Source organism: Mytilus trossulus, chromosome 6, assembly GCF_036588685.1.
Source record: "Mytilus trossulus isolate FHL-02 chromosome 6, PNRI_Mtr1.1.1.hap1, whole genome shotgun sequence".
Lineage (NCBI taxonomy): Eukaryota > Metazoa > Mollusca > Bivalvia > Mytilida > Mytilidae > Mytilus > Mytilus trossulus.
This window is the reverse complement of record NC_086378.1, coordinates 55,603,624-55,747,802: the sequence shown is the minus strand read 5'-3', so window position 1 is coordinate 55,747,802 and position 144,179 is coordinate 55,603,624. Positions and strand designations below refer to the sequence as shown.

The window sequence follows — 144,179 nt, the reverse complement described above, 5'->3', positions numbered from 1 at the left end:
TTTGTCTACAGAACAGATTGTACAAAACGAATTAAAACAGATTTGGTCTGAACTGTTAGGGGTACAAAATATAAACCCTGAGGATGATTTTAATTCTCTTGGTGGTGAATCGTTAATTGCAGTTCAAATGATGACCCTTGTTCGGAAACGCATAGGGTATCAATTGGAGATAGCTGATACGTTTGGATATCCAAGTTTAGCTGGATTAGCCAATTTTATTTTCTCTAATCTGAAACCAAAATTAGACAAAAGTCTCAGTAATAATGTTGTTACTGAACGCGTAAAAGATAATGTTTTGCAAACAGACTCCTATTCCTTTAAAGAAAATAAGTCAAGCAAAATGCTGATGTTTCCAGGTCAAGGGTCGCAAAAAGTCGGAATGTGTCGTTCAATGAAGGATAGTACTGAAGCTAGATATGTTTTCAACAGAGCAGAGAAAATTCTTGGTTATAACATTCTTGGCGTTTGTCTTCAAAATGATGAAGAATTGAGCGAGAGGCTAAAATCAACTGCGTTCGTGCAAGTTGCCCTATTTGTAGGATGTTTGGCTAAAATAGAGCAGATTAAGATAGAAAACCCACACATTTTAACAAATATCAACTGTGTTTCTGGTCTTAGCGTTGGGGAGTTCTGTGCGCTTGTATACGCCGGTGTTTTAAAGTTTGAAGATGCCCTTGAAATTGTAAGGAAACGAGGACAAGCAATGGAAGAGGAAGCGAATAGATCATCAACGTCCATGGCTAGTATTTACGGTCCTCGCATGGATCAGCTTAAACATTACTTAAAGATCAATTTTGAATCGTTAGAAATATCCACATATTTAGGAGATAATCAACACACAGTTGCCGGGGCAAATGATGACATAGATTCTTTTGTCGATTATTTGAAATCAAAAGATAAAGAGAGTATGAATGTTATTGACGTTCGGAAATTACGTGTTGCAGGAGCTTTCCATTCGATGTACATGAAGAAAGCGACTGTTGTTGTTGACCCATTAATAGATGCAGTTGAATTTCGAAAACCTCGCACACCTGTTCTCATGAATGTTACTGGAAGTTTTTCAGAAGATCCTGATGATATAAAAGAACAGCTTAAAAAACAACTAGTTGAACCTGTACAGTGGAGAAAAACGATAGTATCTGCTTATGAAAGTAATGTTAAACAATTTATGGAGGTATCTCCATCTAGAGTTTTAACATCTATTGTGAAAAAAAGAATTGTCGATTGTGAAGGATGTCGCACAGATTTTGTAGAAGTATAGGCAGATTGAATCAAATACTATCAAATTACTTTCATTTTTTTGTTTGATTAGATTGATTGTAAAAAAACGATGTTCAGTTGCTAATGAATGATACTTTTTTACACCTGATAAAAACGTGTGTTGTTAAATTGCTTTCAGAGTTTTTGCAAATTTTTTTCTTTTAAAATTTATACATTTTAATATATAAAGTCAAGGGGTTTTAGTGTTTAGTATTTACAGAATATAAATGAAAGGAGTTCGATTTGATGTGTCTAGTTTGTCTAGCAAAACATTGCGTTTATTTTTACTCCCATTGTAAATATTGTATCTTTTCATGCTAAATAGTAATTTAAATATGTATATATACATGATTTTTAAGTATTTGTATGAATCACATTTTGTAAACATAATTATATTTATTTTATCATTAACGCATTTGAAATCAGTTAATTACTATGCGTTTGTATATATGTATGTGAAGTATTCTGAATGATAAGAATGCATAATGTCAGTTGTCTCACTGTTAATAGTGGCTTTGTATTACATGTATTACAAATGTCCGTCTTAATGATTTAGCTGTTAAATATTTAAGACAGGATGCTTATGGTATAATATCAACTGCTTTAAATAGGATACTATAATTAATATTGATTATTCTAAAAATTTTAATGTTTGTAAATAATATAGTGAAAAACACCTACATGTAGTTGAATTAATTGACTTGTTCATCAATTTATAATTGAAATTACTTAACATGATTGTGTTGTTTTCTTAAAAGTTATAACTAATTTTTTGTGGAGTGAGGAAAACTTCAATGTTCGTGGATATTTATATTCGTTGATCTGGCAAATTCTGCATACATTCCTTTTGAAAATGTGTATTTCGTTAAACATTTAAATTCGTGATTCCCCTGTACCCACGACATCCACGAAAATTAGTATCCAACGCATAATAATGAATCCACAATATACCTTTTAAGTTTTTGAATTATATCAAGATAGTTTTCCAATGCCAATTTTATGTATTTGATAATGTATTTAAAAATAAAAAGATTACACTATTTGTTAATTTGAGAGTATATTGTATAGATAAATTGCTTTAATAGTGAAGGAAGGTTTCATGTTCTTGTTAAATATGACATTAAAAAGATGTTTAACATGTCCAATTAAACTAATTTTTCAATTTTGCATTTTCTTTTTTAAATTTGTCTAGCTCTGTTCTGTTGTACATGCTTATCAAGTTTTCATGTAAATAATAAAACAAATCATATAATCCATGATGTATACAGCACGAAGGTCATTTCACATTCGAGTACTGGAAACTCGAACTTAAGATATAGCACAAAGACAATAATGATCAGTTGTACTTCAATTTGATTCTTCTTTCTTTTAATCAAGAAGCATCAATGTAGAGATGTTTAGAACAAATTATATATCACCAAATAACCCTTTTTCATACAAAATAAATAGTCAGTTTGATTTTTTTTCACATGAATATATAGTTTTTCATTTTAATTTATATTCTCTCTCTATTTAATTGTACAATAAATCAAAACACATTAAATAATTTGCAGCAGAAACACTCTTAATTTTCTTAGATTAATGTTTAAAGTAAAAAAGTTAAATGAATTTGAATCAAATAATCTGACATTGCATCTCTGCATTGTAACAATAATAACTTCCATGACTTTGATTAGTATGCAACATGTTTATTTCAATAGATTTGAACAAAACATATAAATTTGATTATCAATACAGTACCATTTCTCTAAAAGATATCTTTTTTATAAAATCATATCGTCGTGCTATTGAATTTTCAGATAAATGATAAGTTCATTTAGATTATTTTTATTTTTATTTTTGGGTGTTTTTTTTTTTTTCTACATCTGTTTTTGAATTTATTAATATATATTCATATGTGTGTTTCAGTGTTTGTGTTACCAATATGTCGTATTGTCAGAATTTTTATATAGCCTTTTCACTTATTTTTCATATTATTAAGTGTTGTTATCATTTATTCAAGCTTAAAGTACTTCAAATATGAGTAACGATATTGATATTTGAAGTGGTGAAATATTTGCATCTTTTTTTTAAAGATATAATGTCATCCTTTTAGTAATCACTTATTTAATCAAAACGCAACTTAAAAATGTGAAGATAAAACACACGTCTAGCGTACTTAATCGTAAGCCTTATGTCTTAAATGGTAGGTTTTTTTAGTCGCTGCAAACACCTTTACAATTGATTTGATTTAATATATTTCTTTATTGTGTAAGTGTTCTATTTTTAATTAACAACTTATGTACAGATAAACATGTATCAAAATTTGTCCATTATAGTGTTGGTGTACACTTTTTAATAGTCTGATGAATACATTAATTATGAACCGCCGTCTTCGTCAGAAAGGTAGATGACGAGGTTTTTTGAGACGTAACAAAATAGTTTAACAACTAAATACTGCTCCTTTTGTACAAGATATGTATAGCTCATAAAAGTTCATTTACTAAAATTTAAGCATTTATTTATTTCGATTTGAGACCCGAATAATACCAATGCAAATATAAGGTAACAGTCCAAGTCAGCCTTTTCCCGCCATTTGAAAAAAAATCTCGAAAAGGAGCACTTTAAACTTATAATATATTTAGCTTAACTTATTTCTAATGCTCTACTGGATTACAGTATCAATTCTAGATTATACATATTTTTCCATTTCATCTCAGTTCATTCTTTAATCATACTGAAACAAGAATTATAAATCTCGGTTTTTGTTTTCCCTTTAACCATAAAATAGTACAAAAAACTCTGCTTTCTTAATGCTCATATATATATATATATATATATATATATATATCTTTAAACAGTGAGCTAAGTATATTTATGTTTTTAATAGGGAAATTTACCGCATTTTTTAATGTGTATTATGTATTAAATTTATGAAATTATCTTTTTTTTATTCTATATGTATAATGTCTACATTTGTTGTAAGATGAAAGTTAAATATTTTCATCTAATTTATTATTGTTAATGTACAAACCATACGATGTGAATGAATTTTCTATTTTAAAGGCAGAATTGCAAGTTAATAAGCAGCAACTCTGTAATCGGATTATTTTGATGGTGAGTAAAACTTAGTAATAGCTTGAAAATTGTTTACAATAGTCGTGTCCAGACATTTATTGTAATACAGTTCGTAGGCACAGTTTTTGTTTTTATTTAAAATTTTTATCATTTGCGCATCGCAAGTATTTATGGTTCTTTATTAAAATTTAATGAAAAATTGACGAACGGGTAGAAAATATCAAAGACAATATACATAGGTACAATCAGACTTTCAAAATTCAGATGCCATATAACGAAAAAGACAACCCAAATAACATGTATGCGAACAAATCAAAAGAGGATAACCCGATTGAAACACACACGCACCTAACGTACTATAAACACACTAGAATCCATGAAAACAGGACATGGGAAGCTTTTACAAGCCACAAATTTTATTGTCAACCACCTTTAAAATTATGAAAAATTGCCAAAAAAAATTATGTTAAATAGAGTAGTTCATAAATAGTGTGGTCACAGTCATATACATTGAATTCTTTATAATATAATACATTAATCTGTTTACGTGGTATGTTTTACGATGCTCAATGTAAGCAACTTTGACCTAAATACAACTTCTTTCTTTCTCTAACATAAAATAGATGATGGATGATTGACAATTATACTACCATCTACAATATTTCAAACGACGAAGATATAATCATTTTTCCACACAAACATCAGATGATCAGAGAAAACGTGGAGGTGAATTGGACATTTGACGCGTCCTTTTCTCAAATATTATCAAATATCAATAGCGTGTATCATTCGGAACTGATAAACAGTAACAATCAACTACGATTAAAATACAATTGATTAATAGACTGTATTTTTTTTTAGATAATTATTTCACTTTAGCAGAGAACCATACAAGAGGGACAACGTTTCAGAAAAAAAGGTAAGTTTTACTCAGTTTCATATAGATGTAACAAACAAGGTCAAAACGGAGTTTACGTAGCTTTTTCAACAGATTTTTATAGTTCGTTCTTATGCTGTACTGGTATACCACTGTCCCAGGGTAGGGGTGCGTTGGAATCCCGCTAACAACGTTTAACACCGCCACATTATTTATATATGTGCATGTCCCAAGTCAGGAGCCTGTAATTAGGAGGTCGTCGTTAGTTTATGTGTTACATATTTGTTTTTTGTTTATCTTTATATATAAATAAGGCCGTTAGTTTTCTCGTTTGAATTGTTTCACATTGTCATATCGGGGCCTTTTATAGCTGACAATGCGGTATGGACTTTGCTCATTGTTGAAGGCCGTACGGTGACCTATAGTTATTAATGTCTGTGTCGTTTTGGTCTCTTGTGGACAGTTGTCTAATTGGCAATCAATCCACATCATCTTTTTTATATTTACATAATCATACATATTACTTTCTTCTATCCGCTACAATGACATTTCAACGGAAAGATACGCTAATAATCGAATTCAGAACTTTCACTTTTGCACCTACTGAGACAGACTTTAGAGATAAATGGATTGCTTTACTATTTTTAAAATTAAAAAAATGTGTCAAAATATGAATGGACAGATTCACACTGTAACAGTTTCATGCATACCACGTATTGATTGCGTGTCGGTTTTTCAATAAAAAAAAATGTTTGTTTTACTCGTGTATTATAAAACACAACATAACATTCACAAAACGATATTGACACTGAATTAATATTACAGACTTACTAAACATTGCCAATAAGTTCATTATAGATACCAGGATTGAAATTCTATATTGACGACAGACGCGCGTTTCGTCTACAAAGACTCATCAGTGACGCTCGAATCAAAAAGTGTTTAAAAGGCAAAATAAAGTACGAGTATATATCTATTCTTAGTAAGATCATAACTGTATTTAATGTCACAGTTCAGATTATATGTCACACGAACAATAAGTTAGCAATAACCGTAACGTTCTCTCAGTTTAGGAATACAATTTAAAAACAAAAACAAATTCTTGCATATTTAGAATATAACTGTTTGGTCAAAGATAATATGAATTTTAACTTAATTAAAATGCGTTAAAAATGGTACATCACTGTTGTATGTACTATAGATTATACATATAATTTTAAGACCAAAACAATTGTCCAAAACTTAACTCATCTTTGTCCGTTAAACACATTGAAACAGCTCCATAAATTGTTTTTCATTTTGCACTATAAAATGATGAATAGAAATAGCTGTACAAGTTTGAAATCTTTTCTTTCTTTTTTTGTGGGGATGGGGGTATAGTTTTGTATATAGTCTTCGCTGCATAGCCAGTTAAAATAATTTGAATGTAATTAAAATAATACTTAGAATACAAAACAAGAACAATTTTGGAATCTTCTATGCTCACCATATATTTGTTCAATCAGTGAAACCTTTATTTATTTTTTTTAAACGTTTGTAAAAAGCTGTTTCTTTACCAAATGATCCGAACAACAATTAACTATGTAATCATCATAACTAACGAAACCCTCAAGCAAACATAACTTAATCCTTTATGTGTAGATACCAACATTTATTGAGTTTATACATAAAGTGCTTAAAAGTCGCATCAAAGTTGCCATAAAAAGTAAATATCACAATATATGATTGGCATTTCTACAATGAAAGTGATTATTTTGTTCGGCTTGGATTATAAGTGAACGATTTTGTTGTTATTTCCTGAAGTAAACAAAATCTTTTTTTAAGTTTATTTTTTTTATTTCAGATAGTCGCTGAAGTGAAAATGCATAAGTTGAGACTTTGAAGATGTAAGTCAAAGTATTATTTCAAGAATTACTATTCACCTTACATACAATACTCAAAGAAGCTTTACTTATAACTCTTTGGTATGATATGTGTCTATATATATATTAAACTGCTCCGAAATCAGTTATTTACTTCCGAAACCATACTTTTCTTTTTAGTTGTAATAAGAATAAGAAATGCTTCATAACACATTTGTTAATATTTATAACTTATTTTCAATCATTTAAAGAGTTGAAGAGTTGAAATTAAAATCATGTAACATATTAACTAAAGATTATATGTATATTTCCAAATATATGTATCTTGGGGTATAACACTGGCACGAACACATAAATGACGAATTCACTTACTCAAGTAGAGGTGATAAAAATATATATGTTTGTTGTGTGAAACTGGCTATTGTTTAAATTAAATGTTCGGTGGTAGTTAACAAAATCATACACAATAATATTTTTCCAGATCATTCCATTACAAAATATTAGAATACGCAATCTAGAACAATTTTATTAGATTTTGACTGATTTATTTATCCCGCCATAAGAATATAAAATAACGATGTATCTAATCATTCAGATATGTGATTTCATAACTTTTATTTTTTCAGGGCAGCTGAAGATCTACATGTTGTCGAAAACCCGTTCAGTGATTAAGTTGTTCATTGTGACATTGACTTGATGTTTTGTTTTAATTTGTTCCAAATTTCATATTAAAGAAAGTTAGGAAGCGAACAGATATAGTAAACCTAACACATAACTAGTTCACATAACATCTGAAGATGTTTTTGCGTATAGTAAAAAAATGTTTCCTTTGTAACTGGAAGAAAGAGATTGATCGTAATATCCAGCGAAGTGTGAGAGTCAAGTTGGAAAAGTTCCCTTTTAGGAAGGGCCATATAGAGATAGTATATAGTTTGGAACTTACAAGTATTTATATGTTTAGGTAGTTATTTTTCATGTGTAATCTTTTTAAAGTGTATGTAGATTTTTAAATTCTTTGAAAAAAAGTCATTCCAATGATTGATAATGTAATAATTATAATAATTAAGGAATGACTGTAATATTTGTTCTGTCTTTGAAGGAATAGCATCAAAACTCTGGTGCACACTGACTAACCTGCGCAGCGGGTTATTTTTTAAGTGTGCACCACATTTTTATGTTATTTCGAATAGACAAAGAAAAATAATACAGTCATTTCTTATACATCTAAATTCCAATTTAAACAGTAGTTAACATGAAAAAACGTCGATGACCTCACGGTCACATGCTAAAATTATGTCTATGAGCTGATAAACAAAAAAAACGTCATCCAATCAGAAGACGCGCTATATTCAACATTATTTTTTTACGTAATACTAGTAATAACTGTTATGACAGGTTTGGTCAAAATGGAAAGTCCCTACAATTTAGTTTTGAACAACAGTGACAAAATCAAAAGATCCTTTACGACGGAACAATATTTTAACTAAGTTTACACTAAGTTCTCATAACCTGTTCTTCTTCACGTTGGCTATATACGGAATAAAAAATAAAACTACAAGGTTCCTTTTTTTCTTTTAATTCATTTCTGGTTGTTTTTTTCAATTCATTAGAACGTTCTCTTGCTAATTTATAATAATCAAAATAACGTCCTTTCGGAATTAGAACAACATTGTTTTCAGGGTTCCAGAGGTGGTTTTTTGCATACCAGTCTTAGAAATTTTCCGCATCCCTTTATTTTTTATTAACGTGAAAAAATTAAACTCAACGGAAACGCATTGTCAACGCCATTAACAAGGCAAATGGATATATAGTCAATGCAATTTGACTGCACAAATAGTTAAGGGGCAGTATATAGGGACATATATTCAGTCATCAAAATACATTACAAAAACACCCTTTTTACTCAGGTGCAGAACTGTTCAAAAATGAAATTGGTGTTAAACGTGTCAAAATGACCCTCCCCTTTTTTAATATGTAAAAAATCCTCAAGTCGAAACCCCTCTCCCTTTTTTTTTTTGAAAACAGACACCCGACGTCTCTCTGCGATTGTGTTGGTATCTCCTAGTAGTTTTAAAAATAAATACGTTCACCAGTGATAAATTTTGACATTGAATTAAAATTTCACAGCAATGATATCTATAACTATTTAGTATCTAAGTTATTAAGAATTGTGGTCCAAATATTGGATAACGCCATTGTTATACCGTATCTAACAAGTTCTTAACAGTATTTTATTTTCATTTCATTGATATCGTATACGTTATCTAAAGAATGCCTATATGCCATTTTGGTTTTCATTGTTGTGTACTAATTGCGTGTTTTATAGTGTTAAGATTAGATTACAGTTTTTGAGCTTTTGATTTTATCATTTTATAAAGTACTTTTCTTATTTTACCTTTTAATAATATTGTTAGTTTTAATTCAATTTTTTATAAAATCATTAGAAATTGCACATAATTCTGGATATGATGTATGGTTATTATGATTTTTTTCAAATGTGAATCATACTGTGATTTTCCTCTTTAGAATTACTGTAAAGAACGTATTAAAGAACAAAAGATTAAGAACCAATATCGATAAAACTCAATATTTTTTTAAAAATTATATAGGTATGTTGGTACAATACATTTAACTATTTTCAAAGTATGTGAACCTCTTTAATTTAAGGCCACTGTTTCTATTGAAGAACAGACTGTTGACATTTTCAAGATCACATGAATCAAAATTTGATAAATGTATATTGCTAAATTGTGTGTGACTTTCATAATAACTTCTAAATAAAAAGCACATCAGCAAAATATTATCAGAAATTTTGACTGCATGTAATGAGCCATATTTGGATGATTTGAGACGTTTTCAGGATAATACATGTATCTCTAATTTTCACAAGTAGGTTATTAATAGAAATTCAACCAAACTAAAGGGCCTGCCATTTTACCGCATAGTCAGCTTTAAAACAATTAAAATGAGAAAATTAACGGCCATTATTTATGTAAACAAATATGAACGAAAAACAAATATGTAACACATAAACAAACGACAAACACTGAATTATAGGCCCCTGACTTGCGACAGGCACATACATAAATAATGGCGGGGTTAAACATATAAGTAGGACACCAACCCTCCCCTAACCTGGAACAGTGGTATAACAGTACAACATCAGAAAATTATACGATTTTTTGTTTAATAGCGATTTGGATACAGTTAACTGTATGTACAAAATGTTTGTTCACATCAATAATAATGTATTGAATGTCATAATGAACTATAGACTATAAATGAAATCATGATTTTATATTACTCAGTATAATATATTAATAAATATAGCAATTAATATCGTTTTCATTTTTATTGCTTCCTAACATTCTCATTTGAGCTTTACAAAGTATAAAACAATTATTTGGGTTAAGTCCGTTTTTAATTTGGACATACAGCATACTAATTTTACCCTAGGCTTGATATATTAAAATTTACCAGGAAAGGGAAAATAAGATAAATCCAAATAATTAGATCTGCCAGATTAGAAAATCAGTGTACATTCAAAAGCATATAACTAAAATTGACGAGAAACAAGACAGTCATGACGCCAAACTGAGAAAGCGTTTGCTACACATTCCACTAATGGAAAGAGTCAAGATAAAAAAAAAAGGATCAGAAAGGCATGGAACAATTCTTAAAATAATCTTTTGGACTCCATCTCAGAAACTTGAAAACGATGAGACATGAACGCGCAATAAAATGCAAGTACCCCCATTGTAGAGCTTCACGAAAGAGAGGAATTAAGATTGAAAATAAAAACAATAAAATTGTTACATTTTCATACACCTCAAAAGCAGCAATGTCACATTTGAAGAATTTGTTCAGGATATGGATTTTTTGGCAATGATACAATTCTTCACAAGATACCAAATAAAACAGAATTTAACAGAAATAGATAATCGAACGGCCTTCAACAATGAGCAAATCCAATATCGCATAGTCAGCTATAAAAACCGCTAAATCACAAATGTAAAAGTATTTAATCTTAACGGCCTTATATAAGTACAAAAAAAAATAAGGAAACACAAATATGTTACATCGCAACAAACTACAACTACTAAATTACAGTCTGCTGTAATGGGAAAGACACAATCATACAAAATAAGGAGGTTTTAAACATGTGAGCGGAATCCAAACCCTCCCAATAACCTTGGAAAATCGTGAGTAACAGACTATTAAAAAAACAAACTACAATTTTTTTTGGAAAAATGCTAAACGCATCAGATAAAAACAAATAAAAACATATCAAAAGCACATACTTAAACGGTTTTCAATTCAGCTAACATCACTTGAGAATGTAACCAGCATAGAAAAACATGGTAGCGCCTAAATCTTAATTCTTAAACAGTCCATAAATGGAGTTAATGATAGTATAGAATTTAAGTTTAAGTAGAAACTCTTGAAAGTTCAGGGCATATAAATGTTGAAAAGATGCCGCACAACCCTATACTTTGACCTTTGAATAAAATAGAAGTGCATATAAACTTTCCGTTCTGGGATATTATTTTTCACGAAACTAAATAGTAAAAGTGTCTAAGTTTAAGCCACAAAGGGAGTTCCTAGGTGGAATTGCATTGTCTACATAATTGCAACCTATACCTATAAAAGCATAATAGTGGCGGATACAGGACGATACATGCATTTGAATGAGATCATATGATTTTAACCCCCTTTTTGAGAAATTAATAGATATGATCGTTATTAATAGACTCAACAAATTCTCGTGGATTGATAAAATCAGTTGAAATACTAAATTCACAAAATGATGCTGTATTTACACTATATTGTCAAATAAGTTAAGTATATGATGTCGATGCAAACATGAATATTCTTAGACTAGTAAATATTGAATTGTTTACCTTCCATCTTCTGCACATGTTGATTGTAAAAACAGGTCAGGTAGTCAATTGCATTGAAGGTCAACGCATCAAAATTGAATAATACCGATGATAATAAGCTTATTATTAACAATTACTGTGGGCACAGACATAAATATTTGTCATGCAGTACATCTTCATTAATATCACATGTGTCACTTTTATAATTAAAAGAACTACACTTCAAAACTTACATCCTGTTCAATTCATTTTCTTATTATTTGAGATTTCCGAAAAATCAGTAATAAAGCTTAAAATAGAATTTAACTTCCTCAATGCTATTTATGTGTCTATGACCTTGGCATTTGAGATTTTCAGAACTGCCTTTATGTAATAGAAAATTACACATATTTGCTACATTATATGAACATTTAAAGGAATCATATTTGTTTATCAAATCTTTGATGTTAAGCAAGGAAGGGAAAACGCTTCTGACTGTGTACTTGGTTAAAGGACGAAGTTAAAGAGTATTGAGGACCACAATTTCTAAAATTTTTGTCAAATACAGCCAAGATATTTTTTTCCTGAAGTAGATAAGCATTTGTTTTCAAAACTTCTAAAGTTTTGTAAACACTTAATTCATAAACATGAACATATCAATGATAATGCATGACATTACAGAAGTGCTGACTAGTGGGCTGGTGATACCCTCGGGTAAAACGTCACCAACAGTGGAAACGACCCAGTGATTTAAAAAAAAACATCATAGATACCAGGATTATTTTTTTTTATTTACGCCAGACGAGTACAAAAGACTCATCATTTAGGACCAAAATCAATTTAAGTTTTTCTAAATACAGCTGACTCTTTGGCTGGCTATACCCTCGGGAAATTCAAACTCCAACAGCAGTGGCATCAACCCAGTTTTTTTTGTAAATGAACGATCTTCTCTCAAGTTAAAATATAAAAAGGGGTATGATTGCCAATGAGACAACTCTCTTCAAGAGCAAGAGAGAACATGACACAGAAATGAACAACTCTAGGTCAACGTACAGCCTCCAATGAGGAAATTGCATACTGCATAGTAAGCTGTAAAGACCCCACAATTACAAATGTAAAACAATTCAAACTAACGACCTAATATATGTACAAAAAAATAACGAAAAACAAACATGTAATACATCAACAATCGACAACCACTGAATTACAGGCTCCTGACTTGGGACTGGCACATACATAAATAATGTGGAAGGGTTAAACATCTAACCGGGATCGCAACCCTCCGCTAACATGGTACAGTGGTGTAACAGTACAACATAAGAACGAACTAAAAAGTCAGTTGAAAAAGGCTTAAATAATCAGATGGATATAAATAACATTACATCTTACAAAAAGACAGAGAGGGTGTGGCAGTGTACCAGTACAAAATCTATATCCCAATAACAAAAATACACTTAGTACTGATCTGAGAGTACTTGCAGCTACTGACAGCTATTTCAAAGCCACAAACAACTAATAAAAAAAATCATGCATATAATACATAATTATCAATCAGTACACAACCAACATCTTAAGAATTTAATGTAAAGACGTCAAAAACAGTCACAGAAAAAACATGACCGTGTGCAATGCCAACATACATGTATCGACACATTGTAGATCCATGAATGTGTATATAAACATTAATAATATCTAGTTTGCTTTCAATTTACTGCTAAATATAAAATCAATTTAACAACATGTAATATATAATGATCTGGTTACAGTGTTGAATTGGTAACCTTTTAGAATTAGTTTATTTAAAGGATCAATACGTTTACTATGATCGTTTGTAAATTTGCGGGCACGGTCAAAGACTAATTTGAACGATCCATAAAAACAAAAAACAAAAACCTCTTTAAACAGTTTTAAAAATCCAATCAGTAATCGTAAACAGTTTATCAATATTTTGTTACATATTTGTTTGTTTTTAAAGGGATTAAGATTATAACACAATGTTGACTGCTGTAACCTCTATAATTTTTTTGTTCACACATCGTTGTCAAAATCGTTGAAATTTATGAAATGTCATACAAGTGAGAGGTTAAGCTAGCTAAACCCGGTTTAATCCAAAGTTGTCTACATATAATAATAAGAACATCAGAAAATGCGTGTACCAACTCAGAATTATGACAGTTGATATCCGTTCGTAAGATGTGTTTAAATTTTCGATTTTTCCATTCGATTACGGACTTTCCGTTTTTAATTTTCCTCCGACTTCGATATTTTTGTTATTTTACTTTTTATAAAAACACATAAACCGATACATATTTGGAACCAGTTTATTAAAACCAAAAAAAAATTGCACATCATTAACAAATATTTATTTAAAAACATTTTCTTTTATAACAGCTCACAAGTAAGCATGATCAGACCGGCTCAAATTTCAAGTAGCGACTACCAAGCTATCTCTTAAATTAGATATAATTTTAAAATTTAAAACATCCCACTTGCGCTTTCTAAATAATATTTTTACAGTATTTTGTACTACTTTATGGACAAATTCTATATCAAAATTATAGATAACTTCATCAGCTCTTATTCATAATATGGACAATTTAATGAAAGAGGGTCTTGAAATATTTTGACAGCTTCCGAGGTGTTCATTTTCAACCTTTTTCAGCTGGACGAAATCACTACTTTACTTTAAAATTCAGGACACAACTTTGTTTACAGTGTCATTTCAGCCCCCTACTTGCAATATCAAGAAAGAAGGGTAAGCAAATTTTGCTTCACATGTTGCACCCGTCGTGTAGCTCATGTTATTACTACAAACCCGGTAAATAGTCTCATTCGGAAGGTCACATTCATTAAAAGGAAGGGGATGGTAGTTTCGACATAAGAACATATCCGATATCATCTGTGAAATGGTTATTACATAATAGGCAATTAACTCGTCATTGCATCCGTAAAATTTACGAAGAGATAATTTCAACTACCCTGTTTGTAACTCTTGGTTTAATAACGTCCTTGTGAGCAGTAACCATCTATCAAGGAAATCATGATAGAATATTCAAGCACGGGAACATCGTTTCAATTGGGAAATATATACTCCGTATGCAGGCGCTGCTGGAATATTGCTACTTAGAAATGGAAAATTTACAATTGGGAAGCTGAAATCATTCTCAATTTCTAGATGTAAGCCAAGATAGGAGGCCGGCTTAACTGTATCTGTTGTATCTTTTATCTCTAGTTCGAAGGGATAGATGCGTTCAACATAGTCACCTCGCGTTTTTATGGCAATGTTTATCTCAATAGAACAAAAATTTAAGGCATATGGCTAGCTAAACGTAAACTCTTTTCAACTAGTTTGTGTGTCTATTTTATGTTGTACTGTAACATTACTGTGAAGGATTGAGAGCATATAAACATATTTGACTCTGCCTCCACTGTATATGCCTGTCCCAAGTCAGGAGCATGTAGTCCAGTCATTGGTTCATGTCTGTTAAATTAGTATTTCGTAAAACAAAATTTGTACACATTAGGCTGTTAATTTTTTCAATTGAATTGTTTCAAATCTTTAATGTCGGGATCTTTCATATCCAACCATAGGTATTGGTTTGTTCTCACTGTGAAGGTCGCACGGTTGCCCACAGTTGTTTTACTATATCCACTTTATTTGACATTTGGTGGCAATCTGTCTCATTTGCAGTCATACTTCATCTCCTTGTTTTATACCAAGCATTGCAAAGACAATTTGACGTAAAAATTGTAATTATTACCTAAACAGCCTTGGAATCATAGCTGAGCCAAAATAATTGGATAAACTGAATATAGAGAAACAGTCGGAAAAATTGTCAAAACTCACAAATGATTAGAGGAAAAAGAGCAATAAAGCATGATTGACAAAGTCACTATTCTCAAAACACTGGGGTTACCTTATATAAAATATGTTGGATTACTGAACAATCTGTGCAAAGAAACCATATCTAAGACTAAGAAAATGACTTATAATTTCTTTTTGGAGAATAGTAGCAAAATGGTTAACGCTCAGTGTTAAGTACAGATTATTCACAATGGGGTTCAAATAACACATATTGATTTAACATTGAAGCAAAGAAAAAACAATTTGGTTAAAAGACTTAGAGATGAGACTTAGGCAAACTGGAAAATTATTTCAACAAACTATTACAGTGAGTTTGCTGAACTGTAGTCACAAGTACTCTACGAAAAAATATACCCCAATCTAAGAAAGAGTAAACTATCAATCGATACTAAAACTTACATTGAGCAAGATATTACGACGAACACTCAGTTGAAATTAAACAAAATAAATGGAAATATTTGTTAACAAAGGTAAACAAGGCGAAGTTGTTAATTTGAATGGTTCACATCTACTTGCATGGGCTTCAAAAAAAATGAATGTGTCCAATTTATGGTTTTATGAATCTTATGTAAACAACTATGTGGTTTTACTTCAATTATCGAAATTAGCTTCGAGATATTTGTAAATTTATAAATAATAGGTCCAGTAAGACCCCTTTTTGACCCCAAAATATAGCAGTTTTACAAAATTGTTAAAATGTAAACTTTTAGTTATTCATTGGACAGTAGAATGCTTCTGCTACATAGATTTGGGCTGATTTTGACCGTAAAATGCACATATATCGGATACTAGCACTATTAAGTCATGCTAAATTACTGAAATCTTCATAATTCTAGCATTTTAGTTAAATATTAGACGGTTTTCGTGTAAAACGAAAGTGGCCGCATTCGTGTTCATCCTTAATATAGAAATGTAAGTTGTATTTTATGATAATACATAACTTATATAAAGGTTGAGGATGAACACGGATGCGGTCACTTTCATTTTTGACAAATACCATGTGAAAAATTACATTTTGCGGTTTATTTGGTAGATTTTTCATATTTCAGCTTGAAATTGAATCCATGCGTTTTTTATGACTAAATCAGTTAAAATCTTTCACATAAATAAATTGAATCACATAAAATAGACACTAAAATGTTTGAAAAATTGTAAAAATCTTTCGTCAGATGAACATGAAATTTGAGGCCAAAATCGGTCCTTACCGGACCTTCTCCTTTTTACAAAACAGTCGATTGTTGTTGTTGCAAATTCTCATGGATTTATTTCTGTGCATAAGCATCAATTCCGAAGAAAGGGATACGGATCAAAATGATACTATGTGGATAAATATATCGCTTATCAAATGTTAAATTGACAGCGCGTCACCACTACAATGGCTTCCATTTTTTTACGATTGTAAAGATAAGGTGGCGTTATGGGGAGATAATTTTCCAGCAAGTATAGTCCTGACTGACTAAATGATGATCTACCATGATTTGTATTACAATCTGGTCAAACTTGCACTCAAAGAAAATACATAATTGTAGTATAATAAGATATAATAAAGAGTACTCTCATATCTGTACTTATTGTCTGTTTGTTGGTGGGATAGACGAGTACCCGGCCACTGTCATTTTGTGTAGCATTTCTATTTGTATCCATCTGATGAGTTAAGGCTTTTTCAACTGATTTGTATAGTTCGTTCTTATGATGTACTATTATTTGTTTTTCCAAAGAATATGTAATACACTCATTTCTTTGTTTAAAAACAAATTGCGTTTAGTGTTCGTTCCGGTCAACAAAGCAGTCAACAATCTAAGATCTCTCATCTAGCAAAAGTATTAAATCATTTGACTTTTCTACACTTTACACAAGTATTCCGCATTTCAAACTGAAAGACAAATGGAAAGAGTTGGTATTTGGTTTTTATAATAAATAAAAAAAAGAATGACGATCGTAGTAACAATTAACTCGTTTTGAGGAGGGATATATTCTACTTTGTAAAAAATACCTCGGATTCAAACATAAAATTTTCTGAAACTGACATTATCAAGACGCTCGATTTCTTGACTGACAACATATTTGTTATGTTTGGATGATGTTTTTTTTCAACAGACAGTCGGCATTCCAATAAAAATTAATTGTGCCCCTCTTAATACCGATTTGTTTCTATATTCTTATTATGCTGATTTCATAAATGGAATTCTTTAGAAGGAGTTAGCAATATCCTTTAACTTTAGTGTCCACTATATAGATGATGTTCTCTCACTAAATATTTCAATATATGTTGAACAAATCTATCCCATCAAACTATAGATAAATGATACAACATATACATTAAGCTCGGCCTCATATATTGACTTACATCTAGAAATTGACAATGAGGGTTAGTTGAAAACAAATATTACGACCAAACAGTTGATTTCAGCTTCAAAATTGTAAAATTCCTTTGTAGCAACATATTCCAGCAGCGCCTGCATACGGAGTATATATTTCCCAAATTGATACTATATTTCCTATCATTATTCCTTCATAGAGGGTTGCTGCCTACAGGAAGACATTGATGTTGACATAGTAAATGAAATTGATTCTTATGAAATTACAAATCAAACTGATGTTAATTATATTATAATGGATAAGAAGATTACCGTGCAAACAACTAGCACCTTTTATAGACAAAGGTATCAGAAAAGCAATATACAAGAAGAGACAACTGTATTACACATACAATAAAAACAAATCCAAGCAAAACTCTGACAAAGAAACCTTGTCTGAGCTTGAGAGGACATTTTTTAATAAGATTAAAAATATAAAACTGTAATAGCTGATAGCAGAAAATAAGAACGATAAAAAGACCGACCAAAATATTATTTAACGTAAATATGTATCAAAAGATCAATCAAGTATTGCGTTTTGAATATATTTCTTCTTTGCAAAACAAACAATAATAAAAATATAGTGTAAAATAAGCAATTTGCTTTTTTCAATAATAAATTTTCAAACGGTTCGTCGATATGTTTCTTATGACATTGCTAATGCTGACGCAGCGTCAGGTTGTTAAATATTTGCCCTCATGGTTTTATAAGGTCTTCGTCTGATGTTTCAGATGAACAATTTTAGATGATTCTGTATAGTGACTAGATACAGCAGTACGATTCCAATAAGGATAAATAAAGCTACAGCCCCGATCGCCTTCCTTCTGGTCGATCGGTAAGGTAAGTTGGAAAGTAGTTATCAAAGGTAATCTTCGGGTTTTTTTTTTAATTTTTTGGAGCTTTATATCAATCTCGTGAAGTACAAGTGAAGTCTGTTTCGTGTATTCGTTTTTATTTTTGACAGTAATTGACCTTGTTTGACGTTGATCCATCTTAGCTGATAAACTGTTCGTTGATAGTGATTCTTCCAACAGTAAAATGTATGTATTTTCGTCAGACTAAGTTGTTAACTGTGAAATCTTTATATCTTCTGTAAAAACAAACAAATTTGCATATTTTTTTATATTCAAATCTCGCGTAAAGCATTAACGAGCCATATTTGTCAAAATGTTATCATGGAGTCCAGTCAAAACACTTAATGTAAATAAAACATGAGGGTATCCTAGCATTGTATGACTACGATCTCAATTTAAAACGATGACTTCATTGCAAAGGTAGGATAACACCACAAACGAAGGGATTAAGTGTATTATGATCTGATTTATTTACTAGATTATTGGTATTGAAAAAAAACATATGACACAATATTAGAAAATAGAGTACAGCTGACAGGATTTCTATTGTAATCATTTTAAAGCAAGTATTAAGTTTAAATTAGTATACCTTCGGTGGATTTCTGTAAAGTTTGAGTTATTAGGTCAGAAGTTCTTCGCAATGAATCAGTTGTAAGTTCGTCGACGGTATAATATCGGTTGGTGATTTTCGTTTCAGCTTCGTTAACAGTTAACAGAAAATTTGGAACAGGAATGCCTGATGGTGTTCGAGGAGGTCGTTACTATTGTTGTTGGCGATGTGCTATATTTAAGTTTTATAAGGTTGTAACCTTAAAATAAGTCAATTCAAGTCATATCAGACACTGAGTATATGTACTATATGCACGTTATATATGGATCATATCCCTTGAAAACCGCACTACCAGCGTTATATAAACGTTTTTGAAGGATCGCATCCAGGAAACACTAAGAACAAGTGGTTAATTAATTTTATCTAGGGCTCATACACATCGAATAACTCAGGACCAGTGGTATATGCACGTTATCTAGATGTTATACACTTCACACTGAGACACAAGAATGCTTTTTTTATTAAGTAACCATGGTAACATCAAGTGGAAACACGTGTGCTTGTCCAAGCAATTTCAAGTACATGATAGATGCTTACTAAATGCGGTTCCCCTGTTGCTGTCGTCAGTTGGGACATTTTGTTACTTGGACTTTTAAAAAATCGTGAATCTTTAATTGTCTTTGTTTCAATGTTGTATGCACGTTATCTAGGTTTCATATCCCTTGAAAAACTCTTGACCAGTGTTACAGGAACGATATCTAGTGAGTGGTCATATCCCTCAAATAACCCAGTGTTGAAGAATTTAATCTAGGGGTCACATCCCTTATAAAACTGAGTATCGGTGACATATGAATTTTATCTAGGGGTCATAAAGAAAACCTCGAACATCCCAAATTAATGTTATACGGACTTTATCGAGGGATAATGTCCCTAGAAAAAAGAGAACCCATGTTAGATGGATGATATTTAGTGGTCAAATCCCTTGAAAATCACAGGACCAGTGTTATATCAATATTATCAAATGGTCATACCCCCGTAACTCAGTAACATTGTTTTTAAAGATCTAGAGATCACGTCCATGGAAAAAGTAAGTATCAGTGGTTCATGAATTCTACCTAGGGGTCATACCCCTCGATCATTTCAGAAGCAGCGTTATATGAACGTTGTCTAGGGGTCATTTATCTTGATAAGATTAGAAGCAGTATCGTATAAAGGATTTTGCCATGTGATTATGGACTTTCAGATTAGATTTTCCTCTAAGTTCAGTATTTTTGTGATTTTACTTTTTATACACGTTATCTAAGGATCTTACCTTTCCTCAAATAACTCAGTGCCAGGGGGGTTCAGAAAAATATGTAGTGAAATACAATCCTAATAAAATTAACTAGACAATCATTAGCATTTATTATTCAGATAACTTTTATGCTCTTCATACTAGCTCAGAGGTAGATAAAAATAATGTGCAAATTGAAAACAATGCATGAGCCTGATCTTTTCAGGATAGAGTGAAACTGTGGGTAATTTTTTTCAAGACACACGACATGAAGAACACAACTGTTTTAGTCACATCCATATGAGTATAATCTTTATCGTTATTTTTTCTCTCGTTTATTTCTGTTGATGTGTCTATTTGTAGTAATTACAGGTAATATACCCTTTATTGACTGATAATTGATTTGATAAATTATTCGTAATCGTGTTCGTATGAAACAAAAATAATACACAAATTAAAGGCACGATACCCTTACATAACCACCGTGTAGAACGCCACATGCGGGGTGTCGGCTTCGTTTGACATGGGGTGGCAATTTTGAAGCGACGAAAAATTAACAAGGTAAGTTCAAGCATCAAATTTCTTATTTCTAGAAATCTCAGTACCATATAATGTATTGCACGGAAGGAACCGCAACATGATCTATTTCCTGAAAGCAGAAGCAGTCGTTTTCAGTACTCAGTTTTCTCAAACACCTCGCCCTAGTTTTCCGTGTTGCAGATTTTGAGGCTTTATATGTTAATTTCGGTATAAAAACTACTTTACACAACTACCCTCAATACCATTTAAATAGAATTGTATTCCTCTCATTTACTTATACAAAATACCTCTTTCTTAGTTAAAATTAATTGGTTTTAAAACTGTTATTCAACAAAATATGAAGTGTCGCTCGGGGTGTCAGATTTTGCGTCGCAAGGGGTAGAGGCTTGTAAAAAAAAAGAATAAATTTTCTTATAAATCGATCTCTATCTGATACGTTTTAATTCAAACACACCTACACTGTTATAATGACAAATTACAAACCAAAGGTATGTCATTTGGTCAATATTTTAGTCTTTCAAGTAGTGTGCATTTTTCCGACGTAGTCGGTATAGTTTCGGTTTGTGCACTTTGAATTTAAGGACGCTTCACTATTGCAACAGACTACGCATGCTCGAAAATCTGTGATTGAACAACATGCTGTCATGGTGGGTGATTTGGTTTTGTTTGAAAAAACATCTCGAAAATTATATCGTGATGGAAAGCAAGTGAAAAACTATAAATATTTTATAGAACTAGAATTCACAAAGATTTATATTTTTATTAAAATAATTGTTTCTCCAATAGCTCTTTGCATCTATGACAGCTGTTTATTCGGGACAATTATATAATTATATAATTTTAATGTAAACTTGTTGTACGACGTTCATGACTTTTAGAACGCACCTACGCATGTGAGATTTCCCGCGGCGGGGTTTTGTTGAATGTAAACAGAAAGATACTACGTATACTACCAATAGTTTCTAGCTTTATTAACCATGAATTAAGTTTAATGTAAACAGTAGTAAATGTATATTTGTTTCTTTTTATTTGCACTAGATATTTTGACAAATATTGTTTTTTAGGTGTAATCACAATATTCATTTATATTATTGCCTTAATATAACAAGACTTAGTAAAGAATTTCTTGTAGTTACATATGTTACATTCAGATGAAGATTTTATTAAAGAGGTCCTGCATCATTAAGTCATTGTGCTTATATACTCAAATTTGAATACGTCGGATATCTTTTTTAAAGATAGTTCTTGTTATTGATAAACATAGCAAATAAACTAAGCCTCAAAGTAGAAAAAAATGGATATGAATAGAAGTGTAATGTTTTTTTTATATTATACCTTTGAAATACTAACATGACCACTGCCCTTTCCTCGATCTTCATATCTATATCATTAACGGGAAGCTCAATACGAAAATTTACGATAAAAGAGATGATTTTTCATTTCCTATTGTTAATTATCCATTTTTAGATGATGACGTTCTCTTGTCACCATCTTATGGTGTTTATGTATCTCATCTTGTACGATTCGCTCGTGTATGTAACAACGTTTTAGATTTTAGCGAGAGAAATGTAAGTATTACTTAAAAATTATTACACCAGGGTTTTCGATATCACAAACTGGTCAAAACATTTTACTAAATTTTATCACCGGTATAAGGAAATAATTCGTAAATATAACTCAACATGCAGCCATCTTATACGTTCATGTTTTTCACATCCAATTTTTATGGAAACATTCTTTATAAAGTACAAAAATGTCAGTATTCTCCTCAGAAACTAACAAAACCTTTAAATAGACATATTAAAAAGGGATATAGTTACGATACTGTTGTCAGGTCATTAAAGATTTCATTCATTTTGGCTTTAATATAGATTCAATTATAGGGTCTTTGCATCGGAACTAAACACATTTATTTCTATAAATCAGTTGTTGGCATGACACGGGTTATGTTCTTCTCATATATTTTATGATAGTATGATACTAAACCCCTAACGGGAGGGATTGTGCCGGATATTCATATGATGAAGATATAATCTTTCAATCAGTTTAATTGAGGTCTGGAGCTGGCATGTCAGTTGACTACTAGTAGTCTGTTGTTATTTATGTATTATTGCCATTTTATTTATTTTCTTTTGTTACATCTTTTGACATCGGACTCGGACTTCTCTTGAACTGAATTTTAATGTGCGTATTATTATGCGTTTCAGTACTTTTCTACATTGGCTAGAGGTATAGGGGGAGGGTTGAGATCTCCTAAACATATTTAACCCCGCCGCAATTTTGCGCCTGTCCCTCTGGCCTTTGTTAGACTTGTATGATTTAAAATTTTAGTTTCTTGTGTATAATTCGGAGTTTAGTATGACGTCCATTATCACTGAACTAGTATTTTTAGGGGCCAACTGAAGGACACCTACGGGTTCGGTTGTTGTCTGCTCTATGGTCGGGTATATATCTTTTTAAAAAAATGGAACGAGAAGGATTTGAAATAGACCACGAAGAGGAGGTTGACGAACAGTTTGTGTTTTACCATGATAGTGACTTAAAGGGAAAAGAAATCGTATACCAGCTTGAAAACTAAATATTTTAAGCCATTTTTTACTATTTTGTCATGGTAAAGTAGATATGTTATAAGACCAAAAACAGGCTAAATGAAAAATCCTTGTTTTGTCATGGTAAAATAGATGTTTTTGAAATAAAATGTATCATATGAAGACAAATTTACATGCAAATATGCATTTTTTTATGACAAGACTCTACCCCTTACGACGCACAATCTGACACCCCGAGCGACACTTTATATTTTGATGAATAACAGTTTTAAAACCAATTAATTTTAACTAAGAAAGAGGTATTTTGTATAAGTAAATGAGAGGAATACAATTCTATATAAATGATACGGAGGGTAGTTGTGTAAAGTAGTTTTTATACCGAAATTAGCATATTCAAGCCTCAAAATCTGCAACACGGAAAACTAGGGCGAGGTGTTTGAGAAAACTGAGCACTGAAAACGACTGCTTCTGCTTTCAGAAAATAGATTATGTTGAGGTTCCTTCTGTGCAATACATTATATGATACTGAGAGTTCTAAAAATGAGGAATTTTGATGCTTTAACTTACCTTGTTACTTTTTCGTCGCTTCAAAATTGCCACCCCATGTCAAACAAAGCCGACACCCCGCATGTGGCGTTCTACACGGTGATAACCCTTGTTCAGGAATAGGCGCGCTCGGGTATATGGCTTTAATTTAACATATACTTTTAAACTGTAAAATAAAATGAGGTTCAAGTGTCCGCATTTAAATGACCCATCCAACTTTAGATCAAAAGACCTGAAAGAACTATATTTATATATATATATCAATCGTAGAAATATAAAATTATATAATCTTAACGGGTCTGATTTCATGATTGTAATGATGATATTTCAACATTACCTATGACTCTTCAGTTAAAATAATTAACAAACAAAAGAAATCAATCATTGCATCGTTATTTGAAAAAGAAATGCATTGCATTAATCCTGACATCACAACTAATGCAACGATATTCAAAAAGTGTTTGCTGCTACTTTCTGCTATATGTGCTAGGTCTTATCCTTTTCCAATTCAATTACTCGACCCTGAAAGAGAAATATATTGAACACTTAGAAGTAAATAACGTACAAGGAAAGTATCAACTTTAAGTAAGCCGTAACAAAACATAAAAACAAATTATGGTCGGGTCTCTTTGCCACATTACCCATTTCTATTTTCAATTTTATTTTATATAAAGCAATGTTAATTTTTTAACACAAGTTAACGAAGACTCATATTGTTAATCGCGTAATAAAAATAACTAAGATAAGGCTCCGGCTTGTTTAGAGGGCAATAAAAATTCATTTAAAAAAAACTAAACTTATAACGCAAAAAGGCTGATAAAACATAATAGAATCAAACGAATAGACGAAATTTGAACAAGCAAAATGCGTTTTGCTCGAAGGTTTTACCGTCCCCGAGGGTATCATTAATATCAATAATGTGGTCATTTTTATAAATTTCCTGTTATTAAAACTTTGAATTTTTCGAAAAACTAAGGATTGTCTTATCCCAGACATAGATTACCTTAGCCGTATTTGGCACATTTTTTTGAAATTTCGAAACCTCAATGCTCTTCAACTTTGTAATTGTTTGGCTTTATAAATATTTTTGTTTTGAGCGTCACTGATGAGTCTTATGTAGACGAAACGCGCGTCTGGCGTACTAAATTATAATCCTGGTACTTTTGATAACTAAGATGATTTCAAAAGCGTCAAATCAGCACATAAGGAAAAACGAATCCCATGAGGGTTTACTTTTTTTGCTATTTTGAAAAACTAAGGCCACTAGTGCTTTTAGATCTTCTATCATGCAGTGAATACACAATTTAAAAAAATTCTCAAAAAATCATTTTAATCTGTTTGTAAATTTTTTTCATATTTTTCTACACCTGATTCATTCCTCAGTTTCAGAAAGTGTGTTCAGTTGATAATGTTTTTTTGTCCAATCACACTGTTCAGATACATTGACTTAGGTAGGGTACACAAAAGAGCAACCTAAATTATGGAATGCAAATACTACCGTGCCACCTAAAGATGTGAGGTTTGGCTTGGCACAAAACCAGGTTCGACCCACCATGTTTCCTTTAAATGTCCTATATACCATATTAGAAAAATGCAGTTGTTATTTTATATTACGTTTCTGTGTGTGTTGCATTGTGTTTTGTTTTTGTTCACTTTTGTTTTTCTGTTGTTTCGTTGTTTTCCTCTTATAGTTGATGTGTTTCCCTCGGTTTTAATTTGGTAACAGGATTTGTTTTCTCTAAATTGATTTATGTCTTTCGAACAGCGGTATACTTATGTTGCCTTTTTTTATCAAGTTAAAAATTATCCTGTAGATTTGTCCAGCAGCAAAGATATTGACGTTAACTTTATATCTAGCGTATACAGTCGTGCGGTTACCGCTATTTTAACTACTTACCACATGAAACCCTCGAGTACAACAAATTCAGATAGGGGTATTGACCAAGATGTAGTTATAGCATTAAAATTATATCGACACAATGTCAGACTTAAACGGTTTTAAACGGGAAAATCCACCCTAAAATTTACGACAAAAGGGATTTTTCCCTATTATTAATTTTCCATATTTAGATTGTGATGTTCCTTTGGCACCATCTTACGGTGCTTATATTTCACAGCCCGTTCGCCATGCCCGTGTCTGTTGTGACGTTTTTGATTTTAACGAACGCAATCTATGTTTTACTAGTAAATTATTAAACCAGGTATATCGTTACCATAGTTTGGTTGTACCTGTAGAAAACTTATTTCAAATGAAATAGCACATCCTCATTTTTACCGAAATGTTGTTAACCGTTCCTGGAAATTTAGAAATGATCCTTGTAATCTTATCGCTCCTTTAAATAAACTTATTCTAAAAGCTTACATATTAACAGTTGTTATCACTAAATTAAAAGCAAACTGAATATTATTAGTGTGTTATATACATATACACATTCATGGATCTACAATCTGGCTATACCTGTAACTTGGCATTGCACAAGGTCATCTTTTCCTCTGACTGTTTATGACGTCTTTTCACTAAATCAATTGGCTGTTAGATGTGTAAGGACTGATATTTAAGGCTTAGGTGTATGATTTTTTATTAGTTGTTAGTGGCTTTGAACTAGCTGTCAGATAACTGCGAGTACTCTCAAATCTGTTACTAGCGGGTTTTTTTTGTCGGGATGCACAAATACCCGGCCACGTACATTTGTCCATCTGATGAGTTAATCCTTTTCAACTGACTTTTCTAGTTCCTTCTTATGTTGTACTGTTATACCACTGTCCCAGGTTAGGGGAGGGTTGGGATCCCGCTAACATGTTTAACCCTGCTACATTATTTATGTATGTGCCTGTCTCAAGTCAGGAGCCTGTAATTCAGTGGTTGTCGTTTGTGTATGTGTTACATATTTTTTTTCGTTCATTTTTTTACATAAATAATACCGTTAGTTTTCTCGTTTGAATTTTTTAACATTGTCATATCGGGGCCTTTGATAGCTAATTATGTGGTAAGGGCTTTGCTCATTGTTGAAGGCCGTACGGTGACCTATAGTTGATAATGTCTGTGTCATTTTGGTCTATAGTGGACAGTTGTCTCATTGGCAATCATACCACATCTTTTTTATATTTTCATTTTAACAATATATGTACAATTTTTCAGTCGTGCTTGGTGCAAAAATATAGGAAAATCCTAAAACCATATTCCAATTTTTAGGACTGGTAAAAAAAATCATACATTATAGAAAATACTACGTGTTCTTTCGAATGTTTACTATATGTTGTAAAATATGAATATTTTAAAAGTTTGTTATAAATAGATAGTTTATATAAAATAAATCTTTAACCCAGAATCAAGTGAACATATCCTCATTTTACTGATACAAACCTTTGAAAAATTTGGCGGCAAATGATTCTGTCTTAATTTTCCATACATTTAACATGGACACTTAAAATAGCTTTTTTAAGTGTAGGTAATGGAACTTTTAAAAAAAGGAGGGATATAATGGTTAGAATTTAAGTCCAAATATTTGACAGCAAAAAACGAAACAAAAACAAAACTAGCAACAATCATTAAAACCTCATTTATACATTCTTTGAAATATTATATGACGATGCTTAATTTTGCATGCAACTTACAAGAACCATAGTAATATCTCAAGTGCGATGGACAGGTAAGACGATCATCCTTTAAGTAAGTTAGTAAAATCATGTCTTTTGCACTTTTTTATTATCAAACAGTGTGAAACACTGATTGATCATTGGCTTCATATCTTAAAGGGATTCACGTGTAGTTATATTATAGTTGTTAGAAATTGTTAACCTACACGTACAAATTTTATAAAGCGTTGAAGGTTTCAGGTAAAAAAAAGATTGAATACACTTTAAATTTAAACTTACTTTTTTCACATATGAATCTGAGTTGGGCGCTACATAAGGCATCCCCCCATTGGAAGTCTAAGTGCATCGTGATGCGAAAACAATTTTCCCCTGCATGGTTACTTGGTTCTGTTGCATACCAATCAGCAAATGCAAATTTTGTTAGACTACTGACCCACATCCAAGAACCTTCACTTTGTCTGTCACTTCCATCTAGCCAGTAAGCTACAAAAGAAGGACGAAAGATACCAAAAGGACAGTCGAACTCATAGATCGAAAATGAAGTGACAACGCCATGGCTTAAAATAAAAAGACAAACAGACAAATAATAGTACAGGAGACACAACATAGAAAACTAAAGACTAAGGCCGTGTTCACACCAAACGCTGTGTACAGTAAAAATGTTTACATTTGGTTTAATGTAATGCACACTAGTTTCACATTAAATTTGTTCACATCTATACACCTTGTTTAGCTACCTGTACATAAATTTTGTTCACACTTGTAAACTATATGTCATTTAAATGTTCATTACGTAGAACAGAATTCACATTTTCGAACAACTTTTCCAGCAGTTAGGGAACGACCATTTGACCTTACAAAAAGGGGGGTGATTTTACAACAATTTGATTTTTAAAAAATCGGGTCATACTGATGATTAGAATGAACAAATGTTCTGAATCCAAAGTTTGCCCATACATTATAGTGTCAAATATTGAATTGGTACCATAGAAGAAAAAAAAATATAAGTTTTCGCCAGAGAAAAAATTCTGACTCAGATGTCTCGATTACGCATTAAAAACGTAGGCTGCATCAGCTTGCTTATAGAACATACGAAGAAATAGAATTGCGATGTTAAGGATCACTACATTTCTATCTTTTCTGTTTGTTTCAAATGGTATTTTTCTCCAAGGAGTATTTAGCAAAAGGAGGGGGTTATGTTTTTAACTAACTGTATTTTAACGCACTTGAGATAATGCACAAACAAACAATTAGCCTCACCCTTTTTCAGTAATGCATTTATGAGTGAATCGTTGTTTGAGTAAAGACCAGTGGCAAATATTTCTGTCAGCGGTGTGTACGTCAAGTCGATTCGGGAAGACCTTTTCAAATGAATTATGGGTTTGGCAATGATGATGGATGAGTCTTGTTTGTCTTGATAAGGGGTTAATATAAGGCTACGTAAAAAAAATTATAACAAATAAACATATCAAGTTTAGACAAATATTTCTGCAAAGAACTTTATTAATAAGTGTTATAAGTATCAATTTTAAATAAAAATCGCTTCTTTTTTTAAATATACATGGGAAAATAAAAGTTCTGAATGCCTAGTTTTGTGTACACTTAACCTACACAAGGCCTACATCGACTATCGACTGCATGTAGACAAAACATGATTTACACTAAATGTAAACATTGAGTTTTATCAATGAGAACTTAATGATGTTTAGTTTATGTGTGAGTTACACTAACACAACACCGAGTTTAGGTCCATGTGAACACGGCCTAAGAGTTATTCAAATTTAATGTATGTAGAAAACAACAAACTATTTTCACATTAGAAGAATAATGTAGATTATTACAGATGCAATTTAAATATGGTAAACATGGTCAAGAACAATCAAGGGTCATCTTTGCATTGTATTATTATAAGCAATATAGATAAACAATAACAAGAAATGATGCGTATAAATTTTATTAGTATACACAGTGTAGATACTATTCTGTACGCTATCCGGAAGTCGCGATTTTCGAAGCGAGGATTTCAAACTGGTCAACAGAACGGTTTTGTTTTGGTGCCTTTTCTCATAATCTTTTTACTCCTATATCTATAAAGTGCTTTGCACATCTTAAATGTATGTATAACATCATAAATATGAGTAACTGTAACAAAAACATGCAGTAGAATATAAAATATACGTGTGCATCACACCAACTTCGTAGAAAAAAGTGAAATCGATTGACAATTTTGCTCTCGTAGTAAAAAGCAAATAATCTTTTATTGCAAATATTTCGTCAGTTAACAGTAAAATATATACTGTTTCAATATTCCTACCGTATTTAAGTAGAATGTTCGTATTTCAAATAAAAAATATGTTTTCCTTGAGGATCCCCAAATAAATTACTGTACGATCAGTCTAAAACTGACTGTATTCTAGTAGAGATTTCAGATTTTTTGACTGTATGATCAGTCGTGATTTTGAAGAAAAAAACAACAATAAATGGAAGTTTTTAACGACCTTAACTGAAAAACAAAGGCAATTTGAAGGTATATACGTGTCTATGTGATATTATGATTGTGTCCATGGAACTATAACGTGTGATTTCTTTCATCAGACAATACAAATATATTTCTGATGATTTTAATAGACGGCAAAATAATTATATTTTTGTTCCGTCAGTCTTACTTAAAATCAAATGCCTAAAAAGCAATACATGATCCGCTTGTGGACTTTGTATTAGAGTGTCGTTGCAGCTATCTGTTTAACTATTACATTTGTAAAGACTATTTACACCATCTGCCGTTGACCAATTAGTGATAACATACATCAAGCCTGTCTCTTTTAAAATGACAAAAAATAGACAGAGAAAGCTTTGCTTTAAAAATTAAGGTATTGAGGAAAGAATTAACGAAATTATACCCCGCCACTTTTATAGTCCATGTTTTGGAAAAAAATAAACCACCAGAAAAACTAAATCATAGGTGCACAATGGCATCATTTAATAACGAATATGATTAAGTTTTATAAATACTAGTATATGGTAAGTTTTTAAAAGTTGCATATAGTAAACGGGTACCACCCAATAAGGTAATGGAAAAGTCCTTATCATGGAAATAAAAAAATGATGATTTTTCGAAAAACCAAAATAAGAGGTACACAATTGAATTAAATGATCAGGAATCTGAAAAAGATTCATTGAGTTATGACAAGTGTCTGAAGGAAGTTGTGGATATAAAATAGGTACGCCCAATATAAGTTTATGACAAAGCCCGTATTTTAGATATAGAAACATCAAAAATATTCTCACCAAAAATTCGAAATAGAAGGTCCATAATACATTAATAGAGTAAAAATGGAGCAATTTTAGAAAAGTTTAACAACTGGTTTTGGAAGTCACAGTTGGAAAAACCTGATGGGTGCCCCCATATAATGCAATGTTCAAGTCCATATCTTATATAAAGAAACCCCATAAAAGATTTTTGATAAAATTCGAAATACATTCCTTTTTTATATAAATAAGGCCGCTAATTTTCTCGTTTGAATTGTTTTACATTGTCATTTCGGGGCATTTTATAGCTTACTTTGTGATATTGGCTTTGCTTATTGTTGAAGGCCATACGGTGATCTATATTTGTTAATGTCTGTGTTATTTTGATCTCTTGTGGACAGTTGTCTCATTGGCAATCATACCACATCTTCTTTTTTATATTATAATTTATGATACGGAATCCGAGAAAAAATAATTAATAGTTATACCAGTGACGGATTCAGGAAAATTGGGATCCGGCGGTTTGAAACTCTTTTTTAACTTTCAATGCATTTGTATGGGAACATATATTTGGAATCCTCTTTTCTCCTGGATTGGACCCCCTCTCCATTTAAAAATGTCTGGAAACCCCTATGTATATTAAGTGGTTTATGAGAAGATGCGCTTGCAAAACCGGCGAAACATGTACCGGTCCAACGGACGAACGGAAAGACGGACTTCATTATCACTATAAACCATCGCTTTACAAAGTGGTGTACAATTGAGTGTGAAAGAGGCAGATCTACATCCAAAACAAAGTGAAGGAACTGTGATCAATTATAGGCTACAGTTCGGCCTCGAATGTTTGTAAATTCATGCATTTTTATATAACAATTAAATCAGTGTGTTTGTACAATTGTAAGTATAACGGAGGACATTTCTGAAACTTCTATAAACAAACAAACCTTCTTCTATTTCATTCACATTCAAACATCATTATACTTAATGTAGTAAGTCGAGTACACCCTATCAAGCTAAAAAATGTTTGAAAAGTTTACAGGATGTGAATTTTTAAAATACATGTGTGTTCTTTAGAAAAATGCCATCTTCTAATGTATCGTAAATAACTTTGAAATCACTACTATAATACAGTGAAATAAAGACTTATCATACAGTTTCAAAATATACAAGCGAGACTGATCGTACAGTGATAAATCCAAACAAGTGTAATTTTCTTATTTCTGGCTTCAAAGATCTGGCTGAAACTTTTACCACCACTTAGAATATACTTTATTAAGTAAATTAAGTCTGGATTTTACGTTAATTTGTACCGTAAGGGTGCAAAAAGATTGTTTTTAGGTTCACCGACTGCTTTTCCTTAGTGATGCACTTGAAAATCTCTTGATTATAAACCATTTGTGAATATCGATGTCAGCTGAATTAATAATTAATCATTAAGCAATGTACAGATGAACATCTTACCGTTTAATATAGTATATCCAACAAATTTAAAATGTGATCCAAAAAGTTCTCGCTTCGAAAATCGCGACTTCCGGAAAGCGTACAGAATAGTATCTACACTGTGGTATATGAATGCATATTAATTTATCGGATATTCATATCCGTAAACTGCAGCTGAGCAAAGATGTTTACATGTGAAGGAAATACACTTAATGATATAGATGATTAATTATCATCAATCAATATTCGTTATACCAAAATGTTTTAGCTTTTAAAAATAATATATTAATGACTTAATACATGTAAAATACGATTTATGCAAATTTAACAAATCTGGAATGGTCTTACTGTACATGAAAAGGGGAAAAAAAATAAAACCGTTACCGTTACTTTCTTGGTGATTCATGACGTTGCAGTATATTATGTATATACTCATTATTAAACATTAAGTACATTGCATTTAATATACATACATTTGTCATATACAGCTGCTGTCATCTTCACAAAGTCGTTTTCACAACTAGAACCGACTTCTACTAGCTTACTTCTATTATACTCGCACGTCAGCTATAATAACAGACATCAAATGGTATTACGAGATTTAACTGGTCGTTCATATTGCCTTATATCATGTAAAAATAAGAATTTATATGCTTTCAATAAATGTGCAAAACTGTAAAATATGAATCAGTATAGATAAATGGATTGTAAACGTGAAGTGAATCCAATTATTGCCTTTCTTGTCGTTACTTAAGCTCGTTAGATACATTTTATATTTTCCTAGACTATCGAGAATGTATCATATATCTTTTATAAATAATATTCTGGTGTTATGTACGACTTTTGTCTTCAATATTTGTCAATGGGATCCAAGGTTAATAATTAAATCATTGGATCAAAACATTAGTATCAAATTGATAACTATAAGTCAAGTATTCTATTGGTTAAATCCTAATCGACAGATACCAAAGTTGCAATGAGCATGCTGGTATCAGTAATTTTTTTAATATTTTGCTTATTTGTTTCATCACTGGCAATCACTGGTAGGCGATATATTGAAACCCGTCAACTACCTTGCAAACATACTGAACATATAACATTTACGAATAATGGGTGACATATTGTCTTACTACAATATAAACTAGAAATTAAATATTAGATTATATGCATGTCTGATGTATATTAGTCTCATATTTGTATTCTATTTTCATAAATGAATCTAGTTTTCACCTCTTTCAAAATGTAACAATAATAAAGGATGTAAGAATGTCAGTAGCAATTTATCATGTCCATAAAAAAAACATAATACAAACCCTAGCTTGGTCCCACGTTTTTTCCTCATCGCTAAAGTAGTAGCATTTATTTTCGTACTTTAACCATCTGTTTGGACATGCAAATGAAACTGAAAGTAAAGAATGAAATAACTACAGAACATTGATCAAATAACAGGAACATTCATCCGTGTATACAGAGTTTACGTCAGTCGTTTGTCTAATCATAAGATTATTACCGTTTCATAAAAAAAATCGTACGCTTTTTTCGTAGATTCGATTAAAAAGTAACGAGAAGCAATACGTCGTCGTACAATGTATGTCACATGGTAGTGGTTTTTTTTAACATGTTGTTTTTCAAAAAGCAACATTTCATTACCTTACTCAACTATAAAATTCAATGGGGTAAATCGAAGACGTACATCTATATTGTTTTTTTTTCAATCAATTGAAACTGGAGTTTAAAACTCCTGAATTAATCGTCACTTCTATATTCCTTTACTAGTATTAAAGCGGATTTTAATTGAACTAAAGCGAACATCTTGCTTTATATATTCCAAATCTTTGGCAATGAAAACCTTAGAATTGATTTAACTAGCACAGCACTAGTGGTATCTTCTTACACAGACATGTTGATATCATCTTTTTAGTAAGAGCCAAATTTTAAGCATTTTCATTGATAATTTCACAACATATTTTCAAATATCCATCTGAGAAAGTTTTAAAAAACTAAGGAAAGTAATTTACTTAAAAAAAACAAGAATGTTTCCATAGTACACGAATGCCCCACTCGCACTATTATTGTCTATGTTCTGTGGACCATGAAATTGGGGTGAAAACTCTAATTTGGAATTTAAATTAGAAAGATAATAGCATAGGGAACGTATATAAAGTTTCAAGTTGACTGGACTTCATCTGCATCAAAAACTACCTTGACCAAAAACTTTAACATAAACTTGTACTATCATATTCTATGTTCAGTGGACCGTGGAATTGGGGACCAAAATTTTTAACCTGAAGCGGGACAGACGGACGAACGGACAAACGGAAGAACAAACGAACGGACAAATGAGGGAACGAACGAACGGACGCACAAAATAGAACAGAAAACACACTGCCCCTCTCCTATAGAAGGTGAATTAAATATCTTCAGGGTAACTCGTTGTCTATTGTTCCTGATAAAAAGGCACACATTCCTGACTTACCCATGTTAAATTTTGTGACTGATTAAACATCAGTAAAAAGTTTTATGTATAAGATGTTTAATGGTGGATGAGAATTGTATTCAATACATTAATAAGCAATCCAAATATTGAAACTATCTTACCCTTATACAAGACAGAATATGAAATTTTGTCATATAAAAGCTTTTCATTACCGGCATGCAAGATAGACATCAATTAGACATCACAAGACCTTAAAAGACAATCTGAAAAATAAAGTTAAAGCCATCAATAGAAAAGGACTGTACCTAGTCAGACATATGGCAGTTGTTATCCATTCGTTTGATGTGTTCGAGCTTTTGAAGTTGCTATTTGATTTAGTACTTTCCATTTTGAATTTTCATCGGAGTTTTTTTTATTTTTGTGATTAAAAATGTTGGTACCGGGTACATCTGTGCCTTAACATTGCTGACTTTACTGGTATTACAATACTTTGCAAACTTACAACTAGAAATACACATCGAGGCTTGCTTTTTCGGCATGGCTTAAACTTTTTATAAAAAAACAGGTTTAATGATTTTATGTCCATCTCTTTGATATTTTTAAAGGCAAACACAGGGATTGTTAACATATTTATACTTAATTTTCATCAACCCGTTATAAAACAAGAGATAAAAATTATTTCAAAATCAAGTAAAACAAAAAACTTACCTGTATTTTTATTTAATATAAGTGAATCTATAAAGATTCATCTTAGTAGCAGTGTTTGGTTTTCGTGTCATAACTAGCATAGCAACAATAATGAATGGAGCACGATGACGCACAAGCTGCTGGAGATAGTGTTCTTTGCTTTATGAGTGATGTACTGCTAGGAAGAATTCTTCTGTCTTTTGTAGTTACAAAGACATATTTATGAACATTCAGTTCTGCAATAACCATTGAAAACATCACACACAAAAACACCAAAAAAAAATCATCTTTCGTTGCGAATTCAACATGGTAAAGAATTGTCAGATTGTATTTAAGGCTTATTAGAACTTAGATATATCTCCGAAAGAGCATTTTGAAAAGCAAACACCTGAATAGATACATTGAAAACCTATTGGTGACCTTCTGCTGTTGTTTTTTTCTTTGGTCGGGTTGTTGTCTCTTTAACACATTCCCCATTTCCATTTTCAATTTTATCATCTATACAGTTGGATGAAAACTATCATGCATGAGCTAGTTATAGAATTTCGCCCATTTGATAATCAAAAATGCATTCTCAGCAAAGCTAGTAGGCTGTGGTTTTGTATAACTATTATATAACCGAAATGTACTTTTTTTCATTTGCTGAAGTCATTAGTTCAACAACTTTTTTATAAAAACATAGAGGATAACGTGATAAGTGAACAATGTAATGCATTTGGGATTAATGTAATTAAAAATTTTGAGCTCGACTCATTGAACGGTGCAGGTTATTTAGAACTAATATAAAAATTTCAAAGTAATTACATTTTTAAACTTCCTGGCAGACCTAAACCGATTAAGTCCGAAGAGCTTTTCTTAAACCTTATTATTTAAGCCGAGTAAATGTTTTGAATTCGGCACTTTATTTATTTCCAAAAATATTCATGTATTGAAAAATTTGTGTAAATTAATTAGAATCAATATAGAAGTATGTTCCCCAGATTGATCACCTATCTGTCATTCTTGTTGCTCGTTTTGTTGCAACTTAGTCATGCGCAAAATCTGTATGTTATTATATGTAAAATTATCTTTCTTTGTACCATTAATTTGGTTTTATAAGAAATAAAGAAGTCTTAAAGAATAAAACCGAATATAAACAAAAGACGGACAATTTATTTTTGAATCTTATTTTGTAGATTTAATCAAACAATTAGTTCCTATGACAGAAAATATAATACACTATTCACTTTGAGATATGCCTATCTCATAAGATATATTTCTTGTTTCTTTTTATTATCAATGTTATATGGGGAGGGGGTATGTTTTTCGTAAACATTGCTCTAATTGTTCTGCACCAACTGATAGTTTCTATTAAAACCATTTGTGGATGTGTTGACCATCCACTAAACAATAACTACTGAAAAACATCGTTTTTCTTTAATAATGGCTTCTTAATTTACCCTTTAGTAGGGGCAATAAGGGCCAAAATCGGCCCCATTTTTCACAAAAAAAACAATGCTCCTTTACAGTTATATATTACCAACTAAAATAATCATTATAAAGTGTGTTTTCAAAAAACATGTTATTTTCGGCAAAAATCGAGTTCCTTGACGTCACAATAGAACCTCGAAAACGCCATGATTTGTAATTATTGCTTAAAAAACAAAGATTTTCAGTACGTTTTACGATAATTCGTACCCTCCACAGGCATGTGCCAAAATTTCCTTTCAACGATAAACGGAACTATAAACAAACAAGATAGTAGAAAAATATTTTTTTGGCACATGCCTGTGGAGGGTATGAATTTTTTGTCAAAAACGGAACCGTTTCTTCACGTGAGGCATTGAACACCTGACGTTAAACCCCTTTAAGATTACCAGTTTACTCGCAAATACAACTCGACTTCAACGTGATGCAAATTAATATTATTTATTTCAATGTTGATTGTTTTAACACTTCTTTTAGTCTCCTTAGTCTTTTTCGTGGATTATTGTTGACATGACTGTGGATCGAATAGAGAGGCATAGTTGTCAAACGATGTCCGGTGAAAAATTAAAAATAAAATAAATGAAATAAAAAAAAAAATCATTAAAAAAACTTAATTCTACAGTAACTTATTTGATTTGTGACATGTTAAATATTTAGATTCTCTGATCACTCTATATATAAACATGATCATAGAAAAGAAGTTGCGGAAATTGAAAAAAGCCGGTTCAGAGTATAGAAGACATCTTTTAGGACAACCCGGTACAAAAGGAAAGCGTCTATAGTTACCAGCACTAATTTAGACCCGGCTATCTATTTCGCTTAACCTTTGAGAATAGCTGTGCATAGTATTATCAATTTCGGTTGCAATTCAAAAGGGTATGTTGACTAATTAACTTATTGATTTATCTAAACAGAAATATGCGGGGTCCAATACATTATGTCATATCTTCTCACGGTAGATCACGGTACATGAAACTGGAAGTATTTTCACGATTTTAACTTGAAAAACTTAATATTTGCAAGAATCCGTAAGAAAATCAAAATATACCATAAAGAAATCGGTATGTTCACAAGAAATGTGCTTTCACGGCAATAATTTTTAACAGTTCGTAATATAAATATTGCGCGATTGATGAAAAAAAAGAAATCATTTACGGAGTTTGGTCACTACTTGTTCTAGAAATTTTTGAGAGTCACTTTTCTATAACATTATACTATGAATACAAACATTAAAATAACAAAATTTATCCTACAATTTGAAATTTTAAGTGTCGTATGCTAAAGACACCTTTCTTACGTACTGTTGAATTTAAGTACCTCTTATTTACCAGTATGTAGATAGTTGCAGCGATGGCCGTGAGGATAAGGGACTGTGCAATATTTATCTGAGGGTGGGGCCGGTGTACAGCAAATATTTATTAAAAAAAAACTTTATGCCCCGCCAAAATTTATTTTAAAAAAAGTTCCTGCCCCGCTTCAATTAATTACAAAAAAGTCCTTGCCCCGCTTGAAAAAAAATAAAACACACATATGGAAACATGATATTTTTTAACTCAAATGCACAACATTCAATAACACATGTATATCAGAGTTAATATATCAACTCAAATGCATATATTTCAATATTATAAAGATTTTATAACACATTTTAATTGTGGTTTGAAAATAATATACTGCCACTAGAATGTTTCTATACATTTTTTTTATATTCATTGATATACATGATATACTTTCCTTGGAATTATGAAATTCAGCTTTAATAAGGGTTTACCCAACATTTTTACTAATTTTTATAAACTTTTGAAGAAGTATTTATTTTGAGATATTGACAAAACTATATAAATTTTAAAAAATTGTGTGAAATAGCCAAATCAAGTATAAAATTAAAGAGCTTGAGGACCAAAAATACCAAAAAAGTATCCCAAATGAGGCTGAGGAATTATCTATGCCTGAGGAAGAAAATCCTTAATTTTTCAATGAGTTCAAAATTTGCAAACTGTAAATTTATAAATTTAACTATGTCATTCATATATTGTGTCAACACATATGTGCTAACTACCAGGCTTGTGATAACTCATTTTTGATGTATTTTATAAAACAGTTTACTTATTAAAAAAGTTATGAAATCGTGATGGAACACGAATTTGTCTATTAGATCTAGTTGTTATCACTGAGGTTATCCCTCTTTCAATGTCACTATCAGAACATGCAGAATGGTTAATAGCATCTTGTTCAGAGTCCGATTCAGCTTCAGAGACAGATCCAGCGTCAGTGTCTATTTCAGATTCAGATTCATACTGTTCCATAACAAGATCGTCATTTTCATCATCAACTAATTCCTCCTCCTCAACTACCAGATTTGATGCAATTGCTCTCTTAACTGCCTGAACCTTCTCATGCTTATATTTAAAATAGCCCAGCTGTTTATGAATTATGTATTTGTCAAGAATAGACACTGTTTGTTTATCAATATTATTATTTTCAAACATGTCTACCCAGTCATAATCTTCAAATCCTTTAGCCCCTTCATCTTGTCTCTTTTGTTGATGTTCACTTGTTCTTTTCTCTCTGTCTGATTTGAGTGTTTCCATATGCAGTATATAGTTCTTAACAATTTGTTTGGGAACTATAAACTTCTTACTGAACACCTCAATTTCATTATCATCAACACTTGAAATCTCTCCTTCGCTAAACATTTTTTTTAAGTTTGATCTAGGTTGGAAATCGTCATGTCTTCTCTGGACTCCATCGATAGAAGTTGGTGTGTCTTTGTGCTGAAGATAATGAAATTGAGGTAGCTGTTCATAATCTGGGTATGGTCTTGGCACAGGTGGCATCAATTCATTGCCAAATAGATTAGAATTTTGAGAGTTCTTGCAGAAATCACATTCCTGTCCAAGTAATCTACACTGATTCTTGCGGTACTGTAGATATAGTTCACCTTGTTCAATGTGACTGGCAATAAAGTTGAAAATTTTGTTAAAATATCCATGTCCAGGACCATTATTTTTTTCCGATTTCGATGACTCACAAAATCTTTTCAAGTACTTTCCGTTCCAGAAGAAATGGTTATCTATAAAATAAAATAAAAAGTCTTTTCTTTTTGCTGGAATACACTGTCAAGTATTATACTAATATAATTATAAACAAAACAAGGTGAATGTCTGACAGAAGAAGTCAAACTTTTTAGTTTGAGGCTGAGAAACTTGGAAAGGGCATTTTTCTAGTTTTCATTGTGTTGAATACAAAAAAAGTTGTTCACCATCTCTTCAAAGCTGATTATTTATTGATGGAATTTACTTTTTGATGATTTCTAATAATAAAAAATATGCAAGAAGGCCCCAGCAATTGATAAATTTATATATACTATATCTGGTCAATTTCAATGAAATATGGCTGTGACTCTAAGAAAACATAACATCAACAACATTAGGTTTGTGACAATGGTTGGCCGTTATACCACACCTTCTCATTCTAATTTAAAATTTTTTGGAAAAAATTCTTTTGAACATTCAAAGAGAATAATGTTAAACATCAATCTGTCTATTGAAATACATATAAGCCAAGGTGCTATCTTGAAGGCTGTACTAATAGTACTTTAACCTATAATTACTCACATCAACTTCATTTTGGCTTTCATTGAAAACTGTCTCATTGCAATTGGCAATCATACCACATTTTCTTATTTTTGTATAGATCACCACAGAACATCTTATTTTTAAGTTATGCTAACATTACCTGTTTGTTCAGTTACATATGCATGTAAGTATCCTCCTGTTGGATCTCTGGCATCATCTATTCGTAGTCTTATTTCATTTGAAACTGCCCAAGCATTTTTTTGCATGGTTTCTGATTTTTTGTGCTCTACTTCTTTTGAGGACAATTCTTGAACCTCTTCTCTGGACATTTCCTCAAAGGGTTCAAAATAATCCCATCTGAGTGAAGCCCCATCTACAAATGCATCTCCTGTAAAATAAGACACTATCTTCAACAAAATTTATCTAAATTGCTTGAAAATTGATTATATTATTAAAGACCCTATTGAAATGAACTTTATTTTATGTTGTTTGGTGTAAAAATTTTATCGTGTATCAAAAAATATATTCATATTTTTTATACTTTAATATAAAGACTAGTATGTTTTAACTTATTCAACATTATTTAATGGTTTAATATAATCAACCCCTTAAAAATCAAATGGCTATCATGGTTTAATAGATAGATTTAACACATTGATACACATATTTGCTTTTGACAATTTTTTTTGTATCAAACATACATATAAATTTCACTTTAGTATTCAGAATTTCAAATTAAGCATTTTTTTATCAGATACAAAAAAAACCCCAAATTAATCATAGAGTATGATAATTTTCACTTTTAAATGAGTTAAGAACAAAAAAACAGAAGAAATCAAGTGATTTCATTCACTTTTAAACTTTAGTTACAGTTAAACGTTTCGTATATAAAAGACTCATCAGTGACGCTCAAATCAAAATAATTGAAAGGCCAAATAAAGTAAAAATGACAAAACATTCTAACCTATAGCACTATTGGTCCGCTCTGCTTCATTCTGTGCAGAATCTCCAGATGCCCTATGAATTCTTACTCTTCTGACCATATTTTGGATGCGACACAACTCTGCAAATCTAAATCTTACAGCTAAATTATTTACACCAACTAAATGTGCTGTTATTCAATTTGATTTTAATAAATAGTTTTAATCTTTTTTACTCTGATTTAATTATTTTTTATGCACACGCAAAGGGGTTTTAAAAGTGTGCGCCCCGCCAAATGTTTCTTAAAAAAAACTTGTCGCCCCGCTCATAATTTGCATAAAAAAAGTATGTGCCCCGTCCATGTTTGCACCGGCCCCACCACCCTCAGATAAATATTGCACAGTCCCTAAGGTCGTTAGCTTCATAAGGCGCCGATACTGAGATCGAGCCTCGATGTTTTTTTTTTTGCATAAATGCTTTTTTATATTGTCATAATGTTTTAAAGAGTGATTTTGAATGATGAACTGTTTTTTTTATATAGATATTTACTGAAGAGCAGTATACATGTTGTTTTGAATAGACATTATACTTCACCTGTATGTACTACGTAGCAGTTGTCACTGGCATACTGAGGTATGGTTCCTTATTTTTAACTGATTCATTTTCTCAAAGCATTTTGTGCTCGAATAAAGAGTTTAATTAACCTATGATTTAATGATGATTAATTGATAACATTATATTATCAGGCACAGAATCAAAAATACTACTTTTGACAGTTTATAATGTGCGGCTATAAAAGTAATAATAATTGAAAGAATGGTTATTTATATTTTCATGGTAATTTTGATAAACATTCTAACCATAAAATGTTCCCTTAATAACCTATCATATTCAGTTCAAAATAAATATACACTATTTGATAATCTTGAATTTTTTTCAACAGATTTCTAGCTGGTTTAAACAATGCAAACTTGTGATGGGTGACATGGATACGTCGGTTCCTGATAGGAACTCATGATCTTAAGGTGAGTATAGGATTAAGACTGCATGTTTTAACTTCTAGTAATTATGGTAAACGTTTTTTTTAAGAAGACTTAAGAGTTTTTAATATTAAGTAGAATTATGTTGTTGAATATTATATGTTTCTCTCTGTTTAGATATAGATTAAGATGTGATGTGAGTGCCAATGAGACAACTCTCCATCCAAATAACAATTTAAAAAAGTAAACCATTATAGGTTAATGTACGGCTTTTTGTTTGTGTTTTGTTATATCATCGGGGTTGGGGTTGCTGTCCTATATTTGTTATGTCTTTGATTCCATATTTTTATGCTGTATATCTAATATGTGAAGAGTGAAGAGTATTTATTTATTATTATTAACTATCCGTGATTTTGATACTGACACGAACACTTTTTCAGTAGGTTCCGTTTACAGCTAATTTCCTAATACATGTAGAGCAAGACTTCGGTAAACTTGTTTGTTTTCTTTGTATATTGTATAAAATTGTAATTGCAAGGGGTACAATCAAAATCACGTGATGGATAAACACACACCGGAAGTAACAGTCGAGCGGACCGCTTGAAAGGTAAGTAGTCGTATTTACTTGTTTATATCAATAAAATTTAATAAGTAAGGTAGTGCACCGAATGTCGGATACTATCTAGTTTTGATATACACAATTATCCTTGCTGGAAAGCGTGCAGTTAATGCTTACACTTCGACACAGTTCCAAAATTTTACCAGATAACTGTGTCGAAGTGTTTGCAATAACTACACGCTTTCTAGCAAAAACAATTGTGTATTTTAAAACTACATACTATCCGACATTCGGTGTGCCAACTTATTAATCAAGATTTAATTGATATAAACAAGAAAATGCAACTACTAACCTTTCAAGCGGCGAGTTCGACTGTAACTTCCGGTGTGTGTATATCCATCACGTGATTTTGATTGTACCCCTTGAATTGGGATAGCCTCTAATCAAATGTAAATATTATATATACATGTTTAACTATGTCGGAGTATATATTGTTTGAAGATGCCAATTGTTATTACAAAGCTTGATCAAATGTGTGTAGCCATCCAAAGTATTATTCTACAAGCATTAGGAAATCAGCTGTAAACGATAATTAAGTATGGGCAATCAGGTTTGAATACAGCATATTTCAAAACTGATATTTCGTGAAGGAATTGACATGTAAATTAACAAAAAAGAAAACACACATGGTGCGCAGACAAATAAACACACCAAAAAACTTGATATTCTCAATTTTAAATCACACTTTGGATATTCTATATTTTATTCTGATTAACCTCGTGCTAAGTGTTTAACAATTTCTATTTCTAATTTTCAGAGAATGTCAACCCCAAGAAACTATACTTGCATTTTGTGTTCAAAAAGACCAAAAACCAGAGACAGGAGGAAACTTATTGGACCCAACAATAAATCACTACGTAAATGTTAACAACAGAAGTTTTTCATTGAACATGACAAAATAAATCACGCTAACAATGTAATATGTAATAAATGCAGGATACGATGCTCTCGAGAAATTGACACAAATGTAAGATGCCCAATACAAACTACAATATCTGAATCAATTAATGATGACACGGAGTACGTCCCTCCAGCAAAGTATGCCAGATGCCATCCATGTAAATCTCCACCAAGCATCGCACTGCCTATACCATCAGCTGGAGGTGGCCACTCGCAGTGTGTTGTGTGTAAACGCCGAGGCCCAAAGCTAGTAGTTGTCCCAACAAACGCTAGATTTAATATCTTTTTGGATAAACTCATTATACTCACAGTTGGTGCCAGATGTTGTCCAGGACACTTGTGCAATGAAATATTTTTAACAGATTCACTTGACAGAATTTCGCATTCGCAGTCCTCGTCCATTTTTAACCGTACTGATTTAATGGACCTTATTACGCAAATACGAGATATGGCCTTGAGAGGAAGCAAGCGGCGAATTGACTTTGACACAGAAAATGCCCTTACAAGCTCAGACATTTTAAATCTTACAGGCCTTTCTAAGGAAAACTTTAATGACCTATGTTCAATTGTCCAAAAGGGTAATTTACGGGATTCACGGACTCGTAGTGTCCGGACTTGTATTGTAATATTTCTAACCAAATTGAAGTCCGCCGACTCCGGTTTATCAAATAAACTTCTATCAACACTTTTTAATCTTGGTAAAGATTCTGTAAGACGTGCTATTGCATCAGCTAGAAAATACTTGTCTGAAAATTTTGTTCCATCTCATCTAGGATTTAATCATATAAGTAGGGAAGAGGTTATAACATCGCATACTCGACCTCTAGCGCAATCACTGTTCGGAAAAGGAATGTATCCAGCAATTATAGTAGCAGATGGTACTTATATCTATATCCAGAAAAGTTCACAATTCAAGTTCCAACGTAAATGTTATAGCATGCACAAACATCGACCACTGGTTAAACCAATGGTCTTTGTAACAACTTCTGGTTACATTATAAGTGTAATTGGACCTTACTATAGCGACGGAAAAAAACAACGATGCACAAATAATGAAGCACATCATCAAACATGACATTGAAGAATTTAAGGAATGGGTGGCTGAGGATGATATTATGATTGTTGACCGTGGTTTTAGAGATGCACTAGACTTACTGCAAGAAATGGGTATTCAAACAAAAATGCCAGCTTTTAATAAAAAAGGGGAGTCTCAACTTCCAGTTGAAGACAGCAACGTAACAAGACTTTTTACGAAAATCCGTTGGGTGGTAGAGTCCGGTAATGGCCGCATTAAATCGTGAAAATATCTAGATAGAGTTCTACCAAATAGCCAAATTCCATTTGTGTCTGATTATGTCAACATTGCCTGTGCAATCATGAACAAATATTGGCCAGAACTAAATACAGGGGACTCAGAGCAGGATGAACAATTAGTGTATATGAAAAATACCAATCCATGTTCTTTAAACCTTACAGAAAGGCAGTTCAATTAATGCACGGGTTGAAATGACTGAATTCTTAAATACATGTATTTTAATCACCTAAGCCGTTCGTATGACCGTCTGTTTGTCAAAAATATATTTTCTTCACATTTCTTTTCTCTCAAAAACTAATATTCACGTCACAATGTCTTCATCTTTTGTCATGCAGCGGCCAAATGTATCAAGTTGTAGTTTGTGTGTTTTTTTCGAATCTCTCAGACAATAACTTCATGTTTTCTGATATGTTGAGTTACTAGTTCAACATAGTTCTTCATATACATGTTTTTCATAGGACTACATGTATTTGCACTTTATAATTGTAAGATTTAATAAATAAGTACATAGCTGATTAAAACTTATTTACATGATAAAGCATAATGACAGTGTATGTTCTTTATAGCTTGTGACTTTGGTACCGTATTAAGAGTATATCCATTCCTTACTCACGGAAAATTGCAGACTGCAGAAAATAAAGAATAATTTGTCACATAATGCAGAATTAATAAACATTTAACTAGATTCTTTGAAACAAATACTGAATGCATATACCTATTGTTAATTCTATTTTCAGTGTAGATGTCCACATTTAATAGGATTCTATGAAAGTTTTAAGAGAGAGTTGAGATAGATAACGACCCAATTACAAATCAATTGATTAAAAAAACAGATTATTTTTTTTTCGAGCAGGTATATTTTGTTCCAGGTAGATCTGATTCTTTTTCTGAGCAGATCTTCTGGGCATCTTAGAAAAATAATCTTGGTTAAGAGTATTTTAGAAAGAATGATTAAAAAACAATGTCAATATCTAAAACTTTAAATTAAAAAAAAATCCTTTTTCAAAAATTAAGTGTCTTCAAGAGTATCAAGTGTAAAATGTTTAGAGAGAATAATCATTTTAAAATGATTATACAGAATTTTATAGGACAATTCGTGGTTTTTTCCAATGGAAATAGGACCTATTACTGACATTTTGATTTGAGTCAAAAAGTTTCTGAAATATTCCTGAAAAAAAATTTCTCCAATAATTTTAAACAAATATTTCCTCATTAAGGAATTCCGATGTTTTCGAGAAAAAAAACAAAGGCCTTTGTGGATCGTTGTCTCATTGACAATCATACCATATCTTCTTATGTATATCTATGTCAGTATGACCAAGATTTTATCATTTTTATATTGGAAATCGATTTTTCTTGGATCCAGAGGTCTTCAAGAAGTTTAAGAAAATTATATTGTCCAACAATTTAACATCCAAGCTAGCTTAAAGCGCTTATCTAGGATTTCACTATTTTTAGGTATGTTTCTGTTGCCATAGCAACGGTAACTATGGTATTATAATAATAATGAATTGTAAGTAAATTTTCTGAAATAGCATTTGTACAATGTATGAGTTGAAAAATAACATTTCCCTTATCAACTGAATGTTAAAACAGGACATGCTACATTGAAAATTCAAAACGGCTACAAGTAAAAATATTCCATAGAAATAGACGATTTTTTTTATTTATTTCCCATCAGTTTTAAAAGTTTCTTACGCAAAAACGGCTTGAGATATGAACAAAATCTTTTCTGTTCTATAAAGTGGATTGTTAAGGCATGATTTTCAGAAAAAATGAATTTGTTCTAGGCTGGGGCCGATTTTGGCCCTTATTGCCCCTACTCCTTTACCTTACTGGGAACGTTACTACAGACAATATATATAAGCAGTAATATTTAGATGTGTCAATTTCAGTTTCACACGAGAAACGTAAAGCACACACACACATTTTTTTAATCTGCCATATGTGAATAAAAGAGGACCGTATCATGAGCTTTGGCTAAGAAAAACGAGGCTGTCATTGACAATTCGATATTTTCCTGACAAATACAATTTTATATACTATAACTAGTTATCTTCAGTAAGTTTAGGTAACACTGGTTACATAAAACTCACCAGGGTTGCTCATATCATATAATTTGTATTAAGGAGAATCAATGACGACTTTCGGACTGACTTTGAATATGGATTGATGTAAGCATACAACTACTATGTTGGAACGGCAGTGCTTTTTGTTTATGTACACCAAACGCGCTTTGGTGTACAAGTTTGTTATTCTGATATATACATGTATGATGAGTTATTATTTATTTTGCATGTAAATATAACATCCGTCACATTTTATAAAAATTTGCGCAATGAAAATGTCAAGAAGAAAAAAATCAATAGCAACATAAATCTCTCTTTCATACACAAATTTGACAATAAATTATTTACAAATTGACTTGTTTTGTTCATATACCATAACAATGCATGTGAACCTAGCTTCGTGCAGTTACTCTTCTACTTCTATTTTAAATGGTGAATGCTTGCTAAAATGTGTCCCTAGATATGTAAGGGAGTTTTATTTTATCCTACAACTGAGCCACAATGTGTGTTTTAACGAGAACAGGCAAGAAAAGAATATTCTAGTATGGTCGATAAAATAGCATGAAAATTTTGAAAATAATCGCAAAATATAATATTTTTGGACGGTATTTAAGTCAGATAATGCATAGTTAAATGTTTTCATCATGTTTTGTAACACACTTCAAGCAACACGACCGGTGACACATGCTGAGCATGATCTGCTTACCCTGCCGGAGGACCTAAGATCATCCCTAGTTTTTGGTGGGGTTCGTGTTGCATATTCTTTAGTTTTCTATGTTGTGTTATGTGTACTATTGTTTGTCTGTTTGTCTTTTTTATTTTTAGCCATGACGTTTTCAGTTTGTTTTCGATTTGTGAGTTTGACTGTCCCTCTGATGTCTTTCCTCCCTCTTTTTCAAGGTGTCAGGATTGCTAAAATAAAATCTCCCCATGGTTGGTCTTTCGTTTTATCAATCCTGACAGTGTTCGCTATTTATATGAAATACTCATTTGATATTGCATTCTTTTTTGTCTTTTTTCAGACTCAAATCATTCCGCATTTTTTAGTTTCAAGTTATAGTTAAAAAAAACTAATTATTCAATTGCGTTTGTAGAATTGTATATTTTTGTTGTTGTTAGTATGTGTTCGCTTGGAATACCAGACCCATCAAATATGAAAAACAAATACAGAAACAAAATCCATCAATCTTAAATAAATATGGGGTTAAATCAGGTGTCACAGAGACAACAACACGACCAAAGAGCAGATAATGTCCGCATTTAAACTTACCATCCAACTAAGTACATAATATTCAAATTTATAAATATTGAAAAATCTTACAGGCTCGTGTTTTTACAGAGTCACAAAAGAAAGTAACTTTCAGTCAATTCATTTGGGATTTGTTAATTTTCTAAATACATATTTGTTTTAGAAATGCACATGAGTGGCATTTCGAAGCCATTTAGTCAAACCAACTGACACATTTTACTTGTTTTCAAAAGCTACAAACAACTTTGCAACATGCAGCTGTGTATTATCTATTGAAAACATAACACACAATAACACTTTAGAAAAATGAATGTTCGTTTACGAAATCAACATGGTAATGAATTGTCATACTCTGTCTTAAGTTGATTATAACTTTAATATCTCTTCAAGAGAACATTTTGACCTTTATATACTCATTTGTAAAATAAAAAATCAAGTTTTTCTTTATTATTCTCAATTGATAGTGAGGATGTATCAGAATATTTACATATCCTCCTTGTTTACAGGTGGCTTTTGGTGTGACAAATTAATGGACGATTTCTTTTGTTTTAGTATGAGACGAAACGATTCCGTCAGGAATATTTGTTTTAAATAAGATAAGATAAGATAATTTTTATTAACCAATCATGGTGCCCACAATTTGAGCTATACAATCAAATGAATGAATTACAAAATAAAGCACAGAAAATTATTAGAATGATTAAAGTACATTTAGACAACAAAAAAACAAAAAACAAAAAAATACAAGAATACACATTTACACTAATTAACCTGATATAAACCATGTTATTGACAAAACATAGTTGTTATGGGTGCCACTGTGACCTGGAGAAATTACATAATTCTTTATAGTACTAGGTCTATGGGAGACAACTCCTGATCAATTTTATTTCCTATATATATATCTATATATATTTTTCTTCTATTTTTTTTTTATTTTGTTATTACTTTGGCTGTCAAAAGTGTTGGTGAAAATCGCAAGTCTCTGGTGTTTAAATAATCACCAACTATGGAACCAAGAAACTACAATCTAAAGAATCAATCAATTATTTCCCCTCGCTTTTTTATACTCTCTCCGTGTGTTATAAAGATGGTTCATACACATGAACAGACATCATAACACTAAAATAACAATACGCAGTTAATAATTTAAAATCTAGTTATTAATGATATTATTTGAACTTCGCCAATGAGTTTTTCTCAGCATATCTTGCATTGCAGAATTGTAGAATAGTAATAACTCCGAAAATCCACGATCATTCAGCTATATAAAAAGTAATAACACAAAAATACTGAACTCCGAGGAAAATTCAAAAGGGAAAGTCCATTATCAAAGGGCAAAATCAAAAGTCAAAAAGTCAAAACACATCAAACGAATGGATAACAACTGTCATATTCCTGACTTGGTACAGGCATTTTCTAATTTAGAAAATGTAGAAAATGGTGGATTGAACCTGGGGCAAAGGATGCTATTTTTTATTTAGATTTTTTGGTAGTCTAGTGCACTTTCCTCGGTAATAAAGGTGCTTTATTCAGTTCAGATGGCTCTCTATTCTAAATACAGGTAAAGTTTACTCTTCAACTCCAGAAATGTGTTACCAGTATATTTCTTTGTAACCACTTTCAAATATTTATGATATTGCACCTTCATCATGTTTATGTGTATATTCAATTTACTACAAATGAAGGACATTTGAGTCACATCATCGAAAGACTCACTCATCTATTAACTTATTTACAGTTAATAATCTGGTTGTCGTTTCGGTCATTCGCTCCTCAAATTCGTTCTTTTTTGCCTTTTTCACTTTTTATTTGAGCAACATGGCTGGGTTTTTTGTAGAAGAAATGTGCATAAGTCGTAAACAATTTATATTCTGGTTAATATGATGAGTTATGTATAGAGATTGGTTATTAGGCCTTTTTACGTAATAAGATGAATCCGTACTGGCACTGTACGTAGATTGGTGGAACATTATTCAATTCTTAGTTGACATTTGCTTTATAATAGCTTTCAATAAATCCGAAAAATCTTTTGTCTTTTCATATTTAATTTAGTTGGTTTTTTATGTGAGTGCTTTGCTGACGATTCTAATCATTTTAAATTATTTTACACAATTTGCTGATAAGTCAGGTTCTTACCAAGATAAAGAAGTGAAGTTCATTACAAATACGTTAAATTCTGCATTATTCCTATGTGCATGTTGGACATACGGAACTTGTAATGTGGTTGTTGTAGTCGATTGATATCTGTCATATTACTTTTAACCTCGTCAGTTGTCCCGTTTGATATGTTTCAATTTGATTATGTTAGCTTTTTAATAACATGTTCTTTGCTAAAGCCCAGACGTGGCCGATCGTTTCTCAGATTCATATCATGTAGATTTTGGTTGATAGCTTCATAGCAAATCTCACCACATTTCTTTATTCTTAAATATTAAATATCAGTGTTTAACCAAATAACTTACACTGGATTCAACGTATAAAATTATCTGCAATTTTCATTCTTACTATTAAATACTACTGTTTTCAAAATATAAGATTAAAATGTCCTTCAATAAATGGAATTGGCAAAAAAGTTCTACATGTACAACACATTTTAGTTCATTATCCAATGTTGGAAATTCTGTTTCCTTGGTACAATTTACAATAGATATGTAAACAGACATATTCAGGAATATAACAGTTGTTACGACAATTCGTTTGATATGATGTGCTTTTGATTTTGCCATTTGATTATGAACTTTCCGTTTAAAATTTTCCTCGGAGTTTAGTATTTTTGTGATTTTGTTTTTATTGTTTAACATTTTTTTTAAAAATGATGGTATTTCTGCTATAATTACACCTTATATAAGAATGCCAGCTTTTGATTGGCTGATAGCCAGTGTATTTTTCGCATATTCTAACATTTCTTCCTCATTTCAAACGAATCTGACTGTTTTTCATCACTGCCGGTGAATATGCCTCAAACATGGTATTTGCCATTTTGGATATTCCTTTTTTACCCTCGCGAGCATTTTCCCGCCAATTTCTTCGGATATGACGTTACATAAAGACAGCGCGAACGCGTATAAGTACATGTATAGTTCCCGCGGTATATTTTATGATAGTACTTGTCCTCAAATAAATATTTCCTTTTCCTAGTACAGAGAGTTTAAATTAAAATTCATTCGGTGTAATTAAACAGATATATCATGTTATGGAGGGGTATTTGTAAAAAATACAAGTCTTGGGACAAAATTTCCCTTGCCTAGCAGCTTGGGAAATTTAAGTCCCTCGACTTGTATTTTTCGCAAAAAACCCTCCATAACATGATATATCTGTTCAAAATGCTTTTACATTGGCATAAGACCGGTGTTTTGTAGCATTTATTATAAATGATCAGACCTACTATAATTTGATTTGTTCTTAAGATATATATGCTAGCCAAACGTAAAGATACGATTTTATATTCTTTATAGTATAACTAATCGCCGTATTTGAATATAGAAAAATAATACAACGCGTGACCGAACGACGCATGGATTAAACGAGTGCGCAGCACGAGTTTAATCCAAAGCGGGGTTCGGTCACAAGTTGTCTTATTTTTGATATTCAAATACGGCGATTAGTTATACTTTTTATTACATTGTCAAATTGCTTTTTTTTTATGAAATTAATGTACAAAATGCAAGGAACTATATGTTTTTCCTACGCGTGTTTTGTTTCGACGTTATCGACGTTTTGACAACGCCTATTGTTTTATGACGTCAGAGAGTGAAATAACCACGTTTATTTCACATGTGAAATTATCGGTTTTTATCTAACTGGGAAATCAATGTAATTCATTGCAACCAATGTAATAATTAATCTTATCAGATTTAGTACGAATTTTGAATTCACGAGGTAACTATTCTTATTGATTGGAGTTTTGCATAGCTACATTCAAACAAAAAAGTGGTCTTTAGTTTGATATAATATAGAAAATAGATTTAAACATCCACAAGTCTCTGCCCAAAAATTAAATTACGATATTTAGTGACTCATTTATTCGCATTATCAACGTATAGAAGTCAGTGGAAAGATACTCTTCTAAATCTTGTATTGTTAACGTATATTTGCGGCTTCTGCTTTACGCAATGTGTAAACAATAGGCAAATACAGTTGTGCTCCTCAAAATTAAGTGTTTTCATTAGTCAAAAATGATGCAGTCAGAGTGGGTGTGTGTAATTTTATCTTTAAGGCCCAACGCTACGCATACACACGTCATGTTGCAGAGATGTGCAGCTCCGCCAAATATCGAAATCCAGACAACTAAAATTTTGTCGAATTTCGTTATAATAACGGGACCGTTCCGTCATGGTTTCTACAAATCAGAGATGGGGTAATTGTAATTGTAATCGTTAATCAGCTGTAATTGATTACAATTTTCAAAGTAATCAGTGTAATCATTAATCAGCCAAAAATCTGATTACATGTAATTTAATTTAATCAATTACTTCTCAAAATGCCCTGTAATCATGATTACTTTATGATTACATTCTGATTACAATGAAAAAAATCTCAAATTTTGTCAATATCATGAATATAAAATGTCTGAAATAAAATAAAAAAAACAGAGTTCACCTTGTATTAAATAAATATATAAATTGTAAAAATAGTTTTGTTTTCATGTTTACTTAAATATATTATAAAATATAGACACACTTATAATTGCATTCACACAAATGTTCTCTCAATGGTCTTTTTAAAACTTGTTTTGTGAGAACAAATTTTTATGATTTTTATAATGAAATTTAGGAAAGACTTTTGTGTAAAGTTTAACTCACTGGATAGAAATTTAGTTTTTTTTTAATTCCAAATGCCCTTGGCAAAATTTGATCAAGACTGGTAATATTCATAGTGAGTTCAATTCATTTATTTTAAGTTATAAAAGTGTATAGAGAATTAGTTGATTTTCATTGTGAAAAGTGGAACTGATATGTCAGGTCTATCTATTTCGGAGTACTTTATATTGCCTAAAGATGCATGTGGGAAAGTCAGAGCCAAATGTAAACTTTGTACTGCAGTAATATGTGGACACACAAAGACAACTTCAAACTTTTTGACACATCTCAAGGTAAGGATTTTTATTACTATATGTTTTATTCATAAGATTTATTTTAGATTAATGAGGACAATGAAGACACTCATTTTAATTTTCATTGTAAAAAAAAATTATGTAACAAATTCATTGATTTTTTAAATTAACCTTTCTGTTATAATTGAGACTTTTATCAACAGATTATTATTTTTTCAAGAAAATTTGTTTTTAATGAACATGTGTGTTGTGTAGACAGTAAATGCTAGTATTAGTTTAAATTGGTTTTATTTATTTTGTTTCTGTGAAATTAAAACATAAACATATTTAAACCACCCATTAGCCTAAGTAGTAAAACTAAGGCCACACCAATTTGATTCCTTGTTCGACGGACCCGCCCGCACCTATTTTTTTCAAAACAGATTTTTTTTATTTTTATTATATTCCCGCTTCCCGCATCCGGAAATGAAATCATGTCCATTTCCCGCACCGTTTTTTTTGGTAAATATTATATAAAGATCTCAACATATGTTTTTTAAAATCACAGTCTAGCCTTTATATAACGATTTTAAACCTATCAGCACCCCACAACACTGTAAATATCTGCGAGAATATTTGTTTCAGCATAAAAACCAATTTATTCAAAGCGGGAGTGCTCCGATATGGAAAGAAATACCAGTACAGAACAAAACGTTGGTTTCTTTTCCCCTAACTTATATTCCCTATAAAAAAATGTTCGTTGTTAAAATAAAGTACAAAGAACTTCTGAAGGATTTGCCTTCAACTGCAATTATAATGTATGGTGACGTTCATACCCGCTGCAGGTTTGTGCACCTGTCCTGGTTGATTCAAAGACCTGTCGTTCAGCAGTTATCGTTTGTTGATGTGGTTCATTGGTATTTGTAATTTAGATCGTTGGTTTTCCTGTTCGAATTGTGTACAATACTAAGTTCTGGTCCCTTATAGCTTGCTGGTTGGTCTTGATCAAAGCACTGTGTAAAAGACCGTACTTTGACCTATGTTTGTTATTATCAGGTTGGGACCAACCCTCCCTCCCTCGAAGGGCCCATTTTACCATGTTTACTGTTCAGTCTGTTGTAGAAAAGAAAATAGAAATACTAAGGATTTGTACAGTGAACATAACGGCAAAAGGAGGCGAAAAATAGGAAAACCATATTGGAACAGTAATCTTAATGAGCTTCTCAATAAAACGCATCGGTCGGAACAAAAATGTCTACGATATAACGACAACAGACGCACACGAGATGGACTGAATCAGATTTTTATAGTGAATCGGAAAAGCTTTGATAAATGTCTGAGGCAAGCGGAACGACAGTATCAGGCGGAACAACGCAACAAGATAAAAAAACTAAATACGCAAAATCCTAAAGAATTTTGGAAGGAAGTAAACAAATTGGGACCAAAAACCACAAAACAAAACATTGATTCAGCTTTTCGGGAAGATGGAACAACTTCATATGACACAAACAAAATCCTGGAGCGTTGGCGAAGCGAGTACTCGAAGCTTTTTTCAGCAGAAATTACGGCAGTTGATGACTTATTTATTTCCAACATTGAACAGTTAAATGTGCAAATGGAGGCCGTAATTGATAACCTAGATTTAAACGAAAGTAAAACTTAAGTTACGGATGCTACACTAAACGATGATATTAACATTGAAGAGACTAAAAGTGCCATGGACAGACTGAATTCAGGCAAATCAGTAGGAGTTGATAATCTACTAAATGAAATTCTTAAAAAACGAAAACTTATTACATATCTTATCAAAATTGTTCAATCTGTGCTTCACTAGTGGAATAGTACCAAGTTTGTGGTGTAAATCAATTATATGTCCGATTCTGAAATCTGGAAAAGGGCTATCGTGACCCATACGGATACAGAGGAATAAGTCTTATGTCAACGGTCGCTAATTTATTTAGTTCAATTCTTAACGGTCGAATGGTGAGTTTCTTTGAAAGTGAAAATATTCTATGCGAAGAACAAAATGGATTCCGTAAACTCAGATCGTGCCTCGACCATATATACAGCTTATTTACCATTCTAAGAATCAGAAAACACTCAAACTGGAAACATTTATGTGCTTTGTTGACTTTTCAAAGGCTTTTGACTCTGTTGACCACACTTTACTGTGGCACAAACTTATGACTGCCGGAATTCACGGGTATATGTTTACAGTCCAAAGTATGTATTCCGTTTTGAAAAGCTGTGTCCGCATAAACAAACAATATACAGATTGGTTTTCTATTGGTAAAGGAGTCCATCAGGGTGAGAATTTAGCGCCGACGCTATTCGCCTTATTCATGAATGATCTGGTACCTAAAATAAACGCTCTGGGCTGTTGAGTTCTACTAGAAAATGACTTTTCACTCAGTACGTTGCTATATGCTGATGACATAGTTTTCATTTCTAGCTCTACCGCTGGCCTACAAAACACAACTAGACACGTTGAACAACTAGTCGAGACGATGGCGCTTAAATGTGAATATTGACAAAACTGAAGTACTGCACGTAAGGAAAGCTACAGTTGCACGAAGCAAATTTGTGTTTACAATCGGCGACAAAGTAGTTGGCTTTACTTCGCAGTACCGCTACCTAGGTCTTACACTGTCAGAAACAGTAGACTACAACATCAGTGTAAACGAGTTGATTACTGGTTGCAGTCGTGCTTTGGGTTCCCTTGTTTCGAAATATTACAGTACAGATTGATTTGATTATGATACGTATACTAAACTTGTTGAAAATACAGTCGCCCTAAGTATGACCTACTGTGCTGAAGTATGGGGGTTTAAATCATATGAAGGAATAGACAAACTGCAAAATATGGCTATACGATCTTTCTAAGAAGTCGGAAAGTTCACACCGATACCGAGAATGAGAGGTGAAATGGCATGGATTCCAGTCTCTATCCGAAAGTATTGTCAGATGATAAAGCTTTGGTGTCGTGTTGTAAATATGCACTCGAAAAGATTACCATCACGAATATATGCTTGGGACTGTAGTTTTTCACGAAATCATAAGGATACGTGGTTCAACAATATAAAATCAATAATGAATGAAAGTGGACTTGATACTTCATTTAACTAGACATGTATGGAATGACTTAGTACCAAGTTTATTAGTAATTTTGCAAAAGACATGCTAATGCAAAAGTACCAGATCACATGGGAAAAAGCCGTAAAAGCTACAACAACTACATATGCTGTGTCCTACACAATGGAACCTTATCCACCTGGTTCCTTGTACAATCTTGAGTTAGACAAGAACATCTCTTCCCTTCTTTCCTCATTGTCATTGACTGGTGCATTAGAAGAACACTTGGCAACTGAGTAACTGGAATAAGATGGTCGATGAACACAAACTTAGAAGATCTAGATTTTGCAGACGACATATGCATAATATCAACAACTAGAGCAAATATGCAGAACAAAACATCAAGACTACACGAGACTGTTCTATTTGTAGGTTTAAAGATAAATGCACAAAAGACAAAGATAATAAGCCTTAATGACAAAACTAGTAGACAACCAATAACACTTTAAGAAGACAACATAGAAGACGTGGAAAATTTTACTTATCTAGGTACTAATATCAGCCAGGACAACGGCACTAGCAAAATCATAATGGAAAGGATCAACAAAGCCAGAACTTCTTTCTGCAGATTACGAACAATGTGGAAAAAAACAACATTTATCCAGGTCCACAAAAATCAAAATCTTTAATAGCAATGTAAAATCAGTTTTACTATCTGGTGCAGATTTATGGAGGGTTATATAATCTGACTTCAACAAACTGTCATCTTTCCACAATACATGTCTTCGAAAAATTTGCAAGATCCTCTGGCCAAAAACCATCAGTAATAAAGAAGTATACACCCTAACCTTACAACAAGACATCAGATCAGAAATTTAAGAAAGGCGATGGAAATGGATTGACTATGTTCTACGAAAAGATAAACATGACATCACAAGGATAGCTCTTCGTTTGGGCACCATCAGAGGGGAAAAGAAAGAGAGGGATACCGAAAGAAACATGGCGACGTGCAATAGAGAGCGAACTAAGAATCATAGGAATGACATGGGGAGAAGCTGAAAGAAAGGCACAAGACAGGCAAGACAGTTAAATGTTCATTTAAATCAGGACCAATGTTGTCGTTGTTTTCACTGATGTTATGTAGTGTTTGGTATTGGTTTCTTATGCTGATGTTAAATTTTTGTCTTATCGTGTTGTCTTTGAGGCGGTGGATGTTATATGCTTTTCTGTTATGCTGTGGTCTGACTACCTTTCTCAGTTTAAGTTTAACTTTCCCAAGTAGAAGGTGGTGGTCACTTCCACAATCGGTTCCCCTTTTGACACAGACATACATCAGAGACTTTCTCCATCTTCCATTTACAATTATGTGGTCTATCTGGTTTTGGTCCCTGTCATTTGGTGAGTTCCATGTAAGCTTGTGAATGTCCTTGTGTGGAAATAAGGAACCTCCAATAACTAGACCATTCCAGCCGCATAAATCTACTTAAAGTCCACCATTTCCATTGCATTCTCCACATCCATGTTTTCCAATTATTCTTTCCTTACATGACTTGTCTACCCCAATCTTTGCATTTAGATCACCAATTACAAGACATAAATCATGTGCTGGTACTTTACTGACAAGGGATTGTAATTTGTCATAAAACTTATTCTTGTTCTCAATACAAGCTTCGTTGATAGGTGCATAGCATTGAATCACTGACAGTTTTGAGTACCGGTATTTTGAGTAGAATCTTGCCATAATAAGCCTTTCATCAACTGGTTGCCATTCTAGAAGAGCTCTTTTTGCTTCCTTGCTTAGTACTTAAGCAACTCCCTCATAGTGTTTGTTGTCTGTTCGGCCTGAGAACAGTATGGTCTCACCTGTGTCAGTTGTGATCGATCCGTTGTTTAACCATCTGCATTCACTGACACCTAGTATACTGATGTTATACCTTCTCATCTCATTAACAACTTGTGCTGTTTTTCCCGTCTCATACATGGTCCGCACATTCCATGCCCCTATGCTGAGAACATTGTTTGCGGTTAAGAGTCCACACTTCTTGCCCCTAGCTGCATTTCTGCTTTCACTAGACACATTCATTGGGTCGTCTGTATGACGTATGTCCTCGTTCACGCAATTCAGTCTTTCGTTTGGTGTGGTTTCCGTAATCAGCTTCTTTTTACTCTGCCTGGTGATTAGCCATGCGATAAACCTACTACCTGCAGGATGGAGTTTTGCTGTCTGGGTATTCTTTCCCATAGACGATTGCCTACCATGGCTATTCAGCTTTTCTTTCTGGGTCTGCTCCCATAGCCTTTGATCTTCCTAGATCGAACCACAAGGCAGTGGTACTATTTACCCATAGTTGGGACAAGGTTGATGAGTGCGAGGGCGAGTCCAAACGCCGATGGGTCTACACACTGCATCTCTGGAGCCTTTGCTGCTCCGAGATCCTCTACAATAATGCCTAGAATGCTAGATCCTAGTTACCATGTGCTGTCGCGAGGAGGCATTGTAGAAATCTAGAATAGTGTAGAGGCTATGTACTGGCAAAAAGACTTACACACTCAGCTTTCTTTTCACCTGCAATGCAGGCTAGCCAGCGGTGATAGCGAGCCTATGGCTCTAACCACACTAGACGCTTACACAATCCTGTGGAACAAACCACAAGCACAAAAGCAATGTCAGAATGATACTATATTTATATCTAAAATGCTAACATATCATGTATAACCTTGTCTATAAAACTCAAGCTTCTATATCACGTCTTGTTAGTAAAGAAATCTGTTTGTTTACATTTTAATCATATTCACTCGAAAAATAGTGGTCACACTCGAAACAGCCCGATCAAATCACCCGAAAAACCACAATCCTAGCCGCACACTATACCTACCGTGTATATCGTCTAAAATATATTATTCAATGAAATGTACTAACAGTTATGAAATATTGGAAATCATCACATTACCGTCTTCGATTCTGTCGACAATATATTCATAACTCAGTGCACACATCAGTACTTTAAGCTTATCAATTTGCAACTGAAAACAATTTTTTTTTAGACAAATTGTTATATAAAGCAACTGTGTAACGAAATATTTATGAAAAAATGACAAATTCAGGTTAAACTTTTGCGTTTTGAAATGGGTACACTCTCTCTAACTCAATAAAGGTGTGCTTGATTATATTGTGTGTTTCGCGTTGTGGTGATCGAGTTTAGATTGTCAATTTATTCGTAAAACATCATCGCTTTGAACACAGGTTTAATAGTCTGTTTGGGGAATTTGTTCGGACTTTTTGATTTCTTTAGCACAAAAATATGTCGATTTGACATACCATCTGGCTACTATTTATTTGCTTTTCGTAATGTATACATTGTTCCTGTGTAATAGTGTTTAAATATTATTTTCTTTCCTTCTTACTTGTATACATTGCTTCACTATTCAATGAATTTTCTCTTGTTTTATAAAATAAATCAGACGCAGTATAACAGACGACAGCTTTAAAACCTTGCTGATGTCACCTTATGTTGGTAAAATATTTGAGGCATTTAATATATACTGCAATTTAAGTTAGGGACCAAAAAAAGTTTTTGGAAATCTTACATATAAATAAACTTTTATTGTAGTTTACAAAAGCAAAAAGGGAAGTTAATTTGGGCACTTCATTTGGCATGTGTTGAAAATTTGTTACCATGTTTTTTTTGCATATGACCGTAGGAACTATTCCCAATATGTGTCAGTCTATCCGCTTCATATGCAAAGTCTGCCAAATACCAATCCTGATGCTCATGTATATCTGTTTTGTGTTCAAAGAAGCTCTTATATATTTTCTAGATCTTCAGTTGGCCAAATTATCAAGCAAGCGTTGAACAGAGATACCAAAACACAAGGTGGCATTGTTGGATTCAGTTTAAATAAAGGTCTTCTGTTAAAAGTGCACATGAAAGATCTGCAACATCATCAAAATTACGTAATTTGGCAGGAATGGTTAACCCTGAAACATCCGCTCATAAAGAACTTGGGAAATATTGTATGATGCGAGATAGAAAGGATGTTTTAAAATTGGTTCAGACACTGAAAAGCTGGACAAATCCGTTTGAAACATCGGAGCAGTTATCTGGCTTGACCTTGGGTACTGTTGCTTCTTCGGAATGAATGACGGTGCGACTTTCTAAACGCGTATTTAAAGGGAAAGTTGGCATCAGAAAATTTCATTACTGAACGGCTTATTCAACAGTTAACTAATATCATCAAACCAATCAAAAGACTATCATTACTTACATTTTCAACAAAGGAAATAAAAGGTAAGCAGTTTTAAAATAGCTAATAAATACAAAAAAAAATTGAAAGCAAATTGAAATATTGTTGGCCGCCTGCTTGTCATAGTCTAGACAATACAGTTGGATATGCGACAGGTACTCAAGTTTAACATATGTCCTCTTCCATCATTCCTTGGTCTCTTGCAAACGTTGATTGTACACCTGTTACGACAAATAAATATGTCCTGGTTGGTCTTTTAGAAAAGGGCTTTGAAGAAAGTTTGTAGAGCCCTGCCAGAATGTCACGCCTTTATTGGTTGGGATTCAGTTAGTGATTTGTCTGGTAAAGGGAAAAAACAAAGGATTCAGTGTTTGGACACGTTCTGTTCAAAAGGTCTATCCCGTCTGAATATGTAAAACCTTTGAAGAGGTATGCAAAAAGTTGATTAAAATACTCGAGTAGTTTTGTTGATACTATATATGGCTACGAAATTAATAACATCAATGAAAAAAACACTTTTATTGTCATCTACTGCTCCCTACAAATGATACTTTGTTAAAGCGCATGAAACTAGCCAACTTTTAGGCAAAGGAAATCTGCTCTTGAACACAACACTGTTACGTCACCTAACAACCATGGTTGGAATTGATTAAAACAAATTGATCAGTATCAACTGGCTAGAGCAACCACTAACAATGCGGTACCCTGGTGTGTAACACAGAACTGAAATTTTACCATACCAGCTGATGGACTATTACTTTATAAGTTGCACAATATGTAAAGAAATACATGTTGTTCTGCTTTTGAGTGCAAAAGTCCAACATTTCACTTGACTTGGCGAGGTTCAACCGATTCGCTCATCAGTCCATCTATAGACAGGTGTTTTGGGATAAATTCATCAATTAAATGTTTACTTATTTGTCCCATACTATTATCATTTACTCATTTCTTTTGTATACTCCGTTTAGAGACACTGATAGGTGATAAGAAATCAATGATAATTGGAACAACAATAATCCTTATCTCGAACATTTTCAAATAGTTATCAAAGGTACCAGGATTATAATTTAGTACGCCAGACGCGCGTTTCGTCTACATAATACTCATCAGTGATGCTCATATCAAAATATTTGTAAACCCAAACAAGTACAAAATTGACTGTTAATATGCAAATAGAAACGTAAGCTCCGCCCGATCAGTTGAAATAACACTGGTAATAATAATATCTTTAATATGCTATAAAATATGCATTAAATGTAAATGCACAAGACAAAATATAAACTAAAGTATGTATACATTGAATGCTTTGTCAAGTGTCACTTGCAAACTGTATATATTTTGTGATCCTTAGCTCCTCACAGTTTATATATTTTTGGATTTAAAATATGTTGAACTCAAGCATCACTGAAGAGACGGCAGTTGTCGACATTGGCATCTGATGCAGAAGTATTACTACCGTTTAAGATATTGAAAAGATTACCATGCTCAACAAACTGTGCATAATATATATATGTAATATTTCCACAACAACTCCCATGCTCATAGATGTGATGAGTATTCACATTCAAATCCTTTATTATCTTCCATTGGTTATTACACTGTCACGTGACTGACGTGACTGTTTATATATTTTCTCCTTCTTTTCGATTCTATCAGTAAGAGACTTTTTACCAGTTTCTGCAACCCCGATCAGACAAAGTGTCGAAATGAACATGACACCGCCACAGAGGAAATACATCACTCCAGTAGTATGTGTTGGCTCTTAAAAAAAGGGTAAAGATTAAGATTTTGTAATGCTATGAATATTTTTATACTCTCCTTCGTATTATAACATATACTCAGGCAAGCTTTTCCCCAGCGATAAAAGTATTAAAGACAGAGTTAAATAGATTTATTTCCTATCGGTTTGTGCTCAAATCGGAAGGTAGATTTTTTTGTCCTTTAAATTTGTTGTATGTCTATTTACTTCAGTGTTGGTTTTCCGAATGTAACGTGGTTTAGTTGCATTATTTTATAACTAATTATTAAAATCCTTTATAAGTTGGATACATGTAGTTAGAATATAATTTCGTTTTTGAATACCTTTAGCCACTAGCAGAAATCCTGTATGTGTTGATTTAATTATTAGATGTTGTTTTCGTGATATTTCTTTCTTTTTATCCATCGAACTCGTCTTACAGTTTATAGTATTTTTTTAAACAGTCAAATATCATTTGAAATGTTCATTCAAGCGAATCTTGTTTTGTCGAACTCGGTTGTGTCAAAAACTCGAAAGGACCCTGATTTTTAATTCTTTGTTTTTGCAGCTGCCTGTTCTGTCTCTTTGTATTGCAATAAATACATCGTTTTGATACAACACTTACTACAGATGTAGGAGAAGTTGAATATAAAATGCGTCGTACACTTCAACAACACAAAATACCAAATTGAAATGGGACAACACGATGTCTCTTTCGACCTAAGGAAAGTCGAGTACTTATTTCTAGTCTCTTGTGCATCTACTGCATTACCAAAGGATGACCAATACCAACTTGTTTAGCATTTAGAAATCATATATCATAATCTATGAAAACGTTGGTTTAATCGACATGGTTTTCTTTTTGTCTGGTTTGAGTCAATAATTATTGGTAAAGACACGGAAAAAAACATTTATATATAACTACATGTACATACCACATACATTATATAAGGAGTTATCATGACACTAATGCGTGCTCAATACATGTAGCACACATACTTATTGAGGAACTATCAAGACACTTATACATGCTACATACCACATACACTATCTGGGGAGCTATCATGGCACCAATACGAGATACTGAATTTTGGATTCCATATCCTATGTTTCTGTAAAAGATATATTACTGATTCAAGTTTTTATATAAGAGATATATGTTCAAAGGTTTTATCACTAACATCAAGTCATCACTTATGTGGTTTTCATGACTGTCCAGCATTTTGTATAAGGTAAATTGACATATAATTAGATAACAGTCATGTGTGATGTCAGATTGTGAAAGATATTAAAAATTTGATTCGATGCTTCTTACTTTTTAATATTTCAAAAGATCGAACAATAAATATATTTATCCTTTTGCAGATGGTTATATGATTACTAGTTGTGGATGCTGCGATTCATTTAACACAATCTTTCAGTTACAATGCAGTGTTGTTGCCCATTAACTGTTCAATAGTTGCTCGTTAATTATGCTGTTATTCTTCGTTCCAGATGCTTTAATATTCTTTACACTATGTGTGTTACTGTCTGTTTTTGATGCTGTGTTATTGTCTGTTCACGTTGCAGTGTTGATGTCTAATCACGATGCTGTTATTTTCTATAAACAGTGCAGTATTATTGTCCGTTTATGATGCTGTGTTGTTGTCCATTCGCTGTGATGTGTTATTGTCGGTTCACGATGCAGCGTTTTATGTTGTTGAAGTTTGTCTTTAAAATTTACGTTCATTCCATATTTTACTTAATTACATACTAGATTAATCGTTATAGCAAACCCAAAAAGGGTTGAAAGCAATATCTTAAATAGACAGAAAGTGCGATGTGCGTTAATAGTTATCAAGGGAACCAGGATTATAATTTAGTACGCCAGACGCGCGTTTTGTCTACATAAGACTCATTAGTGACGCTTATATCAAAATATTTATAAAGCCAAACAAGTACAAAGTTGAAGAGCATTGAGAATCCCAAGTATTCAAAAAGGTGGTGCCAAATACGGCTAAGGTAATCTATGCCTGGGATAAGAAAATCCTTAGTTTTTCGAAAAATTCAAAGTTTTGTTAACAAGAAATTTATAAAAATGACCACATTATTGATATTCATTTTGCAAATATATACATTTTGTTCTTTGTTCTTTTTAAGTACATAACGAATCTAGATTTTCCGTACAAATGCAAAATAGGGGACTTATGATTTGACGAATTTAGTTACATGCGCACCAGGACAAACTCACTTTTACAAATGAATGTATATTGCCGATATATACATATCAAATATTTCTACCATTGAATTATATTTTTGAAGTAAAATGTATGTATATATATATATATATATACAATTATTGATAATTGCATGTACGAGTTCTCTTTAATGTTCAACTTCATATAGGTTAAAACAACCTTCAGATGTTGACATTCTGAATGATACACGAAAAAAATGTTCTGATCTCTACGATATATTGGTTCTGTTTGTATCTGGTCAAAGACAATAAAATAGTCCAAATATTTTGATAGATCTAAGTTGGAATATCGTGTTTAAAAATATGTAAATTGACATGTCAAACATGAAATAAGTTTTATAATACCTCACAACGGTTGGGAAAGATTCTGAAGTAAGAAGCATAAGAGAAGCCCATCCCGCTGCAACACCAAGCTTTGACGTCAAAGCAAATCCGTTAATCAACTGACCTTTATTTGGTACCTCTATAAAAGAAATACAAATGAATTTTAAAATAATACTAAAAGTAGTCATTGGTCTATAACTCAAAAATAGTTTATCAAATTTTATCACGCACAATCACACACATAAATGAATTAAAATCTACTAAAAGAGAAATTATTTTAAAATAGGTTATTGAAATGCTCGCTGTTTTAAATTCAAGTAGTCTTTAAATTTGATCTGTTTAATATTGACACCATCGCAATATAACATGTACAAACAGCCAAACGTTCTGATATAATATTAATTAAAATTTAAAAATAACCAGATAAAACCTGACAAAGCCATGGAAAAAAAAACGGAAAACGACACAAACAAAAGTGCACAAGACTGCTTGAAACTAATGATTGAACCTCACTCATCCTACCAAAACTCTTGGGTGACCTCTCGTGTCAGTACACATTACGAGATATGTTTTATTCGGTAGGTCACATTCGAAGAGTAGAGGTGTGATTGTATTTATAACAATTCTGAACATGTCTGAAATAGATACTCCATACTGAGAGTCACCCAAATCGTGATAGCGTCAGTTTATTGGAAATTTATTTATTTTTGTTGGTACCAAATTTCGAGGTTTTATGAAAACTTATAATTTGTTGGATATTTTGTAAGGTGTTATTTAAAAAAAAATCTACATTTTATCATACAACAAATTTATTTCATTCAAAATTTAAAGAAAATCATGGTTTCCCTGTACACATGATATCCAATAAAATTGATATCCAAAAAAAATGGTATCCAACGAATTAAAATGAAACCATAGTAAATTCACGGCCGACACTCGGCTAACCGAGAGATAGGTCGGTTAATCTATATTGAGTATGCGGCTATATCGGCGGTGGGTCTGTTAATCGGGTTGGCTAAAGTCTGTTAATCAGGTGTTATCGTGAAAATCAGTGCAAGGTCAGCATGTTTCATTGTATAACTTTTTAATTATATTTATATCATAAAACCTATTCATGTCTGACAAAATGATTTGGAGTACTGAACCCAGTGGTGTAATTATTTTTTTTCTAGCTTCAATAAACGATCTATAAAATGAAAAGGCGAGTTACTCATCAGTAAATTTATACACATTTTACACACACAAAATGTACACAAAAATTACAAGTTGGTTGAGTTTACTTGCATGCAATCTTTTGAACATCGAAAAAAGACTGGCATTATGTTTGTTTACCATATAAACATGAATATGTGAAAAATCTACACGAAAAACTGTATTTTGGTGACATAAATCAATGTTTGATAAAAATATGGTCTGTTAATGGGTCGGATGTATAAAACTCGGTCTGTTAATTGGTCTGTTAAGAGTTATGAATGACATTACAAGACAAGTATAATTTAATTGCTATATGGGGTGTTGTCTGAATAAGAAGCTACCATTTGATTTTTATGGGGGGCTAGGATGAAAAATTGTGTCCTGCATTTTTTTTTAGTTGTAATCTGTGTCCTGCCTTTTTATTTTTCACTCTATCCGGTCCTGCTTTTTTTTTTTTAGTTTATCCTGACTTTTTTTACATAAAATGTCATCCTGACTTTTTTTTTTGGCAAGTGTCTCATCCTGCCTTTTTTTTTACTCAAAACTACTGTCCTGCCTATTTTTTTCAAATGTCATCCTAGCCCCCCCCCCCCCCCCCCCATAAAAATCAAATGGTAGCTCCCTAAAGAGATAGGCCCAAGATTAGTGGCTAGAATAAATGGTTACAACACATAAACAATGAAACATAAGTTTAGACAATGGAATCTGAAAATTGATAGAAATGATTTTAAAAAGTGTAAAATCAAAGTAAATTTATATTAATTTCATCAAAGAATGGTCGCATATATCATGTGGATTCTGTTTCATAAATATGGATTGCACCAATTTTTCATTTACATAGTTAACAAGTACATTAATCAGAGATAAACTTTCTAATGTTTTGATTTTTTTTTATCAAATGAACTGAAATATGTTTATAATGCAAACAAATAAAGACAAACCTTTCAACATCAACCTTTCTCTACACCACCTTGAAGGTCACTCGATAGAAAAACAAGCACGTTTGCGGACTGCGAGTCGGCTAAATGACTTACGATATCATATATAGGGATACATCATTATTCGAAAAAAATAATAATATTATGCATTTATTGTGATTTACAGGGATATAAAATTGTCTTTTTGTTAGACATTAAATCAGCACCCAACACTAATATAAAAAAAAACTTACTAATGTTTATTTCTTGTTTAGAACCACGGTTTAGAACTTGGTACAGACATTTCCTTAGGCGGCAGGAAATGAGAATGATGACTCGGTGCAAAAGAAAATACATACCGGAAATAAAATTCTCATAGATATCAGGATTGAAATTTGATATTTGCGCCTTATATTGCGCCAGAAACGCGTTTCGTCTACGAAAAACTCATCAGTGACGCTCGAAAAAATGTTTAAAAGGCCAAACACAAAGTTGAAAAGCATTGAGGAAATACAACTAATACCGGCGTCACACATCAGCGTATAGCTTCGGCGTGTTAAAAATCATTTACGCTGCCAATATGCTTTAATTTAAAAGGGCATACGATACAGTTACAGGGAAGTTAATGACGTTGCTAACGTAATTTGTAATTTTCGCGACGTCAACGGTGACATATCGGAAAAAGATGCATTTTTCGACTGATTTTTATCATTCAAACTGATTTAATTTGAAAACGAGTTCATGGACCCCTTTTTTTCAAAACAGCATTTTGTTTCATTTTGCCGGGAGATTATGTGACCCAAATTTTATAAAACTGTAAATAGAGGATTTTTTTTAATTTTGATAAACATGCAGTAAAAAATGACGCTTTTTCCTCAATTCATGAACATTTGATAAATATGAGGTTTTTTTTCTGAATAAAAAATTGCATATTTTTTTAAGATATTTATAAAATACAGAAATTACCGATTATTTAACAAAAAACAATTTGTGTTTATCTTTTATAACAAAAAAGTTATGTCTTTCTTTGGAAAAAGAAATTACGGCCACAATCTGAATTTCGAGCAAATAAACAAAATTTCGACCTCGTTTTACTCAAAAAGTAGCACATGAAGGTATATTTTTTTATTACATATTTGATTTAATCAGGTACAAAATAGCAAATTTTCATGAACTTGTAAATACAGGATCAAAACTGTATCGTATGCCCTTAAGCGTGTATTGGGCGTACTAGAAGCGTATCTAAGGCCAAGCGTTTATCCGGCGTTCAAGAAACATTTGTTGGCGTATGTTGTATGTTTTTTATGCTGCATAAAAATTTCCTCGGGTTGTAGCGTTCATCAAGCGTATTTACTTTCCTTCAGTGGCTAGAGGTATAGGGGAGGATTGATATCTCATAAACATGTTTATCCCCTCCGTAATTTTGCGCCTGTCCCAAGTCAGGAGCCTCTGGCCTTTGTTAGTCTTATATAATTTTTAATTTTAGTTTCTTGTGTATAATTCGGAGTTTATTATGACGTCCATTATCACTGTACTAGTTTCTCTCTACAATGAAGACCCATTGGTGGCCTTTGTCTGTTGCTTGTTCTATGGTCGGGTTGTTGTCGCTTTGACACATTCCCAATTTCCTTTCTCAATTTTACCTTTGTATTTCGACGCGCTTTGAACGATTGCTTTAGAGTTCCTATGCAGTGCAACGAACGTATACCGACTTTTTATAGTTATCTCTGTACGTTTGGTGCACGCTGGTCTATCCGCTAATGTGTGACGCGGGGCATAAGGTAATCTATTCCTGAGGTAGAAAAGCCTTAGTATTCCAAAGAAAACTCATGGAATTAAACCAGCTGAATTTTAACACATGACAGATTCATAGATGTTACAGACTTTGAACAAACAAAAAAATAAGGCTGATAGATAACTTGGCGTAAATAATAAATGCATGCGAATTCGAGCGGCCAATCAGTCCATATAACGCTAATTTGAAGTGACACACCCTTTTAATGAAATGCAGAGAAAGAAAAAAAGAAAATGTGCTCTTTCTATAAGGATACTGTTGCACCATATTGTAGTTTTTTGGTCACAAGTACATCTCAATTTTTCAATGTGAAAATATAAACTCAAGGTAGTAAGACTATTGTCGTGGCTAAATAACTCTTAACTGACACGATTTAAATTGTCCAACCCATTAACAGACTGTATTCCCCTAATATTCATTAAAATGTGGTATAACTCAACTAATATAACAATTATGAAATATTTATCAATGACAATTGATTTTTTAGAACCAAAGTACTACTTTGTGTCCTTTAAATCATATCTAAAAATGTTTTTTGGCTTTTTATCTAAAATATTGCTATGCGTACAAGCATAAAAACCACATACTTGCGCGACGCCTTTTCGTTTTACTTAAAATTGCGCAGGCTATGCATTTTTTTTAATGGTAGAAAATGTTCTATGATAGATATCATTTTGTCAGACACTTTTCTTTTTTTGATGTGATTCTCATAATGTGCCAAAAAATCTGTATATTTAACAGAGTTTAACATTAAATTGCGTGTTTTACTCTTAACAGACGTATAACCAACCCGATTAACAGACCCACCGCCGATATAGCCGCATACTCAATATATATTAACCGACCTATCTCTCGGTTAGCCGAGTGTCGGCCGTGAAATTTCAAAGGGATGATTTTAAACTCCACCACTAGGAACTTTGGGGACTCAATTGCTTCTTTGTTAGTAGCAATCCTCTATCAAGGAGGTCATGATAGGAAATAAAAACTATGGAATATCGTCACGGTATTAACTAAAATGGTTGGGTTTCCTCTTTCAATTGACATACCTAGTAGTTGTATAACTCCAACGACGAATCCTGCTATGGAAGCTATTAGAAAAAACATCATCGTTGTCCTTTTTCTACCGATGCTTTAAAATAAATTGATGAATTTTATAAAAGTGACAAGAAATACAGAACTAAAAAAAAGATGAAGTATGAGTCTAAGTTCAAGTATACTTATTCATACATGAAATTATTGATGCCGTATTTTTGCAAACATTGCGCATTGTGTGAAAAACGACACTGACTATGCGGTATGGCCTTTGCTCATTGTTGAAGGCCGTACGGTGACCTATAGTTGTTAATGTCTGTGTCATTTTGGTCTTTTGTGGATAGTTGTCTTAATTAGCAATCATACCACATCTTCTTATATACGAACTACATATTTACAAAGAAGAGGAAAACGGTTAAATAAAGAAAATAAAACTGTATAGTATAACATTATTTATAATGTGGTTTGCCCTTAAGTTTAAACAATATTTAGAATGAATATTAGAAATACATTTTATATTCACACTCACAAATAGGATTCAGAAACAAGGGTCAGTCTGTTAAACATTTTAAATTATTTTTAAATTTTGTGAGTCGTGCCCCTCTGCTAGAATTTAAAACTTTAAAGATTATAACATTATAACCTTAGTTGTTAATGTCTGTGTCATTTTGATCTTTTGTGGATAGTTGTCTCATTAGCAATCATACCACATCTTCTTTTTTATACGTACTGCATATTTACAAAGAAGAGGAAAACGGTTAAATAAAGCAAATAAAACTGTATAGTATAAAATTATATATAATGTGGTTTGCTCTTAAGTTTAAACAATATTTAGAATAAATATAAGAAATACATTTTATATTCACACTCACAAATAGGATAAAGAAACAAGGAACAATCTGTTAAACATTTTAAATTTTGTGAGTCGTGCCCCTGTGCTAGAATTTAAAACTTTAAAGATTATAACATTATAACCTTAGAAAAATGGCGATCACTTCTAGACTGATGAAGCTACTTTTTGTTTATATCATTTGGTTTATAAAGTGTGGATTATTTCAGCAATAAGGCACTAGTATACCTGAATGCAAGCTTTTCGACATTTAACTTTTAAGAAACGATGCTTTTTAATGTGGTTTTAAAAATGTTTTAGTTTGTTCCCAAAACTTGTCATTTTGTTTTGGTTGATAGGTTCACCTCATAGGCAATTATACTACACCTCCTAAATTTGTATTGTTGTTACACTGCTTTGTCTCTGCTGACTTACATTTTCTATACTATTATACTACCATGACTACGGCATATCAAGTTCATTTTATTAGGAACAAAATCCGTATAAAAAAATTCGACTATTTACTTACTAATGATTAAAAAACCAAGTCACTGATTGAGCAGGAATCTCTACCACACTAAGTAGAAAAAGATTCAAACACAAACTTCCTGACAGTTGCTGTACACCAAAACTGATGGCGTAATACGCATATCCACATGATGTCCTGGAAAGGTACATGTAAGTGTATATTTGGCATATTTCATTATCTCTTTAGTGAGAACAAAAATATCATTACACTGAGGCGGTAATATTTTGTTATTGCTTACTATGTGTTGGTACTGTATCATATATATAAATATTTTTGAAAATTGTAATGAGCATAGAACAAACTGGGGCCAGCTGAAGGACGCATCCGGGTGCGGGAATTCCTCGCTACATTGAAGACCTGTTGGTGACCTTCTCCTGTTGGTGACCTTCTCCTGTTGGTTTTTTCTATGGTCGGGTTGTTGTCTCTTTGACACATTCCCCATTTCCATTCGAATTTTATATGTTATAAATTTGGCATGAACGTCGATCTCGTTTCTGTATAAAACATTATGTTATGGTAAAACAAATATTCCCATTACATCGAGAAATACAGTAATTACCATCCGACCCCAAGAAGGACTGTCTTCTTCAACAGTTCTCTATTTTTGAGCACATCGCCAAATGTGTACTTTTTACCATCATTAGAAATTGATTTTGATAGAAAATCAATGTTCGACAAGTCTGGTACTGGCTTTTTATTTATCCTGGCCATCCTCCCAATGATTTTTTTCGCTCTGTCGACTTTGTAGTTGGAAACAAGCCATCTAAAACTTTCAGGAATAATCCTAAAATAATGATTATAAATTATCAAAACATGCAATAGTTATGTAGCAGAAAGAACAAGCTTCACATGTGCTGTAAACGGTTACTGCTCTTTGACATTAAAAGTGATTTTTTTTTCAAAATAGTTCAGTTTAGTGTTTAAGTTTCTGATTTTTTTTTTTGCATTATTATTTAAAAGTAATTGCGAAGTGTTGACCTGAATTGTTTGCCTGTTCAAATCACGCGTAAACCCACGTAAACTGGTTAATTGATAAGTTTAAGAACACGGTTTGTTTTCAAGAAAAAAATGTTTTGATACACATCAGTTCGTTAACACCGAAACCACTTTAAAGAACAAACTTGCCATCGAGGAACCTTTTTGGTTTTTAAGTGTGTCGTATGGTTTATTTCTCGTTTGTGCGTATCAACGATTTCTTGTGTTCGTGTTGTATATTCATGTCTCTTATCGTTTCTTTTACAAAATAGTTACTGATTCAAGTGAATTGCATTTGTTTTAGCATTATTTGTAACATTTTTCTTACGATGTGTGACTCATACAGTTTGCCTTTTGATATTATTTATAAATTCGAAGACTATTTTTTTTTATATTAACTACAGTATAACAATTGTTTCATAATTTTCCTTGATTTTTTTTTAATCTAGCTTACCACCATGTAAACAGCCAAGGTAGTGTGGCCACAGCTGTTGCAATATGAAGATACATCCAATCATTAATCAAGCAGACCATTCCACCAAAGGCAGCGGCATATATCGGCCATGACGGAATCGCAATTAGCATTGGGCGATATTTACCAGAAATAAACTCAATTGTGAACGTAAAGTAAACAGTCAAATAAAATCCACACCCAATTCCAATTAAAAACCTTAAAACTGCAAACATCTGCCAGCTGGTCGAGAAAGCTGCTACAAGATTAAAGACGAACAGCATAAGCATAGATAAAAAATAGGTAGGTTTACGTCCAAACATATCAGCTATTTGTCCTGCTACCAATCCACCAAAAAGTAGTCCACTCATCTGAATAGTTGTTATTGTTTGTGTTATCCAGTCTCGGTCACACACAAGATCCCACTAAAATATAATACACACACACACACCACATTATATAATAATTTATTGGTTTTCAATAACCTTCACGTAATAAACTCTTTTTTTTTCTTTGTCTCCCATACTTTTTATTCGTTTTGAATATCATGCATCATTTAATTTGCTGTCAAGGTATGCAGCCGACGCGATAGCATAGGAAAAACGAATAATTAAAACCAATGTTACCTAATTGTGACGTTTGACTACGTCATTTACCACAGCTTTAATACAGACATTTTCACATTTTTTTCTTTAAGGATATTTTTAGGGTTCTCGGCTACACCTTGGCATGCAGTCAGAGTTTAATTTTCGGCGCAAAGTGTGAAGCAAGCTTTGTCAATTGATATCGAAGTCAAACATACCATGTTGCGAGAGACATCAGAGTTGACAGACTAGTGATCGTTACATTAAATCTATTATATTAATCAATCATGATCGATGCCCTGAATACATTTTTTTGTTTAAATAAACTCATCATAGATACCAGGACTAAATTTAGTATATACGCCAGACGCGTTTCGTCTACAAAAGACTCATCAGTGACGCTCGAATCCAAAAAAGTTAAAAAGGCCAAAAAAAGTACGAAGTTGAAGAGCATTAGACCAAAATTCCAAAAAGTGTTGCCAAATACAGCTAAGGTAATCTAGTAAATAGTGCATGCTTCTAGAATTGTGTTTTCTTTTAAATTGCGCATTTAGCTTTAACATCTTTTATGGAGACCATGGGCCGTGGGTTTAGCTTTACTTGTATTGGTTTAATCGTTGCTGCTTTACCAGAAGGCTTGAATCGTTTCTGACTTACTCAATTTATTCTAATGTTATGACTAGTTTGGATATTTTAACTAATTGATGTCTTACTTAAATACATACCTCACTAACAACCGTATGGAGCGATGGATCAAATGTTTTCATGACACATATCAAATCGCTATAATTACTGGGAGCACTGCACGTGTTGTCAGTGTCATGTATGTCAACTGTGAATGACGACAGGTTTCCCCATTGACATGACCAGTTTGGAATAGCGCCACCAAATGACATCATCAACATGCTCCAAGTGACGCTTACTTTCCCGCCTAAAACACTAGCGATGATCATCCATTGGAAACGTCCAAGCCCGCCACATTTCTTTAACGTATCTTCGAGAAAATCTGTGACAGACGTTGTTGACATGTTCGATGATATTTCATCTAGAAGGAAACGAAACCGTACTGCATAAATGAAATTGGAATGATATACTCTTTCTTCAGTTTTAATTTTCTAAAGTGTTTTTCAGCCTGATGTCGTAGTTTGTTTTTGACCATATGAAGAAAATACTATTTTCTGGTAAGTATCATCTGCATCTTTACTAGGCAGGTATATTTTTTTTTTGTTATATCGTATAATGTTATTTTCAAGTTTAAAGTCTTAAATAAAATTGTCTTACCTGCACCTTGATGTACTGCAGTTTATGCAGTTTGATGTTTTTAACAACCTTATAGGTGTTTTATTTTTGTCATTCATTACCATAGTGTTTTCCCTGAGGATTATGGAATGTTTGTGAAAATATTAAAAATTCTCTATACAAAATTGTGAAAATATATCTGATGATGGTAAACAGGCTTGATATGTTTCATCTTTTTTGGCTTGCTATCAAATTTTATATTGAGTTTGTGTTAAATTTAAAATACATTTAAAAACACATTATTCACCATCAGCTTTACTTCTAAACTTCTTCTAATATAAACATATAGTCATAACATCCTTGAGCTATTGTAAAGGTCCATCATGATTTATCATTTGTTTTCCCAGTCTATATTTAGAGACTACAATAAAACCAAATAAGTATATAAGTACCAATAAATCAATTAATAGACGAATAGACTAATAAATAAATTAATAAGTAAATATTAATCAATCAATTAATCAATCTATGATCAATCAATCAATCAATGGGTTAATTAATCAACAATCTAACCAATCGATCAATCAATTAATCAATGATAGATACATAGATAGCCAATCAATCAATCAATCAATCAATCAATTAATCAATCAATCAATCAAAGTGTATGACTATCACTAGCGGAACAACATAGACAAGGAAAGTAGAATTATCAATATTTTAGTTGAAAGACAAAGGGGTTTCAATAATTTAATTATTTTGAACACAAATGATTTTAGCAAATTAACATGCAGCTACTATTACACAATTGAATGTAAAAATAATTATCGTACATGTAACAACTAAAATAAATACATCTTTTTATTCTAAATCTAAGTCATAATAGGGACAACAACAGAAAAAACGAAGATTCACACTTAGTAAAGCCTCGGTCACACCTTACCGGATAAGACGAACGGACGCCTAACGGATGAAAATAAAATTTGTCCGTTGACAAAATTGTTATCCGTTGGGCGTCCGTTGATGTAAGGACCAACTAAAACGGACGCGTAACGAATGCATAACGGATATGCAACGGACGAGAAACGGTGACGTAACGGACAGAACGGATGTTGAACGTACATCCAACGGACGAGTTACGCATAAAACGGACACCTAACGGAAGCGTACCGGATAAAACGGATAAACAAGATACACGAAAAAAGTTTGGCTACAATAATAATACATCTAAATCGCATTAATATTGAAAATGTTCTAGTTAAGTTATTAAGTAAGTAGATTTTATTTAGAGTCGGCATATATATACATAATAACAGACAAAACATGAGCTCTGATGAGCTTTTAAACCGACTATCACATAAAAAAATCATGCAAATACTACCAAACAAATCTGAAAAAACATGCAATATATAATGAAAGCAAATCTATTTGATTTGTGAGCTTCCAGAGTCAAAATCAGAATCAAAAGTCAGAATCAGAGTTCTGTGTAACTGGTTTTTGTTTGTTCTTCAAAATGGCGCTAAAGGGCAGTGTCTGACCTGAATAAGTTTAACAGTTGCTTGATTGTTAGATCGATAATGAGTAATAAGCATTCATGAACCTTAAGGAATCTTTTTGGCATTTCTGACGAGAAATTTTCAATTGGCATTAATTTTATCCTTTTCAGATCCGTTCATCATCCGTATTTGTCCGTTATATGTCCGGTAGAAGTCCGTTTCTCATCCGTTAAACATCCGTTGTATCCGTTAGACGTCCGTTAGAAGTCCGTTGGTGAATTTATCTCCCAAACCTCCAACGGATGTATAACGGACACGTAACGGATACTAAACGGAAACGAAACGGATGAGTACCGTTCAAAACGGACAACTAACGGACGTCTAACGGACGTTCAACGGACATTTTATCCGTTAGACGTCCGTTCAAAGTTTTGAACATGCTCAAAATTTTCCACCGGACAGAACGGACATGCAACGGATAAAACGGACGCTTAACGGACATGCAACGGATATGGACGGACGTCTAACGGACTTGAACCAATTGAAAAAACAGTTATCCGTTAGGCGTCCGTTCGGGCTATCCGGTAAGGTGTGACCGAGGCTTAAGTGACTAGAAGACGCCCAAAGACCACGGAGCATAGGTCAAATTTCCGTTTACAATATACATTTTTAACAAAAGTACTCAGATGAAAAAAGATATTTCAACTTTTTTAATGATACTTTAAAAAGAATGAAACGCATCGACAAAAACATCACACAACAATTACATTAGATAAAATTGAGAATGGAAATGGGGAATGTGTCAAAGAGACAACAACCCGACCAAATAAAAAAACAACAGCAGAAGGTCACCAACAGGTCTTCAATGTAGCGAGAAATTCCAGCACCCGGAGGCGTCCTTCAGATGGCCCCATAACAAATATATACTAGTCCAGTGATAATGAACGCCATACTAATTTCCAAATTGTACACATTCAAGAAACTAAAATTAAAATAATACAAGACTAACAAAGGCCGGAGGCTCCTGACTTGGGACATAGATATAGGAAGATGTGGTGTGAGTGCCAATGAGACAACTCTCCATCCAAATAACAATTTAAAAAGTAAACCATTATAGGTTAAAGTACGGCCTTCAACACGGAGCCTTGGCTCACACCGAACAACAAGCTATAAAGGGTCCCAAAATTACTAGTGTAAAACCATTCAAACGGGAAAAGCAACGGTCTAATCTATATAAACAAAACGAGAAACGAGAAACACGTATATATTACATAAACAAACGACAACTACTGTAAATCAGATTCCTGACTTAGGACAGGTGCAAACATTTATGTTTCATTATAATATTTTATTCTGATTGGCTACATGTAACTGCACATCAGATGTTATTCCTTAAGCAATTGCATTACTCAATATAACTTTTCATTCATGATAACACGTGGTCCCACAATAAAGTGCTCAAGTGAATTAAATGAAAACATTATAAAATTCGTGTGTTCACTGATCATAACTAAAAAATGTAATTATAAGTATTGAATGCTTCGTTTTGTAACTTTATAGGGTTGTAAAAGCGTTGACCGTGCGTACATTTTTAGCGCTTCATACAAAATGTACTTCGGTCAACGCTTTTACAACCCAATACAGTTACAAAAAGAAGCATTCAATTCTTAAATATAATAAAGCACACTACCCACCAACGATCAGCTCGTCCGAAATAAATGTAAAGATACAACATGTACAAACTGTCGGGTCGTGTAAGCTTTTCGCCGAAACGTTAAAACAAATTAGCACTGTAACGAGATGAATGATGTTGGTAATGCGATATGTTGAATCGGATGAATTATCTACCTTTGGGTAAATGTATGTATACACATTTGCGAACAATGAATATATAAAAAGTGACAAGCTGTGTGTAAACCTATTAAGTATGTCTATGGCATGTACATTATATGTGACATTTAAACATGGGGATATTTGTTGAATGAATTGTGAGTATGATTTTTAATCTTATAATTATGTTTTGCTATTGAGATTTATAGCAGTTTTGCTATTATCTGTGGGCTTTGAATTGACGCTATTAATTATTGGATTTGATTAGGCAAACATATCATTTTTATATAAGATAGAGCCACCGACATACATCTAAAATTAACCATGTTATCGATTTCAAGCTAAACTTTACAAAAGCTCGATTGTTATACAGATGTATTATTATTCAACATATTAATTTGTATGATGAAAACCATTCTCTGCACGATTGCAAATGAGACAACAGTACAGAAAAACGGAGACTTAAGGTCGCGGATATTAACAACTAGAATAAGTTAAGCCGTAAGTCTTTTAATATTGATCAAAAACAAACTATATATCAAACTATAGCAATACGCCGGTATAACAAAATGTTTGAAATATTTTCAAAAGATATTTACGTGACGACCCAATTTAAGTAAAAAAACAGAGAGTAATCAGCAACGACCCCTGAATAACAATTAAACTGGCTTTACAGTGGGGATATACACTAAGAAAATGTTGCTGGGTATTACTTGTTATGTCAAAGATAGATGATTGCTTTATCTTCATTGATTACAAGTAAACATGTCTACTCCAAACAGCAACTTTAGTAGAAATGGTGTTACACTATAATAATTACCCTTTAATTGTGCAAAATCAATTTCAAACTTCAATTATTACATTAGTATTATAAAAATCCCTATATAATTATATATTTATTATCATAATTATGAAAAAACTTCGATGCAGATAATATGTATGCCCCTTGTGCTCCTAATTTGGCTAATAAAATGCTTATCTTTAAAGTCTTAATATAAAATAAACTAGAACACACCAGCGACATCGCGTGACCTTGACCGAATTAGAGTATCTATGCCTTATTTTTAGCTTGGATATAATGTATTCGTATTGTCATCTGATAAAGTTGTGCTGATTGTAAGTTGCATAGTTTTGTCACTCTGCTTTTAAAATCTTTTTCTGTTTTCATGCTACAATAAACTTACTACAAACTAAATTTAAATTTACTGAAACAAAACACCCTGGCTTGTTATAATGACCTATGTATTGCAATAACAATAAAACGTGTCTCTTAAAAAATATAGCTGCACACACATATTTTATGAAAATTCAACGACAAAAGCCCTTGAAATCATAGAACGCATTCAGAACATCAATAATTTATTCCTTAGATATATTACGGACATTAAACATATTTATAATACATTTTATGAGGGTCTGGACCCGATATCCTTCAATTCTGTATTCTTTAATTTTTATGCCTTTTTCTCTATGTTTTATAAATTCTGTCTTTTATTCTTTATTCTTTATATTTTAGCACCGTAGTATTCTCTATTCTGTATTTTATTTGTTTAATTTATGTTTTCCTCTATGCTGTATACATGTACTTGTTTACCTTTATTCTGCACATACATGTATTACCGATAATTTTCTTTTCTGTAAACCAGGCCTTTCATATCTTCGAATTAAGTTTGAGTTAAATTTATTCAATTCTTGTTTAAAAGAAAGAGGTGTAATTACTGCAGAGATTTAAACAAGATTTTTGTTTTATCGATGTCAGTGTGTTTGCTATAAAATAATTGAAGAGTTCATTAAAAGAAGTATAACAATTCGTAAAAAACCCAGTGTTATTAATTTTAAATTTCAGGGTTTTTTTTCATGTTACAGGCCAATATGCATCTCATAAAACGTACCAGTCTACTGGTTCAAAGACATTGCAGATGTGATAAACTCAGGTGTGTGACTCGATATTCTACAGCCACAGCAATCTCACAATCAACTATACAGGATGAAGATATCAAACCATTCCATCAAATGCCTGGACCAAAAGGGCTGTATACTGTCCCTTATCTAGGATCAGCCTTACAGTTTAAACCGTTTAGTAAGTACAACATAAAAGAAAAAAAACCCAAGGATTTTGAGTTGTTACATGTATCCATGACACAAAATCAGTATATGCACAGCAAAACAAAAATACACACAAAAAGTCAAGGAACAATTTTATTTATTGTGGCTCTTCATCTTAAAATTAAAATTTGGTCTTAAACACGGAACAAAAAAAACCACGTCATTAAAACTTTATGAGTCGATCGATTACATATTTATTTTTTCGTTTATTTTTTGTTCATAAATCAGGCCGTTATTTTTTTTTCGTTTGAATTGTTTTACATTGTCATTTCGGGGCCTTTTATAGCTAAATATGCGATATGGGCTTAGCTCATTGTTGAAGGCCGTACGGTGACCTATAGTTGTTTTAATTTCTATTTCATTCGGTCTCCTGTTGAGAGTTGTCTAATTGGCAATCAAGCCACATCTTCTTTTTTATTTTTACATATAGAAAGCCACAGTGACTGTAAAGATCAAACATGTCAAAATGAATGAATGATAAATGATGTCAGAGGCGAATTTATGGGCGAGGGGGCTCATTTGTGGGGAAATTTGGTCGATTATATAGGGAATCATTGGAAATGCATGACGGGTGTGGCCCCCTTCTTCGTCAGTGGGCCTCCACTTATGAAAAACAAATTTGGATCCGCCACTGGATGTTAGTTTTAAATCATTGTCCTTAGATATATTTTGGTCCCATATCTATAATACTAAAATTACGAGGTCCAATTTGTCAGCCGTCATCACGTAAAAACGACGAATCAAAGAATTCAACTTTATATATAACTTATATAGTACAAAGGTGTAGATTAAAAATTACACCACTCCAGGCCCTTTTGTTTTCCACGTAATTAATATTGCCAATAATTAAAAAGTTCCGGGTCGAGTCCAATACCGATACCTATAGTATATTCATCTGTTACCTATTACCTTATCTGCACGTTCCGCATTTGACAGGCGCACCACCAAACGGTGTATTCAGGATATGCTATATACACGGGTCATAATCACAGGGTTGACACTACTAAATTGTCAAATTGTTACCTATTGTAGTATTCTAATCAGTAAGACTTTAAAAGATAACAATACGAATACCAAAAATAAGGCGTATAGGTACAGTTTTCAATTTGTTAGCGGGCATGACGTAAAACAGCGAATCAAAGCATTCAACTTTTTTATAACTAATATAGGACAATGCTGTTGATTAAAAAAAATACTCCATCCCAGGACCTTTTGTTTTCCAAATAATTAATATTACCAATAATTGATAAGTTCCAGTTAGACGGGTTCAAACAGAAAGATTTGAAAGCAGAGAAAACTGTGATAACTATCTTATAATCGGCATGATTTTATCAGATAACAATACTAATACAAAAATAAGTCTTGCGCATAGTTATATACTTTAATTCAGTCACAGACCCGCGATATCACGGGTGTGTTCTAGTATTTTAGATTACTATCTTAAAAAGTACAATAATAGACTTATAGTTTTTTCAAGACAAAATTCTCAAACGTTTTGTTGTATGAAAGCATCCATTTTATTACCTCTTTATAAACGTGATTGATTGATTGTTGGTTACTCTACGTCCAGTGGAGAGTATTTCATGCCTGTTCAGAACGAAAACACATAAAGAATAAAACAATAGGTAGCTCTTGCAAAAGAGGATATACTGCACTGATGGGCGGAAAAATGTTAATGCTACTAGAAAATGAGGATATATTGGATAGAGCCAGAAATGATGTCTTCTACAGGCCACCTACTTAATGTGCAGAGAGTGTTACACTATCGACATGAGGCATAGTTCTAACACACCTTCTATGACATGATCTGACTATGTATTATAACTCTCGCACATTTTAAAAGAAAACGACAACTTTGGTAAGTGTTTTACTTGGTCGGTAGATGTCCTAAATACTATTTGTCTATACCACAGTTGTCCGTTAAGTTATATTTGGGTGTGGTTAGTTTGAATGGGTTTTTTAAGAGTCAGTATCTACACGTAAGAGTCATCGCTTAGTATACACACTTCGAGTACAAAAATAAGACAAAACACGAATGACCATTATTAAAAGGTGTTCTTGTTTTCTCCTTTGCAGGCCCGTACACCATAGATGACATCATTACTGTAATTGAAAATAATAAGAACAAATATGGCGACATTATGCGACTGCGCCTGGGGAAAGATTTTGTGGTGTATATATCACATCCTGATTTGGCAAAAGTAGTATTACAGTATCCATACCAAGAGCATGTCCGAGTTGGTCTCGGTATATTGGAGATTTACCACAAAAGAACTGGAGTTAAAAAAGGACTGAATTTATTGTAAATATTAACAATTCTTTTACCCTGTTAAACTTTCGTAATTTATATTTTTTTTGAAGTTTTTAAATGTTAAGAGAGCTGCAAAATAAAAAAAAAACATAAATAACAAACAAAAGCATGCATAGCATCTGATATTAATATTAAATGTCTCGTATTTCAGTATGACAATTTACTAGTTCACACTAGATGGCTTTTTTTGGGTATTAAATGGTTACCGTAACAAAATGGGTTCAAACCTTTTATCTCACTGATTTGTAATAAAATACAATTTTCGTTTATATCTGTCATTTATAGCATGAAGTTAGAAACATCATTGTAATGTGTCATTTAAAACATCTAGAGTTTTAAGTAAAGAATATATGAATATAAAAAGATGCAAAAACGAAGTAAACGCAACTACAACAAACAGTTCAGGGACTATATTTTTGTCCGAATCATCATTAATTGCTGTTTGCTTGACACACCAGACGCGCGTTTCGTCTCTATATGACGCATCAGTGACGGTCAGATCGAAATGGTTAAAAAGCCAAAACAAGTACGAAGTTGGAGAGCTTTGAGGACCCAAATTCCAAAATTTGAGCCAAATACGACTAAAGTAATCGAACTTATATGTATATCTCGCTTACATATAGCTATGTGTATATAAAACAAATTGAGCTTACTGTTGAACGGACATATGTAACAATATTTTCTATTTCCAAAACCCCTTCAGTTAAGTTTTTTGTGTAAAATTCAAGATAATTATTAAGACAAATTCAGCTGCATACAATGGCATCGATATACGCTTGGCAGTACTTACTAGTACCAATGATAATATTATTATAATTAAAGACAAGGAGAAGAATGGTTAGCGTTACGACGACCAGCACAAGAAAAGATGCTGAAACCCTCAGTGGTTGCTGATTATGTTCCTATGATTGGTAACATTACAAATGACTTTGTAAAACGTCTCAGACAACAAAAGACTGTGTCAGATTTACTGGAGGAACTCATGAAATACACCACGGAAAGTATGAGTCAAAATACAAATATCAGCTAATAATTCAATAATTTAAATCGTTGGTATATAACGTTTAGCCTATAAATACTTTCCACATTGAAAATTAATCCGTTTATGATCATGTTAACATCTTTTATGACTTCTATAATAAATATCAATTTGGTACGCCAGACTCGCTTTTCATCTACAAAAGAGCCCTCCATGGTATTCGAATCAAAATAGTTGGAAGCTCAAACAAATACCAAATTGGAGAGCAAATGTAAACTTGTGTGACGAGCTGCATGGTGTCTATATATATATATAGCTATTTAACTTGACATCAACGAACAAAATAATGACTGTTTTTTCACGTGAAAATTTTCTTCTCTTTAATCTACACTTACGATTTTCTTCATTTGATTACCGTACACGCCAATGGTAATCTGCAAGTTTTTTTATACCATACATTTGTAAACATATCACAATACACCACGTAAATACATGTATACTGTGTTACAACCCTATATAGTCTATATAGCTAGACAAAGCCGACGAGGAAATAGATTATTTATCTACCAACGGATATTAAATATTTTATATCATGGTTCAGGGTATGGAATGGTCCAGAGCAATGAACACATTGTAGACAATGTTGCAATGATGTCACAGAAGCATTGGTTCTTAACCAATCGAAATAATAACACAAACGTGCACCTCATTGTCTATCAACTTTGGTCTACAACCTTGTTGTAAAGTACAATTATTTATTCAATGAATAATTCTATCCAAATATTAATACTGTTTAAAGCATACAAATAAAAACATATTGAAAAACCAGTTATTGCTATTTTCAGGCGTAGGGATGTTGTGCTTTAATAAAAGATTGGGGTGTTTCGAAAGCTCTTCGAATACTAGGTTGATTAAAGCTCTAGAAGACATGTTTACAACAATGCAGCAAGCATTTCTACTTCCATTTCCAACTTATAATTTCTACAGGACTAGACTGTACAAAACATTTGAAAGGAGTCTACAGGTTTTAGATGAGTAAGTTTCATATTATTTGAGAAGGTATAACTTGCTAAGTCTTCAAATGACTTATACTTTTTGTGCTAAATTTCGGGAAGTACTTCACGAAAAGAAAAATAACGAAAATTGCACATATGACAGTTATGCTCATCTATAAACATGTAAGTACTTCCATTCGGTAAATAGGAAGTTGCTATAGATTCGTTGTACATAAACTTATAAATGTTGAGTTTTGAATTTCCTAAAGTCTTTGAAACACTGTTTTCCATAGAAAACGTCAACTCTAGATAAAATGTCCAAATTTGGGGACCGTTGTCGATCAGTGTCTTATGCTGTGATTTTTGCGCATGCTAAGTCGCCGTACTGCCCGCGAAATTTAAAAATTCTATTTACACACTTGCCTATGCAATTTTACCGCGCTTTCTTGGGCATCCTCTAAAAAAAACCGAACAGAGTAACTTCCCTTAAATTGTTTTTTTAATTATAATTATAACTAATTACCGTAACTTTCAATTATTAATAGGGTAGCACATAAAGAAATTAATGATCAAGTTATGGTTCTAAAGAAACTGGAAGAAGATGGTAAATTAGATGATTATCTTTCAAAGGATCCGAATTTCATGCATTCATTACTGTCTGATCCAAGAATGGCAAAAGAGGACGTGGTTGGCCTAGTTACGTCATTGTTTGGATTCGGAATTGATTCGGTAATAATTATGACTACTGTTGATTCATTTATTTTCGTAGGTATCAATTTTTGTGGATTGAGGAACACTTGCATTTTCGTGGATATTAGATTTCGTTGTTTACCAACCTCGAAAACAAAGCCTACTATAAATTTGTAATTCGTTGAAATTTAAATTTGTGGTTCACCTGTACCCCCGAAACCAACGAAAATTGGTATCCAACGAATAATAATGAATCCACAATAATCGTTGTTATTGTAGTGATGTAATATATCAAATATTGTGGTACAAATGTATATACAGAAATTGCTCAAATGATATTTCATAGTGTGTCTTTTTATGACATTGTAATGTTACACTTCTGTTAAATGTTATGGGGAAGGTTGGCGCCTGTTAAAATATTTAACAATTGTTTTCACTTGTACCAGACCAGGAGCCTGTTAAGTGGTTTTCGTTTGTTTATGTACTTCTATATTGATACTATTGTTAGTTTTCCTGTTTAAATTGTTTTACACAAGTCATTTTGGGCACCTTAAGAGCTTGGTGTTCGATTTGAGCTAAGGCTGCGTGTTGAAGATCGTACTTTGACCTACAAATGATTACTTTTTACACGTTGCGACTTCGAGGAGAGTTGTCTAATTGGAACTCATACCACATATTCTGATTTTTATATACATTAGTTAAAATTATGTTTACAAATTTTCTATATGGAAATATATGATAATTAAAAATTCTTTGCTATTTGGAAAACATGCTACAAAAAATATTGTAAGATGTATAAGCGAGTAAAACGAAAATTAAAAAAAATCTGGGAATTCAGAAATACATTGGAGTGATATATTGCTTTTATAGTCGTTTTTTTATCGAGGCATGCAGCTGCTGGAAGTTTCCAACATCCCATATAAATCTTTGTTTGCATCTAAACTATAGGCTAGAATGGTATTTACCCTTCTTTTTAGGTCCCATTTCTGGGCATTATGTTTTCTGGTCTGTGCGTCCGTTCTTCCGTCCGTCCGTTCTTCCGTCCCGCTTCAGGTTAAAGTTTTGGGTAGAGTTTTAGATCGAGGTAGCTTTTGATGAAGTTGAAGTCCAATCAACTTGAAACTTAGTACACACGTTCCCTATGAGATTATCGTTCTAATTTTAATGCCAAACTAGATATTTGATCCCATTTTAACGGCCCACTGAACATGATAGAAAATGAAAGTGCGGATGGGGCATCCGTGTAATGGGGACACATTCTTTTTTGTTATGATATGGACACCCACTATAATATAGTGGCATTCTGTTTTCCGTAAACTATGTTCGTCTGTTCATCCCTCTGCCCTTTCCTTCATCCGTCTTCCCCGCTTTGGGTTAAAGTTTTTGGTCAAGGTAGCTTTTGATAATGTTGAAGCCCAATCCAGTGGCGGATCCAGGAATTTTCATAAGTGAGGGCCCACTGACTGACCTAAGAGGGGGCCCGCTTTAGTCACGCTTCAGTGATTCCCTATATAAGCAACCAATTTTTTTCCCAAAAAAAGGGCCCCCCCCCCCTAAATCCGCCTATGCAATCAACTTGAAACTTAGTACACCTATGTGAACTTTCTAATTGTAATGCCAAACGGGAAATTATTACCTGTTCCAACCTTCCTGTTGCTCAAATTTTGTTTGGATGTGCTTTTTCAGAAAAGATGAAACTAAATATATATTGATTTTTTTCCATGTCGTGATATTCGCTTTATAATTTCATTTGCCTGTTTTACATTTTAAATACATGCTTTACATTTGGTTTTTTCCCAAACAGACTGCAAACGGTATGGCATTCGTTCTTACTGATTTAGCATTGAATCAAGACAAACAAGAAATACTTAACAAAGAAATCCAAGAAGTGTTAGGTGACCAGCAGACTGCGACGAAAGAACATTTATCAAAAATGTCTTACTTAAAAGCTTGTGTAAAAGAATCGCAAAGGTACGGTACTTTAACTAGACTATTAGAATGTTCAAAATACAATTCGCAGATAGCAGCTTACAGCTTCATATGAAATAAAAACATTTACACCTTTATGAAAAGTCACTGTAATCTGATGAAGCAATATCCTTCATCATAAGGTCGTCAATTGAAATCCTATATCGACATTATGGAACTATCCTATTATTAACTAGATATAGAAAGATGTAACATGAGCTCATGAGTGCCATAGAGACAACTTTCCATCCAAGTAACAATTTGTAAAAGTAAACCATTATAGGTCAAGGTAAGGCCTTCATCACGGAGCATTCAATTTGGCTGGCACCGATCTGCAAGCTATAAAGGGCCAAAAAAAATTACTAGTGGAAAACCATTCAAACGGAAAAATCAACGGTCTTATGTTCCTCGTTTTGTTTCGTACATATTTGCTCTAAATGTGAACATGGACATTTTTAGACATTGAAACGTTAATATTTCGAGGTGACATATGCCTGAATGTTGCCATCAATTATTTCTTATTCATTACTGGATAAAAAAATCTTTAATTTTTATCTACTCTGCAGGAAAATATTTCCAGTGTTATTTGGAGCTGCTAGAATTACAGAAAATGATATGATTGTTGGTGGATACCAAATTCCTTAAAACGTAGGTTACCACTATGGATTCTCCCAGAATTCACTGATGTCAATGTCCTAAATAAGTATGTCACCACTATGGATTCACCCAGAATTCACTGATGTCAATGTCCTAAATAAGTATGTCACCACTATGGATTCACCCAGAATTCACTGATGTCAATGTCCTAAATAAGTATGTCACCACTATGGATTCACCCAGAATTCACTGATACCAAATTCCTAAATATGTATGTTACCACTATGGATTCTCCAAGGTTTCACTCATTCATAAATAAAGGCTACAGTAGTCTTCCGCTGTTCAAAACTCATAAATCCATGGACAAAAAAAACAAAATCGGGGTAACTCAAACTGAGTGAAACGCATTAAATATAAGAGAGGAACAACGACACAACATTAAAATGTAACACACACAGAAACGGACTAAGCATTAGACAAAATCCTATGAGAATAACAAATATAACATCAAAACCAAATACATGAATTTGGGATAGATAAGTACCGTGACAAAGAAACACACGAATAAGAGCTTACAAAAGGCAGCAAGTTCAACATTTTAATACGCCAAAAGTGCATTTTATCCACACAAGATTTACTAGTGACGCCCAGACACAAAAGTTTGAAAGCCGAAACAAGTACAAAGTTGAACAGCATCGAGGACTCATACTGACCATATTGTTATTTCTAGAAAGTCAATGTTTGAATAAAATAAGATGTGCGAAAAAAACTTGTAAATGTGATTTGGAGACATATAAGACAAATTAGATGCCAACATACAGATTAGAGTTTATATATTATATACTATTAATCAAATTTGACAAGCTATAATTTCTAAAACAACTGTTAACGCACCATTTTTGTCTCGGAAAATGCCATTACCAAGTTAGGAATATGACAGTTGTTTTCACTTGTTCTGTTGTTTGATAACGTACGTTTGATTTTTGTCAGTTTTAAAGAATTTCCATTTTTGTTTTGCCAATTGCCTTGGAGGTCAGTAGTTTTGTTATAATTTTCAGATTGAGTTTAAGGACCTATGATAGTAGCTTATAAAAAAAATCGTCGTTTGTGTCTTGATTAATTATCTTGCACAAAAGCAAATTCTTTGAATAATATTAATACTCAATACATTAAGCACAGAAACAATACAAGACAACCACTGACATATATCGGTTTTGTTCCGTGTTGAAGGCTTTCCTGAGAATTTGAGATGAAGAACTGTTTGAATATATAGTAAAACAAATATGAGTATTTGTTTTCTTTATTTCTAGATACTAGTCATTTTGAATAATAATTGTATGTGCAATGACGAACGATTTTACCCAAATCCAAAAGAATATATTCCTGAAAGATGGATGCGTAAATATAAAGATGAAGCGATTGCAAAAGGACAAGATTATCCATTCGGATTTAAACCATTTGGGTTTGGTCCACGAGCTTGTGTTGGTCAAAGGTTTGCTGAAAACGAAATTAACATAGGAGTCGCTAAGGTAATACTATTTATTTATATCGGTGTAGTACACGCATTTTGTATAATTGTTAATTTCGACATAGTATATACAGAGACATATAATACTATATGTCTCTGGTATATACATGTACATGTAGTATTACAATTATAAAAGGTTTAGACGTCGTAATAATCTTCAGATTCTAACATTGGTTTTTACCCTTCTTTTCTGTCAAACATGTGATATTTAGTGTGTTTTTATCAGGAGAATTTTTCCTGCGAATTGTTTCTGGTAAGCTAGCTCTTAACAATCCTAATAGATTTGTCGGTCACGCAAAAAGGGCATATTTATTTCATCATCTTATTACATGGAGTTTTCGTCAATTAATCAACCAAATGAGGATGTGATACGACTTGTTTTAATGAGTTTGTGATCTGGTTGCGTCAAATAGAACTTATAGATTCACAATTTTCGGTGGTTAATTTATATCTGAACAATTAAATATCGCCACACTCTGGACTTAATATACGTTTGCTCAATTTTTGTGATCTCTCTGCGGTCATATCAAACTGTGCCCAGCAAACAGGGGGCGTTTCATCACGCATACAAATTTCAGATCTCTACAATTTTTGTTTCAGATAATACAGAATTTTAAAATTTCTATGCCTCCAGGAGTAAGAGAGGTGAAACATGTCAACAGAATATTTACATCACCATTGGAAAAAGTTACTGTACATTTTACAGAAAGGAAACAGATTCCCTCAACATGACCTTGAACTCGTATATACACTATTACATATTAATACGGATGCTCCAATGAACCTTTACCTCTGAACTAATGTTTTTGCAAACACAATTGCTTTTATGCAAGAATGTTTTTTTTTGTTGCAGTTGAACTAAATTTGCAATATTTAAATTTATTATACTTCACGTTAAAATGCCATATTTTGATTGGCTAAGACGAGGGTGTCAATTTACTCTATCACATGGCTGAGCGGGTGACAATTTTTTTTAATGTTACCCTCTCGTCTTGACCAATCAGAAATCGATTATTCAAAGAACAATGAAGTTGGTTTTTTTCTAATAAACGTAACGTTGTTATGAACGTGACGTCATAGAAAATACTTTTAGAATAAAATTAATCTGTGAAAGCCAAAAATTATAGGACATTCAGTATAATAAATTAAATAACACATAGCTGAGAGGGTGATAGAGCAGATTGGAACCCCTCGAAAAGGCATTGTCAACCTTGGCTTCATTGTAGACATTTGCAATTTTGCAGAGTACGAATTTACAATCATTATTTGTGTTAACTATAATACTTTTAATTATGTTATTACCTTATATATGTACACCATTTAATGACTTGTCTTATATTTTCCGATTGTTCACTGCAAAAAGATGCCAATCTTTTAGTAAATTTAGAGTAGAATCTGATTACCCTTAACGAACACCAGCGATCAGCCCAGTCTTCTGAAAACAGGAATAACATCTGATACTGACAAACCTCCAGTAGCCTTTCAACAAAAAAGACTCTTTCCTTACAATAAAAACACCAAATCAAAACAAAAACAAACAAGATGTTCAACTGCGTTTGCATTCCGATAGTTTGTTGAAAAAAAAAGAAAAAAAATCCACATTAACATTCAAGGGTATTAACTCGTATAAAAAGTCCACAGATGAGTTCAGTCATGCATACATATTATTTTATTTTCGAACTCACAACATCTCTCAATCTTCTATACAAAGTTTCCTACAAAAACACGTGTACAAGTGATAATCTTCATTCAAGGGAAATTACTCGCATAACAAGGAGTCGACTGACTATGCAGGCTTTGTTGACTGATTATTGTATTAATTGATTCTAAAACAAGTTGTGCATTTTGTAATTTGTTTTCTATTCAGCTAGCATGCGTTATGCTGTATTACATTAATGCAATTTCGCTTTCAAGTTGTCCGATATTTATTAGTTATTATTTAGTTTGGGGATATTGTTTGTCGATTGGTCTTTTTTTTTTTTTGGCAATGTCGTTGTCAATTTATCTTCGACTTATGGGTTTGATCATTCCTTTGGTATTTTAGCCTCTCTTTAAATTATGATACATTATTTATGGTCAAGAAATCGAAACCGAGTTGCTAGGCTTCAACCTCATACGAAAAAAGGACAAATTCACCAAATTTCTATTGTCTAGAGAGGAGCTGGATGGGAGTATGAGCGGAACCTCGATTATCGTTTGATGGGCGAAGCAGCCAAATTACCCTTAAAGGCGTCAATTGCCAAAAAAAAAAACCAACATTCACGGTCATTACAGATAACTGTGACAAAGCGTTAAGTCACTAGGTTGTCTTTCATTTTCCAACGTAGGGTCCGATTGATTTTATTTCGCTCTGCCACAAGAAACGTACTGACCTCAACGACGTTTCAGAAATAAACTGATCGGTACGGATTGTATTGTAAAATTCAGCTTGATGACTCGGAAACATGTTAAATGAATTTTTTTGTATGTCTACTACCCAAAATCAAATGTTTTGGATTCAAAATGTGAGATATTTTGAATAATTTTTTATCAGAAGACTTTGATGCAGACGACAGAAAGTTCATTCTTATTTTCAATCCGATTGTCTATTGATTGTCAGCCTTATTACCAGAGAAAATAGAGATATAGTTATTAAAATGTCTTTTATTTTTTTGTCAAAATGTTGGTCGCCACTAATCCCTTTGCCGTTACTCTCTTGACGTTTGACGTTTGAATTTTTCATTTTCATTTTTTTTTCATTTTTCATTATTTAATAGTAAACTCATCATAGATACCAGGACTAAATTTAGTATATACACCAGACGCGCGTTTCGTCTACAAAAGACTCGTCAGTGACGCTCGAATCTAAAAAAAGTTAAAAATGCGAAACACAGCTAATTAAGGTAATCTATGCCTGAGGTATTTAGCCTTAGTATTTCCAAAAATTCTAAAATTTGTAAACAGTAAATTTATAAATATAACCATATCAATGTCAATTCATGTCATCACAAAAAGTGCTGACTACTGGGCTTGTGATACCCTCGGGGAAATAAATCTCCACCAGCAGTGGCATCGACCTAGTGGTTGTAAATAAACTCATCATAGATACCAGGACTAAATTTAGTATATACGACCAAACGCTCGTTTCGTCTACAAAAGACTCATCAGTGACGCTCGAATCAAAAAAAGTTAAAATGCCAAATATGGTACGAAGTTGAAGGGCATTGAGAACCAAAATTCCTAAAAGTTAAAAATGCCAAATACAGCTAATTAATGTAATCTATGCCTGAGGTAGAAAAGCCTTAGTATTTCAAAAAATTCTAAAATTTGTAAACAGTAAATTTATAAATATAACCATACCAATGTCAATTCATGTCATCACAAAAAGTGCTGACTACTGGGCTTGTGATACTCTCGGGGAAATAAATCTCCACCAGCAGTGGCATCGACCCAGTGGTTGTAAAAAAACTCATCATAGAATCCAGGACTAAATTTAGTATATACGACCAAACGCTCGTTTCGTCTACAAAAGACTCATCCGTGACGCTCGAATCCAAAAAAGTTAAAATGCCAAATATGGTACGAAGTTGAAGGGCATTGAGAACCAAAATTCCTAAAAGTTAAAAATGCCAAATACAGCTAATTAATGTAATCTATGCCTGAGGTAGAAAAGCCTTAGTATTTCAAAATATTCTAAAATTTGTAAACAGTAAATTTATAAATATAACCATATCAATGTCAATTCATGCCATCACAAAAAGTGCTGACTACTGGGCTTGTGATACCCTCGGGGAAATAAATCTCCACCAGCAGTGGCATCGACCCAGTGGTTGTAAATAAACTCATCATAGAGACCAGGACTAAATTTAGTATATACGACCAAACGCTCGTTTCGTCTACAAAAGACTCATCAGTGACGCTCGAATCCAAAAAAGTAAAAATTAATATTGAAATATTTGAAGGTTAATAAAAGATCGACGAAAACTTTAACTTTTCTTCTAGCGTTTAAATCCTGGGTGTAAAAGTTGAATACCCTTGCCCCTTTTTAATACATTGAACACCAATTCGGTTTCACTTCGACGCCAATTCTTATAACACATATACCTAGCCTTTTAAATAGTAATAATTGACATTTGTTACTTTCGTTGTCTGAAAAATAACATTATTCGATCAGCAATTTTACCCCAAAACTAAAGTTAATTGAATAAAATAACAGAAAGAAAATAAAGTTGTTTATTCACAATTATTATGAAAATATTAAGTTCCTACTCCTTGATGTACTTAAAATAATCATATCAAGTTTTGAAATCGTTGATGCATGTAATGAAACTGATTTCAGACATACCCGCGGGCTCAGATAATTCAAGGTAACCACATAATGTCTTTATTCTACGTTTAATTTTTGGACGTGGAAAACTCAAACGCAGAACAAGGTAAGATATTAATATTATTCATTTTTCAAATCTTTAATTTCTATGTACTAGAAAAGAAAAAAAAAACACAATTTGGCTCTATAAACACATGCTTGATATAAATTGAAGATAGCCACTTGTACTGTATATTCTGGGCCCATATATTGGTACATAAAGCTAATAATTTTTAGATTTGTTCCGAACGGACAGATTTTTCTACATATCAAAAGAAAAATTAAAGTACTATGATTGTATTTCTATATTTTTAAAAGTGGTTTTATGCTTACAGGCTCTGTACTTCCTCTGCCAAAAATAACATACCTTTTTTTATTATATCAAAAAGTGTATGATAACCACTAGCGGAACATCACAGGCAAGAAAAGAAAAATTATCAATATTTTAGTTGAAAGAAAAAGGGGTTGCAATATTTTAATTATTCTGAACAAAAACGATTTTAGCAAAATGCCTTGCAGCTACTATTACACAATTAAATGTAAAAATAATTATCGTACATGTAACAACTAAAATTAAAATAAATACATCTATTTATTCTAAATCTAAGTCGTACTAGGGACGACGACTGAAAAACCTAAGATTCACACTCAGTAAGTGTCTAGAAGACGCCCGTAGACCACAGAGCACAGGTAAAATCTCCGTTTACAATATACATTTTTAACAAAAGCACGTACTAAGATGAAAAAAGATATTTCAACTTTTTTAATGATACTTTAAAAAGAATAAAAAGCATCGAGAAAACATCACACAGTATAATAAAGCACGCAATCTAATTAAAATATTGATCTCTGATTACGTTATACTATACTACATAGTATAACGTAATCAGAGATCAATATTTTAATTATAACGTAATCAGAGATCAATATTTTAATTATAACGTAATCAGAGATCAATATTTTAATTAGATTGATAAAGCACGCTACCCACCAACGATCAGCTCGTCTGCAATACATGTAAAGATACAAATTGTCGGCCTCGGGACGTGTAAGCTTTTCGCCGAAACGTTAAAACAGATTAGAACTGTATCGAGATGAATGGTGTTTGTAATGCGATATGTTGAATCGGATGAATTATCTATCGTTGGGAGAATACAGTAAATATATGTATACACACTTGCGAACAATGAATATATAAAAAGTGACAAGCTGTGTGTAAACCTATTAAGTATTTCTATATTATATGTGACATTTAAACATGGAGGCATTTGATGAATGAATTGTGAGTATAATGTTTAATCTTATAATTATGTTTTGCTATTGAGAGTAATATCGGCTTTGCTATTAGCTTTGTGCTCTGAACTGATGCTTTTATTTATGCGGTTTGGTTAAGTCAAACATTTCATTCTTTTTCATAATAACCACCGACATATATCTAGAAGTGAACATGTTATCGATTTCCAGCTAAACTATACCAAAAACTCATGATTGCCAATGAGACAACAGTACAGAAAATCGGAGACTAAAGGTCGAGGATATCAACAACTATAAGTTAAGCCGTAAGTCTTTTAACATCAATCAAAATATAAACAATATCAAAAACTATCAAACTATATTAAAGACCGCGGAATAACGAAATGTGAACCAAATAAAAATATTTACGCGACGACCCAATTTAAGTAAAAAAACAGAGAGTAATCAGCAACGAACACTGGATAACTGGCTTTACAGTGAGGATAGGCACAAAGAGAATGTTGCTGGGTATTACTTATAATGAGTGCTCTTCCCTCCCCATAACACTGACAAAAGTGTTACAGTACAACATTAGAATTTAACATGTTTGCCAAAATGAGGGAAACACAGTTGGAAAAGACTACCGTAACAGCAAAATAATTAGAGAGCGTATTCAAAAGTTTTAAGCGATTTGTAGTTACAAAACTCAAAGATTTAATCAAAAGTTTGTTCCAGTTTTTGACTGCAATAAATACAAGTAAGCTTTTCGATTTTTATGATTGTTTGCAGATACGTCACAAAAGCAATTACACTTAATAATATGTACAATATTCTAGTATATAATGGGTATTAATTCTTACAGTTAGATAGATGATTGCTTTATCTTCATTGATTACAAGTAAACATGTCTACTTCAAACAGCAACTTTTGTAGAAATGGTGTTACACTATTACCCTTTAATTATGCAAAATCAATTTCAAACTTCAATTATTACATTAGTATTTAAAAATCCCTAGAAATATTTAATACATGGATAAATAATTATATATGTATTATCATAATTATGAACAAAAATCGATGCAGATAATATGTATGACCCTTGTGCTCCTAATTTGGCGAATAAAATGCTTATCTTTAAAGTCTTAATATACACACTAGCGACATCGCGTGACCTTGACCAAATTAGAGTATCTATGCCTTATTTTTAGCCTGGATGTAATGTATTCGTATTGTCATCTGATAAAGTTGTGCTGATTGTAAGTTGCATAGTTTTGTCACTCTGCTTTTCAAATCTGTCCCCGTTTTCATGCTACAACAAACTTACTACAAACTAAATTTAATTTCACTGAAACAATGTCTTTTTATTATGGACTATGTGCTTTGATAACAACAAAACGTGTCTTTTAAATAATTATATAGCTGCACACACAGTTTTATGGAAATTAAACGTTAAAAATCTTAGAAATTATAAATCCAGAACATCAATTATTTATTCCTTAGATACATGTATATTACGCGCTTTACACATTTACAATACATTTTATGAGGGTCTGGATCCGATATCCTTCAATTCTAGGCCATTTTCTCTATGTTTTATAAATTCTGTCTTTTATTCTTTATTCTTTATATTTTTGTATTTTATTTGTTTAATTTCTGTTTTCCTTTATTCTGTATACATGTACTTGTTGACCTTTATTCTGCACATATTACCGATAATTCTCTTTTTCTGTAAACCAAGCAAAGAACCAGGCCTTTCATATCTTCGAATTGAGTTCGAATTGAGTTTGAGTTAAATTTATTCAATTCTTGTTTAAACGAGATGTGTAATTACTGCAGAGATTTAAACAAGATTTTTGTTTATCGATGTCATTGTGTTTGCTATAAAATTATTGAAGAGTTCATTAAAAGAAGTATAACAATTCGTAAAAAACCCAGTGTTATTAATTTTAAATTTCAGGGTTTTTTTTTCATGTTACAGGCCAATATGCATCTCATAAAACGTACCAGTCTACTGGTTAAAATACATTGCAGATGTGATAAACTCAGGTGTGTGACTCGATATTCTACAGCCACAGCAACCTCACAATCAACTTTACAGGATGAAGATATCAAACCATTCCATCAAATGCCTGGACCAAAAGGGCTGTATACTGTCCCTTATCTAGGATCAGCCTTACAGTTTAAACCGTTTAGTAAGTACAACATAAGTACAACATAATAGAAAACACAAAGGATATTGAGTTGTTATATGTATCCATGACACAAAATCAGTATATGCACAGCATAAAAAAAAAAACCCACACAAAAAGTCAAGGAACAATTTTATTTATTGTGGCTTTTCATCTTAAAATCACCATTAGGTCTTAAACACGGAAAAAAAGAACATCGTCATTAAAACTGTATGAGTCAATTACATATTTGTTGTTTCGTTTTTTTTGTGTACATAAATCAGACCGTTATTTTTTTCGTTTGAATTGTTTTTACATTGACATTTCTGGGCCTTTTATAGCTAAATATGCGATATGGGCTTATCTCATTGTTGAAGGCCGTACGGTGACCTAGAGTTGTTTTAATTTCTATGTCATTTGGTTTCCTTTTGAGAGTTGTCTCATTGGCAATCAAACCACATCTTTTTTTTTTATTCTTACATATAGAAAGCCACAGTGACTGTAAAGATCGAACCTGTCAAAATGAATGAATGATAAATGATGTTAGAGACGGATTTATGGGAGAGGGCTCATTTGTGGGAAAATTTGGTCGATTATATAGGGAATCATTGGAAATGCATGACGGGTGCGGTCCCCTTCTTCGTCAGTGGGCCCACACTTATGAAAAACAAATTTGGATCCGCCACTGGATGTTAGTTTTAAATCATTGTCCTTAGATACATTTTAGCCTACTATCTTAAAAAGTACAATAATAGACTTATAGTTTGTTCAAGACAAAATTCTCAAACGTTTTATTGTATGAAAGCATCAATTTTATTTCCTCTTTATAAAAGTGATTGATTGATTGTTGGTTACTCTACGTCCAGTGGAGAATAGTTCATGCCTGTTCAGAACGAAAACACATAAAGAATAAAACAATAGGTAGCTCTTGCAAAAGAGGATATACTGCACTGATGGGCGGAAAATTGTTTATGCTACTAGAAAATGAGGATATATTGGATAGAGCCAGAAATGATGTCTTCTACAGGCCACCTACTTAATGTGCAGAGAGTGTTACACTATCGACATGAGGCATAGTTCTAACACACCTTTTATGACATGATCTGACTATGTATTATAACTCTCGCACATTTTAAAAGAAAACGACAACTTTGGTAAGGGTTTTACTTGGTCGGTAGATGGCCTTAATACTCTTTTTCTATACAACAGTTGTCCGTTAAGTTATATTTGGGTGTGGTTAGTTTGGATGGGTTTTTTTTAAGAGTCAGTATCTACACGTAAGAGTCATCGCTTAGTATACACACTTCGAGTACAAAAATAAGACAAAACACGAATGAACATTATTAATAGGTGTTCTTGTTTTCTCCTTTGCAGCCCCGTACACCATAGATGACATCATTACTGTAATTGAAAATAATAAGAACAAATATGGCGACATTATGCGACTGCGCCTGGGGAAAGATTTTGTGGTGTATATATCACATCCTGATTTGGCAAAAGTAGTATTCCAGTATCCATACCAAGAGCATGTCCGAGTTGGTCTTGGTATATTGGAGATTTACCACAAAAGAACTGGAGTTAAAAAAGGACTGAGTTTATTGTAAATATTAACAATTTTTTTACCCTGTTAACCTTTCGTAATTTATAATTTTTTTTGAAGTTTTTAAATGTTAAGAGAGCTGCAAAATAAAAAAAAACATAAATAACAAACAAAAGCATGCATAGCATCTGATATCAATGTTAAATGTCTCGTATTTCAGTATGACAATTGACTAGTTCACACTAGATGGCTTTTGTTGGGTATTTAATGGTTACCGTAACAAAATGGGTTCAAACCTTTTATCTCACTGATTTGTAATAAAATACAATTTTCGTTTATATCTGTCATTTATAGCATGAAGTTAGAAACATCATTGTAATGTGTCATTTAAAACATCTAAAGTTTTAAGTAAAGTGCAAATATGAATATAAAAAAGATGCAAAAACGAAGTAAACGCATCTACAACAAACAGTTCAAGGACTATATTTTTGTCCGAATCATCACGCATCAGTGACGGTTAGATCGAAATGGTTAAAAAGCCAAAACAAGTACGAAGTTGGAGAGCTTTGAGGACCTAAATTCCAAAATTTGAGCCAAATACGACTAAAGTAATCGAACTTATATGTACATCTCGCTTACATATAGCTATGAGTATATAAAACAAATTGAGCTTACTGTTGAACGGATATATGTAACAATATTTTCTATTTCCAAAACCCTTTCAGTTAAGTTTTTTGTGTAAAATTCATGATAATTATTAAGACAAATTCAGCTGCATACAATGGCATTGATATACGCTTGGCAGTGCTTACTAGTACCAATGATAATATTATTATAATTAAAGACAAGGAGAAGAATGGTTAGCGTTACGACGACCAGCACAAGAAAAGATGCTGAAGCCCTCAGTGGTTGCTGATTATGTTCCTATGATTGGTAACGTTACAAATGACTTTGTAAAACGTCTCAGACAACAAAAGACTGTGCCAGATTTACTGGAGGAACTCATGAAATACACCACGGAAAGTATGAGTCGAAATACAAATATCAGCTAATAATTCAATAATTTAAATCTTTGGTATATAACGTTTAGCCTATAAATACTGTCCACATTGAAAATTAATCCGTTTATGATCATGTTAACATCTTTTATGACTTCTATAATAAATATCAATTTGGTACGCCAGACTCGCTTTTCATCTACAAAAGAGCCCTCCATGGTATTCGAATCAAAATAGTTGGAAGCTCAAACAAATACCAAATTGGAGAGCAAATGTAAACTTGTGTGACGAGCTGCATGGTGTCTATTTAACTTGACATCAACGAACAAAATAATGACTGTTTTTTTCACGTGAAAATTTTCTTCTCTTTAATCTACACTTACGATTTTGTTCATTTGATTACCGCACATGCCAATGATAATCTGCAAGTTTTTTTTATACCATAAACATATCACAATACACAACGTACATACATGTATACTGTGTTACAACCCTATATAGTGATTATAGTCTATATAGCTAGACAAAGCCGACGCGGAAAAAGTTAGTTATCTACCAATGGATATTAAATATTTTATATCATGGTTCAGGGTATGGAATGGTCTAGAGCAATAAACACATTGTAGACAATGTTGCAGCACCTCATTATCTATCAACTTTGGTCTACAACCTTGTTGTAAAGTACAATTATTTATTCAATGAATAATTCTATCCAAATATTAATACTGTTTAAAGCATACAAATAAAAACATATTGAAAAACCAGTTATTGCTATTTTCAGGCGTAGGGATGTTGTGCTTTAATAAAAGATTGGGATGTTTCGAAAGCTCTTCGAATACTAGGTTGATTAAAGCTCTAGAAGACATGTTTACAACAATGCAGCAAGCATTTCTACTTCCATTTCCAACTTATAATTTCTACAGGACTAAACTGTACAAAACATTTGAAAGGAGTCTACAGGTTTTAGATGAGTAAGTTTCATAATATTTGAGAAGGTATAACTTGCTAGGTCTTCAAATGACTTATATTTTTTGTGCTAAATTTCGGGAAGTACTTCACGAAAAGAAAAATAACGAAAATTGCACATTTGACAGTTATGCTCATCATTAAACATGTAAGTACTTGAATTCGGTAAATAGGAAGTTGCTATAGATTCGTTGTACATAAACTTATAAATGTTGAGTTTTGAATTTCCTAAAGTCTTTGAAACACTGTTTTCCTTAGAAAACGTCAACTCTTGATAAAATGTCCAAATTCGGGGACCGTTGTCGATCAGTGTCGTATGCTGTGATTTTTGCGCATGCTAAGTCGCCGTACTGCCCGCGGAATTTAAAAATTCTATTTTCACACTTGCCCATGCAATTTTACCGCGCTTTCTTGGGCATTCTCTAAAATAGTTTAAAAAAAACGAACAGAATAACTTCCCATAAATTGTATTTTTAATTATAATTATAACTTATTACCGTAACTTTCAATTATTAATAGGGTAGCACATAAAGAAATTAATGATCAAGTTATGGTTCTAAAGAAACTGGAAGAAGATGGTAAATTAGATGATTATCTTTCAAAGGATCCGAATTTCATGCATTCATTACTGTCTGATCCAAGAATGGCAAAAGAGGACGTGGTTGGCCTAGTTACGTCATTGTTTGGAGGCGGAATTGATTCGGTAATAATTATGACTACTGTTGATTCATTTATTTTCGTAGGTATCAATTTTTGTGGATTGAGGAACACTTGCATTTTCGTGGATATTAGATTTCGTAGTTTACCAACCTCGAAAACAAAGCCTACTATAAATTTGTAATTCGTTGAAATTTAAATTTGTGGTTCACCTGTACCCACGAAACCAACGAAAATTGGTATCCAACGAATTATAATGAATCCACAATAATCGTTGTTATTGTAGTGATGTAATATATCAAATATTGTGGTACAAATGTATATACAGAAATTGCTCAAATGATATTTCATAGTGTGTCTTTTTATGAACATTGTAATGTTACACTTCTGTTAAATGTTATGGGGAAGGTTGGCGCCTGTTAAAATATTTAACAATTGTTTTCACTTGTCCCAGGCCAGGAGCCTGTTAAGTGGTTTTCGTTTGTTTATGTACTTCTATATTGATACTTATGTTATTTTCCTGTTTAAATTGTTTTACACAAGTCATTTTGGGGATCTTAAGAGCTTGATGTTCGATCTGAGCTAAGGCTGCGTGTTGAAGACCGTACTTTGACCTACAAATGATGACTTTTTACACGTTGCGACTTCGAGGAGAGTTGTCTCATTGGAACTCATACCACATATTCTGATTTTTATATACATTAGTTAAGATTATGTTTACAAATTTTCTAAATGGAAATATATGATAATTAAAAATTCTGTGCTATTTTGAAAACATGCTACAAAAAATATTGTAAGATATATAAGCGAGTAAAACGAAAATAAAAAAAAATCTGGGAATTCAGAAATACATTGGAGTGATATATTGCTTTTATAGTCGTTTTTTTATCGGGGCATGCAGCTGCTGGAAGTTTCCAACATCCCATATAAATCTTTGTTTGCATCAAAACTATAGGCTAGAATGGTATTTACCCTTCGTTATAGGTCCCATTTCTGGGCATTATGTTTTCTGGTCTGTGCGTTCGTTCTTCCGTCCGTTCGTCTGTCCGTTCTTCCGTCCCGCTCCAGGTTAAAGTTTTGGGTAGAGTTTTAGATCGAGGTAGCTTTTGATGAAGTTGAAGTCCAATCAACTTGAAACTTAGTACACACGTTCCCTATGAGATGATCGTTCTAATTTTAATGCCAAATTAGATATTTGACCCCATTTTAACGGCCCACTGAACATGATAGAAAATGAAAGTGCGGATGGGGCATCCGTGTAATGGCGACACATTCTTATTTGTTATGATATGGACACCCTCTATAATATAGTGGCATTCTGTTTTCCGTAAATTATCTTCGTCTGTTCATCCCTCTGTCCTTTCCTTCATCCGTCTTCCCCGCTTTGGGTTAAAGTTGTTGGTCAAGGTAGCTTTTGATAATGTTGAAGCCCAATCCAGTGGCGGATCCAGGAATTTTCATAAGTGAGGGCCCACTGACTGACCTAAGAGGGGGCCCGCTTCAGTCACACTTCAGTGATTCCCTATATAAACAACCAATTTTTTTCCCCAAAAAGGGGGGCGGCTCCCCCCCTTTAATGCGCCTATGCAATCAACTTGAAACTTAGTACACCTATGTGATCTTTCTAATTTTAATGCCAAACGGGAAATTATTACCTGTTCCAACCTTCCTGTTGCTCAAATTTTGTTTGGATGTGCTTTTTCAGAAAAGATGAAACTAAATATATATTGATTTTTTTCCCATTTCGTGATATTCGCTTCATAATTTCATTTGCCTGTTTTACATTTTAAATACATGCTTTACATTTGTTTTTTATTCAAACAGACTGCAAACGGTATGGCATTCGTTCTAACTGATTTAGCATTGAACCAAGACAAACAAGAACTACTTAACAAAGAAATCCAAGAAGTGTTAGGTGACCAGCAGACTGTGACGAAAGAACATTTATCAAAAATGTCTTACTTAAAAGCTTGTGTCAAAGAATCGCAAAGGTATGGTACTTTAATTAGACTATTATAATGTTCAAAATACAATTCGCAGATAGCAGCTTACAGCTTCATATGAAATAAAAACATTTACACCTTTATGAAAAGTCACTGTAATCTGATGAAGCAATATCCTTCATCATAAGGTCGTCAATTGAAATCCTATATCGACATTATGGAACTATCCTATTATCAACTAGATATAGAAAGATGTAACATGAGCTCATGAGTGCCATAGAAATAACTTTCCATCCAAGTAACAATTTGTAAAAGTAAACCATTATAGGTCAAGGTAAGGCCTTCATCACGGAGCATTCAATTTGGCTGGCACCGATCTGCAAGCTATAAAGGGCCAAAAAAAAAATACTAGTGGAGAACCATTCAAACGGAAAAATCAACGGTCTTATGTTCCTCGTTTTGTTTAGTACATATTTGCTCTAAATGTGAACATGGACATTTTTAGACATTGAAACGTTAATTTTTCGAGGTGACATATGCCTGAATGTTGCCAACAATTATTTCTTATTCATTACTGGATAAAAAAATCTTTAATTTTTATCTACTCTGCAGGAAAATATTTCCAGTGTTATTTGGAGCTGCTAGAATTACAGAAAATGATATGATTGTTGGTGGATACCAAATTCCTAAAAACGTATGTTACCACTATGGATTCTCCCAGATATCACTCATTCATAAATGTCTCATACTGCCCATTTTTTTTATTTCTAGAAGGGCAATGCTTGAATAAAATTAGATGTGCGAAAAAAATGTAAATGTTGTGATTTATAAGACAAATTAGATTCCAACATACGAAATCTGAAACAACAGATTAGAGTTAATATTATATAAATTAATCAATTGTGGCAAGCTCTTATTTCTAAAACAACTGTTTATCGCATATTTTTTCTCCCTCGGAAAATGCCTGTACCAAGTCAGGAATATAACTGTAGCATTAACTTGTCCCGTTGATTGATAACATTTGATTTTTTGTCGGTTTTTATGAACTACCATTTTTTTTAATTAATTGCATTGGAAGTCGGTATTTATGTTATAATTTTCAGTAACAGTGTTAGGACCTATAGTTGCTTATTATAGAATTTTCGTCGTTTATGTCTTGATTATAAATCTGCCACAAAAAAAATCTTTGAATAATCATACTAATACTCAATGCATTAAGCACAGAAACGATGCAAGACAACCACTGTTTTGTTCAGTGCTGAAGGCCTTCCTGAGAATTTGAGAGGAAGAACTGTTTGCATATATATAATAAAACAAATATGAGCATTTGCTTTTTTTTAATTCTAGATGCTAGTCATTTTGAATAATAATTGTATGTGCAATGACGAACGATTTTATCCAAATCCAAAAGAATATATTCCTGAAAGATGGATGCGTAAATATAAAGATGAAGCGATTGCAAAAGGACAAGATTATCCATTCGGATTTAAACCATTTGGGTTTGGTCCACGAGGTTGTGTTGGTCAAAGGTTTGCTGAAAATGAAATTTACATAGGAGTCGCTAAGGTATTTATTTATATTAGTACAGCACGTGCAGTTTGTTTAATTGTTTTTGACTTAAAGAGTAGAAAAATAAACCGCAATGTTAAATGTAACACAAAATGACAGGACCACGACAGGCAGTCTCACTGTGTCTTCTTGAGTGCCCGAGACTAGTTTTACATCGGATTTCCAAAGCCTAAACTTTGATATCAATTTATTTGTTAATGTGTACTTCATAAATAATGAAATATCCATGTACGCTTCTTTTCCGGTAAACATGAGATATTGAGGAGCCAGAATAATGTGTTTTTATCAGACTTTTTCCTGCTAATCATTTCTGGTGAGCTAGCTCCAAAATAGACATGTCGATCACGCAAAAAAGGGAATATTTATTTCATCATCTTATTACATTGATTTTTTGTCAATTAATCAACCAAATGAGGACGTGATGCGACTCGTTTTAATGAGTTTGTGATCTGGTTGCGTCATATAGATCTTAAAAAAAAATTAACTCAATATTATATTTTTCGGTCATTATAATATCTAAACAATGGAATATCGCCACACACTGTCACTGGACTTTATATACGTTTGCTCAATTTTTATGGTCTCTCTGTTGTCGTATCAAACTGTGCTCAGCAATCAGGGGGCATTTCATCAGGCATACAAATTTCATATCTCTACATTTTTTGTTTCAGATAATACAGAATTTTAAAATTTCTATGCCTCCAGGAGTTGAAGAAGTGAAACATGTCAACAGAATATTTACATCACCATTGGAAAAAGTTACTGTACATTTTACAGACAGGAAACAGATTCCCTCAACATGACCTTGAACTCGTATATACACAATTACATATTAATACGGATGCTCCAATGAACCTTTACCTCTGAACTAATGTTTTTGCAAACACAATCGATGTTATGCAAGAATGCTTTTTTTTGTTGCAGTTGGACTAAATATGCAATATTTAAATATGTTTCATTGTAGACAATCGTCATGTGCAATTTTGCATAGTACGAATTTACAATCATTATTTATGTCTCACTATACTTTTAATTATGTTATGACCTTATAAACCAGACATTTAATGACTTGTCTTGTAATGTTCGATTGTTCACAGCAAAAAGATGCTAAGCTATTAAAAAGTTAAGAGTAGAATCTGGTTACCCTTAACGAACACCAGCGATCAGCCCAGTCTTCTGAAAACATGAATAACATCTGATACCGACAAACCTCCAGAAGCCTTTAAACAAAACAGAGTCGTTCCTTACAAAAAACAAAAAAAACCAAAAACAAAACAAGATGTTCAACTGCGTTTGCATTCCGATAATTTGTTGAAAAAAAAGAAAAAAAAAACAAATTAACATTCAAGGGTATTAACTCGTATAAAAAGTCCACAGACGAGTTCAGTCATGCATACATATTATTTTATTTTCGAACTCACAGCATCTCTCTATCTTCTAAAGTTTCCTACAAAAAACACAAACAAGTTTTAATCTTCATTCAAGGGCAATAACTCGCATAACAAGGAGTCGACTGACTATGCAGGCTTTGTTGACTGATTATTGTATAAATTGATTCTAAAACAAGTTGTGCATTTTGTAATTTGTTTTCTATTTAGCTAGGCTGCGTTATGCTGTATTACATTAATGCAATTTCGCTTTCAAGTTGTCCGATATTTGTTCGATCAGCCCCAGTCTTTCGTTTGGGGATTTTGTTTGTCTGTAATTGGTCTTTTTTTTTGCAATGTCTTTGTCAATTTATTTTCGACTTATGGGTTTGATCATTTCTTTTGTATTTTAGCCTCTCTTTGAATTATAATACATTATCTATGGTCATGAAATCGAAACCGAGTTGCTCGGCTTCAACCTCATACGAAAAAAGTACAAATTCACCAAATTTCTATTGTCCAGAGAGGAATTGGATGTGAGTTCGAGCGAAACATCGATTATCGTTTGATGGGCGAAGCAGCCGAATTACCCTTAAAGGCGCCAATTGCCAAAAAAAACAAACATTCACGGTCATTACAGATAACTGTGACAAAGCGTTAAGTCACTAGGTTGTCTTTCATTTTCCAACGTAGGGTCCGATTGATTTTATTTCGCTCTGCCACAAGAAACGTACTGACCTCAACGACGTTTCAGAAATAAACTGATCGGTACGGATTGCAGTACCGTTTTTTATTTTATTGTAAAATTCAGCTTGATGACTCGGAAACATGTTAAATGAATTTTTTTTTATGTCTTCTACCCAAAATCAAATGTTTTGTATTCAAAATGTGAGATATTTTGAATAACTTTTTATGAGAAGACTTTGATGCAGACGACAGAAAGTTCGTTCTTATTTTCTATCCGATTGTCGATTGATTGTCAGCCTTATTACCAGAGAAAATAGAGATATAGTTATTAAAATGTCTTTTATTTTTTTGTCAAAATGTTGGTCGCCACTAATCCCTTTGCCGTTACTCTCTTTACGTTTGACGTTTGAATTTTTCATTTTTTTTTCATTTTTCATTATTTAATAATAAACTCATCATAGATTCCAGGACTAAATTTAGTATATACACCAGACGCGCGTTTCGTCTACAAAAGACTCATCAGTGACGCTCGAATCTAAAAAAAAGTTAAAAATGCGAAACACAGCTAATTAAGGTAATCTATGCCTGAGGTAGATAAGCCTTCAGTTAGTATTTAAAAAAAATCTAAAATTTGTAAACAGTAAATTTATAAATATATCCATATCAATGTCAATTCATGTCATCACAAAAAGTGCTGACTACTGGGCTTGTGATACCCTCGGGGAAATAAATCTCCACCAGCAGTGGCATCGACCCAGTGGTTGTAAATAAACTCATCATAGATATCAGGACTAAATTTAGTATATACGACCAAACGCTCGTTTCGTTTACAAAAGACTCATCAGTGACGCTCGAATCCAAAAAAGTAAAAATTAATATTGAAATATTTGAAGTTTAATAAAAGATCGACGAAAACTTTAACTTTTCTTCTAGCGTTTAAATCCTGGTTGTAAAAGTTGAATACCCTTGCCCCTTTTTAATACATTGAACACCAATTCGGTTTCACTTCGACGCCAATTCTTATAACACATATACCTAGTCTTTTAAATAGTAATAATTGACCTTTGTTACTTTCGTTGTCTGAAAAATAACATTATTCGATCAGTGACCTATAGCAATAGTACCCCAAAACTAAAGTTAATTGAATAAAATAACAGAAAGAAAATAAAGTTGTTTATTCACAATTATTATGAAAATATTCAGAACTTACTTCTTGATATACTTTAAATAATCATATCAAGTTTTGAAATCGTTGATACATGTAATGAAACTGATTTCAGACATACCCGCGGGCTCAGATAATTCAAGGTAACCACATAATGTCTTTATTCTACGTTTAATTTTTGGACGTGGAAAACTCGAACGCAGAACAAGGTAAGAAATTAATATTATTCCTTTTTCAAATCTTTAATTTCTACGTACTAGAAAAGAAGAAAAAACACAATTTGGCTCTATAAACACATGCTTGATATAAATTGAAGATAACCTCTTGTACTGTATATTCTGGGCCCATATATTGGTACATAAAGCTAATAATTTTTAGATTTGTTCCGACCGGACAGATTTTTCTACATATCAAAAGAATATTTAAAGTACTATGATTGTATTTCTATATTTTTAAAAGTGGTTTTATGCTTACATACTCTGTACTTCCTCTGCCAAAAATAACAAACCTTTTTTTATTATATATTATCTTGAATATAAATAAGAATTTGTTCAAAACTGTTAGATGAAAAAAGATCTGACGATATTTTGAATAATTTTAACATATTTCAAAAATGAAAATACACATTTAGTTCAACTTTTGCCAGGAAATACTAAACAGAAAGACACAATATTTCCAGGCTTATGTGTTGCCTAGTCCAAAATTAGCTTGTTGCATACCTATCTCCGTCATATAAAGCATAAGGCTCCGAATTCTTACCCAGCTTTGGATATACCTTCTGTCCATTTAGGTTTATTTGGTTTTTATATATTTTTGATAATATGTTGATTGTGAAATATTTTGGCCACGAGCATCGCCGAAGAGACATTTACTGTCGAAATACGCATCTGATGCAGACAAAAATGATACCGTTTATGTTATAATTATCAAGTATAATATATTGAACCTGAGAAAACGCACGTTAATTTCTTTTAGCAGATGCATTGAAGTACATGTATACAAGTGCAGTGTTGTGGACCTTTTTATATTTAGACTTAGAAATATTTGATGGCGACTGTTTGATAAATACAAATGCGTTGATTTATAAAATGATTGTTAAATTTTTATTTCTATTTTTACTAGTGTTTTGTTATGCTCCATATCGTTATCTTGGATATCTTAGGAGACATAAGTTTTAATGTAGTTAATAAGATGCCATCTTAGTTATCATACATTTGATCACGATTTAGACTAGTGATTTTTACTACATACATGTACATAAAACGAATATTACTGAGTTTATATATCACTCATGCAGTACATTAACTTCAGTTCAAATGGAAAACGTCTTAAGCAAAAGTAAAACATAAATGAACTTATACCTCCTTCACAAATATAGCTATGTGACACTAACAACATATTTTAAACGTACGGGAAATTACGTCTGAAAACTGTTATAAACTCTAATTGTTTGATTCAATTATCACATAATTTCACCAGCCTTCGAGCGATGATTTGATCATTTTAACAAAATATTATCACATTCTTTCCGTGCTAGTGTGAAATTTTATAATAACTTTATTTAAACTTAAAAGTTAACATATACACAAATATATTTACGTGTACTGTGAATTGTTAAATAAGTAATGCTTTTACATATACATGTAAAGTGTATGAGTAATCCTACTACCTCAACAAATATGCAAATATTTTCCTTTTTGAAAATATGAGTATTTTAAAAAAAACTTCAGCAAGGAAGAATCAAACTAGAACATTAAGTGACGAAGAGATAAGTATGCACTATTTGAATGAGCCTATGCCTTTCTTTTCATTCACAAGAAATTTACCGGACTTTTCGAATTCGACGATTATAAAACGAGAATGTTCAATAGATATAGGAAGATGTGGTGTGAGTGCCAATGAGACAACTCTCCATCCAAATAACAATTTAAAAAAAAGTAAACCATTATAGGTCAATGTACGGCCTTCAACACGGAGCCTTGGCTCACACCGAACAACAAGCTCTAAAGGGCCCCACGATTACTAGTGTAAAACCATTCAAACGGGAAAACCAACGGTCTAATCTATAAAAAAAAAAAAAATAAAAAAAAAATCCATTTTTACTCACTACATGTAACACTTACAAAGATAATTTACTTTATATGAGATATAATACTTTAAAAAGATTTTGTGATATTTCAGAATGAGGTTAATTCTAACTACGTTGTTGTTAGTATTGGCTTTTGTAGATGGAGTGCCAGTGAAGAAGAGAAGATTCGATGGGTTAGTTTATTTAAATATACAATAATGAGTTTTTTGTTTGACTTTGTTTGAACGTCTACATTTTCGAAGAACATGTCGTTATCTCGATTAATTCATATCGATATCTCGAATTGATTGGATCATTATCTCGATTAATTCATATCGATATCTTGATTTAATTGGATCATTATCTCGATTAATTCATATCGATATCTTGATTTAATTGGATCGTTATCTCGATTAATTCATATCGGTATCTTGATTTAATTGGATCATTATCTCGATTAATTCATATCGATATCTTGATTTAATTGGATCATTATCTCGATTAATTCATATCGATATCTTGATTTTATTGGATAGTTATCTCGATTAATTCATATCGGTATCTCGATATAAATTGGATCGTTATCTCGATTAATTCATATCGATATCTTGATTTAAATTGGTCGTCAATTGGACCAATCAATCAAAGCATATGCAGTGTGTGATCGCTTAAATATTAATTAATTAAACAAAATTAATGTATATTTACAAGGACTGAGTGCAAGGGATCGTCACATTTAACGTTAACAAACAGAGTATATGTTATTATATTATTTAAAAGAAGTGTATTCTAAAAGTTTCAATGTTGAGAAACAAAGAAATAACTATAAACCCGCAAAATATATGTGTCCCTGTACTAATTTTTTTCTTCTTCAGATTTTGGTTGTATTGTTTCTGTAAAATTTATTCACAACTTTTATAAACTTAAAACTATTTAAAGTTGGCGAATTGTATGCGACTGTCTTTCTGTTGGAGACTGTATGTTGCTCTCGAATAGTAAGAATTCACCTGAAACGTCGAGAAAAAGTCTGAGCTAGAAAATAGCGAGTTTATATTCATTTCAAATAGTTTATTAGCAATTTGTTTTGCTATGAATCGATTGGAACGATATGTATTTTTGTCATCTTGAAAACTATTGTAACTATTCGAATTAATATTCAATCTTTCTATTTGTCACATGTTGACCATCCATATGTTTTTGTTTTAGCAATCAAGTTTTCCGTATGTTTCCGAAAAGTCACGAAGAAGTAAAGAAAATATTGCATCTCGCAAAAAAATATGACGTAAGTAATATTTTCTACTTTAAACAAAAGGTTCACAAGACGTATAATTATAATGTAAAATAGTACATATTATTGTAAAGCAATATAATATTTCCCACAGAAAGCAACCAAAAGTTAGCGTGCAATAAATTCCAATATTGCACTAGTGCAATAAATCTTCAAAAGTTCATGACGTCATCAACGTCAAAATCTAGTTTAAACAAATTTTTACTATTAAATATTATATTGCTATACAATAAAAGGGTTATTGCATGAATATTGGGGAGTATTGTCCCTCGTAGAACATATATTGCACTCTCAAGCTTGTGCAATATAAAATTCTACTCGGGACAATATTCCCCAATATTCATGCAATAACCCTATAATATTGTATAACAATATGTACAAAGACGACAGATTGGCATGCATGAAGACGTCAGTTCGACATAGGCAAGAACAAAACCGTCAGATGACATCAAAAGATTTCACATATAGAAAATACCATTTACATCTAAAAGGTGTACACCAAAAGTAAGTATGTGAATATACGAAAAAATAATTGCTAAACGTATACTATATGTTTTGTGTTATTAACTACAGTATGTAGATTGATTGTAAATAAGACAAATATTCACCTGAGAGCAACTATAGGTAAATGTACAGTCTTCAATAATGAGCAAAAGACATACCGTATTTTACGCAAAAACCAGAAAAAATATGAACAATTTCAAAGAAAACATTCGGTCTTACGCAAATGCATTTATCATCTACTTCTGTATTTTCAACATTTTTAGGCAGATATTTGGAAGCTTCCGAGATCTGCTAATAGCAACATGGACGTACATGTGGATGCAAAACATTTAGACCAATACTCATCCGATTTGGAGTCAATAGGAACTGATTACACAAAATGGATCGATGATGTTCAAAAGTGAGTGCTCTTACCAGGTAGTGAGTGCTCTTACAAAGTAGTGAGTGCTCTTACAAAGTAGTGGGTGCTCTTACAAAGTAGTGAGTGCCCTTACAACGTAGTGAGTGCTCTTACCAGGTAGTGCGTACTCATTCAAAGTAGCGAGTGCTCTTACAAAGTAGTGAGTGCCCTTACAAAGTAGTGAGTGCTCTTACAAAGTAGTGAGTGCTCTTACCAGGTAGTGAGTGCTCTTACAAAGTAGTGAGTGCTCTTACAAAGTAGTGAGTGCCCTTACAACGTAGTGAGTGCTCTTACCAGGTAGTGCGTACTCATTCAAAGTAGCGAGTGCTCTTACAAAGTAGTGAGTGCCCTTACAAAGTAGTGAGTGCTCTTACAAAGTAGTGAGTGCTCTTACCAGGTAGTGAGTGCTCTTACAAAGTAGTGAGTGCCCTTACAAAGTAGTGAGTGCTCTTACAAAGTAGTGAGTGCTCTTACCAGGTAGTGAGTGCTCGTACAAAGTAGTGAGTGCTCTTACAAAGTAGTGAGTGCCCTTACAAGTTAGTGAGTGCCCTTACAAGTTAGTGAGTTAAGGTCTCCATATCCCGTTCTTTAAATTTGCAGGCAAGTTCCATATTTTCTTGTTATTCTCTGTATATTCACCACTGTTCCCCCATCCATTATTTATTGTTTTTAACCCATCAACACCCTCGTACATGTCAACGTTAAAACAAGTGTTTGTTATAATTTTAGGCTAATCGATAGAGAGAATAAACCCGTTTCTCACCGAAGACAATTAGAAGGTTTCGACTTGGCTCAGTATCATTCTATTTCTGAGGTAAGAAGAGGTTAATAACTCATATACATTTATAGCCCTTTTCTAAATGGATTTTCCACAGCTTAGGCAATATTGAATTGGTACCAGCAAAATATTCATCTTTTGCAAAAAGTACTAGTTCACTGGAATGAGAAGCAAGGTGAAAAATCGAAGAAGATTTGCAATTATTTTCTTATATAACAAAAGTATTATCGGACAGTGCGTGGACATTACTGTGGTATCTATGAGGGAGGTGTACCGGTACAAAATATTCATCTAGTTGGAAGGCAAAATATGGCATCCATAAATATTTACATGAAGGCTTTTAAAATGTATATTAATAGATTTCATAATTTGTGATAAATTAATTGCATGCGTTGTTATGAATTTTCTCAAGCAAAGTTAGAACGTCAGATTTGTTCATTTGCTCAAGCAAAGTTAGAACGTCAGATATGATCATTTTCTCAAGCAAAGTTAGAACGTCAGATTTGTTCATTTTCACAAGCAAAGTTAGAACGTCAGATTTGTTCATTTTCTCAAGCAAAGTTAGAACGTCAGATTCGTTCATTTTCGCAAGCAAAGTACGTTAGAACGTCAGATTTGTTCATTTTCTCAAGCAAAGTTAGAACGTCAGATTTGTTCATTTTCTCAAGCAGTTAAAACGTCAGATTTGTTTAAATAGGAATGTATAATGGAAGACTTAGTAACAGTTCCATCATCATTCAGAAGTTTTGCATTTAACCCCCTCCGACACTGAATAAACTATATCATTAACATTGTAAATATAACAAAAGATTTATACTTTTTTAAACCAAGGGTACGAGAGTCAGCAGCTCTATGATTCTTCAATAGTAAAATTGAGAATGGAAATAGGAAAACATGTCAAAGAGACAACAACCCGACCAAAGAGAAGACAACATCTGAAAAAAGTATCGCTGTAATTTAAAAAAAAATCAAAAAGTGTTACTGTTTTGGTTTTTTTTAATTAAAAATTACCTTACCTGAATTTCGCAAAACTTTTAGGAATTTTGGTCCTCATTGCTCTTCAAATTCGTTCTTTATTTGGCCTTTTTAACTTTTTTGGATTCGAGCGTCACTGACGAGTCTTTTGTAGACGAAACGCGCGTCTGGCGTATATACTAAATTTAGTCCTGGTATCTATGATGAGTTTATTTACATTACAATACGTACACATTGTAAAATTGAGAATGGAAATGGGGAATGTGTCAAAGAGACAACAACCCGACCAAAATAAAAAAAAACAACAGCAGAAGGGCACCAACAGGTCTTCAATGTAGCGAGAAATTCCCGCACCCGGAGGCGTCCTTCAGCTGGCCCCTAAACAAATGTATACTAGTTCAGTGATAATGAACGCCATACTAATTTCCAAATTGTACACAAGAAATTAAAATATAAATAATACAAGACTAACAAAGGCCATTGTAGTTGTTTAAGAAATATTTATTTACAGATTTCACAATATTTGAAAGAGGTAGCTGCAGCTTCGACTCGTGCACAACTAAATGGATTTTCCACAGCTTAGGCAATATTGAATTGGTACCAGCAAAATATTCATCTTTTGCAAAAAGTACTAGTTCACTGGAATGAGAAGCAAGGTGAAAAATCGAAGAAGATTTGCAATTATTTTCTTATATCACAAAAGTATTATCGGACAGTGCGTGGACATTACTGTGGTATCTATGAGGGAGGTGTACCGGTACAAAATATTCATCTAGTTGGAAGGCAAAATATGGCATCCATAAATATTTACATGAAGGCTTTTAAAATGTATATTAATAGATTTCATAATTTGTGATAAATTAATTGCATGCGTTGTTATGAATTTTCTCAAGCAAAGTTAGAACGTCAGATTTGTTCATTTGCTCAAGCAAAGTTAGAACGTCAGATATGATCATTTTCTCAAGCAAAGTTAGAACGTCAGATTTGTTCATTTTCACAAGCAAAGTTAGAACGTCAGATTTGTTCATTTTCTCAAGCAAAGTTAGAACGTCAGATTCGTTCATTTTCGCAAGCAAAGTACGTTAGAACGTCAGATTTGTTCATTTTCTCAAGCAAAGTTAGAACGTCAGATTTGTTCATTTTCTCAAGCAGTTAAAACGTCAGATTTGTTTAAATAGGAATGTATAATGGAAGACTTAGTAACAGTTCCATCATCATTCAGAAGTTTTGCATTTAACCCCCTCCGACACTGAATAAACTATATCATTAACATTGTAAATATAACAAAAGATTTATACTTTTTTAAACCAAGGGTACGAGAGTCAGCAGCTCTATGATTCTTCAATAGTAAAATTGAGAATGGAAATAGGAAAACATGTCAAAGAGACAACAACCCGACCAAAGAGAAGACAACATCTGAAAAAAGTATCGCTGTAATTTAAAAAAAAATCAAAAAGTGTTACTGTTTTGGTTTTTTTTAATTAAAAATTACCTTACCTGAATTTCGCAAAACTTTTAGGAATTTTGGTCCTCATTGCTCTTCAAATTCGTTCTTTATTTGGCCTTTTTAACTTTTTTGGATTCGAGCGTCACTGACGAGTCTTTTGTAGACGAAACGCGCGTCTGGCGTATATACTAAATTTAGTCCTGGTATCTATGATGAGTTTATTTACATTACAATACGTACACATTGTAAAATTGAGAATGGAAATGGGGAATGTGTCAAAGAGACAACAACCCGACCAAAATAAAAAAAAACAACAGCAGAAGGGCACCAACAGGTCTTCAATGTAGCGAGAAATTCCCGCACCCGGAGGCGTCCTTCAGCTGGCCCCTAAACAAATGTATACTAGTTCAGTGATAATGAACGCCATACTAATTTCCAAATTGTACACAAGAAATTAAAATATAAATAATACAAGACTAACAAAGGCCATTGTAGTTGTTTAAGAAATATTTATTTACAGATTTCACAATATTTGAAAGAGGTAGCTGCAGCTTCGACTCGTGCACAACTACACACAGCTGGTAAATCTTATGAAAATAAAACGATTGATTATCTCAAGGTACATATATAATATACATAATATACTAGACTTAGTTCAAGCACTTTCAAATAAAATTATATTGTTAAAAGTTAAGTTAATGTAACCATTGCAGCTGACTTTGTATAAATATAAATTAAAAAAATCACTTAAATAAACAATGTCTCCGAAACAGTTTTCTTGAGACTTGGAAAGTAACCAGAGATTCTTATTTACAGGAAAAAGGTAAATTGAGTACTTATTTTAAATTTAAATTCTCATTTGATAAAGAAACCTATCCATCCTCTATTAATAAAGACAATTGTCAAATTCTTACAAAATTTAGATCAAGTAATCACAAATTTAAGAGTTAAAAACTGGTCGCCATGAATGCAGGGTTTACATGTCAGGTAAACTAAAAAAAATAGAAACTATTCTACGATGTGAAAGACTTTGTCAATATTGTAATTTGAATGTGACTGAGGATGAACTCCATTTTTTGTTAGAATGTCCTCTATATGTAGCTTCAAGAACCATTTTACTTGATGATTTATTTATGGAATATCCAAAACTAAAAAGACTTAATTCGAAAAAACCTATATATATGGATTATGACAAATGATGATGGCAATTTTATTAAAAATGTGTGCAAATCTTTGACTTTAAACTTGGAAGTGAGAAATAATACTGTCAAGTAAAAAATTAATACCGGTTTTAATGATAATATTTGGTGAATAGTTATCTTTCTTTTGCTGAACTGACAATATCGTGTATATATACTGTTCTTTTGTTTTAATATATATGAATCATATTATAGTGTTTAATTTCATATTGTTTCTAATAGATATAGGAAGATGTGGTGTGAGTGCCAATGAGACAACTCTCCATCCAAATAACAATTTAAAAAGTAAACCATTATAGGTTAAAGTACGGCCTTCAACACGGAGCCTTGGCTCGCACCGAACAACAAGCTATAAAGGGCCCCAAAATTACTAGTGTAAAACCATTCAAACGGGAAAACCAACGGTCTAATATATTTATGTTTTGTCTATTATGATTTATTTGTTTGTAATTGATATGCCTATAAGGGCCCTTTGATTAGGAAATAAACATATTTGATTTGATTTGATTTGTAAAATCCGTTGACATGGTAGAGTTAGATAGAATCTTTGACAAATATGTTTTTTTGTAAAGCTACTAAAAAATATCAGAACGCATATATACAAACTATTAGTGGAATTTTCTTAGATCATAAAATACTTAGACTACTATTGTGCTACTTCTGTAAATGATTCACGAATATGTGTTGGAAACAACTTTTACCATTCATTGAAACAAAAATCACATAGAAAAACAGTATCTTTTACATGCAATAGTTGTAGCTAAATGCAACCAATCACTATTTAATGTCCACAATTATGGTGTTGGAAAAAATAATTTGATTTTGTTTTGAAATTTTAACTGTATTTAAATACTTGACAGATTAGTACAGGCGTTTCAAAGAAAGCGATCTTTATTAATGGTGGATTACATGCACGAGAGTGGATATCTCCTGCAGTTGTTCTATACTTAATTAATCAGGTTTGTGATATAAAATCATATATTCTTTTTATTGAAATTCATTCGTTTATGAAAAGCATTTTATATTATTATACTTCACATAAAAATTTCATATTTTGATTGGCTAATACAAGGGTGTTAATTTACTTTATCACATGACTGAGCGAGTGACAATTTTTTATAATGTCACCCTCTCGTCTAGACCACTAATATAACGATAAATAACACATAGCTGAGAGGTGTTCGAGCGATTGATACCCCTCGAAGAAGCATTGTCAACCTTGGCTTACTTGCGGTTGACAATGTTTTTTTCGGGGTTACAACCTACTTTATCACCCTCGCAGCTATGAGTTATTTATAAAATGCCCCATGAAAAAGCCTCTTCCTTTAAAGGAATCCAAGTAAAGACAAAGTTGCGCATGGTTAATTACTTTTTATTTAAATATATGACGTATGCTTCTTTAACTTGAAAATGTTAATCCTAATAGCCTGCGAATGGTATACTAACTTTGTGGTAATGTTGATAATGTAGCGTAGCAAATATATTAATCTTGTTTTTTTGTCGCATGTAGAAATTTGTAAAAAGGAATAAACGAATGAAGACCATCATTTACAACATGAAGCAATGAAAAACATGGTATAAACAACAACTGGAAAAGTGTTCAATAATAATGTCAATCTTTTAGTTTTGATACACGCATTTTTTTTCATAACAGCTACTGATATATTTTTCAGTTAGCTTTGAATCCAAGCAACAATCCTGCTATAGACAGTATTTTAGAGAAGTTTGACTGGTATCTTCTACCTGTAGTAAACCCAGACGGCTACGAATATTCAAGGACAACCGTAAGTTTTATTTAAATGAAACTCTGGACCATATAATTCATAATTCTAATAATTGACTCTATGAAAAAATTGAAAGACCGGCAACGATTCAAAAGGATATTTCAAGTCGACATCTCGACATTGACCCGGCAATATAACAAATGATTAAGACAAACAACAGTTCACAAAATTCAACATGACAAATAAATACAGAGGATAAAGACCCCCTAAAAAAATCCATTGTGATTTCAGTTGCTCCGAGAGATGGTAAGCAGATCATGTTCTACATTTGTCACTTGTCTTGTAACTTGTGTAGGTTCATACTCTGTGAATATGAGTTAAAATTGGTATTCCAAATCGGATGTCTGTTTTATTAAACATCAACCATAACATCTCATTTGTAGAACATGACAATACATACAAGTATTAACCTCGTGGTGCTCGTTTGTCTTCGTTTGAAAGGTTGTGCGTGGATTCTTCTAGATATTTAGAAGTTTTGCATTTTTCATAATTTTTAAGATGCTACCCTATGGTGTAACTACGATCGTTTTTGTGGTATTTTAGGAAAGGTATTGGAGAAAGAACAGACAAACATCATCCTCTGGTTCCTGCATTGGCGTAGATTTAAACAGAAACTTTGGATTTAAGTGGAACCCAGGTTTGAAATCAATTGACCAAACAATATCCATCCGGTTTATTTTAAAATAAATTATGTTTTCTAAACAAACAATCGACTGATTTGACTTCATAAGATTAATTTAGGTTACGTCAGATCTAAGAGCACATAGACACTCTTTATTGCCCTTCACTAAACACCTGCACATTCTTGGATAAAGTAATACTGTGGATTCATTTATTTTCGTGGGTACCAATTTTCGTGGTTTGAGCAAAACTTCCATATTCGTGGATATTTAATTTCGTGGTTTTGGCAAAGTCTACACTCATTCCTTTACAAAATTTGTATTTCGTTGAACATTTAAATTCGTGGTTCTCCTGTACCCACGAAATCCACGAAAATTGGTATCCAACGAATATTAATGAATCCACAGTAGAAGAGGGCACACACGTTTGAAGGTTTTGTAATATGTGCTCGTTGTAACTGTAAGCTAGCTGAGGCAGCTGCACAACCTAAGATCGAATTGTGCCTTGCAGCCAAATTAAAATCCGAATAACACTCTTCATTGATTTCAAGAATTTAATAATTATCCCACGAGTTAAAAAATAAATTTGGGCCAATAATACTTTCCACACGATAAAACTCCCATTAAACACCATTTACAGAAATAAACATAAAAACGCGTGACAAAGAGTCCCTTAATACAACCATATTATTTGGATTTAGTTAGGATTTACCAGATTTTTGTGCACACAAAGCTCCTGTTTTGACTATTTAGAACACATCTTGTAAAAGGTAACACAAATATAGAAACCATATACTATGTACACTACAGCTACAGCTACCAACATGTCAACCAATAATTAAAGCTCAATTAAAATGTATTTGTGTTCAAATTCTATTCAGCAGCTACTGCATCTAATAATAAATTAAAAATAAGTGCTATAAGTAACTTTTAATGAATGACGTTTGCTACTTATGAATCTTGACTCATCTTCTAAAAAATTGTTTTTGATAGATTTATTACAGTCGATTTCATTAAGTGAGTAGCCAAAGGTTGTACCTCTTTGATTAGTTTGCTTGTTAGCTGAACCTTGAGTCATTGTAAGGTCAGGTATACTATCCTCCTTTCAAATAAGCCTAGTCCAACAGACATATGTGTATTGGTTATCTGCTATACTAGTCTACTCTTAAAGGGGGAGAGTTTACCTGACCGAACAATGACTTCACGGTTCAGCTAACAAGCAAGCTTACCAAAAATATTACATTTAGCTACAAACTCAATGAAATCCGCTGTAAAAAACAACAATAGTAATGCTTACTATAAAAAACCAATTCCACACATTAAGAAGTAATCACCAACGTTTATATCCATAATCTTTTTGTAGCGATTGGTGGAAGTACTGATACTTGTTCGGAGATTTATGCAGGTACCAAAGCATTAACTGCACCAGAAACAGCAGCTGTAGGAAAACTGATGCGTGATATTCATTGCCACACAATAGCATACCTCGACATTCATGCTTATGGACAAATGTGGTTGTGGCCATGGGGATATACCGCTGATGATTTGCCATCTGATCTCGAAGACTTGGTCAGTATGAAAAAAAACGTTATAGATAGTATCGTGACACCAGTTTGCCTGATGTCGGTTGCTTTGTTCTTTAGGTTAAAACTATAACAAATTTTATATTTTTAAGAAAGTTTACACACTCAACATTGAATATAACATGCAGAAAAATCCATTTTAACACTTTACTTTATAACCAGGAATACAAAGATGAATTGATGAATTATCGTAGATTTTTCTCTTAACTGCATTTCTTGCAATTATTTATGGAAACAGGGAAAGGCTTTCTTTGATAACATTGTAGTATCATGAATATGTAATACAGTTACTTTAATTTTCAAACTTAAATGAATTAAATTCTTAACAGAAAGGGTAAACCAACAAACTGTCTGACATTACTTTCATATATATTATCCTTGCATTAATGTGTATATTTTAATGTATTTGAAAACAGAAACACTATGCTAAAGTAGGAGCAAATGCAATCAGCAACTATTATAATACTCAATTTATGATTGGTGGAGATGCTACAGACTTATGTAAGTATATAACTTTTTGTACCTATCACTATGTCAAATCGTATCTTCTAGCCTCAAATCTAGGTTCAACTCACCATTTTTTATTTAAAATGGCAGTTGTTATCTTATAGTTTGTTTCTGTGTGTACGTTGCATTGTCGATTTGTTTTTGTTGCACTTAAGTGTTTCTGTTGTTTCGTTGTTTTCCTCTTATTGTTGATGTGTTTACCTCAGTTTTAGTTTTTAACCCGGATTTGCTTTCTCTCGATCGATTAATGACTTTCGAACAGCGGTATACTACTGTTGCCTTTTTTTGTACTTGCAGTGCAGTTGTCACTTTCTAACGATTATAATCACTGTATAAGAAACTGACACGAATAAGATTGTGGGAAGACACTAATTCAATAGTAACCTGTTTCTGAAGATTTAGATAGAATGGAATAATATCTTTTAAAACTCAATCATAAACGTGTCTTTCACACATTAGTTAACATTGTTTACTACCTCGTTTCACTCCTCCGAAACAAAAGTACAAAAAAACACACTTACTAAACAAGTCATATATTTCTGATTGTAGGATAAAGCATGTTCTAAACGTTTAATTTTCCATGACAAGACTTTCAGTTTCCTTCATGTACTTTATTTTAAACATAACTTATTTTAAACAAAAAGAAACTAACAAATGCAACAACCATAAAAAAAAATCTGTCAAATAATTGTTTTCATAAAAGTTTTTTAATATCATGTTTCTCTAAATGTTAGCTTACTACTAGCATAAGAGAAAAAAATCTGTGTAACGCAGCATTTCACTTGTTTCATATCTATCATATTAATATTATAATGATTTATTTTTAGACCCAGCTGCTGGAGGTGCAGATGACTATGCAAAAGGCGTGGCTGGTATACAATATTCCTACACAGTTGAATTGAGAGACGAAGGAAATTACGGATTTGAGCTTCCGGCAAATCAAATAGTGCCTACTGGAGAGGAGATGTTAGAAGGCATACTGGCATTTGCTAAAGAAATATTTGTTCGTGAAGGGCTATAAATTATCACAATGTAAAGAATAAGGTTTTAAGTTTTCAAATATATTTCTACGGTTAATCTTTGTTTTTATTTAATATCTGTCAATTAAATGAAAAGTATAAATAATAAGTTTTCACTTATAGGGATTGACAAAATAATAACTTGACGTAAATTGTCGTATAGCATTAGAAAAGGGTACATGGAAAGAGATAACAGCACCAAATAAACTGCACCAAAACCATGTTATGATCCGGTGTCATTTATTTTTGAATGCCTTCTCGTTCCTCATGACGAGTAAAACCAAGTGAAGAGCGGCAGACATACACCATGTACACGTATGTTCCGTACAAAAACAAAGTGTCCATAGAATAATAGGTGCAATTTTTTAACGTAGAATCTTAGAAAATAGTAATTTTGGTGACAAAGTCTGTAGCGTTAATATTCGTTGTGTGTGTGAAATTTTTAAACCATTATCATCAAAACACTGTATAAAGTATAGTATACGTTTAGACAAAGTTTTTTATTCTGTCTGTTCGTTGAACATCTATATGTTTTAACTGTGAGCTTGGAAAATGTTCCGAATTTCTAACTTGATTGGTAGAAATCCATAAAATATTTTAGAATGGTTTGATATGGTAATGTCCTTGTAAAAGGTATTTACTATCATAAAAAAAAATATGTTATACCCCTAATTTTGTTATTTTGACCTATTATGTCTGTTTTTTTTATTTTCACAATGTTGTCAATATAAATGAATTTAAATGCGACTATCATACGAGTGAGAGTTTTAGCTAGCTATAAAATGGGAGGTAATCCAACATTTTCTACGTAGAAAATGTATATACCAAGTTAGAAATGTAACAGTTGTTATCAATTTCTTAGAAGTGTTTGGTTTTTTTTTGCAATTACATAAGGGACCTTCTTTTTTTAATTTTCCTCCGAAATCAGTATTTTTGTTATTTACTTTTTCTTACTATATTGTAAAAATCCAGATCATTAGCTTTTCTGAATGACAGGAAACTTTATCTTCTACTAACCATTATATTGTGGATGCTTTTGGCTTTATTATAAACAGAAGTATTAAGAAAATATCTTCTTCCTATCTCAACCTTATAATTGTAATTTTATTGTTTTGGTTTATTTAATTGTTTTCAAAATGCAAAACTCCATAAGGTAACAAAGGGTACACATAATGCATATCATTTTATTATTATTTTATGAGAAGTTTTGTGTACCGTGCAATTAACATGACCTCAGGTTTTTACTGTCTTTGATTTAGATAAACATTCAAACTAAATAGAAACAATTATTCTGTCCAGATTTATTTTACATGATTCATTAGGAACCTTAAAAACAAAACCACCTAAATGGTATACAAAGAACAATAGTGCCATCACTATACGACTCACAGTTGTAGTTTTAGTTTTTTTTGTTGGTGTTAGGGGATGACGAAACCTCTTTTTCTGATTTAAAGTATACATGTCAGTAGTTGTCGTTTGTTTATGTAATTTATACATGTTTCTCGTTTCTCGGTTTTTATATAGATTAGACCATTGGTTTTCCAGTTTGAATGATTTTACACTTGGGACCCTTTATAGCTTGTTGTTCGGTGTGAGCCAAGGTTCCGTGTTGAAGGCCGTGCAATTACCTATAATGGTTTACTTTTTATCAATTGTTATTTGGATGAAGAGTTGTCTCATTGGTACTCACACCACATCTCCCTATATCTATGTCGTAAGCTCAATTTCCAGGACCTTTACCATGTTTTACAAATTAAATCAACAGTAGTTTACCGATGTTCAAATCTCATATATCGATCAGGTAGATGACAAATCTCATATATCGATCAAGTAGATGATAAATCTCATATATCGATCAAGTAGATGACAAATCTCATATATCGATCAAGTAGATGATAAATCTCATATATCGATTAAGTAGATGACAAATCTCATATATCGATCAAGTAGATGACAAATCTCATATATCGATCAAGTAGATGACAAATCTCATATATCGATCAAGTAGATGACAAATCTCATATATCGATCAAGTAGATGACAAATCACATATATCGATCAAGTAGATGACAAATCTCATATATCTATCAAGTAGATGACAAATCTCATATATCGATCAAGTAGATGACAAATCTCATATATCTATCAAGTAGATGACAAATCACATATATCGATCAAGTAGATGACAAATCTCATATATCGATCAAGTAGATGACAAATCTTATATAACGATCAAGTAGATAACAAATCTCATATATCGATCAAGTAGATGACAAATCTCATATATCGATCAAGTAGATAACAAATCTCATATAACGATCAAGTAGATGACAAATCTCATATATCGATCAAGTAGATAACAAATCTCATATAACGATCAAGTAGATGACAAATCTCATATATCGATCAAGTAGATAACAAATCTCATATATCGATCAAGTAGATGACAAATCTTATATAACGATCAAGTAGATAACAAATCTCATATATCGATCAAGTAGATGACAAATCTTATATAACGATCAAGTAGATGACAAATCTCATATAACGATCAAGTAGATGACAAATCTCATATATCGATCAAGTAGATGACAAATCTCATATAACGATCAAGTAGATGACAAATCTCATATAACGTTCAAGTAGATGACAAATCTCATATATCGATCAAGTAGATGACAAATCTCATATATTTATCAAGTAGATGACAAATCTGATATATCGATCAAGTAAATGACAAATCTCATATATCGATCAAGTAGATGACAAATATTATATATCGACCAAGTAGATGACAAATCTCATATATCTATCAAGTAGATGACAAATCTCATATAACGATGAAATAGATGACAACTCTCATATATCTATCAAGTAGTTGACAAATCTCATATAACGATGAAGTAGATGACAATTAAATCTCATATAACGATCAAGTAGATGACAAATATTATATATCGATCAAGTAGATGACAAATCTCATATATCTATCAAGTAGATGACAAATCTCATATAACGATCAAGTAGATGACAAATCTAATATATCTATCAAGTAGATGACAAATCTCATATAACGATCAAGTAGATGACAAATCTAATATATCTATCAAGTAGATGACAAATCTCATATAACGATGAAATAGATGACAATTAAATCTCATATAACGATCAAGTAGATGACAAATCACATATATCGATCAAGTAGATGACAAATCTCATATATCTATCAAGTAGATGACAAATCTCATATAATTTTAGTTTAAACAATATTTTATTCAAATAAATTGAATTGGATTGGGCAACAGGCATAGCCTATGTAAGCCCTCTCCACAAAACAAGGTACAATATATTACATTCAAACAAAGCAACACATGCACAAACATAAAGACAAAACAGAATTAATTTTTCAAAAATACCTCTTAGCTGACTGGAATGATGTTTCAAATAGTTAGCTCAGATCAAAAGTATGACTATTTTCAAAATGCTTCAAATGTAAACTCAGAAAAATTAATAAAAAATATACTATGAAAAAAAAAGATTAAGTTTTATAAACTCCAACATTGATTTAGAGGTCTCATATTAAACTAAATGGTCTCCAGTCAGCTATCTAAAATAATAAATTTAATAACTCATTTTTAAAACAACATGTTTGATATCACGTACTTATTTTTACTAAATTGTTGCACCTGAAGAAAAACGACAGCGAGTAGTAACCATATTGATACATTAAAGAATTATAATAATATAAAAAGAATTTAGAATATTAATAATAAAAGAAAAAAAAAAAAAAATTTAAGAAATTAAAGATATACAAATTGAATATATGAATGATATAGAAATAAAGGTGCATTTAGTAGCTTTTTAACTTTAATAATATTAATTTCAATGTACTGTCATTTCATTATAACTTTTGTTTCAATATTAATTATTTTTCTGCTGATTCAGGTCTAAGAGCTTAATATAATACAAAATACAGACATACAAAGTAAAAGTTAATTTGGTTTTGGACTATAAAATACATTTCATTATACAAATCTCTCTGAATTTTTTATATGTTCATGAACGGCCTTAACTATCTGCACATTGTCTTCAAAACTCAAAGATTGATCACCAAATAGTATCAAGTTTAAATCAATATCAACTCCATAAGCAGACAGTTTATCAAGGAGTGTGATCCTATTAATAGTGTATGATGGACAATCAAAAAAATAATGTTGGTTGTCTTCACATTTATATAAACATTTAGAACAGGAAGGTTCTTCTGTCAAAAAATCATGAAACAAGTGAGAATTTAAATTACTTGCATCGTTTCGTAATTGACAATGAATAATATTAAATTTTCTTATACCTGAACAAAAATATTTAGGAGGAATCTCTGGTTTATATATTTTATCAAGTACAGATTTAAACTGGTTAATCGACAAAGCATTTTTAGCATTAGTGTCTAATTCATTCCAGAGTTTAACAACAGAAGGTATGAAACTTTTATAATATGAAACTGTTCTGCACCTTGGTATGGTATAATTCTGAGAGTCTCTCCTAAGATTATAATCATTCGGTGTGAGAAAACAAGGTTCTAATAAGTCTATCATATCACTTGGGGAAAATCCATTTTTTATTTTATAAAATGAAGTAAGTTTATGCTTCTTCCTTCTGTCTGATAATTTTTCAAGACCTATGTCAGTGTATAATTTTTTAAGAGAAGTTGTACGTCGGAGACCAGTAATAATACGAGCTGCTTCAATTTGAACACTTTCTAATAAGTTAGCTTCTTGTAAAGTACAATTATCCCATACAATGTTTGCATATTCTAGAATAGGGCGAATAAATGCTGTATAAATTGTAATAAGTACATTTCGATCCAAACTATATTTTACTTGTCTTAATAAATGTAATCTAGAACATGCTTTTTTATAAATTGCATTTATATGTAATTTCCAATTAGCCTTACTCTCAAAGTTGAGACCTAGGTGACAGTGACTTTTAACTTCTTTTATTTGGTCCCCTCCAATGCCAAAGTATAAAGGGGGAGGATTGATATCTTTTCTAGAAAATAAAAGGGTTTCTGTTTTAGAGGGATTAAAGGTTACAGCCCAGTTTTCAGCCCATGTTTTAATTCTCCCAAGATCATCAGTCAAAGACATAGAAACAGTATCATAGTCATCCTCAATAATGGCATATAAAGAGGTGTCATCTGCAAATAATCTAATATGATTACTCATATTTTCCACAATATCATTAATATAAGTTAAAAAAAGGAATGGACCCAGTACCGAGCCTTGGGGTACCCCAGCACTGGTACCTTTTTGAGATGAATAAAACCCATCCAAAACAACTTTTTGGCATCTGTCACCTAGGTAATCTCCAATCCAATCAATTAAATTACTATGGATACCAAAAACTTTCAATTTATATAGCAAACCGTCATGCCAAACTTTGTCAAAAGCTTTGGAAATATCGCAAAAAATAAAGCGAATATCTTTTCCTTGATCAAGATGGGAAATAATAGTATTATATATTTCTGCTAGTTGATTTACTGTACTATCACCTGGCTGAAAACCAGATTGAAATTTACATAATAAATTGTGATCTTTCATGTAATTAAACATATGCTTGAATAAAATTTTCTCAATAATTTTCTCATATAATGATGAAGTAGATGACAATTAAATCTCATATAACGATCAAGTAGATGACAAATATTATATATCGATCAAGTAGATGACAAATCTCATATATCTATCAAGTAGATGACAAATCTCATATATCGATCAAGTAGATGACAAATATTATATATCGATCAAGTAGATGACAAATCTCATATAACGATCAAGTAGATGACAAATCTCATATCTTTCAAGTAGATGACACATCTCATATAACGAAGAAATAGATGACAATTAAATCTCATATAACGATCAAGTAGATGACAAATATTATATATCGATCAAGTAGATGACAAATCTCATATATCTATCAAGTAGATGACAAATCTCATATATCGATCAAGTAGATGACAAATATTATATATCGATCAAGTAAATGACAAATCTCATATATCTATCAAGTAGATGACAAATATTATATATCGATCAAGTAGATGACAAATATTATATATCGATCAAGTAGATGACAAATCTCTTGAACTTTAAGTGATGTGAGAATTTGATGAGTTGACAAGAAAAACGAATCATGCTTTGCATGCATCACCTGTAATGCAAGATTCTCTTCTTTATCCCGAAAACGAACCACAACACTTATGCTAAATTTCTATCAAATTAAATATGGAACTTTAATTGACATTGATAAAATTTTTAAATGCAGATTGTTTGTAATTAGGTCTTTCTACTTTTCGTGGAAAGACCTTTTGTTTTTCTTCTGCCGTCTGAGATGCTTTTTTGTTTTACAACATATCTAATGGATGTTTGGCCAACAGTGTTGTTCTGTAATGGAGGTTTCAAAAATCACCCTGTGTGACCGAATACTTATTCTTATAGGAGTTATCTCCCCGCGTCCCCGTTTTCTTGTTATCGCTATATCTCTAAAACCGTATAAGATTTTTACAAACTGTTTTCACCAAATTGTTCGTCTACTCTTAAGGATGATTCAAGTTTTACTTTGATTGAGGTGAACAGAAGACATCTTATGGGAGTTATTTCCTTTTGAAAATTTAAAATAAACGATATGTTGGGCTAATTCATACCGTATAAGTTGTAGAGGCCTACAGTCTTTTGATATGAAGTCCTTGGTCCATATAAAGGAAGTTGAGGTCAAGGTCAAAGGTCAAGGTCATGTAATTAATTTTGAATTTTGCTTGTTATCGTTATTCAAAAGAAACTGTAACAGTTAATGATATGATATGTTTTCAAAATCACTGTTCACAATAAGGCGCAACTTCAAATTATTCAGTCGAAGTGTTTTGGTTAACCCTTATAGGAGTTTTCTCCCCTTATGTATTTGAAATCATTATATCTCCACAACCATACATGTGATTGACCTCGGACCTTCTAATTTGAGTTAACTGACCCATGACCTTGAAATTGAGGTCAAGGTCAAAGGTCAAGGTCATGTTATGAATTTTGAATTTTGCTTGTTATCGTTATTCAAAAGAAAGTGTAACAGTTAATGATACGATGTGTTTGCCAAATTACTGTTTACAACAAGGGGCAACTTCAACCTATTTAAGCCGAAGTGTTTTGGTCAACCCTTTTAGGAGTTTTCTCCCATTTGTATTTGAAATCGGTAGTTCTCTGTATCCATACAAGTGATTGACCTTGGACCTTCTTATTTGAGTTCACTGACCAATGACCTTGAATTTGGGGTCAAAGTCAACGGTCAAGGTCAGGTTATAAATTTAGAATTTTGCTTGTTATCGTTATTCAGAAGAAACTGTAACAGTTAATGATAGGATGTGTTTGCCAAATTACTGTTTACAACAAGAGGCAACTTCAACCCATTTAAGTTGAAGTGTTTTGGTCAACCCTTTTAGGAGTTATCTCCCCTTTTGTATTTGAAATCGATATTTCTCTACAACCATACAAGTGATTGACCTGAGGTCTTTTGATTTGAGATCACTGACCTATGACCTTGAAATTGATGTCAAGGTCAAAGGTCAACTTGACGTTCTAGATTTTGATCTTTGCTTTAAATTTGTTTTTGTTCATTATTAAACAATTAAGTCTTCTGCATAAACCTATTAATCTTATTTTTCTATATCAGTTGAGGTACCAAATTCCATCAAGAAGGAGTGACCTTTTCTAACATCTTTTTCTAAATTTCATTCTAATTATCGAGGTGGAAAGACCTTCAATTGTTCTCTGAAGAGTTGGTTTTTAATTTGTATATATGATATCAAGTGATTAAACATAATAATGCGTACATTCCTCCAAAAAAGCATTAAGTGTTCCTTTATTTTGCTTATCATTTATAGTCGTTAATATATGTTGTATTACCTTATAATCCTTTTCAAGCAATACTATCAGATTTTAAAATAAGAACATCAACGCCGACGCCTGCAAATTATAAAAGAAAGTCCCCTAGATCATAGAGCAATTTCTCGATTTGCACTTTGTTCACAGGGTGGCGTTTGGGTTGTTGTCAAATTCTCGAGTTTCTTGTTATTCTCTTGGTTATTATTAAACAGTTATTCTATGGTTCTTTTATTTCAGCATTCACAAACACTATGTTGGATGCATTTCATTATTTATTGATTTTTGTGATTTCGATTATAGCTGAACATCATGTTAGGAAGATTAATAGCAAAACCAGAAGTCGATTATAGTATTCAAAGACAGACACGAGGATGTATCTTTTGAAAAGCAACAAAATAAAACTAACAACTAGCATTATCAACCGAATTGGTGTTAAAGCAAACAAAAACAAAAATAATTTCTGTGATCTAAATTTTCGTAGTGTACAAATCAGTTTGCAAAGGATTTTGACCCTCAAGAAACCGTGTTTATGTGTGACAAAATTGTTGTATCGGAAGGTGACTTTATTTGCGTATTTTTTTTATTTATTCAAGATGAAACATAAAAAAAACCCTGTAAAATTACATACTGCAGCATTAGACACAAAAAGCAAAGTAACACTTGTAATTTCGTTCAAATTTTAATGGTTTATTAAAAGATAAATATTACAATTGATTTTTAAATTCAATGCTGCTTCTAACAAGTGCTATAACATAATTTTTTGTGCAGGAGTGAAGAGTATATTTCTCTGTTAATCCTATATTTTAGATTTCCTATCCCACCATATTTTGTTGGGAGTATGTTCTTACATAGTAGTATAGTATTTGAATAACAACAAAATAGTATCAACGGTTTAACTGTTCACAAATCTTCAGACACAAATAATATTGACTTTTTTGCACTGAAAGGCAAGGACATGGCATAATTTTTAATCCAATCTATAATAGATAGCCAGAAATTGTGGAAAATATTTTCTCTGATTTCTGAACAAAATAGTCACAGTTCAGTTTCTTTTAGTTTATATTAATTGGTTAATCAAAGAATCAAGTTTCAGGCAAAAACATAACAAAGAAACAATTAATGTGGAAATAACGGCAACAGTTCACTTCGAATGTCGTTATCTGACATGATAACATAATGCCAACATGATTGAATTAACTGACAAATCTGTGCACTATTGGTAGCAATGGATGCACAAGTTCCTCAAGATTAAATAATAAAGAGAACGAGGGTTATGATGCCCAAATACATCTTGTCTTATTAGCATCACCCCCTGGTTTAAGGGGAGTAAAGAGTAACAATTTCACGCTGAATATATAGTCCATACTATGTATCATAAAACAGTCAAGCTCGAACTGGTACCAATTCAGAACCGGCCTCTCAGGGTAGACTTGAGATGGTCTTAACAGAAATTCCTGCGGTACTACAGGATAGTAACAACCTAATATGATTCGACGGAACAAATTATGGTATACCGTTGACTTGGTCGTCTGTCTTACATCATCAGGTGGTACAATAACTACAACCTGCTGTCACCATTTCACAAGAAACTTTGGTGAATTGTTTATAAATAAATATCAATTAATGTAAGCACGCTCTTGATTTTTAAAAATTTCAGATTTAATGTTTTGGATAAAAAGAGATTGGGTAAACCGTTGCAGTTTTCAGACTATAGCTCAAAAATACTTTCAACAATTTCTATGAAACTTTGGGGAATAGTTTAAATCTATTGTTGTAATGCCTCTTCCAATTTGTTTATTATTATAAAAAAACTTTATGTTATGAATAACAAATTCTTTAAATTTGATATTACCAGTAATCCTACGGTTCTATCCAAATAACGACCATAATCATCTTATAGTTCGTTTCTGTGTGTTACATTTTAATGTTGTGTTTCTGTTGTGTCGTAGTTCTCTTATATTTGATGCGTTTCCCTCAGTTTTAGGTTTTAACCCGGATTTGTTTTTGTCTCTATCGATTTATGAATTTCGAACAGCAGTATACAACTGTTGCATTTATTTAGCTCTGTTAAATTCAAGCCCTTTTAATGAGGGCCGTAGTCTGTTCAATTCAAGCCCTTCCATTGGTGGACCGAGTCGTGGCCGTACACTGACTGTTCCTCTTAAAACTGCCATAAGCATCATGAATATCGCACGAAGAATCCTCAATATTTTCATTCTGCAAGGAATTTAAATTCGTTCACCTAAAGTATATGTCATTGATAATATATGATATCATGTTTTTGCGCTCTTATTTCCAAACAATCTTCATCATATACGCTCAAAACATAAAACAAAGTTTTTAAAGTTAGATGTGGTAGATTTAGTGCAGAATATACAACGGAAAGATTTAGTTTAGACATTGTTGAAACTCATTAGACAATATATGATATATATATAAAATGATCCTGGCAGTGAGACTGCAATAGTTTAACTTTATATAGGAAGTGAGAGTAATGTCCATCAATTAAATTAGTCTATTAGTCCCCCCCCCCCAAAAAAAAAACATAAAAAAACAACTAACAAACAAAAAACAAAACACAAATGAAATCATTAACTTTATATTGTTTTCACAAAATAATCAGATTTTTTTCTGTAAAATATTGCTGGTATAGCTGATCTGTTTTATTGTTATTTCAAATGTTACAGATTATTCATGCACAATTATTAAGGAAAAGTTGTTTTGAAATTCCTGAAAAATATCTAAACAAAGTATAAAGTGTTATTTCTACAGAAATCTAAAAGCTTAGAAAAAAACCCAGTTATTTCAACACTTTTCTTGTACTGTATTTACCTTGTCCTTCTAAAAAAGATAAGTTATAGAAAAATTTACAAGATTTTAATTCGTTTTCTAATTTTATATACCAACTTATCTATTATCAATCTTCTTTAATACTTTTCCATCTATTTGGAATTGCTGTTATAATCCCATTAAAGTATTTGATATTATACTTTATTTTTTAATTCTGCGTATGAGGATAATCTATTATCGTCTGGCTGTACAATAGCATTAAAGATATTTTATTGGATTGATTATGGGTAGCCTTCAATTTTCCAGATTTTGTTACAATACTTTAGTGCTATGCCTTCAACAAACATAAGCAAGCTTAAAAATGAGGATAGAATTTCATCTAGACAATATCTTAAGAGAATAAAGACAGTTTTGAACATTTTTATCTTTATCGAGTCCATTACATTCAAATACTAACAAGCTTATATGTTATGCATTATTAGGTTATTACAATTGTATATATTTGAACGAATTATTCAGAACGGGATGCGAGTTACTTTCTTTAAACATGATTTACATGCTTTAGTTTTTTGCATTATGAAACTATTTCAAGCCAAACATTCTATGGTATTCTTTCACAGAGGAAAATGTTATTTTTAGTCTGTTCAACATCATCTTGAGCAGTCCAATAATCATTGGAATATATCTGTAAATAGGGCCCCAACGTTGCGGTTCCAGAACGCCAGTTGGTGTATGGTAGTTGAGTTCCGTCATCAAGAGTCCATACCTTACCTGGGTTGTTACGGTTGCCTTGTATAGCTACACGTGAAGTCCTTCTTCCTTCTGTAAATTATACAATGTCTACATGATCAAGGTGTATTACATCGATGGAGGACATATTTATATAACTATAAAAGACGAAAACATTACTTAAAATTTTAAGTTTGGAAGTTTGGTAGCACTCGAAAACTTATTTCAAATATGAGAAACCATGGCAAATATTTCCTTTTGTCATGAATACAACGATATATACTTATTTTATATTTTATACTTTAGCTAAGTAATGTTTTACGTTAATCGAAGACAATCAAATATCAACTTTAATAACATTTCAAGCCAGAAGAAAAATTGGGCATGTGATGTGTGTCAACAATCTTCTCCACTGCCACAATTCATACACAAAACGTGTAGTAAACGCGACCTTAGGAAAACGATATACTAGTACGAACTTACAGGATCCAGACCAAGAAATCGACACAAAAGAACATGGGCAGAAGAAAAGAGTTAGCAAAGTGTGAAGATACATTCCGTAAATGACTTACGTTCATTTTTTATTTAATATGGCCGTTAGTTTTCTCGTTTGAATTGTTTTACATTGTCATACATGCAATGCTGACTATGCGATGTGGGCTTCGCTCATTGTTGAAGGCCGTTCGGAATCCTATAGTTGTTAATGTCTGTGTCATTTTGATCTCTTGTGGACAGTTGTCTCATTAGCAATCTTCTTTTTTTATAATTAGTTGCATTACATCAATGTGTTTGTGTAAACATTGCAGTATGGATGATGAGATGTATCAACAATTTCAAAACGAGCAATTTAGGTTTATGTAACTGTCACTAGCGAAAATGAACGAATGATGAGAGGACGTTCTATAACAACAACTCGATGACAGTTGACAATGGTATTATGTTGTTCATTCTTTAGTTTTCTATGTTGTGTAATGTGTACTATTGTTTGTCTGTTTGTCCTTTTCATTTTTAACCATAGCGTTGTCAGTTTATTTTTTATTTATGAGTTTGACTGTCCCTCTGGTATCTTTCGTCCATCTTTGATTTTGATAATGTTTTAAAGGAAAAAAAAAGATTCAGTATCTGATTAACCAATTTGGTAAAATTTCAAGTACACATTACTGAACAGCTTGTTTGAATAATAATAATTAATTTATTATTTCTTTATACTTAATGAATATCATATATTTCATTTAACCAACCTAGAATATGCTCTATGTACGTTTGGCGAGCCTGGGAATCAATTCTCAGTAATTCTCCAGCGTACAAGAAACAAGTCGGTTGGATATGTCCAGTATAGTCGATATAGTGTTCTGGGTTAAAGTTGTAACACAAATCAAGATGGCGATAGTGCATAAAACCATCTATGTCGGATGGACACCTGCTTCCAACTAAATATAAATCACAAGCGGTCGAATTATTGTTTATTGAAATATTTTTAATATCATTTACTTTAAACACATCTACAAATAAAATGTTCATTACACACTGTAACAATCTCGGGAAGATTATTGTGTATCGGGTGTACAACGTTATAGTCTGGTGTCTGTTTTAAGTTTTGTTTAGATCAAGCTGGAACATCATGGCATAACTACCACTTTTTTTTTGTTTCGTTTCTAGATTCTAGCGTTTTGCTCTTATAGTTTTGAAATGAATAGTTTGTCCTACTGTGTGCTATAAAATAGCAAGACAACCCTTAAAAAACATCCAATATTATAAAGCAATACACTCCTAAATACAAGTTTCAAGTCACAATATGCAGTTTTTTTAACAGACTTCACAACGGCAGAGTTCAATAAGGCTTAAAATTGGTTTTAGAGAAGTTATCATTTGACAATATCAGTATGCCGAAGATTTAAAATATCAATTGATTTTACATTTTATATATCTATGCAAAGTGAAATAATCAAGATACGTTCTAGGAATAAACCTCTCTTCTTTTTTATATGTACGAAAATACTTTTCTCAGATTAGTATGAAACAAGTTATGGAGTTTTCGTGATGAACATTATGAACTTTTCATATGTTCGAACATGTTATAAATGAAACATTGAAATACTTGCGGAAGCATTGTTTGAAGTGTTTAAATGTATGTTGAACAATATCCAGCAAAGCCCAAAGCAAGGACAAATAAGATATAGATAATTAATGCAACTTCTGGTGTGATGTTAGATGGGGAGATTTTCCAATTTGCTATTTCATTGGTAATCATTTCTCATATCCAATTTTTTTAATATAAAATAGTGCTATCAAAATTGGTTATTAACACAATATTAAAATATTGTCATACATCCTGTCAAACTGATCGAATTAAAATGGTGTTAAATAATGATAATCTACACTTGATGAATATCAGTCATGGTATCATTTTATCACAACTAAAACAAACTTCAGAACATTTTCACATCAAACTGACGTATTGCAAGTTCAAAAGAATAAGACTACATGCTGTGTACAAGTAATCCTACAAAATATTAAAAACTTAATGATTAATGGTCTCAGATTATTGAAGTTGAAAACTATTTCGATTGAAAAGAGATAACAACCATATCCCTTGTGTTTCACGTGTTGCGCTAGGGACAATTAAGTAAAGTTTGTTAAATCATGTCAGTACCGAAATACTGACTACTGAGCTGATAATTACCTCGGGGGCTGATAGTCCATCAGCAGACCAAGTGATGTATAAAATTGAAAACAACACGTTTAATAATTTATTGCGTCCGAAGCACAAACTTCCCCATTTGCCGTCTTTCAACGTTCTAGATCAAAACACCAAGGTGGAAAATTCTTATATGAGATTTATAACTCGAACGTTAATGAAATGCTTGTAAAGATGTGGCAAAAAAATAAATCTGTTTACAATCAAATTTATAAAACATATATAGTTTTGATATATTTTAAAAATGTTTCAATAAAATACAACGTTTTAAAGAGTATAGGCGAATACAGTGAAACCTGGCTGCACCGAATCCTGCATAAACCGAAAACCTGTATAACCAAACATGTTCTTAAGTACCGTCGTATCAAATTGTATGCGTTGTAAACCTGATTAACCCAAACATCGGCTAAAACCGAGCAAATGCGTAAGTCCTGAAGAAGTTCAGTTTAAACAGGTTTCACTGTCTAACATAAAAGTCAATCAGAAGATACCAGCAGGCTATTCCCAACTCAAAGGTCGAATATAACTGACGACTCAATGGCAAGAAACATAATCTATTAAATAAACAACATAGAACCGAAACATATTTGAATTTAATTTATTCGATGAATTGAGCATCTTTTACAGAATATAGAAGGATTCCAGATGAAGTTTGGAAGTCTTTTTCGATTGAAACATCTGGGAAAAAACTGTGTTTGTTTTGTTATTTTCTTATTGACTATAGCTGTTATTTACAAAAGACGTAAGAAAAAAGAATTATGAGTCTTTCAATTTAATATGATTACCTTTTTAAAATGAAAGCTAAATAACTGTTACATAGTATTACTTACTTTCAATTAATAGATACATGTTCCATCCAGTTTCAGCTTGCTTGGGTTGACTGTACTTGAACGTCTTGGAATGGAGAATACATTGTTTCGTATTTTTATTGTAGATAAACGTCATACATTTCTTATTATGAAAGCATTCATTAGTACAAGAAGCTAAACTTCGAACTGAGTACGATCCAACGGCCCAAACTATTTGAAAATTTCCCGTTGATAATAATTTCGCTTTAAAAGTTTGAGTTATAGTCAAACTCTCAGATATAGCAATAATCGAAATAACTAATTGAAGACAAACATGTGTGTACTTCATTGTTGCAACTCAAGTCAAAGCTAAACACGTCTTTTTATATATGCGAAAAAAATGTCTGCTTGTGAAATTATTGATCAATATCTGCTATAAAAAAAAATTAACAATAAGTGAAATAGGAAGCGATCTTATATTTATATGTTTTGTTTTTATAATTTAACGTTTGCTTCACAAAACCAACAGTGGATGATGTATCCAATTTTTATTGCAGTTTTATTACAGGTTTTCTAGAAATTAATGTCCTGATTAAACATGCCTATACATAATAATATAACTCAAATGAACTGGATTGCAATATGAATAATTTTTTGATCTTATATTATTATGAATATTTATTTGCACAGCCTAGAAACATATTGTTTTCTAGCAAAAATGTTTCAGTTATCGGACAAACTGTTGTGTTGAGTTGTCTCATTGCAATTATACCACATCTTCTTACTTCAATATTATAATGACTATTAAGCTATACGTCATTACGAGATTCATCAGTTACGCTACACACAAAATTCCCAAGAAAAATTCTAATTTGACGTTTAAGGGCAATGCAATTAAAAAAATACGGCTAAGGTTTGCTTTGGAGTTTTAAAATCTAGTAATTTAATAGATCTAGACATTGACATAAACCACAATAATTCTGAAATAAAGCATGGCGTTGATATTGAGACAAAGAAATGCAAAACATGTTTCTGTTTTCATTGTTATTTTTTTCATGTGTATAAGAAAGTTCTTGCAAATTCAAGTCTTTAGACAAAAGCGGGGTTATGTAAACACATGAAATAACAATAATTTCATACAAGGCTGACAATAAGTCTAATAATCATGACAACAATGAATAAAATAAAAAATGTGATTCTACTGATATCGATGAACATTGACACATTATATTACAAAGCTTTGTCATAACTTTCAGCTCATAAAATTGTTACACCTTTTTCTTAACACTAATACAGATATGTAGTTGATGATTCAATACGAATTAAAAATTTAGGTTTTATCTGTGATTGTACAAGATCGTTACGGTATTTAGATCTAGAGTGACAATACCTTTTCTACAATATTCCGGGTTTTCAGTTCAAATCTTTAGTGTAACGACTTCAACAAACATATGCAAAATTTTAAATGACTATCCATCTAGACCATATATTTGGACGATAAAGACAGTTTTTTTTTTACATTTTTTACATTAAGCTATGAATGAATTGAATATCAAAAGTGTAAACAATTGAACTGTCTGTAAACAGATTGGTACCGTTAATTTTATTACTACCACTGGGTCGATGCCTCTGCTGGTGGACTATTAGTCCCCGAGGGTATCACCAGCCCAGGCCAGTAGCCAGTATTTCGGTACTGGCATGAAAATACGGATTTATTGTGTTATTAAAATTTACTGTTACAAAATATTATAAATTATTATAAATTAAGGAATGTATCTCCCTCATGCAAAGCTCTGATTCCTTTCACGGATTTGACTAAACTTATTGGAACTTTTGGATTATAGCTCTTCATCTTTTATAGAAGCTTTGGATTTCAAATATTTTGGCCACGAGCATCACTGAAGAGACATGTATTGTCGAAATGCGCATCTGATGCAAGAAAAATTGGTACCGTTAATTTTATTACATGTATGTGTTATTTGCATTATGCAAATATTTGAAGCCAATCGTTCTATGGTCTTCTTTCACAGATGAATATGTTTTCTCTGACTCGGATCAAATCATATTGGGCCGTCCACTCATCATTTGTAAAAATCTGTAAATAATATTCTCCAATCACTGGGTCTCCGTAACGCCAGTTTGTGTATGGTAGTGGAGTTCCGTCATCTAAAGTCCATGCATATCCCAAATTGTAGGAGTGGCCTTGAATAGCGACACGCATAGTTGTTCTTTCTTCTGTAAAATCAATAATACAATGTCAACCAGTTCAAGGTTGCTATAACTAAAATACACAGAGTATCTATATGTGAACGATAAATGAGGAATTTCCTCACCACAATTTACTGATAACCGATTCTAAATGTTTTTGAAGGTACAAAGATTTGGTTTAGAAGTTTGGTTGTACGGTTTGAAATGTATTGCCAAAAAGAAAAGCACGTTCTCATTTTTACGGATATTGAGATAATAAGATCCTGAATAACTTATCAATCTTTTTAATAAACTTATTCTAAAAAGTTATCTTTTCAAAACTGTTACTAGATCTTTCAAATTATGTTTAGTGGTATGCAAATTGATTTTTTAATCAGTTACTTAAACCATGATATTATTGTTATATAATTATACACTTTCAGGTTTTTAGTCTTTTGATACCTGTATTCTGACATTGCACAATGTCATATTTTTCTTTGACAATTAGTGCAGTATATAACTTGAACCACCGGGTTTGTGTGTTTTTTTTCGATTTTTGTTTTGTTGGATATTCGACCGTTAGTTTTTATCATAATATTCATAGGAATAGCCGAACTTGCAGTACAGGTTTTTCACATTGCTGAAGCTGAAGGCCAGATGGTTGCCTATAAAAGCTTATATCTACTTTATTTGAACTTAAGTAGACAGGTGTTTCATTGGAAATTTTACCACATCTCCTTATTTTTTTTTAATATAACAACAATTTGTAGATCTGAGCTGAAGTACGCTGAACAGTTAAGTATGACGTACTATAATTGTTGTAATCCGTCATAAAATTCAAAATCGTTAAACTGGTAAAAAATTGCCTTTATGTTGAATAAAATGTATTTGGATGTGTTTAATTCGATATAAAGTGTTAGCTTTGATATACTTAACCTAAATGATGATTTCAAGATAGACAAGGACACCCAAATATTTATTATAAAAACATTTAAACACACTTAGAATAGTGAGTTGTTTTATCAAAGCAATGCTTTTCCACGGCCATAATTCATTAACAAAATGTGTGATATACACAACCAAAATCTTAGAAAAACGATATACAAACAGAAAAAGGACATTTTCACAGAAAACATTGGCAGTAGAAGATAAGAGCGTTAGGAAATCATACTTTTATAAATTGTGATTTGAATGGAGAGTTGTCTCATTGGCACTCATACTATATATGTTAGTATCTATATATCTTCCGTAAATGGCTTTGTTGAATGAATAAATGTGAATGTGTGAAAATTAAAGTTTTGTTGAGATGTAGTATCAACTTAAAAACGGACAAATGTATGTTACTGGCACTAGCGGAAATGCACTTTGGGTTATTGAAGAGGTTCTGGAACAGCATCTTAAGGAAAGATGGACATTAATAATGTTTTATAAAAAAAAAATTAGCATTTGATTTGGTAAATTTCATTAATCTTAAAGTGCATATGTAACACAGTGATAACTGCTGTACCCATATTTTGACTATTTTATTTATTATGTCTGTTTTGTTCAGCATCGTTGAAAATATCATAGAATATGACGGTTGTCGTCCATTAGTTTAATGTGTTTTGTCATTTGATTTTACCATGGACTTTTCGGTTGACTTTCCTCGGAGTTCAGTATTTTTGTGATTTTACTTTTCATCAATCTACAGCCAATTTTAATATTTATAAAATTTCTTTACATTTAATAAATGTCATATTTTAATTAACCAACCTAGAATATGCTCTATGTACGTTTGACGTTCCTGTGAGTCAATTCTCAGTAATTCTCCACCATACAATGTATGACGCACATGTTGGTTGGATGTGTCCAGGATAGTCGACATAGTGTTCTGGGTTAAAGTCGTAGCATAAATCAAGATGACGATAGTGCATAAAACCCCCTATGTCTGATGGACATCTGCTGTCCACTAAATATAAATCCAAAGCGTTTTTTTTATTGTTTAATATAAAGTAGAGGTTTATATTTTACCAATTAAAACTGGTAATTTTAATAGGCAAACAATAGATTGCTACGAATAATTTCTTTTGAAATTCTGAAAAAAGGAAAAAAAATGTTTCTTGTCTAGCCTAGACGATCATCGAATAAATATTTCACGATTTTTCCATATTCAAGTATATTAAAGGTAGAATTTAAAAGTTATGTGAAAAAATTGAAACATCGATTTGTTTGTGGTTGTTTGTTTTTCATAATAAACATAATACTTTGCTTGATTTACCACAAACATATATCTGACTACAGAATTATGTTTATACCGGTCTTCGGTGTGATAGGACCGACCAAACTTGCAATGCCAAGCAAAGTATATCTGAAATTTCACACCATAGCTTAGCAGTTTAGTTTTATTTAAAGACTTAGTCAAAAGGATACAGGCTCAGTGGCCGTCGATGATTGATAATCTGTACAGGTACGAAACTCTTATCTCAGTTAAAGAGAATGAGACAATCTTGTTGATTGGATTACGAACAGTTATTCAACTTCGTATTTTATTGATCTTTTTTAACATTTTTTTATTCGTGTGTTACGGATGATTATTTTGTAGACACACGTGCGTCTAGCGCAAATACAAAATTTCAATCCTGATATCTATAATGAGTTAATTATCAAATTCTAATTTGTTTTGGAATAGAATAACGTAGTAAATCTTTAATCATATGACTTGAACATAATTATTTTTTTAGAAAGGTTAAAATTTGTAAAACTTTCGTTGATAACCTGCATTATAAATTATTGTATTTTTCTTTCTTAACTTATCATGTTAATTCTCAATGGCTCGAAAATATATTACATTTGTCTATTCCTTCCAATGTTGTTAGCATTGTTAAATCACGATCAGCATTTCGTCATTGTAATAAAATTGTCAATGCATTTTTATAAATTACAATCTTTTTACTTACTGACTAGCAAAAGATAAAATTTCCATCCATCTTGTACATGCTCAGGAACGCTGTATTTAAATGTTTTAGAATGTAATACACATCCTTTAGTTTGTCGGCTGTAGAAAAATGTCATGCATTTTTTATTATTATAACATTGCTGTAAACAGTGTATCAAAGTTTTTGCATTCAAAACGACAATTGCTCCGGTGTAATGGACTCGTCCAGAATAAACTGCATGCGCCTTAAAATTGACAGTTGTGGTTTGTACAAAATAAAGTTCAAAAATCATAATAACGAGGGAAAATGTAATGCCAGACATATTCATAACTGACTACATTGCACTTCTTTATCGCTTGAGTAGTACAATCAATGTGATATTATATGAATATGGAACATTCAAAGTATAAAACCCTTTTTAAAACATCATATCGAACAAAAAAGATGGGTAAATATTTGTTTTGACATCACCAAAACTTTTAATTACTTAATCTTTTCAAATACACCAGATCTTGAAAATCTATTTCCAATGGTTAAAAATACTGATCCGCATTATCTCATGTGTTTTACATAGTAGTTATATAATAATTTTCAGAATTGGCTTACAAACACGAATGCTGATGTACATGTACATTTAGGGCGGTCGGCATTTTGTCGTGGAAATAATAAGCTTATTGGTATATGTAAACAAAATACAAGAGATGACTGTTTGACTACACTAAGAATGATAACATGTTCACATTAATTTATTTCTTAATTAGTTATATTCGATCAATTATAAATTTATATATAATGTGCAGAACCTATAGACCACGTATCTTCTAATAGCATCAGTGTTATTAAGTGACATTCGATATAAACACTATTTACTGTTAATAATGTATGTACATTTTTTTGTGAGTAAAGTTAAAAATATCTTTGATGAATGTTGTTTTTCAAATATTTGGATTTCTCAATGTTTTGGTAATGATATATGGTTAACAAAATGCAATTAAGTTGCGATTACAAGACCATTATAAACAGTTGTGGAATACACAATTACAAGAGTCTACAAAAGCAGTAAATTATAGAATTTTTAAGTTAGAATTGAATTTTGAAAAATATTTTGATATCTTTAATATGCACGAAAGTATTATTTTATGTAGATAAAGAACCACAAACCACAGACTCCCAATAGAGACAGGGAGGTGGAATAATGTTAATAGAAATGATAGAAAATGTCATCTTTGTAATATTGGTAGTATTGGGGACGAATTACATTATCTGCTAGAATGTCCATTTTTTAACGACAGCAGAAAATTATACCTTGATAAATATTATTTGGCTCGTGTTAACACACTAAAATTTGGAAAACTGATGAGCAAAGTAAACAAAAAGTCAGAGTTAAAAAGATTATGTAAGCTTATAAAGTGTATAAATAAACATGTGGGTCCTCCTGGCTAAAATGTATATTATTTTGAAACCACTGTATTTTATATATGTTTTGTAAATAGATGCACATTCATGTACATGAACATATTTTGCACTCTCTCTGTACCTATGTTTCTGCAATGGTTATGAGAATAAAGATATTGTATTGATATATGTATGGGATTGATTGTGTTATGGTATAATTGCGCACTCATAAAAGTTATTTAATTCATGGACAGATTGTAACATATTACTATATAGGTCAATGC

The 144,179-nt window shown here is 32.1% G+C and overlaps 6 protein-coding genes and 1 long non-coding RNA gene across 7 annotated transcripts in view; 5 read left to right on the top strand and 2 right to left on the bottom strand.

Annotated features, from left to right (window-relative positions):
• The window catches only part of LOC134721557 (uncharacterized), a 12,972-nt gene extending 10,162 nt beyond the window's left edge, over positions 1-2,810 (top strand). Inside the window, exon 2 of the mRNA XM_063584654.1 lies at positions 1-2,810. This exon is cut by the window's left edge and continues 196 nt beyond it. Within this exon, the coding sequence (XP_063440724.1) occupies positions 1-1,261 (1,261 nt within the window). The 3' untranslated portion in view covers positions 1,262-2,810.
• A 1,268-nt stretch (positions 2,811-4,078) lies between these two features.
• LOC134723563 (uncharacterized) lies at positions 4,079-7,081 on the top strand. The gene is made up of 3 exons (XR_010108114.1): positions 4,079-4,356; positions 5,179-5,236; positions 7,038-7,081. It is a non-coding gene; the product is annotated as an uncharacterized LOC134723563 (long non-coding RNA).
• A 17,876-nt stretch (positions 7,082-24,957) lies between these two features.
• On the bottom strand, positions 24,958-35,215 carry LOC134722828 (perlucin-like protein). Its single transcript, XM_063586457.1, has 5 exons — positions 35,212-35,215; positions 34,049-34,137; positions 33,209-33,302; positions 28,326-28,529; positions 24,958-24,971 (listed from the first exon to the last, which is right to left on the bottom strand). Exons 1-5 carry the CDS (start codon positions 35,213-35,215, stop codon positions 24,958-24,960), a joined length of 405 nt encoding a protein of 134 aa, XP_063442527.1.
• A 22,040-nt stretch (positions 35,216-57,255) lies between these two features.
• LOC134722827 (solute carrier family 22 member 4-like) lies at positions 57,256-74,941 on the bottom strand. Its single transcript, XM_063586456.1, has 9 exons — positions 74,639-74,941; positions 73,333-73,754; positions 72,463-72,687; positions 71,904-72,038; positions 70,560-70,642; positions 65,629-65,746; positions 64,087-64,159; positions 58,999-59,372; positions 57,256-57,364 (listed from the first exon to the last, which is right to left on the bottom strand). Exons 1-9 carry the CDS (start codon positions 74,939-74,941, stop codon positions 57,256-57,258), a joined length of 1,842 nt encoding a protein of 613 aa, XP_063442526.1.
• Positions 74,942-78,508: 3,567 nt separating this feature from the next.
• On the top strand, positions 78,509-90,530 carry LOC134722826 (sterol 26-hydroxylase, mitochondrial-like). The gene is made up of 10 exons (XM_063586455.1): positions 78,509-78,636; positions 80,345-80,558; positions 82,661-82,886; positions 83,718-83,896; positions 84,720-84,909; positions 85,415-85,598; positions 87,364-87,530; positions 88,094-88,169; positions 89,435-89,653; positions 90,253-90,530. Exons 2-10 carry the CDS (start codon positions 80,351-80,353, stop codon positions 90,382-90,384), a joined length of 1,581 nt encoding a protein of 526 aa, XP_063442525.1. The 5' UTR covers positions 78,509-78,636; positions 80,345-80,350; the 3' UTR covers positions 90,385-90,530.
• Positions 90,531-95,181: 4,651 nt separating this feature from the next.
• LOC134721555 (sterol 26-hydroxylase, mitochondrial-like) lies at positions 95,182-106,136 on the top strand. Its single transcript, XM_063584653.1, has 10 exons — positions 95,182-95,279; positions 97,209-97,422; positions 98,773-98,998; positions 99,783-99,961; positions 100,718-100,907; positions 101,422-101,605; positions 103,384-103,550; positions 104,115-104,196; positions 104,850-105,068; positions 105,743-106,136. Exons 2-10 carry the CDS (start codon positions 97,215-97,217, stop codon positions 105,872-105,874), a joined length of 1,587 nt encoding a protein of 528 aa, XP_063440723.1. The 5' UTR covers positions 95,182-95,279; positions 97,209-97,214; the 3' UTR covers positions 105,875-106,136.
• A 2,279-nt stretch (positions 106,137-108,415) lies between these two features.
• On the top strand, positions 108,416-122,464 carry LOC134722825 (carboxypeptidase B-like). The gene is made up of 13 exons (XM_063586452.1): positions 108,416-108,499; positions 110,472-110,552; positions 111,565-111,640; positions 112,414-112,550; positions 113,280-113,364; positions 114,815-114,880; positions 116,271-116,369; positions 117,810-117,908; positions 118,623-118,733; positions 119,277-119,370; positions 120,717-120,922; positions 121,353-121,437; positions 122,271-122,464. Exons 2-13 carry the CDS (start codon positions 110,473-110,475, stop codon positions 122,462-122,464), a joined length of 1,332 nt encoding a protein of 443 aa, XP_063442522.1. The 5' UTR covers positions 108,416-108,499; position 110,472.
• Positions 122,465-144,179: the final 21,715 nt, after the last annotated feature.

Coding starts and splice junctions, on each gene's coding strand:
- LOC134722828 (XM_063586457.1), bottom strand. Junction 33,303..34,048: donor AAACGTGGGACCAAGCTAGG/GTTTGTATTATG, acceptor CTGTTATTATAG/CTGACGTGCGAGTATAATAG. Junction 28,530..33,208: donor AGCAGCTGTATATGACAAAT/GTATGTATATTA, acceptor CTTCTTTTGTAG/CTTACTGGCTAGATGGAAGT.
- LOC134722827 (XM_063586456.1), bottom strand. CDS start 74,941: ATGTCAACAACGTCTGTCACAGATTTTCTCGAAGATACGTTAAAGAAA. Junction 72,688..73,332: donor CCTTGGCTGTTTACATGGTG/GTAAGCTAGATT, acceptor TCATTATTTTAG/GATTATTCCTGAAAGTTTTA. Junction 57,365..58,998: donor GTTGTTAATGAGATGAGAAG/GTATAACATCAG, acceptor ATCTTATTCCAG/TTACTCAGTTGCCAAGTGTT.
- LOC134722826 (XM_063586455.1), top strand. CDS start 80,351: ATGCATCTCATAAAACGTACCAGTCTACTGGTTCAAAGACATTGCAGA. Junction 84,910..85,414: donor AGTCTACAGGTTTTAGATGA/GTAAGTTTCATA, acceptor AATTATTAATAG/GGTAGCACATAAAGAAATTA. Junction 85,599..87,363: donor TTGGATTCGGAATTGATTCG/GTAATAATTATG, acceptor TTTCCCAAACAG/ACTGCAAACGGTATGGCATT.
- LOC134721555 (XM_063584653.1), top strand. CDS start 97,215: ATGCATCTCATAAAACGTACCAGTCTACTGGTTAAAATACATTGCAGA. Junction 99,962..100,717: donor CATGAAATACACCACGGAAA/GTATGAGTCGAA, acceptor TGCTATTTTCAG/GCGTAGGGATGTTGTGCTTT. Junction 103,551..104,114: donor TGTGTCAAAGAATCGCAAAG/GTATGGTACTTT, acceptor TCTACTCTGCAG/GAAAATATTTCCAGTGTTAT.
- LOC134722825 (XM_063586452.1), top strand. CDS start 110,473: ATGAGGTTAATTCTAACTACGTTGTTGTTAGTATTGGCTTTTGTAGAT. Junction 110,553..111,564: donor AAGAAGAGAAGATTCGATGG/GTTAGTTTATTT, acceptor TTTTTGTTTTAG/CAATCAAGTTTTCCGTATGT. Junction 112,551..113,279: donor TGGATCGATGATGTTCAAAA/GTGAGTGCTCTT, acceptor TTATAATTTTAG/GCTAATCGATAGAGAGAATA.